Genomic DNA, 136,620 nt, shown 5'->3' on the forward strand with positions numbered 1-136,620 from the left:
CCCTCACTCAAAGAAGCATTTATAATCCCCTGGAGCCAGCCTCATGTAACCTCCCGAGAGGCCAGCACCAACCAGGAGGGACACGGGTCCAATAAACATGTGGCAGCATTTAGTCTACTCAGTATCCTGTCCACATCTTCGGGAGTCACAGAATAAAACTCTTCCCAGATAATATTCTCAAGACCTGCCTCCATCCTCCCCCCTGAATCTACCCCGTCAGAGTCCAGATGTTCCCGAATCTGAGCGATTTTATCATACAGATACTGTACAAAGTCCTCGGCTCTACCCTCCAAGGGGTCCTCCCACACTTCCTGAAGGAGCAGGGAGCAGGTCACTCTAAACAGAGCGGCCAGGTGGTTATCTGATGACACAATAAGAGTGGAAAAATAGTTATATTTTGCCGCTTTTATCACCACAAGATAAGTCTTAATATGAGACCTTACCAGTGTTTGGTCAGATTCAGACCGGCTGGCCCTCCAACTGCTCTCCAGGTGTCTTTTCCAGTGCTTTATCTCCCTCAGCTCCTTGGTGAACCAAGGAGCCAAGTGAGATCGGTGCCGAGTCAGAGGCTGCAAAGGCACGACCCAATCCAAAGCTCCAGCAGCTGCCCTATCCCAGGCGGCCACCAGATCTTCAGTCGAACCGTGAGCCAGAGCCTCAGGAAATGGCCCAAGCTCCATCTGGAACCGGTCCGGGTCCATCAGGCGCCTGGGGCAGAACCACCTCGTCGGTTCCGCCTCCCTGCGGCAGGGTGTAGCAGTTCGAAGGTCAAGGTGAAGGAGGGAATGATCCGACCATGACAAGTCACTATATCCCCAATATCGAGATCATTCAACCACTGACCAGAGACAAAAACCAAGTCCAGAGTGTTTCCCCCCATGTGAGTAGGGCCATGCACTAACTGGGTCAGGTCCATAGCCGTCATGGAAGCCATGAACTCCCACGCTGCCTCAGACACTTCACTGATGGATGGCAGGTTAAAATCCCCCATGACCATAAGCCTCGGGGCATCAACCGCCACCCCGGCTATAACGTTGAGCAGTTCGGGCAGGGCCGCTGCCACGTGGCAGGGAGCCAGGTACATGATCAGCAAGCTCACCTGTATCCCATGACCCCACTTCACCAGGAGAGACTCACAACCGGCAATCTGAGGAACAGTGGCCTCCCTCGGACCAAGACCTTCTCTTATAACAACCGCCAACCCCCCTGCCCCTACCCTGTGACCTCGGTTAATGAAATGCACGGAAACCAGGAGGGCACATTTCAACAAGGGGGACCCCCCCTTTTGGCCCAACCAGGTCTCTGTAATTCCTGCCAGATCCGCTCCCCCACTCCTGAACTAGATCACAAATGAGGGGGACTTTATTTACCACGGACCTGGCATTGCATATTATCAGCCGAAGGCCCAGGGCCTGAGGTTCTATGCAACCTGGGGAACGAAAGGAGCATTGGAGGTCGGAGCGCACCACCGTTCGAAGACATCAAGCGCACACTCCCATAACATATGGCCCCCTGCTCCCGCCATATCTGCCCCTCCTACCCACAGTACTGAAATAATATCCATCAACAGCACAAGCTCTAACCCCCTCCTTGACCCCGAGTCCCACACCTCCCATACCACGCTCTTCAGCCAGACCAGGCCTCCTCCCCCATGGGTTCTCCCCCAAACCCACACAACCCCCCCCCTCCCAGAGCTCTTTAAAATCCTATCTAAAAACTTCCCCAAAAAACCCCACAATCCCCTCTTCGCACCATGCCACCTCTCGGGATTCCAAAATCTGTCATCAAGGTAGGTCCTCGATAGTGAGGAGGGCCAAACCTGCAAGAGGGGGGAGTCTTGCAGCGCAAGAAGGTCAGCAGCCATAAACATCACAAAAAACAGAGGTGGAAAGTAAACTGGTCAGGGCTTCACCAGATAGTCCAATAGTACTGGGTCAAGAGTAGATCTTTGTACCAGGAGCTGGGCTTCACTGCCCTCTCACGGCAATGGAAGAGGCCAGTGTTATCCCACCACATTCGGAGGATAATTATCCCAGTCACCCTCTCACAGTGACTGGGCCAGATGACACTGACAATAAAGTCAGAATAATCCATCCTTTTGTTCGGTATATGACAACAGCCCCCTCAGCACCTGCGTACCATTTTGCCCAGTTCTCTTCCAGTTAGGGGTTGAATAAAAGGCCAGCAGTTAGTAAAAATGTTAATAGCAATGGTAATAGCCCCACGGGCACAAGATCTTCCCTGAGGCGAGAGTAGGAATAACGAAACAGCAAAATCCAATCCAAGGGTGGATGGCCATCAAAGGCCAACACCCACCCATACTTGGGGGAAGGGGGGGAGGAGGGGCCACCCGAGGTGACCAAACCAAACCATGGTCAACCTCCCGCCTCTCCTACCCCCAAATCTCCACAAACCCCCAGTCACAGCTCCGATCTCACAACCCCCGATCACAGTAGGGTTCTCAGTCAATAGAGGCCAGATGGTAATCCTGAGGGCAAAGGCTGTCCATATCTCCCCCATCCACCTACTGCAGGTTGTTTCCCTGGCCGGCCAGTCCTTTGCCGCCATTGCCTCCACAGCTGCCACTGCCGTCATCGTCGCCAGCCTGCAACCGGCACCCTAGGCTCTCCAAGCACCCTGGGGCCCCCTGAAAACATCCGAGAAGAGCATCCCAGAGGTCCCAGGGGGGCGAGGGGGCAAGGGGCCTCTTCCAAGCTGCCACTGCCGCACAACCACCGACTGCTGCCGAGCACTTCAGCCTCCACTTCCTCCGGTGCTGAAAAAGCCGGAAACAGCTGTCATAGCAAGGCCATCACCCCATCTCCCGCAGTGCCACCAAACAACGAGTCCAGCCCTGCCCTGGCGTTCCGGAGGGTGAAAAAGCCCTCAACAGGCAGGGCAGACATTCCCCTCACTGGGACTGGAGCCAGAGGTGGTCAAAACGGCTCCCAAAGACCCCAATGCCAGCAACCACTCCATCCCCCTAAACGGAGCTCATTTGGCCACCGCCATCTTGAGGCATGCGCAGAAGCTAATCTTTTTATTCCAAAAGGCTCCTGCAAGATTGGATAAAAACTTTTTTAGGAAATTAGATCAAATTCTAAGCAAATTTATCTGGCAGAGTAAAAAACCCCGTATAAAAAGATAAATGCTGCAAGAGCACAAAACAATTTACACACAGATTCCTAAGTGGGTGTCTCTGTTAGAGGCAGTGACCCTTCCGACTGTGCACAATATAAAGAGGAACTGGGTTTATGATGACTTGTGGGATGAAGTCGGGAGTCTTAGATCTAGAGCCGATCTCCAAACTAGAGGATTAGACATAGACTGGTGGTCCTATGTGAAAATTCAAACTAGATTCGCTAGGGATAACCAGGAATATGGTATTTCCCTTCATTTACAAACGTTTGACAAGCTTCTCCTAGGTGGCCAAAGGAAATTTATTTCCAATGTTTACAATCTTCTTCTGTCCAATTTTATGGCGGATGAGATTGTAAAGGACAGGATGATTGCCTGGGGGAGAAATATTGGAACAACAATTCAGCTTGATGCATGGCAAAATGTATGGAACAAAACTATAAAACTGACCCTTTCTTCCCCATTTAAAGAAAATTTTTACAAAATGATCTATCGTTGGTATCTCCCCCCTCCTGCCAGAATTGCTAAGGTGTCCCCAGGATCCTCTGACAGATGTTGGAAATGTGGGTCAGCCAAGGGTACTTTCTTCCATCAGTGGTGGATCTGCCCATCAGCTAGACACTATTGGGAGAAAATACAGCAGTGGCTGTTGGAAATAACAGGTGTGAGTTTCCCTCTTCACCCAGACCTCTACTTACTTGGAATAAGACTGGACAACATTGATAAGAAGGATTGGTATATATTTGTCCATGTCTCAACAGCGGCGAGAATGGCATTAGCTCAACTGTGGAAAGATGCATACGCCCCCTGACCATCTGATAATAAACAAGATTCTTTGATGTGCTGAGATGGACAGGCTAACGTATATCTTAAAAGACAAGAAAGACTCAATATATAATAGAAGTTGGGACAGATGTTTTGTTTGGCTCAAAAAAAGGTTAAACTTAGGAGAAGGGTGATAAGATCATCTAATTAGATTAACTAGATATTTACTAGGCTTTATAACTCTTTACAATTTTGATAAAAACAGACTAATTGTTTTGTAGTTAGTAAAAATAACCTGATTGCATTGAAATGTTTGGCTAGGATGATATTAGTTAATATTAATTGGAGAGTGAGCTTAACTCTCGGTTAGTCTTGTTTGTTGTTTGGTTTTAGTCCTGTGTTTAGGTGTTTCTATGTTTCACTTAATATATTGCTTTTCAACCATTATTGTTTGTTAATTTTATTGTAAATATTTAATAAAGACTATTTAAAAAAAAAAAAGAAATAGCAAAAGAAAAAAAAATCTTTGAAGAAAACCTAATAGACAACTGACCTTGATATTTTGGCTAGAAGGGAGGCAAAGTTACTCGCGTCTGTGGCAATCCTTAAGTCACACGTGCCTCCTGGGTGTTGCTAAATGAGTAACAGACGGACTGGTAGCCAGACATCCGCGAGGATCTCCTGGCTTCACACATAACCCCACGGTCCTTTTAAGGACCTTTTAAGTTCCAAAAAACTAGCAGAAACAGCAGAAATAACAGAAATAACAAATACCAATGCTAAAATGACTCGGAATATTGGAAGTTCAATATACATATGCCAACTTAACATCGAAGGCAGTAGTAGATCAAAATGTGAACATCTCTCTGAACTACTTGAAAACTGTGTTGATTTGGCTGTGATCCAGGAAACACGCATTGAGAATGAACAGCAGCTTAAAAGCAGAGGAAGAATACCTGGATATGACGTCTTAGGCACTATTTTTCATTAAACTTATGGCCTGATAACATATGTGCGTAATAACATTGAAAATGAATATCTATTAAAAACAAGCAGTGAGGATAACATCTACACTATCACAACTAAGATTGGATATACCCAAGTCATGAACATCTATAAGCCCCCTACTATCTCCTGGCCTAACTCAGTTCTCCCAAGGATTCCACATCCAGACATCTACATAGGAGATTTTAATAGCCACCATACTCAATGGAGATATACGCTTAACGATACTAACGGCGAGACCCTCTGCGAATGGGCAGAACAGAACAATCTATACTTAATTTTTGATGCTAAAGATCGAGGCACTTTTAAATCAGCTGCATGGAAGAAAGAGTACAACCCAGACCTATGTTTTGTTACACAAGATAATTCCAAACGTATACCTGCCTCCCGACAAGTGCTACCAATATTCCCCCATAGTCAACATAGACCTGTCATCATTAAAACAGGAATAATTATACCTATTATTAGATCTATACTTCGACCAAGGTGGAACTTGAAGAAGGCTAACTGGGAAAAGTACATGATGGATCTTGAGAACACAATAGGACGTATTCCAGTAATTAGTAACAGCTACTATCGCTTTGTTGGAGCAATTATGTCATCGGCTAAAAAATACATTCCACGTGGCTTCCGCAAGGAATATATCCCAGGATGGAATGAAACTTGCGAAAACCTGTGCTAAAAACTTTTAGAGGATGATGATGCTGAGATAGCTGATGAACTTCTTCATAATCTTGACCTGGCGCGCAGGCAAAAATGGGAGCACACTACATCTGGATTAGATTTTAAATACTCAAGCAGGAAGGCATGGAGCCTATTGAGAAAACTGGGAGGAGACCAACCAGCTCAATGTAAACAACAAGAGGTTACTCCAGATCAAATAGCAACTCGCATTGTCAACTTAACTAGAGTACCCCATGATAAGAAACATACTAAACTAGTGAAAAGAGAACTAAAGCATCTAAAAACTCTGGGATTGCCTTACCAGGAATACGTTCGACCCTTCCAAGCAGCTGAAATAGACACTGCCCTGAGGAATGTCAAAGCTGGGAAATCTCCTGGTTTTCATGGAGTAATGCCAGAATTTATCATCCATTCTGGACCTCGCACAAGAGAATGGCTGGCAAAATTATATACAGATATCCTAACTTACAGTAGGCTCCCTCCAGAATTTAAAAGAACCAAGATAATTGGCATATTAAAACCCGGAAAAGAAAGCAATAAGCCAGAAAACTATCGCTCCATTGCTCTGTTATGTGTCTGTTATAAACTACTTGAAAGATTGATACTTAACAGAATCGGACAGAAAATTAACGAACAAATACCGATTGAACAGGCTGGGTTTAGATCTTATCGGAGCTGTGTTGATCAGGTACTTAGTCTTACAAGCCAGATTGAAAGCAGCTATCAGAATAAATTGAAAACATCTGTTGTATTTGTGGATCTCACAGCAGCATATGACACAGTATGGAGGGAGGGCCTATTAAAGAAATTCCTCCACGCTGTCCCCTGTAGGACTATGGGCCGCCTAATAAATAACATGCTTTCAGCAAGGACCTTTCAAGTCATTATGGGTGACAAAATCAGTAAGCAAAGACACCTGAATAACGGACTCCCTCAGGGCTCTGTGCTGGCCCCATCTCTATTTAATCTATACATTTCTGATATACCACCCACGATATCAAAAAAGTTCTCTTATGCTGATGACCTGGCATTAGCATATAGCCACAAGGACATCGAAGCTACAGAAGGCGTACTTACAGCCGACCTTACAACTTTGAGCACATACTTCCACCAATGGAGGTTAATCCCAAGTGTAAGTAAAACAGTTACATCATGTTTTTACCTCAACAACAAATTGGCAAAAAGAGAACTCAATGTATACCTAAATAACAAACTGCTCCCATACGAGGCAACACCAAAATACCTGGGGGTCACCTTAGACAGGACCCTGTCCTTTAAGAAACATATCCAGAATATGGCTGCCAAGGTTAACAGCAGAAATAACATCCTACAAAAACTATGCGGAACAACTTGGGGAGCTTCAACCCCAACTCTCCGATGCGCAGCCCTCGGACTTTGCAGCGGAATACTGTGCACCTGTATGGATAAACAGCTCACATACAGGACTTATTGATGTTCAATTTAACCATACGATGAGGCTAATTACTGGGTGCATAAAATCTACACCTAGTTACTGGTTACCAGTTCTTAGTCACAAACTCTCCCCGCACTCACGACGACAAGAAGCTCTCATTCGGGAGTATAGTAAGATCCTGTTAAATTCCTCTCTACCCATACATGGATACATTCCTGATCTCTTAAGATGCCGATTAAAGTCAAGAAATCCACCAATCTTGACAGCGCATAAGTTGATGGCCGATCATCAGAACACCACACAAAAGTGGATGGAGGCGTGGAATAGCTGTTCCCCCCAAGATGTCTCCAAGCATATCAGTCCTAATAGTATACCCCCAGGATTTAGCCCACCCCGACACATTGCGGCCCCCCCCGACAGACTATCCAGCGTATAGTGAGGGAATGCCCTAACAGAAGATATCCAGGAGATTCTAGGGACTTCCTCTGCATAACAACAGCAGCTACTGACTGGATCTCCAAACTCGACATTAAACTTTGAAATGTTATTTCTGTTTTCCTTTTAGGTTTTCTTACTGTTTTTTTTTATTGTTTTAATTGTTTTTAACCTGTAAAAACGAAGTGTTTTAATACTGTGTGTGACCAGCCATACACTAAATAAATAAATTTGGCTAGAAGATCAGTAGGCCAGCTGTGGAGAAGGAAGTGGAGACTAGACTTCAAAGGCGTTTGAGAAACTCGGTCTTTTCTTCTTTTTTTTCCTCTGGATTTGTGGACTGTGATTTTTATTTTTTAAATTTATTTTTTTCTCTTTACTTTCTGGCTGATTAGTTTTGTTTTGAGAACAAAAAAAAAAAGACTTTAGGTTGTCCTTTTATTTTTCCTATTTTTTGGTTTGAAACCTTGCAACAACTGAATGAAATGGGCTTTTTCCCCCCTCCTTTCTTTTTTCTGGAATATCATTTTTCTATGGACTAAGACTTGAAGAGTCAGAAGAATTTACCTCCTTTATCTTTTTTATTTTTATTTTTACCTTGGGAACCTTTTATTCCTTTCTCCTGGTACTCAATTGATTGCATTTTATGGATTTTGATTTTTGATTTTGAACTTAAAACTTTACTTTTTAACATTCCTTCCCCCCCCTTTTTTTTCTTTTTTTTCCTTTTCTTTTCTTTCTTTCTTTCTTTCTTTCTTTCTTTCTTTCTTTCTTCCTTTCTTTCTTCCTTTCTTCCTTTCTTTCTTTCTTTCTTTCTTTCTTTCTTTCTTTCTTTCTTTCTTGGCATTTGGGCTATACATTCTTTTTCTTTTTTCCCCCTCTTTTTCTTCCTTCCACGTATCTGGATCCGTTCCAGTCGGGCTTCAGGCCCGGGTACAGCACGGAAACGGCATTGGTCGCGTTGGTTGATGATCTCTGGAGGGCTCGGGACAGGGGGTGCTCTTCTGTCCTGGTCCTGTTAGATCTCTCAGCGGCTTTTGATACCATCGACCATGGTATCATGCTGCACTGGTTGGAAGAGTTAGGGGTGGGAGGCACTGTGTTGCGGTGGTTCTCCTCCTTTCTCTCTGACCGGTCGCAGTCTGGGTTGACAGGGGGACAGAGGTCGACCCCGAGGCCCCTCATATGTGGGGTGCCGCAAGGGTCGGTCCTCTCACCTCTCCTGTTCAACATTTATGTGAAGCCGCTGGGTGAGATCATCCGTGGTTTCGGGGTGGAGTACCATCAGTACGCTGACGACACCCAGCTGTACATCTCCACCCCGGATCACCCCAACGATGCCCTTGAAGTGATGTCCCAGTGCCTGGAGGCCGTACGGATCTGGATGGGGAGGAACAGGCTCAGGCTCAACCCATCCAAGACCGAGTGGCTGTGGTTTCCGACGTCCCGATATAGCCAGTTGATGCCATCACTGACTATTGGGGGCAAATCACTGGCCCCCACGGAGAGGGCTCGCAACTTGGGCGTCCTCCTGGATTCACGGCTGTCTTTAGAAGAGCACTTGACGGCCGTGACCGGGAGGATTTTTTATCAGGTCCGCCTGATTCGCCAGTTGCGTCCCTTTCTGGATCGGGACTCGTTACGCACGGTCACTCATGCCCTCGTCACCTCCCGCCTGGACTATTGTAATGCTCTCTACATGGGGCTCCCCTTGAGGAGCACCCGGAGGCTCCAACTGGCGCAGAGTGCGGCCGCGCGGGTGGTAATGGGAGCGACATGGCGCTCCCATGTAACACCTCTCCTGCGCGAGCTGCACTGGCTCCCGGTGGTCTTCCGGGTGCGCTTCAAGGTTTTGGTTACCACCTTTAAAGCGCTCCATGGCTTAGGGCCTGGTTATTTACGGGACCGCCTACTACCACCAATAGCCTCCCACCGGCCAGTACGCTCTCATAGAGAGGGACTCCTCCGGGTGCCGTCAGCCAAACAGTGTCGACTGGCGGCCCCTAGGGGGAGAGCCTTCTCTGTGGGGGCACCTACCATCTGGAATGAGCTCCCCCCGGAGATATGGAGGATCCCGGATCTGCGCTCCTTCCGCCGTGCTGTGAAAACCTTTTTATTCCATCAAGCGGGCTTGGCCTGATCTCTTCCCTTTTTAAATACGTAAATTTTAATCTGTTTTTAAATTATTGGGGCATTTTAATTTGTCTGGGCCAAATAATTTAATTTGATTTTATCGGGTTTTTAAATTTTGTGTATTTATGTATTTTATTGTTGGCTGTTCACCACCCTGAGTCCTTCGGGAGTAGGGCGGTATACAAATCAAATAAACCTAAACCTAAACCTAAACCTTTATCTCTTTATAGTTTGTTATTTTTTTTTTCCTATTATTGAATTTTGGAAGGAGGACCTTAGATTCTTTTTATTTCATTATACTCTATTTTATTTTATTATTACTAATTCAATCATTGGTTGAATTAGGTAGTTGAACTATAACCAAATTACAAGTGGATTATAAGTATTTGGAGAAGTGAAAATGAAGAAATTTACAAAGTCAGCATCAAGTCCCTCAGCAACAGAAATGCACAAAACTTCAGAGGTAACAGAATTGCGAAATTTGATGCAGACACTTCTGGCTGATATAAAACAGGAATTAAAAGAAATAAAAGAAATAATGGAGAAGAATGAGGAGGGAATCCAGAAAGTAAAAGAAAAACAGGAAAAAAAGTTGAGAAGTTAGAAGAAAAAATGGTTTTAACAGATAAATCACAAGAGAGGATAATTATTCTCCTCGAAATGGAAAGATCTGAATTCTACTTAAGATTCCAAAATATAGAAGAAGAAAAGGGAGAAAACCTACCAGAGGTATTTGCTGAGATTTGGCTTGAAGTTTTGGAATAACCCCACGAGAAGATTTTAAATGAGATTGATGAAACATTTAGAATATATACTAGATATGCAATAAGGAACAAACTGCCAAGAGAAGTACATGTAAGCTTTACGAAGAGGGCAATGAAAACAGATAGAAAGATATGGAAAAGTCTCCAGTTTGAAAATAAACAAAGACAAAACAAAAATTTTAGTGAAAAATACAACAGAAAAACAAAACAGAGAGATAAAAGAAAAGTTAGATATATAAGTTGTGAAGAAAGTTAAATATTTGGGAGTATATTTAACTTCAAGATGTGCAACAATAAAAGAAGATAATTATTATTAATTAAAACAACAAATTGAAAAAGATTTGGAAAAATGGAAGAATCTCCAATTATCACTTATGGGTTGGATTGCATTAATAAAGATAGACATATTACCAAGACTGTTACTTTTATTTCAGACCATGCCAATAAAAATTGAAAAGAATATTTTCATTATCTGAATAAGATAATGAGGAAATTTATATGGCAAGGGAAAAAAGCATGAATAAGTTTTAAAATGCTACAAGATACGAGGTGAGGGGGATTTGGTCTACCAAATTGGGAATTATATTACCAAGCAGCAACACTGACATGGTTGAAAGAATGGATTGAACTAAGAAATATAAGGTTGTTAACACTGGAAGGGCATGATTTGCAACTGGGTTGTTTTTTTGTGGTATGGTAGACATAAAATACATACATACTTTCATAGACATTATATAAGAAATGCATTGTTATTAGTTTGGGAGAAGGTTAGAGATAAATATTATGTGAAAATACCAATATGGTTATCAACGATGGAAACTTTAATACACTCAAATGTTTTTAATTTTGGAAAAGTACACTGGAAGTACACATGAAGCCGTGATGAGTGCCATTTGCGCTTTGCTCAAAAGTGGACAAAGAACTGAACAAGCTCCTAGTGCAAGAGATCCTCAAACCACATGAAGTGGGAGACCTCGATCATCATCCCTATCAATCTGCACTTGTATGGATTACAAATGCACATTAAACAAGGTGCTGCAGAAAAACATATACCCAGTGCCAGTAGTACAGCATCTTCTGCACTCCCTGGGCAAAGGAAGTATCTTCACCAAACTGGACCTGGCCCACGCCTACCAGCAGCTTCCAGTAGATGATGCCACTGCAGAAGCGCAGGCCATAGTGACACACTGGGGAGCTTTCAAGTGTAACCGCCTACAGTTCGGGATAAATGTGGCACCCAGCCTGTTCCAAAACCTGATGGAGCGCCTGCTACAAGACATTCCAGGCATCATCCCTTACTTTGCTTATGTTCTCATTTCTGTGACCAACGGCACCAAACTACGAGCAGTACTGGACTGATTCCAGGAAGTAGGACTTAAGGTCAAGAAAGAAAAGTGTAAGATCACGGTTCCGCAGGTAGAGTTCCTGGCTATCTAATAGACGCCTTCAGACTGCACCCAAATGAAGCTAAAGTCCAACCCATTCAAAGAGCACTGACCACAACAAACAAGATGGAACTAGAAGTCTTTTTAGGACTCTTAAACTTCTATAGCATATTCCTCCCACACAAGTCTTCAGTAGCCGAACCCCTTCATCGGCTACTGGACATCAATAGGCTTTTTACAGCCCTAAATCCAGCAGTGTTATCATGCAATACAGTGAAACCCTCCCTTTGGTTCTCACCTGCAACACTTCCCCATTTGGAGTCAGAGCAGCAACAAAATGCCAAACAGAACAGAAGTGCCTTTCGCATATTTCTTGAGGACACTGTCATTGGCTGAGCGCAATTATAGCCAGATTGACAAAGAGGCATAGGCTGCGGTGGCTGGCATAAGGTGGTTCCATGAGTACCTGTATAGCTGCTATTTCAAACTTGTGACAGACCACAAGCCTCTTTTAGGCCTGTTTGCTGGAAACCGCCAAACGACGCAAGTGCTATCTCCCCACATGTCTTGATGGACAGTTCTCCTAGCAGCATACAAATATACTCTGTCACATTGCCTGGGGAAGACCCTGAATTCCACCGTCGTGGATGAGCATGTGGCATGCAACCTAGCTACCAAATTGCCCCACCCCCACCCCCAGCCATGCCTGGCTAGCTCTGCCAGCTGCCACTACGTCTGCTGCCACAAGTCCCTATCGAGTTGACCCGGGGCCGGCCTCTTTGCTGATTACTAGGAGGAAATTACAACAGACACATGGGTCCTGGGGACAGTGAGGTCGGGCCTCTCCCTCCAATTTCTCTGCACACTCCTGAGGTTTTTCATTCATTGTCCCATTTCAAGAGACAACACAAAGAGAGTCCTCATAGAAACCGCAATACAACACTTGTTGGACATTCAGGCAATCCAATCAGTTCCAGAGGACCAACAGGGGCAGGGATTCTACTCCATCCTCCCCCAAAGACCTCGGGGAGGTAGAGGGTAATTCTGGACCTGAAGAGGCTAAATAACCACCTGATTTACAGGCAGTTCAAAATGCAGTCCCTCCAGCCCATATTGGAGAGTATCTGAGAGGGGGACATCGATAGACCTGATGTAGGCATACCTTCACATGCTCATTGTGCTGTTCCATCACCAGTACTCTGGTTCCACTATGTAGGATAGCATTTTCAATACAAGGCCCTATCATTCGGCTTATCCTCAGTGCCCAGGGCATTTACAAAATTGCTGGCAGCATTGGCAGCACATCTCAGGGCATTTCCCGTACAAGGCCTTGTTACCTGGATGATATTCTGATTCAGTCCTCCTCTTGCCTCCAGGCGAGGGAAGATCTGCAAGTCACAACCCGGGTTCTCTAGGACCACAGATTTTCAATCAATCTTGACAAAAGCCACCTGGCTCCGGCCAACCGATTCCTCCATCTGGGAGCAGTCATAGACAGAACATTGTGCAAGGTCTATCTCTCTCAGGAGCACCAGGCAAGCATAAAGACCTTGGCAAATCGCATTCAGAAGGAACAAACAGTGCCCCTTGCCCTCCTCTCACAACTCCTGGGCAAGATGGTGTCCTGCATCTCCATCGTACCATGGGCACGCCTACATGCCAGATCCTTGCAATGGTTCCTCCTGCCTTACCAAAGGTCCGGCAGGAGCAGTTCACCTGCCAAGGTCCAAGGTCCACCAGAAATGCACCAGTCTTTCCAGTGGTGGACATCCCAGGCCATCACCAGAGGATGCCTCTTCAAGGAGCCCAACTGCCTGATCATCACTATGGATGCCAGCCTCTTTGGCTAGGGGGCCCATCTCTAGTCCCTGATGGTACAGGGGCAGTGGACCCAGGTGGACCTGGGACACAACATCAACTGGCTGGAGCTCCGGAAGCCCACCTGGCCCTCAGGTGGTTCCAGGGCATGGTGTTTGGCTGGCATGTCCTCATCCTGATGGAAAACATGGCCACTGAGGCTCATATCAACTGCCCATTCCAGGTCCTTCCATCACCTTATCTAACAAATTCTGAATGAACTGTTGCCTGATAAAACATTGTCCAATGAAGCAGATTGGGAGTATCAGGAACAAACCACCCCTTTCATCTGACTGTTTGTCAAGCGCTGATAACTATTTTCTTCAGGGCGATGTCTTTGAAGCTGAGGTGCAAAAACAGTTGGCACACCTGATCCTTAATGAACCTAGGAGGAACGTAACTGCCCACTTGATCTGTATGATAAATGTGAACTGCAGAGAACCAACTACCCAGACGTCTTGTGATTTTCTCATCTCTAGAATAGGGCTTGTAATGAAACTCTTCAATAACAGAAAAACCATCCAGGAAGCATCTGATCTGTTGAAATCTGACTTGTTGCTGACTAAAAATGAAACCAATTTGAATACACCAAGCTCCAGAAAAATGGAGAAACCTTCTGTTGAGGTAAAAGCAACCTACATAAACAATCCTAACAGGTGCATTAATAGGAGTATTACAAGATTTGATCACCTAGATGTCTCTCCCCCCTCCCCCCTCAGAAGGCCCAATTGATGTAAATTGTGCATTCATTTCTTTAAAGACAGTTACTGTTTTTGAGTAAAAGCCTTGTTAGATTGTTTATAGTAATGTGCGTGTGCCAAGACCACTTCTCTGCATGATTTCCATCTCTTATATACAAGGATAAGCAACATGTAATGTTCTTACAAATTGTGATCAGCATCTGGGGAGAGTGGCGTATAGCACAAAGCTAAAATAACTGAAATGTGAAAATGGAAAACTGAACAAGGTTCTGTTGAATATTAATGAGGGAGAAGTCATGACATATGACTTCCCCCTCATTGGTCCAGGCTCCAAGGCGGGAGAATCGACTGACATGAGTGGCTGAAGCGCTGGACAGCTCCGGGGGTTTAAAAGGAGCTGCCAGCGCATCTGCTGCTGCTTTTTAAACTGCAGAAATAAACTACTTTACTGCACATGCCACGTCCTGCCTCCTCACTCTGACTCCACATCTAACACTAAATCAGAAATTTCAGATATGATTACTTTAATAAAACTGGATTGGTAAAACTATTGTTGCCTTTAAAGGGTAGGTGGGCCTGAATATATTTTTCTTCTGGGGAAAAGAGCTATGTTAAAATACGCGAAGGCCCATCTTTCACTTTACTTCTCTTTGTTTAACCTTGCAGATACCAATGCAGGGGATTCGACAACATGGGAATGGCATCAATTGGAGGTTGGCTGTTTCTGTGACAACGGTGATGGTGGTTATTATTGTAATAATTTGTTTGATTGAGGTAAGCTAAAATGTTTTTCTAGAGATCCTTATATTAATTTATTTACCCCCTATATTTCAAAGTCCAATAAATTTCTCTAAACTCTCAATATGCTGCTTTAGTGAAGAGCCAGCGTTTCCTTGAACACTATAACTCAGAGAACACATTATTGCAGCCAGGATTTAATATAAAATATTCTCACTTCAAAAAAAGGGTGGGATTGATTTTTGTAAAATTATTGGTGAGGGGGACAAATCATGACAAAATGGGTGTATTAAGCTTGGATTCATTCCATCTTCAATTCTGAGAGGGAACGTCTGGCTGGTAGGCTTGATTTGCTCCATAAGACCTTCTCATGAGGTTTACCAAGGCCATGTTGGAGACCCCAACCTTTTTATAATCAAATAATTTGATTTTTTTTTGCTGGATGAATTTGTATGTTTAGCATTGGCTTCCTGTTACATTCCTCAATTGGTGTCATAGCCTTTTTTCCCTTCTCCTCTTGGCAACTTTCAATTATTTTCAGTGCTAAACAAACATTAAAGTTCAGATTACCAGGATGACATGCATGCTAATGAAGTCAAAAATAAGTAAAATCTCAAACAGCTATGTGGTCACTTGCAACATGCACTCTTAAAACTTTGGAGATAATTGCAGGTGTGTGTTTTATCATAAGAGGCAATTAAGGTTTCTGCTGCCTGGCTATTGCTTGTACATGCACAGAAGAGTCTTGTGACTGAAAAGCATTTTAAGTCCATTTTGAGAAACAGAAATATATACATCTGTTATTAAATGATAAGAGTTTCTATACTCCTTGAGGACAGAAATGGATGCCATATTTAGTTTGAACATTGTCAAAAGAGTTTGTCCAGTCTAACATCTCACTATTTTTCTCTTTGATATTTCTTTAATATCAAGCAGGTTAAGATGGCGGCTCATGTATATGCATCAGCTCGAAGCTCCACAGACCAGTATTTTTTAATTAATTTATTGTTTGTGTATTTTTTAGTGAGTGCTCTGCACGTTCAGGCACAAGTAGTTTACAGTCGACAAGAGTTATTAATCATTGGCAGAGAAGGCAGAGAAGGTTGCATTTTTGAACCAGGAGTCTCAAGTTACAACATTCCAGCTGAGCTGGTTAGAATGATGCCGTGGATTACTCTCCCTGCTAGAAAGCAAAGGAGACGAAGGAGACGAAGGAAACTCAGGCAGAAACGAGGTTGTAGAGCTGGACTGTGTGTAAGGTTAGGAAAAAATCCTCACAAGCCTGCACTGCCAAGTCTTTTTGTTTCAAATGTTAGATCTCTCCCTAATAAGACTGAGGAGATGGAACTTGTGTTGTAACTTGAGACTCCTGGTTCAAAAATGCAGAGTGCTCCCTGTGCTCAGTTTATCGAGCGGATAGAACCATGGTCTCTGGGAAGAGCAGAACTTTGGGTTTACATAAATAATAACTGGAGCAAATGTTAAATAATGGACACTCACTGTTCTCCTGATTTGGAATAGTTGGCAGTGAAATGCCACCCCTTTTATCTGCCTCATGAGTTTAACATTGTAATAACAACTGCAGTATATATACCTCCTGATGCTAACATGACCACAGCCATGTGTCACCTGTTAACTGCTATTAGCAAACAGCAACAGGCCTACCCAGATGGAGTGCTGATGACTGCAGGTGATTTCAATCAAATCAACTTAAAGACTGTCCTCCCTAAATTCTATCAGTACGTAGACTGTCCCACCAAAGGGAAAAATATCTTGGATCCGGTATATAATAACATCATGCACAGATACAGGACTATGCCTTTACCCCACCTGGGACAGTCAGATCATATATCTGTGTTCTTTTTTTTTTTAATAATTTTTATTAATATATTCTATACACCAATACACAAATAAGATATACAATCCTGCCATATAATGTGATTACATTGGTATAATGTGAGTACATTGTCCATAAATATAAAGTCATTCCTTTATACATACATACTTGCCATCATATATATACATCATCATATATCTATTCTATCCCACCTTTTCTGGACCCAGTCGTACCATAATTTCCAACTATTATAAAATTCTGAATCTTTTTTTACCATTGATCAATCTAGTTAATCTATCTGATTCCGCACATTCATTAATTTTATATATTGTTTTCAAATCCATCGGTAAGTATTGATTTTTCCACTCCTGCGCATACACTAATCTTGCTGCAGTAATAATGTGAATCAACAAGAACCATATATCTGATTTAACATTCAAAGGTTTTGCCCCCAATAGGAATATCTCGGGCCTTAATTCCAAATTAATCTGTGTAATTTCCAAAATCCATTGCCGTATTTTTTTCCAATATTTAACCGCCTGTGGACAGGTCCACCATTGGTGAAAATAAGTTCCATTACTGTAACCGCACTTCCAACAGCAGGCAGATGTCCCGGGAAACATTTTAGCTAGTCTCGCAGGGAGGAGATGTTACCGGTAGACCATTTTATATATGTTTTCTTTGTATGAAGAAGCCATGGTTAATTTCATATTTTTCAACCAAATCTGTTCCCATTGCCTTACAATCTGATTTTCCAGTGGAAGTAGATGGTATTCCCTCCTGTGACTCTGACCCAAAAACATTAATCACAAATAACTGAGTGATCTCATAAAATCAACTCATTATCTATAAAAGAGACCACTACCTATATTGTTGCATGGTTTTTGGCAATTCTATGATGTCACAAATCATGGTAAACCAAACAGCAGTGGCATTATCCTGCAGCCTTCATATGGAATAATTTGTGATTGCTTGGTAACTGCATAGTATCACCCAATTGTTGTCTACCACATTCCAGATAAATGAACCAGAAGGGATAGGTATCATGAGATACCGTGCGCTCCCACAGAGAGGGTCTCCTCGGGGTGCCATCAGCCAAACAATGTAGGCTGGTGATCCCCAGGGGGAGGGCCTTCTCTGTGGGGGCACCTACCCTATGGAACCAGCTGCCCCCTGAGATAAGGAGAATCCAAGACCTCGGTGCCTTCCGCCGTGCCCTTAAAACTTTCTTTTTTCATCAAGCCGGGCTGGCTTAACATATTTTTAAATTTTTAATTTTTAATTGGTTTGTCATTTTAAACTGGGGCCAAATTAATATATATTCTTTTAATTGTTCTTAATGTTTGTATTGTATGTTTTTATCTGGCTGTACACCGCCCTGATTCCCTTGGGAGAAGGTGCAGTATATAAATTTGAAATAAAATAAAAATAAATAAAAAATAAAATGAGATGTGTTGCCGCCTTTGCGATCCTGGCTGGAATTCTATTCTTCTATTGTGAAAGGTTGGATGGATATATATTTCCATGCCCAGCCTCAAACACCAATTGCAATTCTCCTAGTTATGACAATGTGCTTATCCAGGAGACAATTGGTAATTTCGATGAATTTATTAGTTCATCAATTTTAATATTATGGAATAGATTAACTAAATCAAATCCTCATGAATATTTGGACGAAACAGGATCTCCTGAAAATCTGGTGAAAAAACTGTACAAATCATCCAATCTCTTACAAGTCAAACGCAAAGAAGAAATAATAGGGGAAAAAAGAAAATCTCATCAATTGAAGATCCAAAAGGAAGTGACTACAGAAATTTCAGAGGCTCTGGATGATAACACGGGGCTGAAGGTGACTCTCAGAGAAAAAATAAGAGGAAACAAAGAGAAAACTCATGAGTTGGAGAAAAAAGGGACTAGACAAATTTCAGAAGCTCTGAAGGTTAAGAGGTGGCCGAAGGGGACTCTCAAAGACGAAATAGGAAAAAACGAAGAGACAACCCTCGAGTTGGAGATGCAGAAGGAAGTGGCTACAGAAATTTCAGAAGCTCTGAATGTTAATAGGGGGCCTAAGTTGACACTAACAGAAAAAATAACAGAAAACAAAGAGAAAATTCATGACCTGGAGATTCCAAATGAAGTGACTACAGAAATTTCAGAAGCTCTGAAAGTTAAGGGGTGGCCGAAGGGGACTCTCAAAGATGAAATAGGAAAAAACAAAGAAAAAACCCATGAGTTGGAGATGCAGAAGGAAGTGACTACCGAAATTTCAGAAGCTCTGGATATTAATATGGGGCCTAAATTGACACTAACAGAAAAAATAACAGAAAACAAAGAGAAAATTCATGAGTTGGATATTCCAAAGGAAGTAACTACAGAAATTTCAGAAGCTCTGCAGATTAAGGAGTGGCCGAAGGGGACTCTCAAAGACGAAATAGGAAAAAACGAAGAGACAACCCTCGAGTTGGAGATGCAGAAGGAAGTGGCTACAGAAATTTCAGAAGCTCTGAATGTTAATATGGAGCCTAAGTTGACACTAACAGAAAAAATAACAGCAAACAAAGAGAAAATTCATGACCTGGAGGTTCCAAATAATAATAATAATAATAATTTTATTTCTATACCGCCTTTCTCCTGAAGGACTCAGGGCGGTGTACAGCCTATTTAAAAACACAAGATGGACTTCCGGTTGGTGACTCGTGGCGAAATGGACTTGGGTGAATGACTGCTGCTCCTCAACCCTCCCATTCGCCGTGTTTTGGGGATCCCCTCGGGGGCGCGGTGCCCGGAGAGCCCCGCGGACTAGAGAGAGAGTTCGGCGAGCGTGAAAGCGGAGCGCAACGCTGATCGTGAGGCCGGACAGCTCTGTCAACCTAAACGCGCGAGCCAGCCTGTTAATGTCTGGCCTGAAGCTGTGGAAGCCAACAACTAAATAGGAAGCATCGGAGATCAGAGGCTACAGTGCGAGATAGATTTGTGCAATTTGGAGATTTCCCCGCTGTGTTGCAATTGGCCTCTGAAGAAGAGCCGGTGGAGACAGGAGAGAAGTGCTCGGAGAGGGAGCGAGCGGCGATTACTAGGAGAGAGCTGATCGGGAAGATAAAGTGCCTGTCAAGCCGGTGAGGAACTTTTAAAAAAAAAAAACTGAGGTGATGAAAATACGTGCACAGGGTGAAGATCGGAGAAAGGAATAAGGAATTCAAGGAATATTGCTTGCTTTTTTCTCGGGGAAATAGACCTTTAGAACGATCGGAGGCTGCGGTTTGGAGTTTGTGGATTGCGGTTTGAGTTTTGTGGATTGTGTTTGCTCAACCTAGAGACCGGAAGTATAGCCATTGTAGAGACTCGCCTGAAGAACCATTGGAAGTGCTGACTCACTGACAGTCCAGATTTAAGAGTTACTACTGAGCCCAGGCTGTGAAAATCTGCTTTTGTGGAAGGAAAAAGAAAAAGAAAAAGAAAACTTATATGCACAGTTAACTTTTATATCTTCATATTTATATTAACGTGATTAACTTATAGTATATTATTACATTATTTAGCAATGATATTTCTGATATTTTTACATAGATATTGATCTCTTATAAGTAATATATTAACTGTTTATGCATGATTTTGATTATCTTTTTAGGAATCAATTAATTAATTAATTAAGAAACTAATTTTCTACCTCATCTAAATATTTTCTTCGGTGAATTTTTATAGTGATTATCAAATTATATTGATTCTATTATTTCTATTGTATTTATCTAAGCTATTAATTGATTCAGGCTAAAGTTAAGTACAACTTCTCAGATATAATATTTAAAGGTATAGGACTAGACTGCCAAAACTGATTGTTGTTTGTTGAAAACGTTGAATTATCTTATTATATTAACTTAGAAATTAAGCATCAACAAAAGAGTTTACTGGGAAATAATTGAGGAGGTTAACAAGGGGTTAAGATAGGGCCCCTGAGCAAAAAGTGGCGAGTGCCACTGGATGATTATTTGGAGAAAGATAGAGAATATAATAAGAAACCAAAAATCGCTTTTGAAAGAAATGGCAAGTCTGACATCAACAATTGCAAAAACCGGTAAAAAAGTGCCATCCATTCCCACGTTAGCAATGTCATCCCCAGCCATCCAGAAATCAGTAGAAGGTCTCCAGAAACACAAGACAAAACAACGATTAAAATTTTTAAATGATTAAATAGATTTGGCTCAATTTAAAACCCCAGAAATTTAAAATACCCCAATTTAAAATTATTATGTTGATAGCCCGGCCTGGCGGAACAACACGGTCTTCAGTGTGCAGCGAAACACCCGGAGGTCAGAAATCTTACGAATTTCCGGGGGCAGTTAATTCCACAGGGCTGGGCCTCCCACAGAGAAGGCCCTCCCCCTGGGTGTCACCAGCCGACATAACTTGGCCGATGGCACCCTGAGGAGACCCTCTCTGTGGGAGCGGACTGGCCGGTGGGAGGCTATTGGTGGCAGAAGACGGTCTCGAAGGTACCCAGGTCCTATGCCATGGAGCGCTTTAAAGGTGGTAACCAACACCTTGAATCGCACCCGGAAGACCACTGGGAGCCAGTGCAGCTCGTGCAGGAGGGGTGTCATGTGGGCACAATGAGTTGCGCCCATAACCACCCACACGGCCGCATTCTGGACCAGTTGGAGCCTCCGAGTGCTCTTCAAGGGGAACCCCATGTAGAGAGCATTACAATAGTCCAACCGGGAGGTAACAATGGCGTAGGTGACCATGCGCAGTGCGTCCCGGTCCAGAAAGGGCTGCAACTGGCAAATCAGGCGAACCTGATAAAAGGCCCCCCTGGCCACGGCCGTCATATGCTCTTCTAAAGACAGCCATGCGTCTAGGAGGACACCCAGATTGCGAGCCCTCTCTGTGGGGGGCGAAGATTCACCCCCAATAGTCAGCGATGGCACCTGCTGACTATATCGGGGCACCAGAAGCCACAGCCACTCGGTCTTGGAGGGGTTGAGTCTGAGCCTGTTCCTCCCCATCCACACCCGCACGGCCTCCAGGCAGCGAGACATCACATCAAGGGCATCGTTGGGGTGGTCTGGGGTGGAGATGTACAGCTGAGTATCATCAGCATACAGATGACACTTCACCCCAAAACCATGGATGATCTCGCCCAGCGGCTTCACATAAATGTTGAACAGGAGGGGCGAGAGGACCGACCCCTGCGGCACTCCCCATGCGAGACGCCTCGAGGTTGACCTCTGCCCCCCTGCCAACACAAACTTCAAGCGGTCAGAGAGGAAGGAGGAGAACCACCGCAGAACGGTGCCCCCTATTCCTAACCCCCTCAACCGCTGCAGCATGATACCATGGTCGATGGTATCAAAAGCCGCTGAGAGATCTAATAGGACTAGGACAGAGGAGCAACCCCTGTCCTGAGCCCTCCAGAGATCATCCACCAACGCGACCAATGCCGTTTCTGTGCTGTACCCCTGCCTGAAGCCCGACTGGTACGGGTCTAGATAGATAGCTTCATCCAGGTGCTGGAGAAGTTGTCGTACCACCACGCTCTCAACAACCTTCGCCACAAAACGAAGGTTGGAGACTGGACGATAGTTGGCTAATTCAGCCGGGTCCAAGGAAGGCTTCTTGAGGAGGGGCCTCACTACCGCGTCTTGCAAGGCGGCAGGAAAGGCACCCTCACTCAGAGAAGCACTTATAATTCCCTGGAGCCAGCCTGGTGTAACCTCCCGGGAGGTTGAAGTGACTACAGAAATTTCCGAAGCTCTGAAGGTTAAGGGGTGGCCGAAGATGTCTGTCGAGCCTCGGTTGGGTCTCGCCATCACTGGGGAGGACGAGGAGGAGGGGGTGAGCTGCTGGACTCTCCGGGGTCGTGTCATCAGCTGTTTGAGAAGTCTTTACCACTCGCACACAAAACGAAGCAAACACTTTCATCAGAGATTGGGGGGGCATGGAGTATGCAGATGATGCTGCCTTGTGATGTAACAGAGGCACGCTCCTCCTACAGGCCAGCTAGGGGAAGGAGGGGTGATGTTAGCTGTTTGATTGCCAATTGATTTATTGCTGCATATATAAAAGGCGCTACACTGCGATTGCGTGTAGCGCTAACTTTAAACCTTGTTTCCGGCTTGTGCCTTTCTCCTGCCTGTGTTTGCTGTGCTGAACCTAATTAAAGAAATTGCAACTGCTTTGTTCCATTCTGGTGGTGGCTTGTTTCCAGTGCAGTTGGGTGGACTGGCCGAGAGAAAGTTAGCGCTCCCCCACCCACCAATTTCAACTGCCTATGTTCCCTAGCTGCGGTCCGGCGAGAAAGGCTGTCAGTGATGGCAGAAGGGACGGCGCTAGGTGATTTGGAGTTGGAGGTCCCTCTAGGGGCTGATGTGGAGGAGGTGGTTGTGGAAGAGGAGAAGCTACAAACCGCAACCCCCCACCAACCGGTGGTCAGACCCAAGCTGCGCCAGCTACGTGAGGAGGACTGTGTGGAGACCGCTGGTGCGCAGAGTCAAGGGCTAGACCCTTCAGGACAGGTTTCCGGTGGGGGCTGGTGGCCTAGTTCTACTCATACCGGGCCCCAATGGCCATCTACCCCCCCTTTGGGTCCGTCATTTAGAGGTTGGCGGGAGAGACGTTGGACAGACGACGAAGAGGCGGACTGGGGCTATGATAGTACAGGACCTGAACCCAGTGCTATGGATGCCATAAGAGACCGGTTTGGAGAAGTGAGTTTCCGGGATGCCCCGTCTTGGCAACCCTGGGCCACTGGGGCGGAGCCGTTACAAGGCAAGTCTTGGCAGGATGAGGGCCTTTCCAGGTCAGAGGTTCAGTTTCGCATTGCTAGCCCCAAATTCCGAAGGGAACAGGAAACAGGAAAAGGAAAGGGCCAAATCGAAGACCGGGACCACCACCTGCCTAAGAGAGAGGATAGCACCAGGGGTTCCGAACAACCATCGAACAGAAGAGAGGTAGGAGCTGGAAGGAGGGCACAATGTCCTGTGGGGGAACGGAGGCTCGTTGGAGACCTGAGGAGAGATGGGGAGAACAGACCGCCTGTACCATCCCCAGCATGGATCCTGGTTCCTGGGATGTGGGCACCACCTCCAATCTGGGGCCCTCCTGCACTGCAAGCCACCTTTGACGGGAGCCCAGACCATGTGGCGTTGTTCTTAAGCCAGGTGGTTAGTCATCTAGACCAGTATGGTCACTGGTATCCATCACAATGGGCCATGGTGGTAGCCATTACAGCTGTGTTAACCGGCGATGCAGCAGATTGGGTGGCAGGATTACATCGCAACCATGCTAGAGAACTGGTGGACGTGGGTAGGTTCTTGGAAGCTCTCCGGTCTGCTTTTGAGGATGACTCCAGTGTACAAATCGCGGAAGGAGATCTTGTAGCCCTCAAACAGCGGGGTGTTCATGCAAAAGACTATGTACGTGATTTCCGGAAAATTGCTAGTCGCTTAAGGGACTGGCCCGAATGGATGCTAGTTCAGCAATTTCAGATGGGGTTGGACCGTGAGTTACGTCAAGCCTGTGCATACCGAGGCCTGGCTCCGCACCTAGCTGTTTGGTTTAAAGCCGCTATTGAACTGGACATTACCCTCCGGGAGTTTAGGTCTCGGTCAGAAGTTAATGTGGATCAGAGACGGGTTCCCACGGAGAAGGCCTCAGAAAAGCCGCCAACCATGTGGGTTCAAGTACCTCTGCCCAGCATCATCCCACCTGAAAGGTCTCAGCGACTGGCGTTTCGTTGTTTTCGCTGCAATCAGGTAGGACACAGAGTGGCTGAATGCCCTATACCTCCATTACGAGTACAGGCCCAAAAGCCGGCTACGGGGGTAGCTACCAGAGGCCGACCACGGCAGCCACAAGAACGTACACAAGCACTTCAAGGACCAAAGTCCGTCGTAGACCATCAGGCTCGTGATATTACACCAACCACTGTGGCGGGGAAATTCCTGGTGGTATCGGGCGATAGTGATGACGACGAGCCGGAGGACCCTATGGTGAGCAAAACTGTGTTCCCTTTTGTTATACCTGTGGTGCTGAGGAATCCCGAAGCACAACGGGTTTTCAATATGGTGCTTTAATAGACACTGGATGTACCTGTTGTCTGGTGCAGAGAAGTGTGGTGGATGCTCTGGGCTTACAGATAAAAAAGCTAAAAGTCCCTGTGAAGTTCAAACAGATGGACGGGTCGTTATTGGGGGGGGGGGCGCCTGCTAACCACGTAACCGAACATTTGTTGTTGGTGATAGGTGAACATCAAGAGTCCATCCAGTTTATTGTGGTTGAAAAAATGATAGAACCAGTTATTCTGGGTCTCACATGGTTAGATAAATGGCAACCTCACATCTGGTGGGAGGGGGGTTATCGTAAGCTTAGAATCCCTTTGGGACCAGCTGTCCCATCCCCTGCTTCTTCAGTGGGACAGTCGAGTGAGGGACAGGACAATAGCTGTACCTCCACAGAGGTGTCGCTTACACCGGACTTTCCCATGGTTTACCAAGACCTTTCAGCTGTATTCAGTGAAGGGGAATGTGAAGTACTACCCCCCCCCATCGGACTACGGATTGCGCTATCGAGTTGGTGCCTGGGGCTAAGTTACCGAAACCTCAAATGTATTCCATGACCCAACAAGAATTAACTGAGTTACGACAATATATCGACAAAAATTTAGCTAGAGGTTTCATCATCCCTAGTAGATCTAGGATGGCCGCCCCAGTCTTCTTCAGGGAGAAGAAGGACGGCAGGGTTCGATTATGTGTTGACTTCCGAGATTTGAACGGAGTATGTATAGAACATCTATACCCCCTTCCGCTTATGAAGGATTTGTTAGCTGCGCTATCTACAGGATGGGTATTTACAAAACTGGATTTAAGGGAAGCGTACTACCGAGTACGTATCAAACAGGGCGATGAATGGAAGACCACTTTCAACTGCCCTCTTGGTAGCTACCAATATCGAGTTATGCCGTTTGGACTTCAAGGCGCTCCAGCAGTGTTCATGCAGCTTATCAACGAAGTTTTGCATGAACATTTGTATAGAGGAGTTCTTGTTTATTTAGATGACATTCTAATATATACGCGCACCTTGGAAGAACACGCCGTGTTAGTCCGTCAGGTCTTAGAGAAGTTGTTAGCTGCTAAACTCTTTATAAAACTCTTGAAATGTGAGTTCCATAAGTCAAAAATAGATTACCTCGGGTATAGGATCTCAAGCGACGGGATCGAAATGGATCCACATAAAGTCCAAGCTATAGTTGAGTGGCAAGCGCCGAAAACCAGGAAACAACTCCAAAGTTTCCTTGGTTTCATGAATTTCTATCGCCAATTCATCCCCGCATTTGCTGCTATAGCACTACCATTAACAGACCTGTTACACACTAAATCCACTGTGATAAAATCAAGACCAAACCAGTTATTGCAATGGACAGCTCAATGTCAAAGTGCGTTTGAACAGCTGAAATATCTTTTCACCAAAGAACCGGTACTTAAACACCCTGATCTGTCTCGTGAATTCATCGTTCAAGCCGATGCTAGTGACGCTGCTGTGGGAGCAGTGTTGCTGCAAAAAGATGAACAGGATAGGATACGCCCTTGTGCTTATACCTCACGCAAATTAAATACCACAGAGCGAGGGTGGGCGATCTGGGAAAAGGAGGCCTTCACTGTCCGTTGGGCTCTACTTACGTGGTGTCACATCCTGGAAGGGGCTACTATCCCGTTTGAAGTATGGACAGACCATAAAAATTTAGAGGCATTACAAATGCCTAGACGTCTGTCTCCAAAGCAACTACACTGGGCACAATATTTCCGAAGATTCAATTTCAGACTCAAATATGTGCCAGCAGGAAAGAACTTCCTCGCTGACGCACTTTCTCGTATGCCACAATATAACAGTAAGCGCGAGGAAGTAGTGGAATCTCTTATACCACCTATTGAGAGTGGGCATGCGGTTGCAGCAGTGTTACGGAAAGAAGCGTCCTTCTTAACGAATCTACGGATAGCCATCAGCCAGGATATGTGGTTAAATCAAAACCAAACGTCAATAATCCTACGAGATGGATTAGGGTGGAATGGGGATCGTTTATACATTCCAGAACAGCTACAGTTTTATGACGGTGCCATGATGCCAAACCAGCAGGTCACTATGGTTTCCTTAAAACACTTCACCTGATTAGACGTCAATTTTGGTGGCCACGAATGCATGGTGAAATTGAACGTTACGTAAAAACATGCCCAACATGCGCGGCAGCAAAACCATGGTCAGGGAAACCACTCGGTCGATTACAATCGGTGGCTGATCCTAATCGTCCGTGGGAGGAGGTGGCGATGGATTTTATAGTGGACCTTCCGCCCAGCAATGGACACACCGTTATTTGGACAGTAGTAGACCTATTTTCAAAGCAGGTGCATTTTATACCCTGTCGGAGTTTACCATCTGCCCGATGATTGACAGACATGTTTTCAGGAGTGCTGCTCCCACTGTCCATAGCTGGGATCTTCCCTCAGATCTCATCAGTAACTGGGTGATAGCTGTAGAAGCTCTCTCTCTCTCCATTAGGCACGCTTCCTATCCCATAATCCTCCAGTCTATCACTCAGTTACTGATAAGAACTGAGGTGAAAATTTGAGCTGTGGACAATTGGATCTGTTTTTTTCCAGATTTAACTCTTTCTCACTCCCGTTTAGGCTTTTTTTCTTTATTTTTGATTAGGATTTTTCTCTGCTCGTGTGGTTCCTGTTTCTGGCGAGCGCCTGGCTGCGGATTGCGCGTGGTGTGTTCTCGGGTCGCCCTCGCCTCTCGGTGTTGCAGCCGCCGGATTCCGACTCTTTGGGGCAGATCCGGCTCCTTATATCAGCGGTGAGTGTGTGCTGGGCGAGCTGCATTGCCGTCCACGCCGCGCCTCGCTCCTTCCATTTCTGCTGCTCGGGGCTTGCGTCACCTTGGCGATGCGTTCCCGCTATCTCTGCCCGATTGGAGGCCGGAGCATTTGGCGCACAGGGTTGCCGCCATTGTTGTGCTGCCGGGAGTTGCCCATCGCAGAAGCTCTGCCTCAGAGGTGTCTCGCCCTTATATTTTCGACGGATTGGTGAGCGCCCTGGTTTTGTTTGCTCCGTCTTGCCTCACAGCCTCCCCTCTGCCTAAATTGCGGTGGCCTTCGCCTGCGTGCCTTGGTTACGTAGGGAAAACCTGGCTAGAAGAAAATATATATATGTAGGTCTTTGGTTATTCGGGTCTTCTCCCACGTAAAATTGGAAGTGTCTTGGTGACGTTTCGACGAAGTCTCATTCGTCATCTTCAGGCTGGTGTTCTCGGCTTCGTGCTTCCAGGAGCAATGTGAGATCGCAGCTGTCTCTTCCTTTTAACTGCTAGTGGGGGTGTGAGCTGATTGGGTGGGAACTTGGCTGTGTTCTGATTGGGTGGAGGTGTGTTCTGATTGGTTAGGGATTGGCTGTGCTCTGATTGGATGGGAGGTTGGTTGTGCTCTGATTGGCTGGGGGTGTGTTCTGTTTGGGTGGGGGCTTGGGTGTGCTCAGCTTAGTCTGAGTTGCAGGGGGATTTGAGCTGGTGAGCTGTGTTGTTGTTGTTTGGCTTCATGTTTGTGGCCGTGCGAGCTCTTCATGGCGGGTGTCAGTCTGCTTCATGTATGGATTGGAGGGGTTTAAAGTGGCTAATGATGCAGCTGTGGTCTGGCTTCTGGTCCTTGGTCGTGGCTCATTATCAGTGTGGGTTTGAGTCTGCTTTCTGCGTGGATGTGTGGTGGTGACATCCTGTGTGGCTCTCGTGAGTGTGGGTCTGGTGTCATTCGTCGTGTTAGGGACTCGTTTGTCAATAAGGGCGGGTTTCCAAATGGCTGGTAGGCGGGAGGTATCGTCTCGTTTGTTCATGCTGTGTGGGCGTTTTTGTAAGCTGAGCACAACCAAGCCCCCACCCAAACAGAATACACCCCCAGCCAATCAGAGCACAACCAACCCCCCATCCAATCAGAGCACAGCCAAGCCCCTAACCAATCAGAACACACCTCCACCCAATCAGAACACAGCCAAGTTCCCACCCAATCAGCTCACACCCCCACTAGCAGTTAAAAGGAAGAGACAGCTGCGATCTCACATTGCTCCTGGAAGCACGAAGCCGAGAACACCACCTGAAGATGACGAATGAGACTTCGTCGAAACGTCGCCAAGACACTTCCAATTTTACGTGGGAGAAGACCCGAATAACCAAAGACCTACATACAAACACCCGCAAAAACCTGAGAAAACATATATATATATATATATACACACATTTGTATAAATAATTATTAATACAAATAAATAAATAAATAAATGATACCTATCGAATTGATTACTCCTTGAGTGTGTGCATGGTAGTTGGACTGTGCCCTGAACCATGTCAGACTTCTCCTTGTCATCAGATATGGAGCCCGAACTGAGCCCAGACCGCAGTACTTCCAGGGGGTCTAAGAAGACGTCTGGGAAGCGGCCTGAATCGTCCAGCCGCCGATCCCATAAATCCAAAGCGTCAAAAGGCCTGGATAAGGATGCACAACGTCGCCATAATGCTCTAGAGCGTCAATGGGACAAGGCTAAGCTTGCAGCAGTTGCAGACGTGGGTCTGGACGATGGCACTGACTTGCCTGCAGCTTCAGTCTCGGCGGCTGAAGCCTCGCGGGCCTCTTCTCCTGAACACTGCCCTCAAGAGCAAACGCAGGCCGCACGGCCGCTGAGGCTCTCAAAAAGGGTTTCACAATCGATGCCAGATGTGTCAGGGGCTGGATTGGCCTTGAGCCAAGGGATCAACAGGCCTTCACCCGAGGCCACCTTTACTCCAACGGCTGCTGGGCTACGGGCGCCCATGACGTCTTCTGCTGCGGTGCCGATGGAGTTCCAGAACTTTCTCTCTTCGGCATTTTCTTCCTTTCTGGCGGCCGGGCTTCAACAAGCGGCCCAGTTTCCGTCTCAGAACTTCATTACGCAGCCCGATCCTCTACTTCAGCAGCCCTCAACCTTGCTGAGAGCTCGGGCGACTCCCTCTCGGCCTTTGTCCGAGCCAGGTCGAGGACTGCCCTGAGGATTTAGAGTTCTCAGATGACGAGGATTTACCTCCGGACGCTCTGGCTTTCACTGGTCTGTTTCGGCCAGCCATGTTTAAATCTCTCTTACACAAGGCTCGTGTTACGACCAACCTGGGCTCGCAGAACGTCCCTTCGACCGGTGCATCGACATCCGCAGGCCCGCATGACTCTCTGTTTCAGTCTTCTTCACCAGACAAGGATGTCATTCCCGGTCCCAAACTGTTCCTCGATGTGCTGCAGGTTCCTTGGGGTCAACCTGGTTCGCTCACTTCGCCCAGCACTCTTGACAAGAAGCTGTTTTGTGCTGCCCCAGAACTTGAGGACCTCTTGGCCCTCCCAAACGTTGATGCGCCGGTGGCGGCCCTGTCTTCTAACTCTGTTGTGTCTTCTGATTCGTTGGACGGTCTTAAGGCAGAAGACTGTCGGGCTGAACTGGCCTTTCGCAAATCTCACCAAGCCATTGCCTGTGCAGTCAGGACGGTGACTATGACATCGTTCTTCAACAGAGCCTCTATCATCTGGCTTAAGCAGCTTCAACAGCGCCTTCCGCCGGAGGAAACTAGATTGCACCAGGATATAAACAAGATTGTGGCTGCCACCAAGGAAAGGTCCAATGCATATCAAAAGGCTTTATAATGTTTTGCTAGAAAGGGACTCAGAAACTGAATTAGTTAAAGATTGTATGATTAAGTGGGCACAAAATTTTGAAGAACCAGTGATGTTGGAAACATGGGAAAAAATTTGGGTTCAGAATGTTAAATTTACACAGTCGCAGAATCTGAGGGAAAATTTCTATAAAATGTTTTATAGATGGCATTTAGATCCCAAAAAGTTGTCATGTATGTACCCTAATGTTCAGCCAAAATGTTGGAGATGCGAATGTTTGGATGCTACGTATTATCATGTTTGGTGGACCTGTAGGAAAGTTAAGGCTTTTTGGATAAAAATTTGGTGGGTCATGCAGAATGTTTTGAAGAAAAAAATTCAATTTTCTCCACAATTGTTTTTATTGGGTATAGTTAAGGGTTCTACATCGGGTGAAACAAAATTGATATTGTATATGATAACAGCAGCAAGATTGTTGATAGGTAAATATTGGAAAAATGAAGCTTTGCCCACTATTGAAGAATGGACTTTGAAGATGGCCAGTTTTGCAGAGATGGCGAAGATTTCAGCATACTTAAAAGATTGTTCACAAGAGACTTATGAATGGGAATGGAAAAGGTGGATAGAATATGTTCAGAACAAATATCAAACTAGAAAGTATCAAATAGCTTTTATTTGAAAATAATGTATTAGAAATATTTTAATGAAATGAGGTAAAAAGAAAAATTATACAGGGGAGGGAGGGGTTCAAGTTTACACATAAGTGTCATACTAAGGGGTTTTTTTTGTGTGTGTGTGTTTTTTTACCAGTTATGAGTATATTATAGGGAAGTCTGGGGGGAGGGGAGGGTTAGGGAGGGTTAGGGAGGTTGGGAAGTTTGGGGTGGTGGTGGGGGGGGGAAGGGGTGAAAATCTAATTGTAAAACTTTTGCAATAAAAAAAAAAGATTGTGGCTGCCACTGAGTACTTGGCGGATGCCTCGCTGAACTCAGTTAAATTTGCATCCAGGGCCTTGGCGTCTACAGTCTCCTCCAGGCGTTTATTCTGGCTTCGTAATTGGAAAGCAGATCTTAAAGCCAAGTGGAGGCTCACATCTGCTTCATACAAGATGCCTAACTTGTTTGGCTCTGCCCTAGAACCCCTTTTAATTGAGGATCATAATAAACGGAAGGTCCTCCTGACTTCTTTCCGTCGTCCTGAGAGGCGGTACACCCCATACAGTCAGAGACAGCCATTTCGCTCCTATTCTGGCTCCGGTGGTCCTTCTTCACGCAGACCTCTGTTCGCGCTCGACCGCTCTCAAGGACGGGATTCCTTTCGTGACCGCGGCAGATTTCAACAGCAGGGTAAACGCTCCTTTCACGGCTCCGGCTACAGACAGTTCCGCAGGGGCAAATGACTCGCCCTCGCTGGGTCCCATTGGAAGCAGGCTCCAACTCTTCCATCGTCGGTGGGCCTGCTCCACCAGGGACTCTTGGGTGCGGCGCACCATTTCCTTGGGACTCTCTATCGAGTTTGTGGGGCCGCCCCCGAGCCGTTTCGTGTCCTGCCCGGTTGCTGCCTCTCCGGACCACCATCTCTTGATGCTTCAGGAAATCGCTCACCTCCTTCACATTGAGGCGATAGAACCTATGCCACCCGACCAATGCAGGTCAGGTTTCTACTCGACATTCTTCCTGGTGTCCAAGAGTTTGGGGGACTGGAGGGGCATCCTGAACTTAAAAATTCTGAATCTGTCAGTCAGATACTGCAGGTTCAAAATGCACTCGCTCCGGTCGATCCTGATGGGGGTGCGACACAACGACTGGCTCCAGTTGGTGGACTTGAAAGAGGCCTACCTCCATGTCCCGGTGCTTCCGTCTCACAGGCAATTCCTGCAGTTCGAGTACACCGGGCAGCATTTCCAGTATCGGGCAATGCCATTCGGCCTCTCCTCGGCACCGCGGACGTTCACCAAACTCGTGGCGGTGGTGGCGGCCAAGTTGAGACAACTGCCAGTGAGAGTGATGTGCTACCTCGATGACGTCCTCATACTCTCGTCATCTCTCGAGCAGGCATCTCACGACAGGGAGCTGGTCCTAGAGGTCTTCCAAAGTCACGGGTTCTCAATAAACATTGCGAAAAGTCATTTAATTCCGACTTCAAGGCTTGTCCATCTAGGGGCCCTCATAGATTCAAACAAGGGGCAGGTGTTCCTGTCCCCGGACAGAGCTCGAGGTATCACCGACTTGATCCCGCAGGTTCTGGCCCTGGAGAAGGTTCTGCTGCTCCTTCTAGCTCAGTTGCTGGGGAAAATGGTGTCCTGCTACAACATCGTTCCGTGGGCACGCAGACACTCCCGAACTTTGCAATGGTTCCTCCTCCCATTTCAGCGCTCGGGCCGGGCTTCATCCAGCCACCGAGTTTATTTACCTCCTCAAGTGCGTCTGTCCTTGAGGTGGTGGATGTCCCCATGTCTCCACAAGGGCGGCGACTTTCTGGAGCAGACCAGGCTGACATTAACAACCGACGCCAGCCTCCAAGGTTGGGGGGCGCACCTAGGAAGTCTTGTAGCTCAAGGCCAGTGGTCCCGAGCAGAACGCCTCTGCAGCATCAACCTGCTAGAACTGCGGGCCATTCGGCTGGCCCTTCGTCACTTCAGGAGTTCAGTGGAGGACCGTCATATTCTGGTCCTCACGGACAACACAGCAGCCAAGGCCCACGTAAACAAGGAGGGGGGCATGAGATCCAGGACACTGATGTTCGAGGCGGAACACCTTTTCAACTGGGCGGAACATCACTTACGCTCAATCAAGGCAGACCACATTTCGGGGGTGGACAACGTACAGGCCGACTGGCTCAGCCAGGAGCAGATCAACCCGGCGGAGTGGCAGCTTCACCCTCGCCTTTTTCTAGAGATTTGCCGGCAGTTCAGGACCCCACTAGTGGATTTGTTAGCCTCTCGAAAGAACTCCAAATTGCCTCGATTCGTGTCCCGTTATCTGGATCCGTTGGCGGAAGATCGCAACGCACTGAGGTGCCATTGGCTGCTGGGCCTTCGCTATGCCTTCCCCCCATTCCTCTGTTGTCCGGGGTAGTGCGGAAATTGCTGTGGGAAAGGGGGCAGCTGCTCCTTGTCGCGCCCAACTGGCCCCACAGGCTGTGGTATGCAGACCTCGGCGCCCTCTCCGTGTCACCGCCATGGGTGATTCCAGACCGCCAGGTGTCTCTCCTTCAAGGAGCAGTTTGTCATCTGGAGCCTCAATGGCTCCACTTGGCCATCTGGCATTTGAACGTGTCATCTTAAAAAAAGCACACCTATCTGACGGCGTGATACAGGTCATACAAGCTGCCCGTCGCCCTTCCACGTGTCGTATTTACGAGGCCTCTTGGAGGGCCTTCTGTGCCTGGGGGGCGTCGCATCATGTGGATCCGACCTTGGTGAAAGTGGAGGAGGTGTTGGAGTTCTTACATGCGGGACTCAAGAAAGGGCTGGCTCCCGCGACGTTGGCTGAGAGTGTCTCTCAAAGAACATATAAGAGAAAACAAAGTGAAAACTCAGGATATAAAGGGAGCTGTCTCCCTAGGTCAGTTGCTGGGTTCTCACCCTAATAAACAGAGCTGTTGTCACTCACTGCCTGGCTTGCTGCCGAATGCAGACTACAAACTGTTCATGAACATAATTGCGGAGAGGGTCAAAACAATTTTAAATCGTTGGATCCACAAAGATCAGAACGGTTTCCTTCCAGGGAGACAGATCAGAGATAATCTGAGAACAGTGTTAAACACCATAGAATTCTATGAACAACATCCCGAAAAACAGCTGGCCCTAATGTTTGTTGATGCCCAAAAGGCGTTTGACAACTTGAATTGGACTTTTATGATTAACCAAATTAACTTAATGGGATTCGGGACGAATTTTAGGAAGATGATCGAGAACATTTACCATAAACAGAGGGCGAACATATTAATGAATGGAGATAAAACTCAGGTATTTCAGATTCAAAAAGGAGTGAGGCAGGGATGCCCCCTATCCCCCTTACTTTATATTCTGGCGCTAGAGGTGCTATTTAGAAAGATCAGAGCCAATAAAGAAATTAAAGGATTAAAGATTAGGAAGGAAATATTTAAAATGCAAGCTTTTGCAGACGACGTAGCCCTCATAATAGAAGATCCATTAGAAACCGGTTTAAAATTAATGCAGGAAATACAGAACTATGGAGAAGTGACGAGCCTTAAACTTAATAGGAAAAAAACTAAAATAATAGTGAAAAATATGACAGATTCACAAAAAAAGGAAGTGGAAGACTTATTAGGCCTCCAGGTAGTTAAGAAAATAAAATATTTAGGAATATGGATCACCGCGAGATTCTCATCACTAAAAGAAGACAATTATACCCCACTACTGCAAAAAATATATCAGGACCTAGAAAGATGGAAAAAGCTAAAACTGTCTCTGATCGGTAAAATAGCAGCAATCAAAATGAACATCCTACCTAAAATTCTGTATCTATTTCAAAATATTCTGATAACCTTAGATAAAAAATTCTTTCTGGACCTGAACAAACATATTAGAAATTTCTTATGGGAGGGTAAGAAATCGAGGATCTCCTTCAAGATACTGCAAGGAAAAAGAAATTTGGGAGGATTCGGGCTCCCCGATTGGGAAATATACCAAAAGGCGGCGAAAATAATTTGGATTAAGGAGTGGATCACGTTACGAAATAGGAGAATCCTGACATTAGAAGGACATGACTTATTAGAAGGATGGCACGCTCACCTGTGGGACACAAAGAACAAGAAAAAATCCTACTTTTACAAACATAAAATTAGGGAGACACTTATACGCACGTGGGAGGAAATTAGACAGAGAATTTATACTAAGGTACCTAACTGGCTTTCCATTGTGGAAGGGTTGGCGGCCCCAAACAGGAGAGATGACTATAAATTGGGCACGTATAAAGATATTCTTGATGAAAAGGGGAAGCTCAAATCTTTGGATATATTGAGGGACCAGGGTTTTAACTTAGATTGGTGGAACTACTTGCAGATTAATTCAAGATTTCAGAAAGACAGAGACCAATTCGGTATAGAATCTAAGCATGGAAATTTTGATAAAATTATTTGGGGAGTAGACAAGAAAATGCTAGCAAAAATATATAACTTCTTACTAGATGAGGATAGGTCAGAGATTACAGCAAAAAATCAGCTAAATATCTGGGGAAAAAATTTGGGATACAGATTAAATTTTAACGACTGGGAGGTGGCCTGGAATAGGAACTATAAAATGACGAAATCGGCAACATTCAGAGAAAAGCATTATAAAATGCTACACAGGTGGTATTTAGTGCCAGCTAGGTTACCGAAAATGTTTCCAAATCTCTCAGCCACGTGTTGGAAATGTGGAAAAGCGGTCGGCACCTTCTATCATTTATAGTGGACCTGTCCAGAGACAAAAAGATTCTGGTCCAAAATTCGATATTGGCTATGTGAAATAACAGGACAGGAGATAGTTTTATCTCCAGAAATCTTCCTTCTGGGTATAATCGGAGACGGCTTTAACAACAACAAAACTCATAATCCAGATAACAACAGTGGCTAGACTAGCCTTTGCAAAATACTGGAAAAATAAAATCATACCATCAGAAGAAATATTAATAAATAAAATCCTAGAGTGCGCAGAAATGGCAAAACTGATGAGTGAGATAAATAATGAGGAGAAATCTAAATACTATGAAGTATGGGGAAACTGGTACAATTGGTTGAAGAACAAGACAAAAACATGATTTTAGGATATGATTTGTTATGCACTTACAGTACGAGCTATATTGTTTAGAATATTGAACAGCTAAGGATGAAGTTTATTTGATGTATGATTTCATAAAATGTATAAACACTGTGCCTCTGAAGGAGGTAGAGATTGTATATTTTTTCTTTTATAACGGAAAAATTCAATGAAGTATATTTTTTAAAAAAAGGAACAAGGAACTGAGTAGAGGAGTTTCACAAGCTCTGAAGATTATTATGGGACTAAAGGTGACTCTCATATCAAAAACAAGAGGAAACAAAGAGAAAATTCATGAATTGGATATTCCAAAGGAAGTGAGTACAGAAATTTCAGAAGCTCTGAAGGTTAAGGGGTGGCAGAAGGTGTCTCTCAAAGAACAAATAAGAGAAAACAAAGTGAAAACTCAGGAGTTGGAGATGCAGAAGGAAATGCCTACAGAAATTTCAGAAGCTCTGAAGGTTAAGGGGTGGCCGAAGGTGACGCCCAAAAGAAAAATAAGAGGAATCAAAGAGAAAACCCATGAGTTGGAAAGGCACAAGGAACTGAGTAGAGGAGTTTCAGAAGCTCTGAAGATTATTACAGGACTAAAGGTGACTGTCATACCAAAAACAAGAGGACACAAAGAGAAAATTCATGAGATGGCTAAGGAACTGATTGGAAGAATTTCAGAAGCTATGGATATTATTACAAGACTCCAGGTGACTCTCAGAGAAAAAAAGAAAATTCATGAGTTGTATTGAACCTCAAAATAAAAGGATCAAAGAGCAAACAAATTTGATAAAACATAAAATAGCCACTTGTTTAGCCGCTTCAAGCCCTGGAGAGGCAGGAGGAATAGAGGGGCTTCCTTCAGAGGCTAGGAGAGGGTGTGCGACCCCCTCGCTGCAATGAAACGTGAGCCCCGAGGATTCGGAGAGCAAGTAGAAGGCCGTGTATAAGCGGCCCCAAAGCCAATGATGCTGTGGTTTTGACCAGCTCGGGGAGGCAGGACAGAACGGGAAAGGAGAAGAAGACAGAAGAGAGACAGATTTGAGAATTGCAGGGCTGTACAGCAACTGGAGAGAATAGAGGCAGCCCAGATAGGAAAGAGAAGGAAGTTTTCATGGACAAAGTGTTTGGCGATCTCGCTGCTGAGAATATGGAGAGAACCGGAAGGGCGAGCGAACTGGATTAAATATTGGTGACTCTTGGAGCGAGTGAAGACTTCTAGCTGAGATAGGAACTAAAACTCAGTGGATTAAGGAACAATATATAGTGTTTATCATTATAAAGCCAAGAATGATTTGGGGGTGAATATCTATTCTCCGGACCCCCCCCTTCCCTACTAGGAACTTAGCATGATAGTGAGCCCTTTCCCTGTTTATATTAAGTAATTGGACAAACGGAAATAGGAGTGGGGACTAAAGAAGTTCTCCTTTTCTCTTTGAAGACTTAATCAACTCTTAGTACAAGTGTATATACCAATTATGATCTAATAGTTGAGCAATTAATTATTTACTAAGATGTATTTATTACTTAACATAAATTGATATAATGATTTGTATATATTGTCATATAGAGTTTACTTGTGTATTGTAATAGGAATGAAATAAGGGAGAAAGTGCATTGATTGTGTATATTTAAAAAGATTTCATAATAATATTTAATATTTAATATTTAACAATAATAATACATAATAATAGTAGTGTATGATAATTTGGAGAAGTTTTCTTTGTTTAGTAAACATGTCAACCACAGTAACCACCACCAAAGTAGTCAAAAAGTATACACCCTCTACAACGGCATCCTCACCAATCACAACGCCTCCAGGCTTAAGGAAATCAGCGGAAAATTTACCAACAGCAGAGAAACCAATCACAATGCAAGGAATGCAGACAATGTTCCAAAATATTCAAGAGTTAATTGAAAAAAACCAAGAAGTTACATCTAAAAACTTCGAGGACCTGAAAACAGAAATGAGTGAATTATGAGGAGAGATGAAACAAATTAAAGAGACACTGGGAGAGATAAGATCAACTCTGACGAAACATAAGGAGAGATTGACTGAGGTTGAAAAATCTACCGAAAGAGTTGAAACTCAAATAGACATTTGTGAAAGGAGATGTGCTCAAGCAATCGGGAAACTCGAAGAGGAAGTAGTATTTTTAGAGATGGAGAAGTCTGCTTTCTTCTTACGTTTGCAAAATGTGGCGGAGGACAGAGAGGAACGGTTAGAGGAAATTGTGGGAGAAATGATTGCTGAAGCAGTGGGGAGGAACAAGGAAGAAGTTTGTGGCGAGATAGATGAGGCCTATCGTGTTTATACCAATTATGCGAGGCGGCATAATCTGCCTAGAGAAATACACATAAGACTTACTAAAAAGGCGCTTAGAGACGAAACCCTTCATAAGGCCAGGGATCAGAATATTACATATAAGGGACGGCAAATCACATTTTTAAAGCAGATCCCTAGAAGGGTGCGAGAACAGAGACAAAGTTATCAGTTTATAACCTCGCAATTAAGAAAACGCAATGTGCCTTATCGATGGTTATTGCCGGAAGGACTTTTGGTGACCTGGCAAGATCGAAAGATAAAAATCGAAAATATACAGGATGCACAGGACTTTTGTGAAAACTTTTTTGGACCCAATGAAGGGGAAAGAGAGAAAGAAATAGATAAAAAGAATCAGAAAGAGCAGAAAGAGGAGTGGAGAAATGAGAGAGGAATACAAGCATATCAAGGAAAGGGGAAACGAAATGGGGGGGAAGGGGGAGGAAGGAGAAATAGAAGAATACGGGATTGAAACTCGCTCAGCAGCTAAAATTAAAGGGACTAATAAATACGGATGGAGTGAGACTATTGACAGTTAATGTCAATGGCCTCAATGCTCCGGCTAAGAGGAGACGCATGTTAACCAAAATTGTGAAAATTAATGTGGATATTGTTTGTATGCAAGAAACGCATATTAAATTGTCACAGGCTAACTTATTGAAATATCCTAAAGCAGGGAAATTGTTTGTAGCGGCCTCAGAGGAGAGAAAGAGAGGCGTTGCAATGTATGTAAAAGAGTATCTTTCCCCAAAACAACTTTTCGCAAATGAAGAGGGACGAATATTAATGTTAGAGGTAGAGTAAAGTTTTACTGATAGGAATTTATGCTCCAAATTCTAAACATAAATTGTTCTTCCAAAAAATACAAAGAGAAATCCGTGACTGGGACTATGAGCAGGTATGTCTTCTGGGAGATTTCAATGCAGTTGTTAATAGGATACAGGATTATAAAGCTGGGGAAAATCAAAAAGGAAAAGGAGGACAAGATAGGATAATCTTACCAGTCATTTGCAATGAAATGAGAGAGGAATTAGGACTGAAAGACACATGGCCTGACCACAATCCGACCAAAAAACAATTTACTTATTACTCATCCAGACATAAATCGTGGTCCAGGCTGGATATGATTTGGTTGATACAAGAACTTAACTCCCTAGTAACAGAGATTAGAATTATGCCGAATGACTGGGCAGATCATAATCCAGTACTAGTTACATTAAAGAAGGAGGAGAAAAATAGAAGAAGATGGATGATGAGGCCAGAGATTTTAAAAGAGACTGAGTTCATACAGAAGCTTAAAATAGAAATACCTCGGTTTTTCCAAAAGAATAAAACACCGGGAATGTCACTGCAAATAATATGGGATACCGCCAAAGCCTTTATAAGAGGGATTAGCATCAAATATATGGCCAATAATCACAAAAAAGAAGAACAAGAAAGAGGTGAGCTCATAAGTAAATTAACAAAGGCGGAGGAAAAATTACAAGATAACCCACTCTCTGCAGGAGCAAAAGAACAAATAATTTTACTAAGACATCAGCTTAATCTCCTAGAATTGGATAAGATGAAAGATAAGATAAGAAGAGCAAAACAAAAACACTTTGAATCAGCCAATAAATTAGGAAGATGGCTGACATTTAGATTAAAAAAAGAAAAACAGAGTAGACGAATAGACCAATTGGAAGATAAGGAAGGGAATTTATTAAAAGACAAAAAAGGAAAGGAAAAAATTGTGGTGGACTTCTATAAAGAATTGTATAAAAGGGAGAAAATTCCATCTGATGTAATAAAAAATTACATAGAGAATTCGGATCTACCTAGGATATCTAATTTAACGAAAGAGATTCTAGAGGAGGATATTACTTTAATGGAGATTGAAAAAGCAGTAAAGAAACAGGGGAATCTTAAAACCCCTAGCACAGATGGACTTCCAGCAGAACTATACAAGACAATGTTTGAGGTTATGGGAGAGCATATGAAGGATCTATTTAATGAAGTATTGGGAAAAGCGGAAATCCCCCATTCATGGAGAGAAGCAAATATTAGTTTGATTCCTAAGGAAGATCCCCCCCCCATCTGATATAAAAAATTATAGACCGATTTCCCTGTTGAATTCAGATTATAAAATTTTTACTACAATTTTGGCAAATAGATTAAAAGGGTTTCTGAATGAGTTTATTCACATGGATCAAAATGGATTTTTACCATCATGACAATTACGGGACAATATGAGATTTATGTTAAATATATTAGAATACTATGAAGAACACCCAGACAAACAGGTCACACTAGTTTTTATAGATGCCATGAAGGCATTTGACAGAGTTAATTGGGATTTTAAAATAGCGCAACTAGAATATATAGAATTTGGGCAGAGGTTTATAAATGCGATTAAAGCTATTTACTCCAAACAAATGGCTAGACTATTGATAAATGGGGACTTGACGGAAGAATTTGTAATTGGCAAAGGCACAAGACAGGGATGTCCCCTATCTCCTTTACTTTTTATTTTATCATTAGAGACCCTATTACGTAAAATAAGGAAAGAAGAAAAAATTAAAAGCCTTAGAATTGGACAACAGATATATAAAACCCAGGCCTTTGCCAATGATATGGTTTTTATTCTGGAAGAGCCCATAGAATCCTGTTTATACTTGTTAGAGACAATCGAAGAATTCGGGGCGGTAGCTGGATTACTAATTAATAAGAACAAAACAAATATATTAACTAAGAATATTCGAGAAGAACCTAAGAGAGAGCTACAGGTGGCAACTGGATTAAAAGTAGTCAATAAAGTTAAATATCTGGGAATTTGGCTAACCAATAGATGTTTGAGTATACAGGAGGATAATTACAATAAATTATTAATTCAAATTAAAAAAGATCTAGAGAGATGGGGTAAAATACAACTCTCACTACTTGGGCGAGTTACAACTGTGAAATCCTATGTCTTACCAAAGTTTAATTTTTTATTTCAGACTGCACCAGTGAGCTTAGCTAAGAAATTCTTTATAGAGCTGAACCAAATAATATCGAAATTTGTTTGGCAGGGGAAGAAACCATGGATTAAAAGAAAGATGATGCAAGAAGTAAAGGAAAGAGGAGGTTTAGGACTTCCATGTTGGGAGATGTATTATTCAGCTACTTTATTAACCTGGGTAAAAGAGTGGATTACTTTATCCAACAATTGGCTCCTTAAGTTAGAAGGCTTTGATATACAACAGGGCTGGCATAAGGCGCTTTGGCGTGAGAATATCCCATTGAGTAAATGGTTTACCCAAAACAAGAAGATACAAAGAGAAAATTCATGAGATGGCTAAGGAACTGATTGGAAGAATTTCAGAAGCTATGGATATTATTACAAGACTCCAGGTGACTTTCAGAGAAAAAAAGAAAATTCATGAGTTAGAGATGCAGAAGGAACTGATTGAAGGAATTTCAAAAGTTCAGGATATTATTACAGGACTGGAGGTGACTCTCAAAAGAAAAAGTCAGAGGAAACAAAGAGAAAACTCATGAGTTGGAGATGCAGAAGGAAGTGGCTACAGAAATTTCAGAAGTTCTGAAGATTAATAAGGGGCCGAAGAAGTCTATATATATATATAGTGCAGTATATATACCTGCTGATGCTAACATGACCACAGCCATATGTCACCTGTTAACTGCTATTAGCAAACAGCAACAGGCCTACCCGGATGGAGTGCTGATGACTGCAGGTGATTTCAATCAAATCAACTTAAAGACTGTCCTCCCTAAGTTCTATCAGTACGTAGACTGTCCCACCAGAGGGAAAAATATCTTGGATCCGGTATATAATAACATCATGCACGGATACAGGACTATGCCTTTACCCCACCTGGGACAGTCAGATCATATATCTGTGTTCTTGATCCCATCATATAGACCTTTTGTTAACAGAATTAGACCATCGATTAGAGAAATACAAGTGTGGCCAGCGGGTGCATTGGAGCAACTTCAAGATTGCTTTGGGAGCACTGATTGGGCACTGTTTGAGGAGGACAATATTGACACTTATACTTCAACAGTACTGTTTTATATTAAAAGCTGCATTGATGTTGTCACTACCACCAGACAAGTACGGGTGTTCTCTAACAACAAGCCCTGGATAAATAGAGAAGTGTGTCTTTTATTAAAAGCAAGAAATGCTGCTTTCCATTCTGGTAATGCGCTATAGTATAGCGAGGCAAGAGCTAAACTGAAAAGGGGTATCAAAGACGCTAAAGCTATATACAGACAGAGGATTGAACATCTTTTTGAGAACTCAGACTCTGGTCGGGTACGGCAAGATCTGCGACAAATCACAGGACAAAGCAATAAAAATAGTTTGTCTAGCAGTAGTGACTCTTTGGCTGAGCAGCTAAATCAATTCTTCAGCCGTTTGAGGTGGACACAGGAACGACCATAATTCCAGCATTTACCACTGATAGTGCACCATTAACATCTACCATCGATAGACAACCACTTCTACTGCAGATCTCTGATGTGAGACACTTTCCAGAATGTTAATATCCGGAAGGCAGCTGGGCCTGATGGAATTCTGGGACAGGTTGTCAGGGACTGTGCTGCAGAGCTAGCAGGAGTGTTCACGGAGATTTTCAATCTATCCCTGTCACAGTGCTCTATCCCTACCTGCCTGAAGACATCTATTATAGTGCCAGTCCCTAAGTAGACAGTAGTGGTATCCCTTAATGATTATAGACCGGTAGCTTTAACATGCCCTTGAAGTGATGTCCCGGTGCCTGGAGGCCGTGCGGGCCTGGATGTGGAGAAACAGGCTCCGACTCAACCCTTCCAAGACCGAGTGGCTGTGGCTTCTGGTGTCCCGATATAGCCAGCTGGTGCCATCGCTGGTTATTGGGGGCGAATCATTGGCCCCCACGGAAAGGGCTCGCAACTTGAGCGTCCTCCTGGATACATGGCTGTCGTTAGAAGAGCATATGATGGCCGTGGCCAGGGGGGCTTTTTATCAGGTCCGCCTGATACGCCAGTTGCGTCCCTTTCTAGATCGGGACTCCCTACGCACGGTCACTCACGCACTCATCATTTCCCGCCTGGACTACTGCAATGCTCTCTACATGGGGTTCCCCTTGGGGCGCACCCGGAGGCTCCAGTTGGTCCAGAATGCAGCTGGGCGGGAGATTATGGGAGCGACGGGGCGCTCCCATGTGACACCTCTCCTGCGCGAGCTGCACTGGCTTCCTGTGGTCTTCCAGGTGCGCTTCAAGGTGTTGGTGACCACCTTTAAAGCGCTCCATGGCTTAAGGCTGGGGTATCTACGAGACCGCCTTCTGCCACCAATAGCCTCCCAACGACCAGTTCGCTCGCACAGAGAGGGCCTCCTCAGGGTGCCATCGGCCAGACAATGTCGGCTGGCGACCCCCAGGGGGAGAGCCTTCTCTGTGGCAGCACCTGCCCTCTGGAACGACCTACCCCCAGAGATACGCATGATACCAGACCTCCAGACTTTTCGTCGGGCCCTGAAAACACATCTATTTCATCTAGCTGGGCTGGCTTGATCCCATCCTTGCGGTTTTAATTTGTGATTGGTTTTAATTGGGTTGTTTTAAATTGATGGCCAAAATTATTTAATGTTTTTTAAACTGTTTTTAAATTTTATATGTTGTGTTTTACTGTGGATGTTCACCGCCCTGAGTCCTGTTGGAGAAGGGCGGTATACAAATAAAATAAAATAAAATAAATAAATAAATAAACATCTGTTGTCATGAAATGTTTTGAGAGATTTTGAGATTGTGCAATATGCTGAACCTGTAAACCTGACTCTGTAAAGCACTATGAAGCAGTATATAAGTCTTAGTGCTATTGCTATTGAATTTCTTAATCATATTTATAGAAACTGATTGTGTTTCATAGTTGCTATATTAAGAGGAGAGACTGCTCAAAATTCCAGCCCTATCTATAGGCAAGCAAATTGGGGTGGAGCAATATTTGGCTTAATTTGCTCAGGAGAACAAAATTCTCTAATGGATTGGAGCTCATGGTAGCCACGTTCCAGAGGACAATTTATCTACAGCACGTTTCTCAATCACAGAACCTTTAAGATGAGTGGATGTCAACTCCCAAAATTCCCTAGCCAGCCATGCTTAATATTAACATCTTAAAGTTCCTGAGTTTGGAAAAATCCAGTCTAAAACTTCCTTGCATTTTAAGAAGTTTGAAAAGAAATGAGCCATTATCCTTCCCAGGATAATGTGTCCATAGGAAGGACGCAATCTCAGTTGTAGCAGAGTTCTTTTTAACTTCTGTTCTATTAAAACAGCTTTCTCTTCTTTGTTAGGTCTGAAAAAGAGACAGCCACTAGTGAAACCTCACCAACGACTGAGTGAGTAGTAGAGTCTCTCAAGGATTGTTATTTAACTTATAACTTTTTTTCCTCCAAGATATTTTCTGGAAATAGACTAGACTAGACTAGACTAGACTAGACTAGACTAGACTAGACTAGACTAGACTAGACTAGACTAGAATAGAATAGAATAGAATAGAATTCTTTATTGGCCAAGTGTGATTGGACACACGAGGAATTTGTCTTGGGTGCATAACCTCTCAGTGTACATAAAGAAAAATAAATTTTATTTATTTAATTTATTTATTTATTTATTCGGCTTATATGCCGCCCTATCTCACAATGGACTCAGGGCGGCTCACAACAATAAAACACAAGCCACAATAAAAATAAACAATAAAAATAAAAACTAAAATCTAAAAAATTTAAAATTAACCCATTAAAATAGAATATATTCATCAAGAATCATAATCTACAACGCTGATAATCATAGGCTACTAATAAGCAATCAAATCATACCAGGAAACAAATAAAACAATACAAATTGTTTTATTGGGAGGAGACAATCTTAGCTGCAGCAGAATTCTTTTTAATTTCTGTTCTGTTATAATGTTTTTCTGTTCTTTGTCAGGTCCTACAGTCTGTCAAGGGCTGTTCTTTAACTTAGAACTTTTTTTCTCCAACGTATTTCTAAGTAATGTGTTTGTTTAAAACAACATCTAATTTGTACTGTTACTATTGCAGTTTCATCATTATTAAAATCAACAATTTTACACACTTAAAAACCTTTGCATATATAAACTAAATATAAAATACACTGCACGCAGAATCGTAACACCTAATTCCTCCTGTAGTGCAATAGTATGAAATAATCTGGAACAATAAAGGATCCATTTTTTAGTAGCTGAACACATTTCAGATTCTAGGAGCATTCTGAATTAAAAATTTAAATTGGAGGAAGCTGAACTGAAGCAGAGGATGCCTCCTAGTCTAGCACTCACTAATCTGGTTGAAACTACAAGGCAAAAAGCAGCATTCTTTCCAGACTGCCTCACTCCCCAAACCCAAATGAAAGTTTCTAGCTGAGTGCAGGAAACTGGCCAAAATAATTTGCTGCCCAAATCTGAGCAGCAGAGATTGCCTCCCTCCCAGGGAGGCTTAATTTATTTTGGTGTACATTAAGGAAGGTTTTATGAAATCTTCTCACTCTCTTTAGTGTAAGTAAATGGAGTTAATGATGCTACAAAACTGGTTTGTTTGCTGGTACAATGGGGATGGAGAAGTGCCTTGCACAATGCTTTTGTGGATTGACCTCTTCTGCCACAAATTCATTTACCTGAAAACTCTGTTCCAACCTGACTGGGACTTAGATAAAAGAAGATTATATATGGGGTTGACTGTCCTCTAGGCCCAACAGAAGAGACCACAATGTGAGATGAAAGAGAACCTTCTTACGAATAAAATAAAATCCTTATGACTGAATTTGGAAAGACAAAGAAAAGCAAGTCATAAGCAGTAGTATTTGGAAGGAAAGAATGATGGACAATGATGGGCTCTTTTTAGAATGGAAATGCTTGGTAAATTAATAAGCCCACTGCTAGAGCACTATATAATTAAAATAGCATGAAATCTAAAATGAAACATTAAACAATAAAACTATTATTCCTCTCTAAAAATATAAAGAAGGAATGGAGATTTCCCCCCCCCCCCCGTAGATTTGTGTGTGTGTGTGTGTGACTTTGCTAGAATACAGGACACGCAAAGCAAAGGTATGTTTAGTGGTATGAAAAATTAGGTTCAAGCTTCAATTATTTTTAGGTGATTTTCCTATGTTTGTCTAGATTTCCTCAGAGAAAATGTATGTCCTTTCTGAAAAATCTAGTCTAGCAACATTGCAATTCATGGAGAGAATATAAGAATTTGCACATGAATACCTGACATTCCAGATTGTCTTAATATATTTAGTTTGGGGGATCATATTTTCCAATGTATGTTAAAATATATAATGACATTTTCATATTAGCTCAGTTTAATAGAAACTGGAAATGCGGATTTCAAAGTCAATCATTGCTTTCTGTCAAAGAAGCTACTATCTTACAACAGAATTAGCAAAAGTACTAGCACTGAGACTTGTATATAACCCCACAGTGGTTTACAACACTCTCTGAGCTGTTTATAGTGTCAGAATAATGCCCTGCAACAATATGGCGGCAATACCAACCTCGGAAGGGCACAGTATACCAACCTTGTGCCAGTCAGGGTATAACTTTTGACTGTGGGAAGAGTTAGCCTGCAATACTGCATACTAGTACAGTAATTAGCTGTACTACTCAGGACAGAAAGTAGTACAATATCTATAACCAATTCACAGATGAACCCCAGAGGATATAATATATTTTACTCCTAAGTGCATTTACATTTGGATGCCACAATAAGAAACCTCCCAAACACTGATTTACTAGGAATAAGCAGTACCTTGTTTTTTTTAGTTGCACCCATTGTATTCCTCCTATTGAAATATTTTATTTAGCACCGATGCTAAATAATAGATAGGGAGGGAGATAGAAATAGTCATGCATTTCATTTATTTATTGAACAAGTGTATATAATTGCCCAACTCACAAATATGTAATTCCAGGAGGCTTATAACATTTATTTAACATTTATTAATTAATTTAATTCAAACATGTCAAAAAAGAGAAGCTGGAATCCAGTATTTCTTTCCTCAATCTTGTTGGAAGGCCAATACGAGGCCTCTGGAAACTTACTGCTCACCTTAGGGCTTCACTTCTCCCTTACTGTAGATAGAAAGTGATGCTGCCGGACCCAAAGTAGCTATTGTGAGAAGATTCTATGGGTGGTTACTAGGGCCTTTTCTCTTAAAGCAACTGGCTGTGACAATGTTGTTGAAATGCAGCTCTGAAATGCTGAAATTCTTGCTCTTCTCAAAAAAATAGTGGCACCTCAATATATGGATATTACTTTAGAAGCACCTGAGAATAAGCGTACTGAATCTATTATGATAACAGCTTGACAAAAGTTGAACAGACTGATTAGAAGAATATGCAGTTTTATAGCCACATTGTAATATCATCTTTTATTCAGAAGGAGAGGAAGATGAAGACTATTCATACTTATGTAAAACACTGTTTATTGCTATATATTTTATTATTAAATACATTTCTCCATGCACATTTTTATTGTTATCTTAATCCCGAGGCTGAAAAACATTTCAGAATAGCTATTCCCTCATCTGGAGCAACTGCAATTGGGTTTAGCTAAGGTTCTTATTACTCATGGCCCTAATGGCTACTGAAGGGAAACAATAATAAGGATATAATAAATAATACTAGAATATGATATACTGGTATACTAGATTCTGTAACCATTAGGTTCCTGTAATACACATATGCCTTTGTATTTGTATCACATATATTATGCCTTTATATCTGTATCTCCTGTAACAAACATAATCTGTTATTAGGCCTGTAATGTATCAGGTATTTGTCAAACGTATGTCCCTGCCATTTGACCTGAACCCATATCAATCTTCTCCCTGTTTTTTTTCTTGTGCCATCTAAGAGCATGGTACGTATCTCCAAGGCATAATTTACACCTCAGTCATAATTTATGTTGATCTGGATAGACTCCTACTTTCCAGAGCCAGAGGGCCAAAGTGGCCAATTGAGTAAACAAAGAAATGCTCAAGATGACTAATTGGGAAGTTTCTATTCCCCCTTGCAGGGCAACAAGGAATGCACAGGCCTGGATTGGGAGGCCAGAGTTGGGTACTAGCTGACGTCTGTGAGGGTATAAAAGGACGCCATATATCTGTAACTAAATTTATATCTGTAACTAAAATTATGACTATAAACTGTAACAACAACAGCAACAACAACAACAAAAATAGCACGGAGTGAAGTAAGACTTGCAATGTGACAACATTTACAATACAAAATGAAAATGTAACAGATATTAAAAAGAATATTCCCTTGATGACAAAATATGAAAATTAGCAGTATAAGTCTGTTCTCCTTTGCAGGGAAAGCATTCTATTTTCCTCATTTCACTTGATAGAGCAAAAAAATTAAAATAAAACAACCTTCTTATTTTATGGTTTCAAATTGAGAAGGATGAGTAATGAAGTAATGAAGGCAATCCCGTTCCAAAAAGTAGCAAAGGTTTATTAATATATTTGCAAAGACAGCTGCACATGAAGTGGACCTAGAGCACATCAACATCAAACTGATTTTTATACCGCTCCCCCGCCCCCCCGCACTTAACACTGTTCTGTTTTCCCATTGGCTGGATATTAACAAGCTCACAACCTATCGGGAGCACTTATTAACAAACATTCCCTAGCTGCAGGGCAAAGTCACCCTGACGACAGCTCAGAAAGCACTCCCCCCTCCCTTATCTGTTCTGGACTTTTCGGAGCCATTTTGTTAACTGTAGTAATACCAATTTTTCAAAATGTTCTTTAACTATAATTAAAACTTTAGGAGCAATACTTTATATTTAACAATGGCAATTGTTGGGGAAGCTTGGCAAGTCCTTATCTGAGTACCTGGGGTTATTTCTATTGTTGGGCAAAGCAACCTTTTCAAAGGGCAGCAGAGCCAGGAAATCCCGATTTTAAAAGATGGAACCTGGAGACAATAAGTCTAATTGAAGATGAAAAGTTGAAGTTTGGTGCCTTCGAGTCAGTTTTGACCTCTGGAGACTGGCTGGAGAAGCCCCTGCACTTTTTTTGGGAAAGATTTGTGAAATGGTCTACCGTTGTGCCTTCCTAAGGCCAGGAAAGAGGGATGGGCCCAAGGTCACTCAGCTAGCAGGCTCCTGGATTCTAGTCTATTGCCTTAGGCACTCCACTCCACTGGGTCCCTTTCCATGTGCTAGGTGCAATTCCCTTATTAGGATCTACCCTTGAGGCGTCCTGTGAACCAGTGAGGAGGCTTCTAGTCTCTGCTTTAAATGGAATTGCAAGGGGCATCGTTGGGGGGAAGGGAGGGTCAGCAAAAAGAAAATCCATGGTAAACTGGTATCAGAATCAATAGGATCATTTTTCTATTTTTTTCCTCATTCATGGTAATCCAACTATGTAATTTCTGAATTGAAACTACACCCGAATCCCAATTTGATTTTGAAAACCAATTAACTAAAATGTGACCACAATCGGAGATGACCTTAACTTTCTGATACTTTCAATCATTTAGTCTAGTAGAGGATGGCAAGAGTTGTTTTTCATTTATTTCTTGTCACAGAGACTGTTTAAGTTTTTAGGGGCAACATTGGATCAGGAAGCTCTCTAATAACCCCATTCAGAACAGGATGAGTACTTTAAACACATAGGCACATCAGTATTCAAATTACCTATGGTTAGTTTCAAGTTTCCTGGTATCAAAAGCTCCAATGAAATCAATGTGGAACCTTATTTGTTCTTGAACTATTGCTGTTCTTTCAAAAATAGAGCTATTGATCTAAAGTCACATGCTAAAGCACGGTGTCTGACTTGCTATCTGGGTTTATAGTATAGTTCAACAAACATTATTGCAGCTGTAGCAAAATTGGAAAGACCACATGTATTCACATTTCCTTGTATTTATACCAGAAGTCACAAAGTGAAGCCATTTGTTATTTTTACACTCTCAAGTAATAGACAAAGAAAACAAACATGATTGAAAGATTATCAACTACAATTATAATTAATAAATGCATATTGAAAAGGAAGAAGGAAATATTTATATAGTAAAGATTTTGGGAAAGTGACAGGTGTTCAGTAGATGTCTAAGAACCACGTCTGTAGATGTCTGAGAGATATCAGGAGAGAGACCATTGTAGTTGAGGTAGAAGTGGAAAGTTGCAGACAGAAAATCCTAGGAATCTGATCTGACAGTGTTAGAAATAGCCAAAATGTAATGAAGGCAATCCCGTTCCAAAAAGTAGCAAAGGTTTATTAATATAATTGCAAAGACAGCTGCACATGAGGTGGATCTAGAGCAAAACATCAAACTGGTTTTTATACCACACACACACCCACCTCACTTAACACTGTTCTGTTTTCCCATTGGCTGGATACTAACAAGCTCACAACCTATCGGGAGCACTTATTAACAAACATTCCCTAGCTGCAGGGCAAAGTCTCCCTAACGACAGCTCAGAAAGCACTCCCCCCTCCCTTATCTGTTCTGGACTTTTCGGAGCCATTTTGTTAACTGTAATAATACTAATTTTTCAAAAAGTTCTTTAACTATAATTAAAACTTTAGGAGCAATACTTTATTCCCCAACAAAAAAAAAAAAGGCAATTGTTGGGGAAGCTTGGCAAGTCCTTATCTGAGTACTTGGGGTTATTTCTATTGTTGGGCAAAGAAACCTTTTCAAGGGGGCAGCAGAGCCAGGAAAGAGATGGAACCTGGAGACAATAAGTCTAATTGAAGATGAAAAGTTGAAGTTTGGTGCCTTCGAGTCAGTTTTGACCTCTGGAGACTGGCTGGAGAAGCCCCTGCACTTTTTTTGGGAAAGATTTGTGAAATGGTCTACCGTTGTGCCTTCCTAAGGCTGGGAAAGAGGGATGGGCCCAAGGTCACTCAGCTAGCAGGCTCCTGGATTCTAGTCTATTGCCTTAGGCAAAGGCTTGCTTCGATTGCAGAGATTGGAGTGTTTTTGAAACTGCTTTAGAAGACCTGGATGAATTTACTAACACCATGACATCATATGTTAGCATCATATGAGGGGATGTGTGTGCCTATCAAGAGTTTGTGTATTTGTAAAATAAACCTTGGCTCACAACTAAGTTCAAGCAGCTACTGTGAAGTTTCCGAAAGATGCCCTAATTAATTCATGAGCCACGAGCCAAACTTCAAAAGAAATACAGTCATTTATTAGTAGCACCATTTCGGCAATATTCGGATGCAGTTAGAACTAATCCCACGTAGATTTACGTTCCCCTATGACCCTCTCTCTCCCCTCCTCCCTGGCGGTGTCATTAATCACATTCTCCAATTAACCACTTTGGCTGGCTGTGAAACCCAACACTCTCCTACTGATTGCTGTGGAATGTAGTTTCAGTTAGGGAAATCAATCAGCTCCATCAGTTCTCCCTCCCCCCTGCTCATGGGAACTTGAAAACTTTGCAAGTTGACAGCTACATCATACCAAAGAAGATGCCTACAAGAAAGAAGATAGAATGCTGTACAATCAGGCCAGGAATGTATTAACAAGGAAGAACAGAATAGTAAAGAAAATCTGAGAATATTCCAAAAATTTGAGAAATCAGTTCTCAGTTAATAAACCAGCAACTGCATGGAGAAGCCTGAAGAACATAATTGGCTACAGCAGACCCCATCCCTTATTGAAGGGAGTCATCAACTGGCAGATGACATGAATGTGTTCTTCTGTAGGCTCGAAGGGCAGATCACTGTCATCTTCCATTGCTTCCTCCACCTCAGATACACCAACTGTAGCCAAATCTCCTACATCTATCTCCAATCAATCTGCCACCTCTCCTCAGTGATCCTATAAAAAGAAGTATGAGGTGTACTTTATAGACAAAATATCAGAAAAACCCCAGGTTAAGTCGGAGTAACTCCTTGCTTTAAAGCTTTTGCTGAACAACTGGCCCATCTGAAAGTCACCACAGATCCTCTGTTAACCCCCTTGCATTTTGCCTACTGAGCCAATAGGTTGGCAGATGATGCTGTCAATATGGGACTTGCAACAGCTGGAATCCCTGGGGACATGTATAAGTCCTTTTTGTAGATTTCAGCTTGGTATTCAATACCATCATTCTAGGTGGATTGTTAGCTTTTTGATAGATAGGGAGCAACAGGGAAAAATAATTATATCATAAGTTTATTTGACAAGTATATATAAGATAACAGGTAAAAGTATAAACATAATTTGAATACATGAAAAGAGTAAGTAAAAAAGAATATTAGGACACAGACAGTAGGCATGCTGGTGCACTTATGCACGCCCCTTACAGACCTCTTAGGAATGGGGTGAGGTCAACAGTAGACAGTTTAAAGTTAAAGTTTTGGGGGTTTGGTAAAGAAACTACAGAATCAGGTAGTGCATTCCAGGCATTGACCACTCTGTTACTAAAGTCATATTTTCTGCAGTCGAGTCTGGAACAGTTTACCTTGAGTTTGTATCTTTTACTTGCTCGTGTATTGTTGTGGTTGAAGCTGAAGTAGTCATTGACAGGAAGGACATTGTAGCAGATAATTTTATGTATTATGCTTAGGTCAGACTGAAGTTGGCATAGTTCTAAGTTGACTAAACCCAAAATTTGGAGTCTGGTGGTATAAGGTATTTTATTGCAGTTAGAGGAATGGAGGACTTTTCTCGTAAAATATCTCTGGACTCTCTCGATTGTATTTACTGTATGTCCGATATGCAATGTGGGTTCCAGAGCTGTATTCAAGAATTGTTCTAACAAATGTTTTATATTTTGTAGCAAATTATATCTAATACCTGGGCACAGAGTCCCCCCAGAGCTGCGTGCTCTCTATACCAATGACTGCATCTCTATGGATCTTTCTATGAAAGTACTGAAGTTTGCAGATGATGTAACAGTCATTGGCCTAATTCGAGACAGTGATGACCCTGCATATAGACAAGAGGTTGAACAACTGGCCCTGTGGTGCAGCTGGAACAATCTGGAGCTGAGCATACTTAAAACTGTAGACATGAGAGTGGACTTTAGGAAAAACCCTTCTATTCTACCACCTCTTACACTGTTCAATAGTACTGTATCAGCAATAGAATCCTTCATGTTTTGGGGTTATATAATCTCTCAGGACTTGAAATGGACATATAATATTAGAACCATCACTAAAAAGGCAAAACAAAGAATGTTCTTCCTGTGTCAACTCAAGAAGTTTAGAATGTCCCAAGAGTTGTTGATACAGTTCTACAGAGGAATTATTGAGTCTATCATATCTACATCTAGAACTGTCTGGTTTGGTATAGCAACCAAACAGAACAGATACTACAGACTCCAGTGGATAGTTAGGACTGCAGAATGAATAATTGCAACCAACCTATATAGACTATATTTTGCACAGATCAGAAGGAAGGCTGAGAAAATATCTACAGACTCCTCACAATCTGGAAATAAACTGTTTCAACCCCTTCCCTTGGGATGGCACTATAGCTCCACTGCATGTCAAAACAACTAGGTACAGGGACAGCTTTTTCCTTGTGCCAACACTCTACTGAACACTTGTCTAATGTCTATGTACACTTACCCAAGTAGTATGGCTGTAATATTATTTATCATAATTTTATTACCATTATTGGTATTAAAATTATGACAATGATTATTATTGTTGCTTTGCATGTACACTGAGAGCTTCTGCTCCAGAGACAAATTCCTTGTGTGTCTAATCACACTTGGCCAAAGAAACTCAGCATCTCTCCTTTCCTGGCATTTGATAACGGATCATGAATGTGCCTAATCATGAAGCTTTGTAGTCATCGTTATCTTTTGTGGTATTTGTTGTGCACATTTCAGAGTATTTCGGGACACTTCGGAATTCATCCTACATGCTGTATGAAATAGTATTTTATGTGTGTTTGACAGATCTAAAACAAGGAGGAGGCAAAAACGTGTTAATACTACCCAATCGCGTTGGTTCACTTTCTCCACTTGAAGCTTCCGTTCTCAATCTCAGAGTGGGGAGAAGCAGCTACTGAAACTGAAGTCTAGTTCACTCTAAACGCTTCCCACTTTTGAAACTCTAAGTGACACGATGGTGCGAGAGGCGCACTCCCGTTGAGCGTGGCCGCTGCTTCAGCTCAGTTCCGGGTTTCTCCATCAACGTTCATCGTGGTCACACCGCAGAGCTGGTGGGATACCTCTCCCCACCTCCCGCCAAGCCACGCCCCCTAGTGGGGGAAGGAGTCGGTAGGGAGGTTCTTGGGGAAAGGCGAAGTGGCATTGAAGGAATGCAATGTCTAAATTACAGAAATCTGAAGATGTAACATTTTTAGTTTAATATGCATAACCAACTTTTTAGGAATAACCTTTTCCATCTGGGCAATGAACAACAGAACTACTTGTAAATAATTATGTCTTTGGTTTGTGACAGTTCCAAGTGCCCTCCAGCTGGCTTGATTTTAAACAATAAAGCATGGGCAGTTGCCAAAGCTGGGTGATGATCACAAGAGTTTAATTCAAACACATCTGGAAGGCACCAGATTGGAAGAATGATACATTATGGTAAGGACTGCAATGGTTTTTATTCCTAGGACCTAGGTGAACACACTTGTCAGTAGGAAAACCTTCAGACACTGCATTTTGAAAACTAAAGTTGTTTTTTTTAAACCCTATTTGAGGTAGAGAGTCACTGTTAGCAAGCACAAAGACTTTGCTAAACATCAGCCTGGTCAGAGGTATTTTGCTGCTCAATATGGAACAACTGTGTTCGCATAGACATCTATTTCCAATATAAAAATAGTGAAAGGCTTGTTGTGAAGTCATAACACAAGCTACACTTTTTGTAGTAATGTTGCACACAGGGATTTCTAAGGGCCAGAGTTTGTGTTGTGATGTTTTGCAAATTTAACCCTTCCTCCGAAACACCTATCTGTCTCTTGTTCCCTCATCCAGATCAAGCGTTTTCAGTGAATGCTTGAGGCAGAAGATACTGCAAGCCATTTTTCCATTGCTTGACCAGAAAAAGTCCATAAGAAAATAATAACTAAACCTGTGTTATCCTTTTATATTTACTAAGGTTACAAGGATACAAAGGTGGCCTTATTTTCATTCTGGAAAGATACTAAGATCTGTCTCGTCTGGAGGAAGTTTGGAAATATTTCACTGGTTCATAGTGCCAGCATAATAATATATCTGGCATGATTATGATTCTTGTTTCATGTTCTGCTGTATTTATAAACGAGCAAATGTAAAATATGGACAAATAAATATGAAAACACTTGAAGTACTTCAGTAACATACAAATTGGAAATGATTCTTTGAAGATTGTTGCCTCCAGAAGCAACAAATTGAGCCAACTCAAATCTGCTTAAATCAATGAAGACTGAGGAAACTGCTTTTGAGCTTGTTTCTGAGCCATGGATTCCCCCCACCAGACCTTACCCATGCCTATGGATGCCATAGCCTGATACCTGCCATCCTCCAGATTTATTGGACTAATAATAATAATAATAATAATAATAATAATAATAATAATAATAATAATAATAATAATAATAATAATAATTTTATTTCTATACCGCCCTTCTTCCGAAGGACTCAGGGCGGTGTACAGCCTATTTAAAAACAGAATAGACATCAATTTAAAATAATTTAAAAGTATTAAATAAATTTGGCTTAATTTAAAACCCCAAAAGTTTAAAACATCCAATATAAAATTATGTTGCTAACCCAGCCTGGCGGAACAATAGGGTCTTGAGTATGCAGCGAAATACCCGGAGGTCAGAAATCTTACAAATTTCCGGGGGCAGTTCATTCCACAGGGCTGGGGCTCCCACAGAGAAGGCCCTCCCCCTGGGTGTCGCCAGCCGACATGACTTGGCCGATGGCACCCTGAGGAGACCCTCTCTGTGGGAGCGGACTGGTTGGTGGGAGGCTATTTGGCAGAAGACGGTCTCGAAGGTACCCGGGTCCTATGCCATGGAGCGCTTTAAAGGTGGTGACCAACACCTTGAATCACACCCGGAAGACCACTGGGAGCCAGTGCAGCTCGCGCAGGAGGGGTGTCACGTGGGCGCAACGGGTTGCACCCATAACCACCCGTGCGGCCGCATTCTGGACCAGTTGGAGCCTCCGAGTGCTCTTCAAGGGGAGCCCCATGTAGAGAGCATTACAGTAGTCCAACCGGGAGGTAACAAGGGCGTGAGTGATTGTGCGCAGGGCGTCCCGGTCCAGAAAGGGCTGCAACTGGCGAATCAGGCGGACCTGATAAAAGGCCCCCCTGGCCACGGCCGTCATATGCTCTTCTAAAGACAGCCATGCATCCAGGAGGACATCCAGATTGCGAGCCCTCTCTGTGGGGGTCAAAGATTCACCCCCAATAGTCAGCAATGGCATCTGCTGACTATATCGGGACGCCGGAAGCCACAGCCACTCGGTCTTGGAAAGGTTGAGTCTGAGCCTGTTCCTCCCCATCCAGACCCGCACGGCCTCCAGGCAACGAGACCTCACATCAAGGGCATCGTTGGGGTAGTCTGGGGTGGAGATGTACAGCTGAGTGTCGTCAGCGTACAGATGACAGTTCACCCCAAAATCACGGATGATCTCACCCAGCGGCTTCACATAAATGTTGAACAGGAGGGGCGAGAGGACCGACCCTTGCGGCACTCCCCATGCGAGATGCCTCAAGGTCGACCTCTGTCCCCCTGCCAACGCAAACTGCGAGCGGTCGGAGAGGAAGGAGGAGAACCACCGCAGAACGGTGCCCCCTATTCCTAACCCCCTCAACCGCTGCAGCATGATACCATGGTCGATGGTATCAAAAGCCGCTGAGAGATCTAATAGGACTAGGACAGAGGAGCAGCCCCTGTCCCGAGCCCTCCAGAGATCATCCACCAACGTGACCAATGCCGTTTCTGTGCTGTACCCCTGCCTGAAGCCTGACTGGCACGGGTCCAGATAGATAGCTTCATCCAGGTGTCGGGGAAGCTGTCGTGCCACCACGCTCTCAACAACCTTCGCCACAAAACGAAGGTTGGAGACCGGACGGTAGTTGGCTAATTCAGCCGGGTCCAGGGAAGGCTTCTTGAGGAGGGGCCTCACTACCGCCTCTTTCAAGGCGGCAGGAAAGGCACCCTTGCTCAGAGAAGCAGTTATAATCTCCTGGAGCCAGCCTCGTGTAACCTCCCGGGAGGCCAGTACCAACCAGGAGGGACACGGGTCCAATAAACACGTGGCGGCACTAATCTTACCCAGAACCCTGTCCACATCCTCAGGAGCCACAGGCTCAAACTCCTCCCAGATAACATTCTCAAGACCTGCCCTCGTCTCCTCCCGTGGACTCATCCAATCGGAGTCCAAGCCATCCCGAATCCGAGCGACTTTATCATGCAGGAATTGCACAAAATCCTCAGCACGACCCTGCAAGGGATCTTCCCGCACTCCCCCCCGAAGAAGGGAGTGGGTCACCCTAAACAGGGCGGCTGGGCGGTTCTCTGCAGATGCGATAAGAGCGGAAAAATGGTTAGATTTTGCCGCTTTTATTGCCACTAAGACCTCACCTGTGTCCGGTCGGAATCGGATTGACTAGTCCTCCAAATGCTCTCTAGGCGTCTTTCCCGACGCTTCATCTCTCTCAGCTCCTCAGAGAACCAAGGAGCCAATTGAGATCGGCATCGGGTCAGAGGCCGCAAAGGCACGACACGGTCCAAAGCTCCAGCGGCTGCCCTTTCCCAGGCGGCCACCAGCTCTTCAGTCGAGTCGTGTGTCAGAGTCTCAGGAAACGGCCCAAGCTCCGTCAGGAACCTTTCGGGGTCCATCAGGCGCCTGGGACGGAACCATCTGGTCGGTTCCGTCTCCCTGCGGTGGGGGAAAGCGGTAGGAAAGTCCAGGTGGAGGAGCGAATGATCTGTCCATGACAAGGGTTTGATGTCTAGATCCTCTCTACCAAGATCATTCAACCACTGACCAGAGATAAAAATCAAGTCCAGAGTGTGTCCCCCTATGTGAGTGGGGCCTTGAACTACCTGGGTCAGTTCCATGGCCGTCATGGAAGCCATGAACTCCCGAGCCACCTCTGACACCTCACCTGCAGATGGAAGGTTGAAATCCCCCATGACAATAAGTCTGGGGGTATCAACCGCCACCCCGGCAATGATGTCGAGTAGCTCAGGCAGGGTCGCTGCCACATGGCAGGGAGCCAGGTACGTGGTCAGCAAACCCATCTGCACCGCACAGCCCCACTTCACACAAAGGGACTCACATCCGGCTATCTGAGGAACAGTGGTCTCCCTAGGACAAAGACTTTCCCTGATAATCACCGCCACTCCCCCACCCCTCCCCTGGGCCCTTGGCTGATGAAATGCACAGAAACCTGGCGGGCACATTTCGACGAGGGGGACCCCCCCTCTTGGCCCAACCAGGTCTCCGTAATACCTGCCAGGTCCGCACCCCCTTCCGAAATAAGATCACAAATGAGGGGGGCTTTATTAACCACCGACCTGGCATTACACAACATCAGCCGCAGACCCTGGGCCTGGGTCTACAATTCTACAATTCCCAACATGAACAGACACTGAAATAAATCCTCAAAACAGAAGCTGAGGTAATGGGCTGAGGTAAAGTCAAGTGCTTTTCTTAGGATGAAGCATACAGTATATACTGTAAAAAATATGAACACAAAGTCCAAGTAGGAAGGTATGGTAAGAGGACCTTACAAAGAAGATGGTGAATAGAGTGTTTTCTTTATTTTGCCCATAATCAAATGGACTTCAGAAACAATCTCAAATATTTCAAAACCAGGCATTACCATAAAGTGAGCACAGAGACCAGGAAGCAACTTCTCTTTCAAATCATCACATTTCATCTCAAAGGATCTTCTCCAATTAGTTAGGCTTTTCTGCTGTCTATTAATAAAGATTTTCTAAATATGGTATTTTTTAAAAAACACTTAGATAAATAAGCTCAGCAAGAGTTTAAAAAAGAAAAGAACTAGGAATGCTTAGCCAATGGGTCTCAAGTGATTATCAGAAGAAATATCAAGCTAACTGCAGTTTGATTATATATTTCTCTACCACTTTAGGGTGATAGAAAAGATGGCTCTGGGGAGGAACATAACGAGGTAAGCAACAAAGTAAAAGATTCTTAATCTTAACCACATAAAAATGTATGCATTTCTCTTCATATTCCATGCTTGCCTATCATCTTCAGGCAGAGAACTGTAGCCAACCATGGAGAAGTCTCTATTCATATGTAGAAATATTCAATTCCCCTTTTCTCCATGAGAGGCTTAGAAAAACCCTATCTGGAACTCTGGGGATCCACTGCCAGTTTAAACAAATAATTCTGTCTTGGATGGATTATGGAACTCGTTGAAAATTGTACAAGTCAGCATCTTTCATTCTTGACTTCTGTCTGAACAGTCCGCCAGTCAAGAACTGGATGGGCCTTTTGTTTCACTTAGGAGGATTCCCCATAAGACATCTTTTGGGCAGTTCTTTTATTGGCACGCAGAAAAAACAACATTGAGTTGGGCATCATGTTTCTACCCCTCCCCCTCCAAACAAAGTGCTTTGTTGCCCTGGCTGACACACTTTAAGTTCATTGGCTGGTTCCATTTTTCTTCTTAACAGGGACTGAACTAGCTGATACATATGAAGACATCGGTGTTTACCAAGACAGACCAGAGAAGTGGGATTTGGGGAACATCTGTGTGAAGAATGAAAATGGTAGCAGCTTGGTCAGCCACAGCTGACTTAACCAAAGGGACACCAATTACTGAGGCAACCAGGATCCAGTGTAAAAATTCCACTCTAGAGAAGCTTTAAAAATGTGCTCATCTCTTGCTTGCAGCCACTCTGCTAGAAACTACTCAAAAGCAGTATTCACAATCTCCAGATTCCCTGGGACTGTTGAATCAAAGACATTCAAATGGGGAGAAGGGAGAAGGCAGCCAGAGACAATTTGAGGCACACCATAAAAATGAAAGCAAAAAGAGCTGAGAAGATAAATGAATTTGTGAGTTGATGGCCTTTCTGCCTTGAGTTTGTTCAACATTCCCTTCCCCAAATGACATTTTTTAAATTGAACATTTCCTGTTCTTGTTCCCAACTGGCTAGGCAACATGCTAGGCTCATGTTTAAAAAAATGTCTCTCTCTAGCATCCTTATGAAAGAATTTCAAACATATATGCTGAACTTTTCAAAAAAATAAAAAAGATTTAATACTAATGGGTTGTTTTCCAAATTTTGACTTCGCATATTACTTCTTTGTTTCAGGAGCATGAAAAAAAGTATGTTTTCAAATTTCTACAGTACAGAAATCTGAAGATGTAACATTTTTAGCTTAATATGCATAACCAACTTGTTAGGAATAACCTTTTCCATCTTGGCAGTGAACAACAGAACTACTTGTAAATAATTATGTTTTGGGTCTATGACAGCTCCAAGTGCCCTCCAGCTGGGTTCATTGTCAGTTGCCAAAGCTGGGTGAAGATCTACCACAACAACACTTTCTGTAGCTACATTTTTATAAGCTCCAGCTGAAAGGAGCCCTTAAATGTTCAGCACTGTTGTTTGGTCACTGTTTGGGATAAGACCCTTGCATAGCTGTTCCTGCCCACCACTCCAGGCTTTTACACCAAGGTTGGCTTTGATGTCCTGCTCTCCAAACTTTTAAGCTCATGGCTCATTATGAGTATGAGAAGATGGGGCATTTTCTTAACTGTAAGTATGCAGTGGGTCTCCATCCTCTGGCAACTTTGTCTAGAAAATCACTTCTGAGTTATAAGTGAGCGACCACAGTCAAAGGCCCAGAATGCAGCCACCAGGACTGGGCTGATTCAAGCAGAGGCAGACTTGTGATATGTCCCCCATGATGAGGCTAAAGCTAGCCTCCGAAGTAAGGGACACGACTGACTCTTGCTTAACCAAATCTTTAATTTAGTTATTTAAAACAACTGTTCCATTTTTCATTATGACCTAATAGTTTGGAAAGGAATAATAAATTGTTTAAGGACTAAATACAAAAAATGAGTTAGATATTGGCTTAGTCATACTTAGAGCAGACTTATAAATATGATTTTTTTAAAAATATAGTGAATAGAGATAAATATAACCCATACAAGCAAAAGGCTTCCGTAATATTTAAAAGTGGGAACAGGTCCTGAAACAAAAGTTTAAGGAACACTGAACTAGAGAGACCTTTGCCACCTTACTTCTATTCTGAGCCTGAAACCAACTAGAAAATATATTTAATCCATAATAATTGTAAAATACAGTCGGATTCTCAGAGCGCCTCATAACAGCTTCCTTCAAGACTGTTTTTGTGTAACTTCTCCTGAAGTCGGCCAGTATCAATGAGATTTGAAATAGTAATTATGATTCTGTCTGATTAATCTAACCAGGTCTGTTTGCTAGATTCCACAATAAACTTGCTCAGATTCTTGAGGGGCAGAGACCATGAAGGAGATTGAAGCAGCATCTGGCCATATTGTCTCAGATTCCTTTTGACCTGTGAAAAAAGTGTTTCTTAACATGAACCTATTACTTATGGATTCAACTTATGACCCTCTTGGTTCCTGCAAGGGGGTACGAAAGGGCACAATGAACTAGATCTATGACGTTACTGCCTGACTTCAGGAGAGGTTATGTAACAGTCCTGAAGGAGCCTGCAATGCACCTCTCCTCTCCGGTTGTGTTTAATAATTACCCTATTTCCCCAAAAATAAGACATCCTGAAAATAAGCCCTAGCATGTTTTTATGCATGTGCCTCAGTGGTGGGCTGCTCCTGGTTCGCACCGGTTCGCAAGAAACGGTAGTAAAAAAACATCGTAGTTCGGAGAACCGGTAGTAACATCTGGCTGATGATGCCCCTGAACCGGTCTCCAGCCCAGTCACTGCTTGCTTGCCCTGCCTGCCAGACAGTTGCATGCTCGCCACTCACTCGCCCATTCGAACCTCGCCCCGCCCATCGGACACTATATAAACACCTCTTCGCCATGCAGCCCACTACTCGCCTCGTGACCTCCTTGGCGGGACTCGCTTGCACCTGTGAATTCTGTTCCTGCTTGTTGAAGCGGCTTGCTGAATTCACCTGCGCCCCAACAGAGCTGCTTCATCCTGCTTTTGCAAGTGGCCAGAGCTTCCCTGAGGCCTTCCGGGCTGCCTGCCCCAATCCCTGGCCTGATGTAGCCTCTGAGGCTCAGCTGGGGCCTTCCCGGACACCCACATGCTTTTGCAGGCGGCCGGAGTTCCCCAATCCACATGCTCCGCAACTGAAGACTTCTCCTTGATTTAAATTTTTAGTTTATTCATTTCTGCACATACTAATATTGTTTTTATTCATTTTCATATCTTTGCTTTTTCAGTGTTGTGCAAACACAATTCTAGCAGTTGTTAACATTTGTAAAATTAAATATGTATTGTACTCCTAAAATATCAAACAAAATATTTCTGGTTTTAAATCCATATCTTGCATTATCATTGCTTCCAACCATGGAGAGATTCAATTTTCTTAACAACTGATTCTGTGGGTGTGGCTTATTTGGGGGCATGGCTTGGTGGTCATGTGACTGGATGGGCATAGCTAGCTGGTCATAGGGACTACTCAGAGGGCTGAAAAAAGTCATTTCTGACCGACCTTCACACTTTTGACTGGTCACCATTTATGCCCGTTGCAGCATTCTTAACAACTGTGTCACTCATTTCACAACTGCTTCTCTTCACAGTGACAAAATAGGGCGCAAAACATAAAATGTGAGGACAGTCGTAACTTCGAGGACTGGTAAAAACTGCGAGGACCAGTCAATAATAACTTTTTCAGCCCTCTGAGTAGTCGATATGCACAAAAGGACTACCCAGAGGGCTGAAAAAAGTGATTGCTGACAGGTCCTCGCACTTTTGACCAGTCTTCGCACATTATAGCATTCTGAAGAACCGTGTCACTCATTTCAGAACTGATTCCCTTCACCATGGTGACAAGATAGGGCAAAAACATAAAATGTGGGGACAGTCGTAAGTTCGAGGACCGGTCAAAAATAACTTTTTCAGCCCTCTGAGTAGTCCATATGCACAAAAGGGCTACCCAGAGGGCTGAAAAAAGTGATTTCTGACAGATCCTCGCACTTTTGACCGGTCTTTGCACTTATGACTGCTCATCATTTATGCCCATTGTAGCATTCTTAACAACCGGGTCACTCATTTCGGAACTGCTTCTCTTCACCATGGTGACAAGATAGGGCAAAAACGTAAAATGTGAGGACAGTCGTAAGTTCGGGGACTGGTCAGAAGTGCGAGGACCAGTCAAAAATAACTTTTTCAGCCCTCTGAGTAGTCCATATGCACAAAAGGACTACCCAGAGGGCTGAAAAAAGTGATTTCTGACAGATCCTCGCACTTTTGACCGGTCTCCGCACTTATGACTGGTCATCATTTATGCCCATTGTAGCATTCTTAACAACCATGTCACTCATTTCAGAACTGCTTCTCTTCATCAGGGTGACCAGAGAGGGCAAAAACGTAAAATGTGAGGACAGTCGTAAGTTCGAGGACTGGTCAGAAGTGCGAGGACCAGCCAAAAATAACTTTTTCAGCCCTCTGAGTAGTCCATATGCACAAAAGGGCTACCCAGAAGGCTGAAAAAAGTGATTTCTGACAGATCCTCGCACTTTTGATTGGTCTTCGCACTTATGACTGGTCATCATTTATGCCCATTGTAGCATTCTTAACAACCGTGTCACTCATTTCGGAACTGCTTCTCTTCACCATGGTGACAAAATAGGGCAAAAACGTAAAATGTGAGGACAGTCGTAAGTTTGGGGACTGGTCAGAAGTGCAAGGACCAGCCAAAAATAACTTTTTCAGCCCTCTGAGTAGTCCATATGCACAAAAGGGCTACCCAGAGGGCTGAAAAAAGTGATTTCTGACAGATCCTCGCACTTTTGATTGGTCTTCGCACTTATGACCGGTCATCATTTATGCCCATTGTAGCATTCTAAACAACCGTGTCACTCATTTCAGAACTGCTTCTCTTCACCATGGTGACAAGAGAGGGCAAAAATGTAAAATATGGGGAGAGGCGTAAATTCGAGGACTGGTCAAAAATAAGTTTTTTATCCCTCTGAGTAGTCCGTATGCACAAAAGAACTACCCAGAAGGCTTAAAAAAGTGATTTCTGACAGATCCTCGCACTTTTGATTGGTCTTCACACTTATGACTGGTCATCATTTATGCCCATTGTACCATTCTTAACAACCGGGTCACTCATTTCATAACAGCTTCTCTTCACCATGATAACAAGAGAGGGAAAAACGTAAAACGTGGGGACAGTCGTAAGTTCGAGGACCGGTCAAAAATAACTTTTTCAGCCCTCTGAGCAGGGCCGGATTTTCCTATAGGCTAACTAGGCTTCAGCCTAGGGCCTCAAGATCAAGAGGGGCCTACATTCAAATTGTTAGCAAAATTAAAATTACACTTTCACTATATGTGAAAGGGCCTCATAAGTGGAATAGCCTAGGGCCTCTTTTCATCTAAATCCGGCCCTGATATTACCCATGCTTATTCTGACATTTTTCCTTTCCAGATGCTTTTTTTTACTGTTGTTCAGAATACAGTACTCTTTTCTATGACAGTTATGTTCACACATTACTGGATGTTTTAATCCTTATGATGTAACTGGACAGATGATTATTTCTATACCAATCAACTTTTATTTCAAAGTTTTTGTGCTACCTATAAAAGTAAAAGTAAAATTTCCAGGTAGTCTCTCTTATTTCATAAAGAGACCCCAGTGGTGAAATACAAATTTTTTTACTACCAGTTCTGTGGGTGTGGCTTGGTGGGCGTGGCAGTGGAAGGATACTACAAAATCTCCATTCCCACCCCACTACAGGGGAAGGATGCTGCAAAATCTCCATTCCCACCCCACTACAGGTGAAGGATGCTGCAAAATCTCCATTCCCACCCCACTCCAGGGGAAGGATTCTACAAAATCCCCATTCCCTCCCCACTCCTGGGGGAGGGATATTGCAAAATCTCCATTCCCACCCCACTCTGGGGCCAGGCAGAGGTGATATTTGCCAGTTCTCTGAAGTACTCAAAATTTCCGCTACCAGGTCTCCAGAACCTGTCAGAACCTGCTGGATTTCACCCCTGAGAGACCCCTCCTTATCAGGGTTCTCTAATACATTGCTGTTAAATTATCTTCTGACTTGGTTACTTATTGGAGAGTGTAGGAGAGAGGCAGAGTCCAAGACTATATTTGGCCATCAATAGGAACTGATTGGAGAAATTTCAGAAGCTATGGATATTATTACAAGACTGCAGGTGACTATCAGAGGAAACAAAGAGAAAACTCAGGAGTTGGAGATGCAGAAGGAAGTGACTAGAGAAATTTCAGAAGCTCTGAAGATTAATAAGGGGCCGAAGAAGACACTCAAAGGGTTGCCAGGTGTCCACTATTTGAGCGGACAGTCCACTTTTTTTACATTATGTTCACTATTTTTTTTCACAAAATAGTGGACATTTTTTTTATTCAAAAGCTTTATGATGAAATGGTACGTAATCTAAAGCTGTACAGTCTAAGAGAATAAGGATAGGAGAATTGCGTTTTGTCTTTTTTTTCATAAGTTAGAATGAGACAAAGATCGAATGCTTATTGCAATAATCACATTTTACACAACAGAACAAAAAATGCATTAAAGCAGTTATCTTTTGATATCGAAAATGTAGTGCTGAAGGTTTTTGCTGAATTTCCGAATTCTGCGAAGAAATGAGAAGAGTTGAAATCATTTTTTGAGTTTTGCGAGTCAGAATTCCATGAAGTTTTGCGCCATGTTCCAACACATTGGTTAAGTTTGTTTAAAGCGGTCGAAAGACTTCTTTTAAACTGGATACCTCTAAAATCGTATTTTATTTCTCTTGGATCTGATGAGTGCCATAAGGTTATCTGGAACCTTATTTCGGATCAGGAAAATGAACTCGCAAAGGACGATGAACCAACAATTTCACAATTGTATTTATATTTCACGCACTTCTTCATGTCAATAATGCAAGACAACCTACTGAAGCTGGAAAGCAAGAAAATTCTTGCATGTGATCTTCACATTATCATGTATAAGCTGCGTGATTCTTTGCAAAAAAAATACGATGAGCAGTTTTTTGGAATGAAAGTTTTATTTGCCTTACGTAAAAAACATTTGCCTGAGAATGCCGTGCAAAAGTTCAAGAAAGAAGCCATCAACGTGTATCAAAGAGCCATTGCGTACCTAGAAAAGTGGTATAATTTCACCGATTCAGTATATGAGACACTAAGTTGTTTCAATCTAATTGATTGCAATAATCCTCCAACTTTAGAAGATATGACGAACATCTGGTTATTATCATCATGGCGAGAAGAACTTCCACCCAACACTCTCTTCGATGAAATTTCTGCCTTAGAAGAAGTTTATGTTCATCTGCAGGGCGATTCATCCCTTGATAAGTGGACGTACTTTTTCAGGAAAGAGCCAGCTCCGAGTTTACTGAAACTGTTCCAGTATTGTGCATCAATTCCGGTATCAAAAGCAAACGTTGAACGAATTTTCAGCGTCATGGGAAATTTGTGGACTGACGAATTAAATTAAAACAAACAAATCTAAATAAAAGGCTACACAAAGAAGTCCCTAAAAGAAGCCCACTCAAATAATCTTATTAACTTGTAGGGTTTTTTTTCATAATAGCAATAGCATTTAGATGCTATTGAAATGAGATGCTATTTAGATGCTTATCTGTAGGAGCCTGTAGTCTGCTATGTGTAGGACTGTTTCCTTATCTTGGATGGCAAACCTCAGATAAGGAAGGTTACTCACATGTAGGCGCCAGGAAATGGCATTAAGACCCTAACTCTATAAACAAGAGGAACAGGAGGAAAGGAAGTGGGATGTGTGTTAACCCTAGATAACATTATAAGTCCTTAAGCAAAGCAGTAATGATTAATCTATGACTCTAGTTACCTGGAAGATTCTGTAGCCAATGAGATGCTGCCAAGTACACTGTAACTTGAAAGTAACAAACTATATAATGTCACTATGTAAGACAATAAAGTTACCCTCACATACATCCTCAACCTTTGTGTGTGTGTGGTCACTACACTTATCCCTCTTTTCCCTAGCTATAACTAATGTGCAGTAATTTTTTTTAGTAGCTGGAGAATGACAGTCAAGCCTTACAATCTGATTTTCCAGTGGAAGCAGATGGTATTCCCTACTGTGACTCTGACCCAAAAACATTAATCACAAATATCTGAGTGATCTCATAAAATCAACTCATTATCTATAAAAGAGACCACAACTATATTGTTGCCATGGTTTTTGGCAATTCTATGATGTCACAAATCATGGTGGCATCATCAGCAGTGGCATTATCCTGCAGCCTCCATATGAATAATTTGTGGTTGCTTGGTAACCACATAGTATCACCTCAATTGTTGTCTACCACATTCCAGATAAATGAACCAGAAGGGATAGGCATCATGAGATGTGTTGCCACCTTTGCGATCCTGGCTGGAATTCTATTGTTTGATTATGAAAGGTTCAATGGATGCATACCTCCATGCCCAGCCTCAAACACCAATTGCAATGCTCTTAGTGATGCCAATGTGCATATCCAGGAGACAATTGGTAATTTTGTTGAATTTATTAGCTCATCAATTTTAAAATTATGGAATAGATTAACTAAATCAAATTCTCATGAATATTTGAATGAAACGGGATTTTCTGAAAATCTGCTGAAAAAACTGTACAAATCATCCAATCTCCTTCAAGTCACACCCAAAGCAGAAATAATAGGGGAAAAAAGGAAATCTCATCAATTGGAGATCCAAAAGGAAGTGACTACAGAAATTTCAGAAGCTCTGGAGGATAGCACGGGGCTGAAGGTGACTCTTAGAGAAAAAATAAGAAGAAACAAAGAGAAAACCCATGAGTTGAAGGGGCACAAGGAACTGTGTAGACGACTTTCAGAAGTTTTGAATATGGTTATGGAACTAATGGTGACTCTCATAGAAACAGCAAGAGGAAACAAAGAAAAAATTCATGATATGCAGAAGGAACTGATTGGAGGAATTTCACAAGCTCGGGATATTATTACAGGGTTGCAGGTGATTCTCAAAGAAAAAAAGAAAAATCAGGAGTTGGAGATGCAGAAGGAAGTGACTGGAGAAATTTCAGAAGCTCTGAAGATTAATAAGGGGCCAAAGAAGACGCTCAAAGACAAAATAAATGAAAATTAGGAGAAACTTCATGAGTTGGAGTGCTTCATGAGTTCTTTGCCCTAATACAATAAATGACCTACAAAAAGAAGTTATACAAAAAGGTAGTTTATTATTTTGTGCACTTTCTTATTTACATAAGAATAAAGACAAAAAATATTTTGTCACCGCGAAGAGAAGCAGTTGTGAAATGAGTGACACGGTTGTTAAGAATGCTGCAATGGGCATAAATGATGACTGGCCATAAGTGGGCGGTCCGGTCAAAAGTGGGAGGACCAGTCAGAAATGACTTTTTTCAGCCCTCTGAGTAATCCATATGCACATAGGGACTACCCAGACAGCTAAAAAAGTGATTTCTGACAGGTCCTCGCACTTTTGACCGGTTATCATTTATGCCAATTTCAGCACTTAATTAAATTAATTAAATAAAAATGACCTACTGGAGTGGTCGGAGGCAGTCCGAGGCAGGTGTTCCGGTTCGCGATGGGTGGGTGTGGCCAACTTTTTTTTTGTTTACTTTTAAAAGCATTTTTTCTACAACCTTAAGAGGTTGCAGAAAAAAAATGCTTTTAGAAACCTCTGACGATCAGGCAACTCAGCTGGGATCGCCAGAGGCTTTTAAAGGCATTTTTTTTCCTACAACCTCTTCGGCCGAAAAGCCAGCCATGTGAGAAGTGGGTGGGAGTGGGGGGGTGGGGGGCAGGGCTGAATCCCACCACTGCGCGGGCTGGATACATTGTGTCAGCGGGCCGTACCCGGCCTGCGGGGCGTAGTTTGAGGACCCCTGTTTTAGCGAAATCAGCTGTGTCCCCTAAAGGCAGAAAAAACTCACCTCTCCATTCCACTTTTCCTACTCAGTTTCCTAGAACCTGGAAAAGAGAATGTGCTATTGCTGCACCGATATGCCTGAATCAAGTAAAGAGCAACCTATTGCCTTTCAAAGCCCTGCTCTTTGTGACGTCCCTCAATGTTCCTTTAGATCTCTGCAAAAATAAATGCAATTTTGCTGCTGAAGAATTAGTGCTATAGCCTGACTGGCTCGATTAGATCTGTCTCTTAAATGATAAAGAATACAGCCTTAAAGGCACTGACCTCATTTTACACAGGATCACAAACTTGCTGTCAGAACAGCTGTTCTTCTCAAAACAAGGTATCTCCAAACCTGTTTATAAATGTGATTTTCCTTCACTTTAATTCCGATAAAATTAAAACAAACAAATCTAAATAAAAGGCTACACAAAGAAGTCCCTAAAAGAAGCCCACTCAAATAATCTTATTAACTTGTAGGGGTTTTTTTTCATAATAGCAATAGCATTTAGATGCTATTGAAATGAGATGCTATTTAGATGATGATTGAAAAGACAGTATTATTTTTATATTTTTCTAATAAATGATTTACTAATAGAAAAGGGCGATTTTTGGCCCCCACCCCCAGATCATTGTGAATTGAGGGAATGGGCAGCTAAGAATAGTAGAAACCATTGTAAAGAAAGGAAGCAGCAAGAGATGCAAATACTGGCAAATACTGCTGTTGAAAAGAATGGATGCCCTTGAGATTAGGCTTGGTAAAGTCAATGGGGCTGAAATCCCCTCTTTTGTAGCATCTTTTCTCCCTTTCCAGTTACTTTTTCCTTTCCATGCTCAAGTTTTTCTCACCTTTTTCTCCAGTCCAACTCCTTGTCAGGACTAAGGAACAACTGTAGCAGGTCCCAGGGTCTCTGTGCCTGTGTTTGTGGGTGAGAGAGAAGTTTCAGTATGTAAGAATTATCAAGGGACATAGATAGAGATCAGTCAATGTTATAAATGAAGGCAATCTATTATGCAGTCAAGTAATTTAAATTAGGTATTAAGTCCTTAATTATTTATTTTTGGGTTGGCTCTTCCTTTTCTTCAAAGGTAGATTCTAGGGCGGATATGTATATCAACAGCAGTTATAGCAAAATAATAAGCATGCGGTGTGTTAATCACCCCAAAGCCACCAGCAATCAATTTACTTGTTAGGACATTTGATACAAGGATGTTTCTGTTTGCCATGGCACTTAAATGCAGATACCACCATCATCGTCCCTCCTCCCCACAAATATCCCTAGTCTTTACCATCCCCAAGTGTGATAAATGTGAAGCCAGGAGGGATTGCTTTTCAGTTGAACTGGGTTTCTTTTTTTAAAGTCTTCCTTTGGAAATCAGGCTGATGTCCCAGACACACTGCCCACATTTGGAATTTGATCATGAATGACTCAAGGTTGCCTCAGCTTTCCATCTTTTCAAGGTTGGTAAAATGAGGACCCAGAATGTTAGGGGTGTAAGGTTTTTTAATGCAGCTCAGAATCTGATACATCCAATGAAAGGCTGAACACAAGTCTATTGATAATCAGCTTTTATTTCTAGCTAGAAAACAAAACTGGGCAACCCTTTATAGTCTCCCACCTTAACAGCAGGCAGAGAGAAAAGCAGGCCCGTGCAAAAAAACTTTTTCCAAACTTCTTATAGGCTTACACAGCTTGCACTGACCGTCATAATGTTAGAAACATTATTTCATATCACGCAAACCTCATGATTTTTCTTAGCGCTCTGAAACAATGGACCTTAGAAGAGGAAAGAAATACATTTTCTGACATATAACCCAGAGCTTTGTTAGCATTATTATCTCGGATATTAGGTTGCTGAGAATACACATTTTAAGTTACAGCAAGCAGAATCCACATTTTACTTTTCACAAGAAGTTACTTTAGCTATTTGCCAATTCGCCTAGAGGCTTTATCTACCCTGTTTCCCCCAAAATAAGACATCCCCTGATAATAACCCCAATAGGGCTTTTGAGCACATGGCAATAAAGCCAAGCACTTATTTCAGGTTAGTTCAAAACAATATAAGACAGGGTCTTATTTTCGGGGAAATACGGTATGCAGATGGCACATTAGGTTACAATGGAACTCAGCTTAGCAGGGAATCAAAAATAAAGTTAGGCACACTCTGTGTATGCTCTAATCCTTTCAGAGAAAATATGCTGACATTATAAACTGCCCAGAGAATGCTGTGAAGCACTACGGGGAGGTATATAAGTTAAAGTCCTACTACTTTCCTTCGTCAATTGCTTATCCCTCTTTTCCCTAGCTATAACTAATGTGCAGTAATTTTTTTTAGTAGCTGGAGAATGACAGTCAGGCCTTACAATCTGATTTTCCAGTGGAAGCAGATGGTATTCCCTACTGTGACTCTGACCCAAAAACATTAATCACAAATATCTGAGTGATCTCAAAAAATCAACTCATTATCTATAAAAGAGACCACATCTATATTGTTGCCATAGTTTTTGGCAATTGCATGATGTCACAAATCATGGTGGCATCATTAGTAGTGGCATTATCCTGCAGCCTCCATATAAAATAATATGTGGTTGCTTGTTAAATGCTTGGTAATATGTGGTTGCTTGGCAACCGCATTTTTGGCTGCCACATTCAAAGAGATCCTTCACTTGGGTAAAATGAACTAGAGGGGATAGGCATCATGAGATGTGTTGTTCCCTTTGGGACCCAAATTTTCCTGGCTGGAATTCTATTCTTCTATTGTGAAAGGTTGGATGGACTTCCATGCCCAGCCTCAAACACTAATTGCAAAAGGAATGACAGTTTTCCTAGTTATGACAATGTACATATCCAGGAGACAATTGGTAATTTCAGTAAATTTATTAGCTCATCAATTTTAATATTATGGAATAGATTAACTAAATCAAATCCTCATGAATATTTGGACGAAATGGGATCTCATGAAAATCTGCTGAAAAAACTGTACAAATCATCCAATCTCCTACAAGTCACACCCGAAGAAGAAATACTAGGGGAAAAAAAAAAATCTCATCAATTGAAGATCCAAAAGGAAGTGACTATAGAAATTTCAGAGGCTCTGGAGTATAACACGGGGCTGAAGGTAACTCTCAAAGAAAAAATGACAGAAAACAAAGACAAAACTCATGAGTTCGATAGTCCAAAGGAAGTAACTACAAAAATTTCAGAAGCTCTGAAGGTTAAGAGGTGGCCGAAGGGAACTCTCAAAGACAAAATAGGGAAAAACGAAGAGAAAATCCGTGAGTTGGAGATGCAGAAGGAAGGGACTACCGAAATTTCAGAAGCTTTGAATGTTAATATGGGGCCTAAGTTGACATTAACAGAAAAAATAACAGAAAACAAAGAGAAAACTTATGATCTGGAGTTTCCAAATGAACTGACTACAGCAATTTCAGAATCTCTGAAGGTGAAGGGGTGGCCGAAGATAACTCTCAAAGACGAAATAGGAAAAAATGAAGAGAAAACAGGTGAGCTGCAGATACAGAAGGAAGTGGCTGCAGAAATTTCAGAAGCTCTGAATGTTAATAGGGGGCCTAAGTTGACACTAACAGAAAAAATAACAGAAAACAAAGAGAAAATTCATGATTTGGATATTCCAAAGGAAGTAACTACAGAAATTTCACAAGCTCTAAAGGTTAAGAGGTGGCCGAAGGGGACTCTCAAAGACGAAATACGAAAAAATGAAGAGAAAACTCGTGAGTTGGAAATGCAGAAGGAAATGACTACCGAAATTTCAGAAGCTCTGGACGTTATTATGGGGCCTAAGTTGACACTAACAGAAAAAATAACAGAAAACAAAGAGAAAACTCATGACCTGGACATTCCAAATGAAGTGACTACAGAAATTTCAGAAGCTCTGAATGTTAATATGAGATTAACAGAAAAAATAACAGAAAACAAAGACAAAATTCATGACATGGAGATTCCAAAAGAAGTAACCTCAGAAATTTCAGAAGGTCTAAAGGTTAAGGGGTGGCTGAAGGTGACCCTCAAAGATGAAATAGTAAAAAACAAAGAGAAAACTCGTGAGTTGGAGATGCAGAAGGAAGGGACTATCGAAATTTCAGAACCAATGGATTTTAATATGGGGCCTAAGTGGACTCTCAAAGATGAAATAGGGAAAAACGAAGAGAAAACTCGTGAGTTGGAGATGCAGAAGGAAGGGACTACTGAAATTTCAGAAGCTCTGGATGTTAATATGGGGCCTAAGTTGACACTAACAGAAAAAATAACAGAAAACAAAGAGAAAACTCATGACCTGGACATTCCAAATAAAGTGGCTACAGCAATTTCAGAAGCTCTGAAGGTTAAGGGGTGGCCAAAGGTGACTCTCAAAGACGAAATAGGAAAAAAGGAAGAGAAAACGCATGAGTTGGAGTGGCACAAGGAACTGAATAGAGAAGTTTCAGAAATTCTGAATATGGTGACGGAACTAAAGGTGACTCTCAGAGAAAAAACAAGAGGAAGCAAAGAGAAAATTCATGAATTGGAGATACAGAAGGAACTGATTGGAGGAATTTCACAAGCTATGGATATTATTACAAGACTGCAGGTGACTCTGAGAGAAAAAACAAGAAGAAACAAAAAGAAAATTCATGAGTTGGAAATGCAGAAGGAACTGATTGGAGGAATTTCACAAGCTCGGGATATTATTACAGGGTTGCAGGTGATTTTAAAAAAAAAAACAAGAAGAAACAAAAAGAAAACTCAAGAGTTGGAGATGGAGAAAAAAGTGACTAGAGAAGTTTCAGAAGCTCTGAAGTTTGATGAGGGGTCAAAGGTGATTCTCAAAGAAAAAATCAAAGGCAATAAAGAGAAAACTGAGGAGTTGGAGATGCAGAAGGAAGTGACTAGAGAAATTTCAGAAGGTCTCAATATTAAGAGGTGGCCGAAGGTGACTTTCAAGGAAATAATAAGAGAAAACAAAGAGAAACTTCATGAGTTGGCGGTTCAAAAAGAAGTGCATGCAGAAATTTCAGAACCTCGGAAGATTAATACAGGGCAGAAGGAGACTCTCAAAGAGAAAATGAGACGAAACAAACAGAAAACTCATGAGTTGGATATTCCAAAGGAAGTAATTACAAAAATTTCAGAAGCTCTGAAGATTAATAAGGGGCCAAAGAAGACGCTCAAAGACAAAATAAATGAAAATTAGGAGAAACTTCATGAGTTGGAGTGCTTCATGAGTTCTTTGCCCTAATACAATAAATGACCTACAAAAAGAAGTTATACAAAAAGGTAGTTTATTATTTTGTGCACTTTCTTATTTACATAAGAATAAAGACAAAAAATATTTTGTCACCGCGAAGAGAAGCAGTTGTGAAATGAGTGACACGGTTGTTAAGAATGCTGCAATGGGCATAAATGATGACTGGCCATAAGTGGGCGGTCCGGTCAAAAGTGGGAGGACCAGTCAGAAATGACTTTTTTCAGCCCTCTGAGTAATCCATATGCACATAGGGACTACCCAGACAGCTAAAAAAGTGATTTCTGACAGGTCCTCGCACTTTTGACCGGTTATCATTTATGCCAATTTCAGCACTTAATTAAATTAATTAAATAAAAATGACCTACTGGAGTGGTCGGAGGCAGTCCGAGGCAGGTGTTCCGGTTCGCGATGGGTGGGTGTGGCCAACTTTTTTTTTGTTTACTTTTAAAAGCATTTTTTCTACAACCTTAAGAGGTTGCAGAAAAAAAATGCTTTTAGAAACCTCTGACGATCAGGCAACTCAGCTGGGATCGCCAGAGGCTTTTAAAGGCATTTTTTTTCCTACAACCTCTTCGGCCGAAAAGCCAGCCATGTGAGAAGTGGGTGGGAGTGGGGGGGTGGGGGGCAGGGCTGAATCCCACCACTGCGCGGGCTGGATACATTGTGTCAGCAGGCCGTACCCGGCCTGCGGGGCGTAGTTTGAGGACCCCTGTTTTAGCGAAATCAGCTGTGTCCCCTAAAGGCAGAAAAAACTCGCCTCTCCATTCCACTTTTCCTACTCAGTTTCCTAGAACCTGGAAAAGAGAATGTGCTATTGCTGCACCGATATGCCTGAATCAAGTAAAGAGCAACCTATTGCCTTTCAAAGCCCTGCTCTTTGTGACGTCCCTCAATGTTCCTTTAGATCTCTGCAAAAATAAATGCAATTTTGCTGCTGAAGAATTAGTGCTATAGCCTGACTGGCTCGATTAGATCTGTCTCTTAAATGATAAAGAATACAGCCTTAAAGGCACTGACCTCATTTTACACAGGATCACAAACTTGCTGTCAGAACAGCTGTTCTTCTCAAAACAAGGTATCTCCAAACCTGTTTATAAATGTGATTTTCCTTCACTTTAATTCCGATAAAATTAAAACAAACAAATCTAAATAAAAGGCTACACAAAGAAGTCCCTAAAAGAAGCCCACTCAAATAATCTTATTAACTTGTAGGGGTTTTTTTTCATAATAGCAATAGCATTTAGATGCTATTGAAATGAGATGCTATTTAGATGATGATTGAAAAGACAGTATTATTTTTATATTTTTCTAATAAATGATTTACTAATAGAAAAGGGCGATTTTTGGCCCCCACCCCCAGATCATTGTGAATTGAGGGAATGGGCAGCTAAGAATAGTAGAAACCATTGTAAAGAAAGGAAGCAGCAAGAGATGCAAATACTGGCAAATACTGCTGTTGAAAAGAATGGATGCCCTTGAGATTAGGCTTGGTAAAGTCAATGGGGCTGAAATCCCCTCTTTTGTAGCATCTTTTCTCCCTTTCCAGTTACTTTTTCCTTTCCATGCTCAAGTTTTTCTCACCTTTTTCTCCAGTCCAACTCCTTGTCAGGACTAAGGAACAACTGTAGCAGGTCCCAGGGTCTCTGTGCCTGTGTTTGTGGGTGAGAGAGAAGTTTCAGTATGTAAGAATTATCAAGGGACATAGATAGAGATCAGTCAATGTTATAAATGAAGGCAATCTATTATGCAGTCAAGTAATTTAAATTAGGTATTAAGTCCTTAATTATTTATTTTTGGGTTGGCTCTTCCTTTTCTTCAAAGGTAGATTCTAGGGCGGATATGTATATCAACAGCAGTTATAGCAAAATAATAAGCATGCGGTGTGTTAATCACCCCAAAGCCACCAGCAATCAATTTACTTGTTAGGACATTTGATACAAGGATGTTTCTGTTTGCCATGGCACTTAAATGCAGATACCACCATCATCGTCCCTCCTCCCCACAAATATCCCTAGTCTTTACCATCCCCAAGTGTGATAAATGTGAAGCCAGGAGGGATTGCTTTTCAGTTGAACTGGGTTTCTTTTTTTAAAGTCTTCCTTTGGAATTCAGGCTGATGTCCCAGACACACTGCCCACATTTGGAATTTGATCATGAATGACTCAAGGTTGCCTCAGCTTTCCATCTTCTCAAGGTTGGTAAAATGAGGACCCAGAATGTTAGGGGTGTAAGGTTTTTTAATGCAGCTCAGAATCTGATACATCCAATGAAAGGCTGAACACAAGTCTATTGATAATCAGCTTTTATTTCTAGCTAGAAAACAAAACTGGGCAACCCTTTATAGTCTCCCACCTTAACAGCAGGCAGAGAGAAAAGCAGGCCCGTGCAAAAAAACTTTTTCCAAACTTCTTATAGGCTTACACAGCTTGCACTGACTGTCATAATGTTAGAAACATTATTTCATATCACGCAAACCTCATGATTTTTCTTAGCGCTCTGAAACAATGGACCTTAGAAGAGGAAAGAAATACATTTTCTGACATATAACCCAGAGCTTTGTTAGCATTATTATCTCGGATATTAGGTTGCTGAGAATACACATTTTAAGTTACAGCAAGCAGAATCCACATTTTACTTTTCACAAGAAGTTACTTTAGCTATTTGCCAATTCGCCTAGAGGCTTTATCTACCCTGTTTTCCCCAAAATAAGACATCCCCTGATAATAACCCCAATAGGGCTTTTGAGCGCATGGCAATAAAGCCAAGCACTTATTTCAGGTTAGTTCAAAACAATATAAGACAGGGTCTTATTTTCGGGGAAATACGGTATGCAGATGGCACATTAGGTTACAATGGAACTCAGCTTAGCAGGGAATCAAAAATAAAGTTAGGCACACTCTGTGTATGCTCTAATCCTTTCAGGGAAAATATGCTGACATTATAAACTGCCCAGAGAATGCTGTGAAGCACTACGGAGAGGTATATAAGTTAAAGTCCTACTACTTTCCTTCGTCAATTGCTTATCCCTCTTTTCCCTAGCTATAACTAATGTGCAGTAATTTTTTTTTAGTAGCTGGAGAATGACAGTCAGGCCTTGCAATCTGATTTTCCAGTGGAAGCAGATGGTATTCCCTACTGTGACTCTGACCCAAAAACATTAATCACAAATATCTGAGTGATCTCAAAAAATCAACTCATTATCTATAAAAGAGACCACAACTATATTGTTGCCATAGTTTTTGGCAATTGCATGATGTCACAAATCATGGTGGCATCATCAGCAGTGGCATTATCCTGCAGCCTCCATATAAAATAATATGTGGTTGCTTGTTAAATGCTTGGTAATATGTGGTTGCTTGGCAACCGCATTTTTGGCTGCCACATTCAAAGAGATCCTTCACTTGGGTAAAATGAACTAGAGGGGATAGGCATCATGAGATGTGTTGTCCCCATTGGGACCCAAATTTTCCTGGCTGGAATTCTATTCTTCTATTGTGAAAGGTTGGATGGACTTCCATGCCCAGCCTCAAACACTAGTTGCAAAAGGAATGACAGTTTTCCTATTTATGACAATGTACATATCCAGGAGACAATTGGTAATTTCAGTAAATTTTTTAACTCATCAATTTTAATATTATGGAATAGATTAACTAAATCAAATCCTCCTGAATATTTGGATGAAATGGGATCTCATGAAAATCTGCTTAAAAAACTGTACAAATCATCCAATCTCCTACAAGTCACACCCGAAGAAGAAATAATAGGGGAAGAAAAAAAATCTCATCAATTGGAGATCCAAAAGGAAGTGACTACAGAAATTTCAGAGGCTCTGGAGTATAACACAGGGCTGAAGGTAACTCTCAGAGAAAAAATGACAGAAAACAAAGCCAAAACTCATGAGTTCGATAGTCCAAAGGAAGAAACTACAAAAATTTCAGAAGCTCTGAAGGTTAAGAGGTGGCCGAAGGGAACTCTCAAAGACAAAATAGGGAAAAACGAAGAGAAAATCCGTGAGTTGGAGATGCAGAAGGAAGGGGCTACCGAAATTTCAGAAGCTTTGAATGTTAATATGGGGCCTAAGTTGACATTAACAGAAAAAATAAAAGAAAACAAACAGAAAACTTATGATCTGGAGTATCCAAATGAACTGACTACAGAAATTTCAGAAGCTCTGAAGGTTAAGGGGTGGCCGAAGATAACTCTCAAAGACAAAATAGGAAAAAATGAAGAGAAAACAGGTGAGCTTGAGATACAGAAGGAAGTGGCTGCAGAAATTTCAGAAGCTCTGAATGTTAATAGGGGGCCTAAGTTGACACTAACAGAAAAAATAACAGAAAACAAAGAGAAAATTCATGATTTGGATATTCCAAAGGAAGTAACTACAGAAATTTCACAAGCTCTGAAGGTTAAGAGGTGGCCGAAGGGAACTCTCAAAGACAAAATAGGGAAAAACGAAGAGAAAATCCGTGAGTTGGAGATGCAGAAGGAAGGGGCTACCGAAATTTCAGAAGCTTTGAATGTTAATATGGGGCCTAAGTTGACATTAACAGAAAAAATAACAGAAAACAAAGAGAAAACTTATGATCTGGAGTATCCAAATGAACTGACTACAGAAATTTCAGAAGCTCTGAAGGTTAAGAGGCGGCCAAAGGGGACTCTCAAAGACGAAATACGAAAAAATGAAGAGAAAACTCATGAGTTGGAAATGCAGAAGGAAATGACTACTGAAATTTCAGAAGCTCTGAACGTTATTATGGGGCCTAAGTTGACACTAACAGAAAAAATAACAGAAAACAAAGAGAAAACTCATGACCTGGACATTCCAAATGAAGTGACTACAGAAATTTCAGAAGCTCTGAATGTTAATCTGAGATTAACAGAAAAAATAACAGAAAACAAAGAGAAAATTCATGACATGGATATTCCAAAAGAAGTAACCTCAGAAATTTCAGAAGGTTTAAAAGTTAAGGGGTGGCTGAAGGTGACCCTCAAAGATGAAATAGGAAAAAACGAAGAGAAAACTCGTGAGTTGGAGATGCAGAAGGAAGGAACTATCGAAATTTCAGAACCAATGGATTTTAATATGGGGCCTAAGTGGACTCTCAAAGATGAAATAGGAAAAAATGAAGAGAAAACCGAGGAGTTGGAGATGCAGAAGGAAGGGACTGCTGAAATTTCAGAGGCTCTGGATGTTAATATGGGGCCTAAGTTGACACTGACAGAAAAGCTAACAGAAAACAAAGAGAAAATTCATGATTTGGATATTCCAAAGGAAGTAACTACAGAAATTTCACAAGCTCTGAAGGTTAAGAGGTGGCCAAAGGGGACTCTCAAAGACGAAATACGAAAAAATGAAGAGAAAACTGATGAGTTGGAAATGCAGAAGGAAATGTCTACCGAACTTTCAGAAGCTGTGGACGTTATTATGGGGCCTAAGTTGACACTAACAGAAAAAATAACAGAAAACAAAGAGAAAACTCATGACCTGGACATTCCAAATGAAGTGACTACAGAAATTTCAGAAGCTCTGAATGTTAATATGAGATTAACAGAAAAAATAACAGAAAACAAACAGAAAATTCATGACATGGAGATTCCAAAAGAAGTAACCTCAGAAATTTCAGAAGGTCTAAAGGTTAAGGGGTGGCTGAAGGTGACCCTCAAAGATGAAATAGGAAAAAACGAAGAGAAAACTCGTGAGTTGGAGATGCAGAAGGAAGGGACTATCGAAATTTCAGAACCAATGGATTTTAATATGGGGCCTAAGTGGACTCTCAAAGATGAAATAGGAAAAAATGAAGAGAAAACTCATGAGTTGGAGATGCAGAAGGAAGGGACTACCGAAATTTCAGAAGCTCTGGATGTTAATATGGCGCCTAAGTTGACACTAACAGAAAAACTAACAGAAAACAAAGAGAAAACTCATGGCCTGGACATTCCAAATAGAGTGGCTACAGAAATTTCAGAAGCTCTGAAGGTTAAGAGATGGCCGAAGGGGTCTCTCAAAGACGAAATTGGAAAAAATGAAGAGAAAACTCGTGAGTTGGAGATGCAGAAGGAAGGGACTACAGAAATTTCAGAAGCTCTGGATGTTAATATGGGGCCTAAGTTGACACTAACAGAAAAACTAACAGAAAACAAAGAGAAAACTCATGGCCTGGACATTCCAAATAGAGTGGCTACAGAAATTTCAGAAGCTCTGAAGGTTAAGAGGTGGCCAAAGGGGACTCTCAAAGACGAAATACGAAAAAATGAAGAGAAAACTCATGAGTTGGAAATGCAGAAGGAAGGGACTACCGAAATTTCAGAAGCTCTGGATGTTAATATGGGGCCTAAGTTGACACTAACAGAAAAACTAACAGAAAACAAAGGGAAAACTCATGACCTGGACATTCCAAATAAAGTGGCTACAGCAATTTCAGAAGCTCTGAAGGTTGATGAGGGGTCAAAGTTGACTTTCAAAGAAAAAATCAGAGGAAGTAAAGAGAAAACTGAGGAGTTGGAGATGCAGAAGGAAGTGACTAGAGAAATTTCAGGAGGTCTGAATATTAAGAGGTGGCCAAAGGTGACTCTCAAAGACATAATCAGAGAAAATAAAGAGAAATGTCATGAGTTGGCAGTTCAAAAAGAAGTGCATGCAGAAATTTCAGAACCTCGGAAGATTAATACAGGGCAGAAGGAGACTCTCAAAGAGAAAATGAGACGAAACAAACAGAAAACTCATGAGTTGGATATTCCAAAGGAAGTAATTACAAAAATTTCAGAAGCTCTGAAGGTTAAGAGATGGCCGAAGGTGACTCTAAAAGACATAATCAGAGAAAATAAAGAGAAATTTCATGAGTTGGCAGTTCAAAAAGAAGTGCATGCAGAAATTTCAGAACCTCGGAAGATTAATACAGGGCAGAAGGAGACTCTCAAAGAGAAAATGAGACGAAACAAACAGAAAACTCATGAGTTGGATATCCCAAAGGAAGTAATTACAAAAATTTCAGAAGCTCTGAAGGTTAAGAGATGGCCGAAGGTGACTCTCAAAGACATAATCAGAGAAAATAAAGAGAAATTTCATGAGTTGGCAGTTCAAAAAGAAGTGCATGCAGAAATTTCAGAACCTCGGAAGATTAATACAGGGCAAAAGGAGACTCTCAAAGAGAAAATGAGAAGAAACAAACAGAAAACTCAAGAGTTGGATATTCCAAAGGAAGTAATTACAAAAATTTCAGAAGTTCTGAGGGTTAAGAGGTGGCCGAAGGGGACTCTCAAAGACATAATCAGAGAAAATAAAGAGAAATTTCATGAGTTGGCAGTTCAAAAAGAAGTGCATGCAGAAATTTCAGAACCTCGGAAGATTAATACAGGGCAGAAGGAGACTCTCAAAGAGAAAATGAGACGAAACAAACAGAAAACTCATGAGTTGGATATCCCAAAGGAAGTAATTAAAAAAATTTCAGAAGCTCTGAAGGTTAAGAGATGGCCGAAGGGGATTCTCAAAGACGAAATAGGAAAAAATGAAGAGAAAATTCGTGACTTGGAGATGCAGAAGGAAGGGACTACCGAAATTTCAGAAGCTCTGGATGTTAATATGGGGCCTAAGTTGACACTAACAGAAAAACTAACAGAAAACAAAGGGAAAACTCATGACCTGGACATTCCAAATAAAGTGGCTACAGCAATTTCAGAAGCTCTGAAGGTTGATGAGGGGTCAAAGTTGACTTTCAAAGAAAAAATCAGAGGCAATAAAGAGAAAACTGAGGAGTTGGAGATGCAGAAGGAAGTGACTAGAAAAATTTCAGGAGGTCTGAATATTAAGAGGTGGCCGAAGGTGACTCTCAAAGACATAATCAGAGAAAATAAAGAGAAATGTCATGAGTTGGCAGTTCAAAAAGATGTGCATGCAGAAATTTCAGAACCTCGGAAGATTAATACAGGGCAGAAGGAGACTCTCAAAGAGAAAATGAGACGAAACAAACAGAAAACTCATGAGTTGGATATCCCAAAGGAAGTAATTAAAAAAATTTCAGAAGCTCTGAAGGTTAAGAGATGGCCGAAGGGGACTCTCAAAGACGAAATAGGAAAAAATGAAGAGAAAACTCGTGAGTTGGAGATGCAGAAGGAAGGGACTACCGAAATTTCAGATGCTCTGGATGTTAATATGGGGCCTAAGTTGACACTAACAGAAAAAGTAACAGAAAACAAAGAGAAAACTCATGACCTGGACATTCCAAATAAAGTGGCTACAGCAATTTCAGAAGCTCTGAAGGTTAAGGGGTGGCCGAAGGTGACTCTCAAAGACGAAATAGGAAAAAACGAAGAGAATACGCGTGAGTTGGAGAGGCACAAGGAACTGAGTAGAGAAGTTTCAGAAATTCTGAATATGGTGACGGAACTAAAGGTGACTCTCAGAGAAAAAACAAGAGGAAGAAAAGAGAAAATTCATGAATCGGACATGCAGAAGGAACTGATTGGAGGAATTTCACAAGCTCGGGATATTATTACAGGAATGCAGGTGATTGTCAGAGAAAAAACAAGAAGAAACAAAAAGAAAACTCAAGAGTTGCAGATGGAGAAAAAAGTGACTAGAGAAGTTTCAGAAGCTCTGAAGTTTGATAAGGGGTCAAAGGTGATTCTCAAAGAAAAAATCAAAGGCAATAAAGAGAAAACTGTGGAGATTGTGATACAGAAGGAAGTGACTAGAGAAATTTCAGAAGGTCTGAATATTAAGAGGTGGCCGAAGGTGACTCTCAAAGACAAAATAGGAAAAAACAAAGAGAAAACGCGTGGATTGGAGATGGAGGAGGAAGTAACTACTGAAATTTCAGAAGCTCTGGATCTTAATATGGGGCCTAAATTGACACTGACAGAAAAAATAACAGAAAACAAAGAGAAAATTCATGAGTTAGATATTCCAAAGGAAGTTTTAACTACAGAAATTACAGAAGATCTGACAGTTAAGAGGTGGCCGAAGGGGACTCTCAAAGACGAAATACGAAAAAATGAAGCGAAAACTGATGAGTTGGAAATGCAGAAGGAAATGACTACCGAAATTTCAGAAGCTGTGGACGTTATTATGGGGCCTAAGTTGACACTAACAGAAAAAATAACAGAAAACAAAGAGAAAACTCATGACCTGGACATTCCAAATGAAGTGACTACAGAAATTTCAGAAGCTCTGAATGTTAATATGAGATTAACAGAAAAAATAACAGAAAACAAAGAGAAAATTCATGACATGGAGATTCCAAAAGAAGTAACCTCAGAAATTTCAGAAGGTCTAAAGGTTAAGGGGTGGCTGAAGGTGACCCTCAAAGATGAAATAGGAAAAAACGAAGAGAAAACTCCTGAGTTGGAGATGCAGAAGGAAGGGACTATCGAAATTTCAGAACCAATGGATTTTAATATGGGGCCTAAGTGGACTCTCAAAGATGAAATAGGAAAAAATGAAGAGAAAACCGAGGAGTTGGAGATGCAGAAGGAAGGGACTGCCGAAATTTTAGAGGCTCTGGATGTTAATATGGGGCCTAAGTTGACACTGACAGAAAAAATAACAGAAAACAAAGAGAAAATTCATGATTTGGATATTCCAAAGGAAGTAACTACAGAAATTTCACAAGCTCTAAAGGTTAAGAGGTGGCCAAAGGAGACTCTCAAAGACGAAATACGAAAAAATGAAGAGAAAACTCATGAATTGGAAATGCAGAAGGAAATGACTACCGAAATTTCAGAAGCTCTGGACGTTATTATGGGGCCTAAGTTGACACTAACAGAAAAAATAACAGAAAATAAAGAGAAAACTCATGACCTGGACATTCCAAATGAAGTGACTACAGAAATTTCAGAAGCTCTGAATGTTAATATGAGATTAACAGAAAACAAAGAGAAAATTCATGACATGGAGATTCCAAAAGAAGTAACCTCAGAAATTTCAGAAGGTCTAAAGGTTAAGGGGTGGCTGAAGGTGACCCTCAAAGATGAAATAGGAGAAAACGAAGAGAAAACTTGTGAGTTGGAGATGCAGAAGGAAGGGACTATCGAAATTTCAGAACCAATGGATTTTAATATGGGGCCTAAGTGGACTCTCAAAGATGAAATAGGAAAAAATGAAGAGAAAACCGAGGAGTTGGAGATGCAGAAGGAAGGGACTACCGAAATTTCAGAAGCTCGGGATGTTAATATGGGGCCTAAGTTGACACTAACAGAAAAACTAACAGAAAACAAAGAGAAAACTCATGGCCTGGACATTCCAAATAGAGTGGCTACAGAAATTTCAGAAGCTCTGAAGGTTAAGAGATGGCCAAAGGGGACTCTCAAAGACGAAATTGGAAAAAATGAAGAGAAAACTCGTGAGTTGGAGATGCAGAAGGAAGGGACTACCGAAATTTCAGAAGCTCGGGATGTTAATATGGGGCCTAAGTTGACACTAACAGAAAAACTAACAGAAAACAAAGAGAAAACTCATGGCCTGGACATTCCAAATAGAGTGGCTACAGAAATTTCAGAAGCTCTGAAGGTTAAGAGATGGCCAAAGGGGACTCTCAAAGAGGAAATACAAAAAAATGAAGAGAAAACTCATGAGTTGGAAATGCAGAAGGAAATGACTAGAGAAATTTCAGGAGGTCTGAATATTAAGAGGTGGCCGAAAGTGACTCTCAAAGACATAATCAGAGAAAATAAAGAGAAATGTCATGAGTTGGCAGTTCAAAAAGAAGTGCATGCAGAAATTTCAGAACCTCGGAAGATTAATACAGGGCAGAAGGAGACTCTCAAAGAGAAAATGAGACGAAACAAACAGAAAACTCATGAGTTGGATATTCCAAAGGAAGTAATTACAAAAATTTCAGAAGCTCTGAAGGTTAAGAGATGGCCGAAGGTGACTCTCAAAGACATAATCAGAGAAAATAAAGAGAAATTTCATGAGTTGGCAGTTCAAAAAGAAGTGCATGCAGAAATTTCAGAACCTCGGAAGATTAATACAGGGCAGAAGGAGACTCTCAAAGAGAAAATGAGACGAAACAAACAGAAAACTCATGAGTTGGATATTCCAAAGGAAGTAATTACAAAAATTTCAGAAGCTCTGAAGGTTAAGAGATGGCCGAAGGTGACTCTAAAAGCCATAATCAGAGAAAATAAAGAGAAATTTCATGAGTTGGTAGTTCAAAAAGAAGTGCATGCAGAAATTTCAGAACCTCGGAAGATTAATACAGGGCAGAAGGAGACTCTCAAAGAGAAAATGAGACGAAACAAACAGAAAACTCATGAGTTGGATATCCCAAAGGAAGTAATTAAAAAAATTTCAGAAGCTCTGAAGGTTAAGAGATGGCCGAAGGGGACTCTCAAAGACGAAATAGGAAAAAATGAAGAGAAAATTCGTGACTTGGAGATGCAGAAGGAAGGGACTACCGAAATTTCAGAAGCTCTGGATGTTAATATGGGGCCTAAGTTGACACTAACAGAAAAACTAACAGAAAACAAAGAGAAAATTCATGATTTGGATATTCCAAAGGAAGTAACTACAGAAATTTCACAAGCTCTGAAGGTTAAGAGGTGGCCGAAGGGAACTCTCAAAGACAAAATAGGGAAAAACGAAGAGAAAATCCGTGAGTTGGAGATGCAGAAGGAAGGGGCTACCGAAATTTCAGAAGCTTTGAATGTTAATATGGGGCCTAAGTTGACATTAACAGAAAAAATAACAGAAAACAAAGAGAAAACTTATGATCTGGAGTATCCAAATGAACTGACTACAGAAATTTCAGAAGCTCTGAAGGTTAAGAGGCGGCCAAAGGGGACTCTCAAAGACGAAATACGAAAAAATGAAGAGAAAACTCATGAGTTGGAAATGCAGAAGGAAATGACTACTGAAATTTCAGAAGCTCTGAACGTTATTATGGGGCCTAAGTTGACACTAACAGAAAAAATAACAGAAAACAAAGAGAAAACTCATGACCTGGACATTCCAAATGAAGTGACTACAGAAATTTCAGAAGCTCTGAATGTTAATCTGAGATTAACAGAAAAAATAACAGAAAACAAAGAGAAAATTCATGACATGGATATTCCAAAAGAAGTAACCTCAGAAATTTCAGAAGGTTTAAAAGTTAAGGGGTGGCTGAAGGTGACCCTCAAAGATGAAATAGGAAAAAACGAAGAGAAAACTCGTGAGTTGGAGATGCAGAAGGAAGGAACTATCGAAATTTCAGAACCAATGGATTTTAATATGGGGCCTAAGTGGACTCTCAAAGATGAAATAGGAAAAAATGAAGAGAAAACCGAGGAGTTGGAGATGCAGAAGGAAGGGACTGCTGAAATTTCAGAGGCTCTGGATGTTAATATGGGGCCTAAGTTGACACTGACAGAAAAGCTAACAGAAAACAAAGAGAAAATTCATGATTTGGATATTCCAAAGGAAGTAACTACAGAAATTTCACAAGCTCTGAAGGTTAAGAGGTGGCCAAAGGGGACTCTCAAAGACGAAATACGAAAAAATGAAGAGAAAACTGATGAGTTGGAAATGCAGAAGGAAATGTCTACCGAACTTTCAGAAGCTGTGGACGTTATTATGGGGCCTAAGTTGACACTAACAGAAAAAATAACAGAAAACAAAGAGAAAACTCATGACCTGGACATTCCAAATGAAGTGACTACAGAAATTTCAGAAGCTCTGAATGTTAATATGAGATTAACAGAAAAAATAACAGAAAACAAACAGAAAATTCATGACATGGAGATTCCAAAAGAAGTAACCTCAGAAATTTCAGAAGGTCTAAAGGTTAAGGGGTGGCTGAAGGTGACCCTCAAAGATGAAATAGGAAAAAACGAAGAGAAAACTCGTGAGTTGGAGATGCAGAAGGAAGGGACTATCGAAATTTCAGAACCAATGGATTTTAATATGGGGCCTAAGTGGACTCTCAAAGATGAAATAGGAAAAAATGAAGAGAAAACTCATGAGTTGGAGATGCAGAAGGAAGGGACTACCGAAATTTCAGAAGCTCTGGATGTTAATATGGCGCCTAAGTTGACACTAACAGAAAAACTAACAGAAAACAAAGAGAAAACTCATGGCCTGGACATTCCAAATAGAGTGGCTACAGAAATTTCAGAAGCTCTGAAGGTTAAGAGATGGCCGAAGGGGTCTCTCAAAGACGAAATTGGAAAAAATGAAGAGAAAACTCGTGAGTTGGAGATGCAGAAGGAAGGGACTACAGAAATTTCAGAAGCTCTGGATGTTAATATGGGGCCTAAGTTGACACTAACAGAAAAACTAACAGAAAACAAAGAGAAAACTCATGGCCTGGACATTCCAAATAGAGTGGCTACAGAAATTTCAGAAGCTCTGAAGGTTAAGAGGTGGCCAAAGGGGACTCTCAAAGACGAAATACGAAAAAATGAAGAGAAAACTCATGAGTTGGAAATGCAGAAGGAAGGGACTACCGAAATTTCAGAAGCTCTGGATGTTAATATGGGGCCTAAGTTGACACTAACAGAAAAACTAACAGAAAACAAAGGGAAAACTCATGACCTGGACATTCCAAATAAAGTGGCTACAGCAATTTCAGAAGCTCTGAAGGTTGATGAGGGGTCAAAGTTGACTTTCAAAGAAAAAATCAGAGGAAGTAAAGAGAAAACTGAGGAGTTGGAGATGCAGAAGGAAGTGACTAGAGAAATTTCAGGAGGTCTGAATATTAAGAGGTGGCCAAAGGTGACTCTCAAAGACATAATCAGAGAAAATAAAGAGAAATGTCATGAGTTGGCAGTTCAAAAAGAAGTGCATGCAGAAATTTCAGAACCTCGGAAGATTAATACAGGGCAGAAGGAGACTCTCAAAGAGAAAATGAGACGAAACAAACAGAAAACTCATGAGTTGGATATTCCAAAGGAAGTAATTACAAAAATTTCAGAAGCTCTGAAGGTTAAGAGATGGCCGAAGGTGACTCTAAAAGACATAATCAGAGAAAATAAAGAGAAATTTCATGAGTTGGCAGTTCAAAAAGAAGTGCATGCAGAAATTTCAGAACCTCGGAAGATTAATACAGGGCAGAAGGAGACTCTCAAAGAGAAAATGAGACGAAACAAACAGAAAACTCATGAGTTGGATATCCCAAAGGAAGTAATTACAAAAATTTCAGAAGCTCTGAAGGTTAAGAGATGGCCGAAGGTGACTCTCAAAGACATAATCAGAGAAAATAAAGAGAAATTTCATGAGTTGGCAGTTCAAAAAGAAGTGCATGCAGAAATTTCAGAACCTCGGAAGATTAATACAGGGCAAAAGGAGACTCTCAAAGAGAAAATGAGAAGAAACAAACAGAAAACTCAAGAGTTGGATATTCCAAAGGAAGTAATTACAAAAATTTCAGAAGTTCTGAGGGTTAAGAGGTGGCCGAAGGGGACTCTCAAAGACATAATCAGAGAAAATAAAGAGAAATTTCATGAGTTGGCAGTTCAAAAAGAAGTGCATGCAGAAATTTCAGAACCTCGGAAGATTAATACAGGGCAGAAGGAGACTCTCAAAGAGAAAATGAGACGAAACAAACAGAAAACTCATGAGTTGGATATCCCAAAGGAAGTAATTAAAAAAATTTCAGAAGCTCTGAAGGTTAAGAGATGGCCGAAGGGGATTCTCAAAGACGAAATAGGAAAAAATGAAGAGAAAATTCGTGACTTGGAGATGCAGAAGGAAGGGACTACCGAAATTTCAGAAGCTCTGGATGTTAATATGGGGCCTAAGTTGACACTAACAGAAAAACTAACAGAAAACAAAGGGAAAACTCATGACCTGGACATTCCAAATAAAGTGGCTACAGCAATTTCAGAAGCTCTGAAGGTTGATGAGGGGTCAAAGTTGACTTTCAAAGAAAAAATCAGAGGCAATAAAGAGAAAACTGAGGAGTTGGAGATGCAGAAGGAAGTGACTAGAAAAATTTCAGGAGGTCTGAATATTAAGAGGTGGCCGAAGGTGACTCTCAAAGACATAATCAGAGAAAATAAAGAGAAATGTCATGAGTTGGCAGTTCAAAAAGATGTGCATGCAGAAATTTCAGAACCTCGGAAGATTAATACAGGGCAGAAGGAGACTCTCAAAGAGAAAATGAGACGAAACAAACAGAAAACTCATGAGTTGGATATCCCAAAGGAAGTAATTAAAAAAATTTCAGAAGCTCTGAAGGTTAAGAGATGGCCGAAGGGGACTCTCAAAGACGAAATAGGAAAAAATGAAGAGAAAACTCGTGAGTTGGAGATGCAGAAGGAAGGGACTACCGAAATTTCAGATGCTCTGGATGTTAATATGGGGCCTAAGTTGACACTAACAGAAAAAGTAACAGAAAACAAAGAGAAAACTCATGACCTGGACATTCCAAATAAAGTGGCTACAGCAATTTCAGAAGCTCTGAAGGTTAAGGGGTGGCCGAAGGTGACTCTCAAAGACGAAATAGGAAAAAACGAAGAGAATACGCGTGAGTTGGAGAGGCACAAGGAACTGAGTAGAGAAGTTTCAGAAATTCTGAATATGGTGACGGAACTAAAGGTGACTCTCAGAGAAAAAACAAGAGGAAGAAAAGAGAAAATTCATGAATCGGACATGCAGAAGGAACTGATTGGAGGAATTTCACAAGCTCGGGATATTATTACAGGAATGCAGGTGATTGTCAGAGAAAAAACAAGAAGAAACAAAAAGAAAACTCAAGAGTTGCAGATGGAGAAAAAAGTGACTAGAGAAGTTTCAGAAGCTCTGAAGTTTGATAAGGGGTCAAAGGTGATTCTCAAAGAAAAAATCAAAGGCAATAAAGAGAAAACTGTGGAGATTGTGATACAGAAGGAAGTGACTAGAGAAATTTCAGAAGGTCTGAATATTAAGAGGTGGCCGAAGGTGACTCTCAAAGACAAAATAGGAAAAAACAAAGAGAAAACGCGTGGATTGGAGATGGAGGAGGAAGTAACTACTGAAATTTCAGAAGCTCTGGATCTTAATATGGGGCCTAAATTGACACTGACAGAAAAAATAACAGAAAACAAAGAGAAAATTCATGAGTTAGATATTCCAAAGGAAGTTTTAACTACAGAAATTACAGAAGATCTGACAGTTAAGAGGTGGCCGAAGGGGACTCTCAAAGACGAAATACGAAAAAATGAAGCGAAAACTGATGAGTTGGAAATGCAGAAGGAAATGACTACCGAAATTTCAGAAGCTGTGGACGTTATTATGGGGCCTAAGTTGACACTAACAGAAAAAATAACAGAAAACAAAGAGAAAACTCATGACCTGGACATTCCAAATGAAGTGACTACAGAAATTTCAGAAGCTCTGAATGTTAATATGAGATTAACAGAAAAAATAACAGAAAACAAAGAGAAAATTCATGACATGGAGATTCCAAAAGAAGTAACCTCAGAAATTTCAGAAGGTCTAAAGGTTAAGGGGTGGCTGAAGGTGACCCTCAAAGATGAAATAGGAAAAAACGAAGAGAAAACTCCTGAGTTGGAGATGCAGAAGGAAGGGACTATCGAAATTTCAGAACCAATGGATTTTAATATGGGGCCTAAGTGGACTCTCAAAGATGAAATAGGAAAAAATGAAGAGAAAACCGAGGAGTTGGAGATGCAGAAGGAAGGGACTGCCGAAATTTTAGAGGCTCTGGATGTTAATATGGGGCCTAAGTTGACACTGACAGAAAAAATAACAGAAAACAAAGAGAAAATTCATGATTTGGATATTCCAAAGGAAGTAACTACAGAAATTTCACAAGCTCTAAAGGTTAAGAGGTGGCCAAAGGAGACTCTCAAAGACGAAATACGAAAAAATGAAGAGAAAACTCATGAATTGGAAATGCAGAAGGAAATGACTACCGAAATTTCAGAAGCTCTGGACGTTATTATGGGGCCTAAGTTGACACTAACAGAAAAAATAACAGAAAATAAAGAGAAAACTCATGACCTGGACATTCCAAATGAAGTGACTACAGAAATTTCAGAAGCTCTGAATGTTAATATGAGATTAACAGAAAACAAAGAGAAAATTCATGACATGGAGATTCCAAAAGAAGTAACCTCAGAAATTTCAGAAGGTCTAAAGGTTAAGGGGTGGCTGAAGGTGACCCTCAAAGATGAAATAGGAGAAAACGAAGAGAAAACTTGTGAGTTGGAGATGCAGAAGGAAGGGACTATCGAAATTTCAGAACCAATGGATTTTAATATGGGGCCTAAGTGGACTCTCAAAGATGAAATAGGAAAAAATGAAGAGAAAACCGAGGAGTTGGAGATGCAGAAGGAAGGGACTACCGAAATTTCAGAAGCTCGGGATGTTAATATGGGGCCTAAGTTGACACTAACAGAAAAACTAACAGAAAACAAAGAGAAAACTCATGGCCTGGACATTCCAAATAGAGTGGCTACAGAAATTTCAGAAGCTCTGAAGGTTAAGAGATGGCCAAAGGGGACTCTCAAAGACGAAATTGGAAAAAATGAAGAGAAAACTCGTGAGTTGGAGATGCAGAAGGAAGGGACTACCGAAATTTCAGAAGCTCGGGATGTTAATATGGGGCCTAAGTTGACACTAACAGAAAAACTAACAGAAAACAAAGAGAAAACTCATGGCCTGGACATTCCAAATAGAGTGGCTACAGAAATTTCAGAAGCTCTGAAGGTTAAGAGATGGCCAAAGGGGACTCTCAAAGAGGAAATACAAAAAAATGAAGAGAAAACTCATGAGTTGGAAATGCAGAAGGAAATGACTAGAGAAATTTCAGGAGGTCTGAATATTAAGAGGTGGCCGAAAGTGACTCTCAAAGACATAATCAGAGAAAATAAAGAGAAATGTCATGAGTTGGCAGTTCAAAAAGAAGTGCATGCAGAAATTTCAGAACCTCGGAAGATTAATACAGGGCAGAAGGAGACTCTCAAAGAGAAAATGAGACGAAACAAACAGAAAACTCATGAGTTGGATATTCCAAAGGAAGTAATTACAAAAATTTCAGAAGCTCTGAAGGTTAAGAGATGGCCGAAGGTGACTCTCAAAGACATAATCAGAGAAAATAAAGAGAAATTTCATGAGTTGGCAGTTCAAAAAGAAGTGCATGCAGAAATTTCAGAACCTCGGAAGATTAATACAGGGCAGAAGGAGACTCTCAAAGAGAAAATGAGACGAAACAAACAGAAAACTCATGAGTTGGATATTCCAAAGGAAGTAATTACAAAAATTTCAGAAGCTCTGAAGGTTAAGAGATGGCCGAAGGTGACTCTAAAAGCCATAATCAGAGAAAATAAAGAGAAATTTCATGAGTTGGTAGTTCAAAAAGAAGTGCATGCAGAAATTTCAGAACCTCGGAAGATTAATACAGGGCAGAAGGAGACTCTCAAAGAGAAAATGAGACGAAACAAACAGAAAACTCATGAGTTGGATATCCCAAAGGAAGTAATTAAAAAAATTTCAGAAGCTCTGAAGGTTAAGAGATGGCCGAAGGGGACTCTCAAAGACGAAATAGGAAAAAATGAAGAGAAAATTCGTGACTTGGAGATGCAGAAGGAAGGGACTACCGAAATTTCAGAAGCTCTGGATGTTAATATGGGGCCTAAGTTGACACTAACAGAAAAACTAACAGAAAACAAAGAGAAAATTCATGATTTGGATATTCCAAAGGAAGTAACTACAGAAATTTCACAAGCTCTGAAGGTTAAGAGGTGGCCGAAGGGAACTCTCAAAGACAAAATAGGGAAAAACGAAGAGAAAATCCGTGAGTTGGAGATGCAGAAGGAAGGGGCTACCGAAATTTCAGAAGCTTTGAATGTTAATATGGGGCCTAAGTTGACATTAACAGAAAAAATAACAGAAAACAAAGAGAAAACTTATGATCTGGAGTATCCAAATGAACTGACTACAGAAATTTCAGAAGCTCTGAAGGTTAAGAGGCGGCCAAAGGGGACTCTCAAAGACGAAATACGAAAAAATGAAGAGAAAACTCATGAGTTGGAAATGCAGAAGGAAATGACTACTGAAATTTCAGAAGCTCTGAACGTTATTATGGGGCCTAAGTTGACACTAACAGAAAAAATAACAGAAAACAAAGAGAAAACTCATGACCTGGACATTCCAAATGAAGTGACTACAGAAATTTCAGAAGCTCTGAATGTTAATCTGAGATTAACAGAAAAAATAACAGAAAACAAAGAGAAAATTCATGACATGGATATTCCAAAAGAAGTAACCTCAGAAATTTCAGAAGGTTTAAAAGTTAAGGGGTGGCTGAAGGTGACCCTCAAAGATGAAATAGGAAAAAACGAAGAGAAAACTCGTGAGTTGGAGATGCAGAAGGAAGGAACTATCGAAATTTCAGAACCAATGGATTTTAATATGGGGCCTAAGTGGACTCTCAAAGATGAAATAGGAAAAAATGAAGAGAAAACCGAGGAGTTGGAGATGCAGAAGGAAGGGACTGCTGAAATTTCAGAGGCTCTGGATGTTAATATGGGGCCTAAGTTGACACTGACAGAAAAGCTAACAGAAAACAAAGAGAAAATTCATGATTTGGATATTCCAAAGGAAGTAACTACAGAAATTTCACAAGCTCTGAAGGTTAAGAGGTGGCCAAAGGGGACTCTCAAAGACGAAATACGAAAAAATGAAGAGAAAACTGATGAGTTGGAAATGCAGAAGGAAATGTCTACCGAACTTTCAGAAGCTGTGGACGTTATTATGGGGCCTAAGTTGACACTAACAGAAAAAATAACAGAAAACAAAGAGAAAACTCATGACCTGGACATTCCAAATGAAGTGACTACAGAAATTTCAGAAGCTCTGAATGTTAATATGAGATTAACAGAAAAAATAACAGAAAACAAACAGAAAATTCATGACATGGAGATTCCAAAAGAAGTAACCTCAGAAATTTCAGAAGGTCTAAAGGTTAAGGGGTGGCTGAAGGTGACCCTCAAAGATGAAATAGGAAAAAACGAAGAGAAAACTCGTGAGTTGGAGATGCAGAAGGAAGGGACTATCGAAATTTCAGAACCAATGGATTTTAATATGGGGCCTAAGTGGACTCTCAAAGATGAAATAGGAAAAAATGAAGAGAAAACTCATGAGTTGGAGATGCAGAAGGAAGGGACTACCGAAATTTCAGAAGCTCTGGATGTTAATATGGCGCCTAAGTTGACACTAACAGAAAAACTAACAGAAAACAAAGAGAAAACTCATGGCCTGGACATTCCAAATAGAGTGGCTACAGAAATTTCAGAAGCTCTGAAGGTTAAGAGATGGCCGAAGGGGTCTCTCAAAGACGAAATTGGAAAAAATGAAGAGAAAACTCGTGAGTTGGAGATGCAGAAGGAAGGGACTACAGAAATTTCAGAAGCTCTGGATGTTAATATGGGGCCTAAGTTGACACTAACAGAAAAACTAACAGAAAACAAAGAGAAAACTCATGGCCTGGACATTCCAAATAGAGTGGCTACAGAAATTTCAGAAGCTCTGAAGGTTAAGAGGTGGCCAAAGGGGACTCTCAAAGACGAAATACGAAAAAATGAAGAGAAAACTCATGAGTTGGAAATGCAGAAGGAAGGGACTACCGAAATTTCAGAAGCTCTGGATGTTAATATGGGGCCTAAGTTGACACTAACAGAAAAACTAACAGAAAACAAAGGGAAAACTCATGACCTGGACATTCCAAATAAAGTGGCTACAGCAATTTCAGAAGCTCTGAAGGTTGATGAGGGGTCAAAGTTGACTTTCAAAGAAAAAATCAGAGGAAGTAAAGAGAAAACTGAGGAGTTGGAGATGCAGAAGGAAGTGACTAGAGAAATTTCAGGAGGTCTGAATATTAAGAGGTGGCCAAAGGTGACTCTCAAAGACATAATCAGAGAAAATAAAGAGAAATGTCATGAGTTGGCAGTTCAAAAAGAAGTGCATGCAGAAATTTCAGAACCTCGGAAGATTAATACAGGGCAGAAGGAGACTCTCAAAGAGAAAATGAGACGAAACAAACAGAAAACTCATGAGTTGGATATTCCAAAGGAAGTAATTACAAAAATTTCAGAAGCTCTGAAGGTTAAGAGATGGCCGAAGGTGACTCTAAAAGACATAATCAGAGAAAATAAAGAGAAATTTCATGAGTTGGCAGTTCAAAAAGAAGTGCATGCAGAAATTTCAGAACCTCGGAAGATTAATACAGGGCAGAAGGAGACTCTCAAAGAGAAAATGAGACGAAACAAACAGAAAACTCATGAGTTGGATATCCCAAAGGAAGTAATTACAAAAATTTCAGAAGCTCTGAAGGTTAAGAGATGGCCGAAGGTGACTCTCAAAGACATAATCAGAGAAAATAAAGAGAAATTTCATGAGTTGGCAGTTCAAAAAGAAGTGCATGCAGAAATTTCAGAACCTCGGAAGATTAATACAGGGCAAAAGGAGACTCTCAAAGAGAAAATGAGAAGAAACAAACAGAAAACTCAAGAGTTGGATATTCCAAAGGAAGTAATTACAAAAATTTCAGAAGTTCTGAGGGTTAAGAGGTGGCCGAAGGGGACTCTCAAAGACATAATCAGAGAAAATAAAGAGAAATTTCATGAGTTGGCAGTTCAAAAAGAAGTGCATGCAGAAATTTCAGAACCTCGGAAGATTAATACAGGGCAGAAGGAGACTCTCAAAGAGAAAATGAGACGAAACAAACAGAAAACTCATGAGTTGGATATCCCAAAGGAAGTAATTAAAAAAATTTCAGAAGCTCTGAAGGTTAAGAGATGGCCGAAGGGGATTCTCAAAGACGAAATAGGAAAAAATGAAGAGAAAATTCGTGACTTGGAGATGCAGAAGGAAGGGACTACCGAAATTTCAGAAGCTCTGGATGTTAATATGGGGCCTAAGTTGACACTAACAGAAAAACTAACAGAAAACAAAGGGAAAACTCATGACCTGGACATTCCAAATAAAGTGGCTACAGCAATTTCAGAAGCTCTGAAGGTTGATGAGGGGTCAAAGTTGACTTTCAAAGAAAAAATCAGAGGCAATAAAGAGAAAACTGAGGAGTTGGAGATGCAGAAGGAAGTGACTAGAAAAATTTCAGGAGGTCTGAATATTAAGAGGTGGCCGAAGGTGACTCTCAAAGACATAATCAGAGAAAATAAAGAGAAATGTCATGAGTTGGCAGTTCAAAAAGATGTGCATGCAGAAATTTCAGAACCTCGGAAGATTAATACAGGGCAGAAGGAGACTCTCAAAGAGAAAATGAGACGAAACAAACAGAAAACTCATGAGTTGGATATCCCAAAGGAAGTAATTAAAAAAATTTCAGAAGCTCTGAAGGTTAAGAGATGGCCGAAGGGGACTCTCAAAGACGAAATAGGAAAAAATGAAGAGAAAACTCGTGAGTTGGAGATGCAGAAGGAAGGGACTACCGAAATTTCAGATGCTCTGGATGTTAATATGGGGCCTAAGTTGACACTAACAGAAAAAGTAACAGAAAACAAAGAGAAAACTCATGACCTGGACATTCCAAATAAAGTGGCTACAGCAATTTCAGAAGCTCTGAAGGTTAAGGGGTGGCCGAAGGTGACTCTCAAAGACGAAATAGGAAAAAACGAAGAGAATACGCGTGAGTTGGAGAGGCACAAGGAACTGAGTAGAGAAGTTTCAGAAATTCTGAATATGGTGACGGAACTAAAGGTGACTCTCAGAGAAAAAACAAGAGGAAGAAAAGAGAAAATTCATGAATCGGACATGCAGAAGGAACTGATTGGAGGAATTTCACAAGCTCGGGATATTATTACAGGAATGCAGGTGATTGTCAGAGAAAAAACAAGAAGAAACAAAAAGAAAACTCAAGAGTTGCAGATGGAGAAAAAAGTGACTAGAGAAGTTTCAGAAGCTCTGAAGTTTGATAAGGGGTCAAAGGTGATTCTCAAAGAAAAAATCAAAGGCAATAAAGAGAAAACTGTGGAGATTGTGATACAGAAGGAAGTGACTAGAGAAATTTCAGAAGGTCTGAATATTAAGAGGTGGCCGAAGGTGACTCTCAAAGACAAAATAGGAAAAAACAAAGAGAAAACGCGTGGATTGGAGATGGAGGAGGAAGTAACTACTGAAATTTCAGAAGCTCTGGATCTTAATATGGGGCCTAAATTGACACTGACAGAAAAAATAACAGAAAACAAAGAGAAAATTCATGAGTTAGATATTCCAAAGGAAGTTTTAACTACAGAAATTACAGAAGATCTGACAGTTAAGAGGTGGCCGAAGGGGACTCTCAAAGACGAAATACGAAAAAATGAAGCGAAAACTGATGAGTTGGAAATGCAGAAGGAAATGACTACCGAAATTTCAGAAGCTGTGGACGTTATTATGGGGCCTAAGTTGACACTAACAGAAAAAATAACAGAAAACAAAGAGAAAACTCATGACCTGGACATTCCAAATGAAGTGACTACAGAAATTTCAGAAGCTCTGAATGTTAATATGAGATTAACAGAAAAAATAACAGAAAACAAAGAGAAAATTCATGACATGGAGATTCCAAAAGAAGTAACCTCAGAAATTTCAGAAGGTCTAAAGGTTAAGGGGTGGCTGAAGGTGACCCTCAAAGATGAAATAGGAAAAAACGAAGAGAAAACTCCTGAGTTGGAGATGCAGAAGGAAGGGACTATCGAAATTTCAGAACCAATGGATTTTAATATGGGGCCTAAGTGGACTCTCAAAGATGAAATAGGAAAAAATGAAGAGAAAACCGAGGAGTTGGAGATGCAGAAGGAAGGGACTGCCGAAATTTTAGAGGCTCTGGATGTTAATATGGGGCCTAAGTTGACACTGACAGAAAAAATAACAGAAAACAAAGAGAAAATTCATGATTTGGATATTCCAAAGGAAGTAACTACAGAAATTTCACAAGCTCTAAAGGTTAAGAGGTGGCCAAAGGAGACTCTCAAAGACGAAATACGAAAAAATGAAGAGAAAACTCATGAATTGGAAATGCAGAAGGAAATGACTACCGAAATTTCAGAAGCTCTGGACGTTATTATGGGGCCTAAGTTGACACTAACAGAAAAAATAACAGAAAATAAAGAGAAAACTCATGACCTGGACATTCCAAATGAAGTGACTACAGAAATTTCAGAAGCTCTGAATGTTAATATGAGATTAACAGAAAACAAAGAGAAAATTCATGACATGGAGATTCCAAAAGAAGTAACCTCAGAAATTTCAGAAGGTCTAAAGGTTAAGGGGTGGCTGAAGGTGACCCTCAAAGATGAAATAGGAGAAAACGAAGAGAAAACTTGTGAGTTGGAGATGCAGAAGGAAGGGACTATCGAAATTTCAGAACCAATGGATTTTAATATGGGGCCTAAGTGGACTCTCAAAGATGAAATAGGAAAAAATGAAGAGAAAACCGAGGAGTTGGAGATGCAGAAGGAAGGGACTACCGAAATTTCAGAAGCTCGGGATGTTAATATGGGGCCTAAGTTGACACTAACAGAAAAACTAACAGAAAACAAAGAGAAAACTCATGGCCTGGACATTCCAAATAGAGTGGCTACAGAAATTTCAGAAGCTCTGAAGGTTAAGAGATGGCCAAAGGGGACTCTCAAAGACGAAATTGGAAAAAATGAAGAGAAAACTCGTGAGTTGGAGATGCAGAAGGAAGGGACTACCGAAATTTCAGAAGCTCGGGATGTTAATATGGGGCCTAAGTTGACACTAACAGAAAAACTAACAGAAAACAAAGAGAAAACTCATGGCCTGGACATTCCAAATAGAGTGGCTACAGAAATTTCAGAAGCTCTGAAGGTTAAGAGATGGCCAAAGGGGACTCTCAAAGAGGAAATACAAAAAAATGAAGAGAAAACTCATGAGTTGGAAATGCAGAAGGAAATGACTAGAGAAATTTCAGGAGGTCTGAATATTAAGAGGTGGCCGAAAGTGACTCTCAAAGACATAATCAGAGAAAATAAAGAGAAATGTCATGAGTTGGCAGTTCAAAAAGAAGTGCATGCAGAAATTTCAGAACCTCGGAAGATTAATACAGGGCAGAAGGAGACTCTCAAAGAGAAAATGAGACGAAACAAACAGAAAACTCATGAGTTGGATATTCCAAAGGAAGTAATTACAAAAATTTCAGAAGCTCTGAAGGTTAAGAGATGGCCGAAGGTGACTCTCAAAGACATAATCAGAGAAAATAAAGAGAAATTTCATGAGTTGGCAGTTCAAAAAGAAGTGCATGCAGAAATTTCAGAACCTCGGAAGATTAATACAGGGCAGAAGGAGACTCTCAAAGAGAAAATGAGACGAAACAAACAGAAAACTCATGAGTTGGATATTCCAAAGGAAGTAATTACAAAAATTTCAGAAGCTCTGAAGGTTAAGAGATGGCCGAAGGTGACTCTAAAAGCCATAATCAGAGAAAATAAAGAGAAATTTCATGAGTTGGTAGTTCAAAAAGAAGTGCATGCAGAAATTTCAGAACCTCGGAAGATTAATACAGGGCAGAAGGAGACTCTCAAAGAGAAAATGAGACGAAACAAACAGAAAACTCATGAGTTGGATATCCCAAAGGAAGTAATTAAAAAAATTTCAGAAGCTCTGAAGGTTAAGAGATGGCCGAAGGGGACTCTCAAAGACGAAATAGGAAAAAATGAAGAGAAAACTCGTGAGTTGGAGATGCAGAAGGAAGGGACTACCGAAATTTCAGAAGCTCTGGATGTTAATATGGGGCCTAAGTTGACACTAACAGAAAAACTAACAGAAAACAAAGGGAAAACTCATGACCTGGACATTCCAAATAAAGTGGCTACAACAATTACAGAAGCTCTGAAGGTTGATGAGGGGTCAAAGTTGACTTTCAAAAAAAAAATCAGAGGCAATAAAGAGAAAACTGAGGAGTTGGAGATGCAGAAGGAAGTGACTAGAGAAATTTCAGGAGGTCTGAATATTAAGAGGTGGCCGAAGGTGACTCTCAAAGACATAATCAGAGAAAATAAAGAGAAATGTCATGAGTTGGCAGTTCAAAAAGATGTGCATGCAGAAATTTCAGAACCTCGGAAGATTAATACAGGGCAGAAGGAGACTCTCAAAGAGAAAATGAGACGAAACAAACAGAAAACTCATGAGTTGGATATTCCAAAGGAAGTAATTACAAAAATTTCAGAAGTTCTGAAGGTTAAGAGGTGGCCGAAGGGGACTCTCAAAGACATAATCAGAGAAAATAAAGAGAAATTTCATGAGTTGGCAGTTCAAAAAGAAGTGCATGCAGAAATTTCAGAACCTCGGAAGATTAATACAGGGCAGAGGGAGACTCTCAAAGAGAAAATGAGACGAAACAAACAGAAAACTCATGAGTTGGATATTCCAAAGGAAGTAATTACAAAAATTTCAGAAGCTCTGAAGGTTAACAGGTGGCCGAAGGGGACTCTCAAAGACAAAATAGGAAAAAACAAAGAGAAAACGCGTGGATTGGAGATGGAGGAGGAAGTAACTACTGAAATTTCAGAAGCTCTGGATCTTAATATGGGGCCTAAGTTGACACTAACAGAAAAAATAACAGAAAACAAAGAGAAAACTCATGACCTGGACATTCCAAATGAAGTGACTACAGAAATTTCAGAAGCTCTGAATGTTAATATGAGATTAACAGAAAAAATAACAGAAAACAAAGAGAAAATTCATGACATGGAGATTCCAAAAGAAGTAACCTCAGAAATTTCAGAAGGTCTAAAGGTTAAGGGGTGGCTGAAGGTGACCCTCAAAGATGAAATAGGAAAAAACGAAGAGAAAACTCGTGAGTTGGAGATGCAGAAGGAAGGGACTATCGAAATTTCAGAACCAATGGATTTTAATATGGGGCCTAAGTGGACTCTCAAAGATGAAATAGGAAAAAATGAAGAGAAAACCGAGGAGTTGGAGATGCAGAAGGAAGGGACTGCCGAAATTTTAGAGGCTCTGGATGTTAATATGGGGCCTAAGTTGACACTGACAGAAAAAATAACAGAAAACAAAGAGAAAATTCATGATTTGGATATTCCAAAGGAAGTAACTACAGAAATTTCACAAGCTCTAAAGGTTAAGAGGTGGCCAAAGGAGACTCTCAAAGACGAAATACGAAAAAATGAAGAGAAAACTCATGAATTGGAAATGCAGAAGGAAATGACTACCGAAATTTCAGAAGCTCTGGACGTTATTATGGGGCCTAAGTTGACACTAACAGAAAAAATAACAGAAAATAAAGAGAAAACTCATGACCTGGACATTCCAAATGAAGTGACTACAGAAATTTCAGAAGCTCTGAATGTTAATATGAGATTAACAGAAAACAAAGAGAAAATTCATGACATGGAGATTCCAAAAGAAGTAACCTCAGAAATTTCAGAAGGTCTAAAGGTTAAGGGGTGGCTGAAGGTGACCCTCAAAGATGAAATAGGAGAAAACGAAGAGAAAACTTGTGAGTTGGAGATGCAGAAGGAAGGGACTATCGAAATTTCAGAACCAATGGATTTTAATATGGGGCCTAAGTGGACTCTCAAAGATGAAATAGGAAAAAATGAAGAGAAAACCGAGGAGTTGGAGATGCAGAAGGAAGGGACTACCGAAATTTCAGAAGCTCGGGATGTTAATATGGGGCCTAAGTTGACACTAACAGAAAAACTAACAGAAAACAAAGAGAAAACTCATGGCCTGGACATTCCAAATAGAGTGGCTACAGAAATTTCAGAAGCTCTGAAGGTTAAGAGATGGCCAAAGGGGACTCTCAAAGACGAAATACAAAAAAATGAAGAGAAAACTCATGAGTTGGAAATGCAGAAGGAAATGACTAGAGAAATTTCAGGAGGTCTGAATATTAAGAGGTGGCCGAAGGTGACTCTCAAAGACATAATCAGAGAAAATAAAGAGAAATGTCATGAGTTGGCAGTTCAAAAAGAAGTGCATGCAGAAATTTCAGAACCTCGGAAGATTAATACAGGGCAGAAGGAGACTCTCAAAGAGAAAATGAGACGAAACAAACAGAAAACTCATGAGTTGGATATTCCAAAGGAAGTAATTACAAAAATTTCAGAAGCTCTGAAGGTTAAGAGATGGCCGAAGGTGACTCTCAAAGACATAATCAGAGAAAATAAAGAGAAATTTCATGAGTTGGCAGTTCAAAAAGAAGTGCATGCAGAAATTTCAGAACCTCGGAAGATTAATACAGGGCAGAAGGAGACTCTCAAAGAGAAAATGAGACGAAACAAACAGAAAACTCATGAGTTGGATATTCCAAAGGAAGTAATTACAAAAATTTCAGAAGCTCTGAAGGTTAAGAGATGGCCGAAGGTGACTCTAAAAGCCATAATTAGAGAAAATAAAGAGAAATTTCATGAGTTGGTAGTTCAAAAAGAAGTGCATGCAGAAATTTCAGAACCTCGGAAGATTAATACAGGGCAGAAGGAGACTCTCAAAGAGAAAATGAGACGAAACAAACAGAAAACTCATGAGTTGGATATCCCAAAGGAAGTAATTAAAAAAATTTCAGAAGCTCTGAAGGTTAAGAGATGGCCGAAGGGGACTCTCAAAGACGAAATAGGAAAAAATGAAGAGAAAATTCGTGACTTGGAGATGCAGAAGGAAGGGACTACCGAAATTTCAGAAGCTCTGGATGTTAATATGGGGCCTAAGTTGACACTAACAGAAAAACTAACAGAAAACAAAGGGAAAACTCATGACCTGGACATTCCAAATAAAGTGGCTACAGCAATTTCAGAAGCTCTGAAGGTTGATGAGGGGTCAAAGTTGACTTTCAAAGAAAAAATCAGAGGCAATAAAGAGAAAACTGAGGAGTTGGAGATGCAGAAGGAAGTGACTAGAGAAATTTCAGGAGGTCTGAATATTAAGAGGTGGCCGAAGGTGACTCTCAAAGACATAATCAGAGAAAATAAAGAGAAATGTCATGAGTTGGCAGTTCAAAAAGATGTGCATGCAGAAATTTCAGAACCTCGGAAGATTAATACAGGGCAGAAGGAGACTCTCAAAGAGAAAATGAGACGAAACAAACAGAAAACTCATGAGTTGGATATCCCAAAGGAAGTAATTAAAAAAATTTCAGAAGCTCTGAAGGTTAAGAGATGGCCGAAGGGGACTCTCAAAGACGAAATAGGAAAAAATGAAGAGAAAACTCGTGAGTTGGAGATGCAGAAGGAAGGGACTACCGAAATTTCAGAAGCTCTGGATGTTAATATGGGGCCTAAGTTGACACTAACAGAAAAACTAACAGAAAACAAAGGGAAAACTCATGACCTGGACATTCCAAATAAAGTGGCTACAACAATTACAGAAGCTCTGAAGGTTGATGAGGGGTCAAAGTTGACTTTCAAAAAAAAAATCAGAGGCAATAAAGAGAAAACTGAGGAGTTGGAGATGCAGAAGGAAGTGACTAGAGAAATTTCAGGAGGTCTGAATATTAAGAGGTGGCCGAAGGTGACTCTCAAAGACATAATCAGAGAAAATAAAGAGAAATGTCATGAGTTGGCAGTTCAAAAAGATGTGCATGCAGAAATTTCAGAACCTCGGAAGATTAATACAGGGCAGAAGGAGACTCTCAAAGAGAAAATGAGACGAAACAAACAGAAAACTCATGAGTTGGATATTCCAAAGGAAGTAATTACAAAAATTTCAGAAGTTCTGAAGGTTAAGAGGTGGCCGAAGGGGACTCTCAAAGACATAATCAGAGAAAATAAAGAGAAATTTCATGAGTTGGCAGTTCAAAAAGAAGTGCATGCAGAAATTTCAGAACCTCGGAAGATTAATACAGGGCAGAGGGAGACTCTCAAAGAGAAAATGAGACGAAACAAACAGAAAACTCATGAGTTGGATATTCCAAAGGAAGTAATTACAAAAATTTCAGAAGCTCTGAAGGTTAACAGGTGGCCGAAGGGGACTCTCAAAGACAAAATAGGAAAAAACAAAGAGAAAACGCGTGGATTGGAGATGGAGGAGGAAGTAACTACTGAAATTTCAGAAGCTCTGGATCTTAATATGGGGCCTAAGTTGACACTAACAGAAAAAATAACAGAAAACAAAGAGAAAACTCATGACCTGGACATTCCAAATGAAGTGACTACAGAAATTTCAGAAGCTCTGAATGTTAATATGAGATTAACAGAAAAAATAACAGAAAACAAAGAGAAAATTCATGACATGGAGATTCCAAAAGAAGTAACCTCAGAAATTTCAGAAGGTCTAAAGGTTAAGGGGTGGCTGAAGGTGACCCTCAAAGATGAAATAGGAAAAAACGAAGAGAAAACTCGTGAGTTGGAGATGCAGAAGGAAGGGACTATCGAAATTTCAGAACCAATGGATTTTAATATGGGGCCTAAGTGGACTCTCAAAGATGAAATAGGAAAAAATGAAGAGAAAACCGAGGAGTTGGAGATGCAGAAGGAAGGGACTGCCGAAATTTTAGAGGCTCTGGATGTTAATATGGGGCCTAAGTTGACACTGACAGAAAAAATAACAGAAAACAAAGAGAAAATTCATGATTTGGATATTCCAAAGGAAGTAACTACAGAAATTTCACAAGCTCTAAAGGTTAAGAGGTGGCCAAAGGAGACTCTCAAAGACGAAATACGAAAAAATGAAGAGAAAACTCATGAATTGGAAATGCAGAAGGAAATGACTACCGAAATTTCAGAAGCTCTGGACGTTATTATGGGGCCTAAGTTGACACTAACAGAAAAAATAACAGAAAATAAAGAGAAAACTCATGACCTGGACATTCCAAATGAAGTGACTACAGAAATTTCAGAAGCTCTGAATGTTAATATGAGATTAACAGAAAACAAAGAGAAAATTCATGACATGGAGATTCCAAAAGAAGTAACCTCAGAAATTTCAGAAGGTCTAAAGGTTAAGGGGTGGCTGAAGGTGACCCTCAAAGATGAAATAGGAGAAAACGAAGAGAAAACTTGTGAGTTGGAGATGCAGAAGGAAGGGACTATCGAAATTTCAGAACCAATGGATTTTAATATGGGGCCTAAGTGGACTCTCAAAGATGAAATAGGAAAAAATGAAGAGAAAACCGAGGAGTTGGAGATGCAGAAGGAAGGGACTACCGAAATTTCAGAAGCTCGGGATGTTAATATGGGGCCTAAGTTGACACTAACAGAAAAACTAACAGAAAACAAAGAGAAAACTCATGGCCTGGACATTCCAAATAGAGTGGCTACAGAAATTTCAGAAGCTCTGAAGGTTAAGAGATGGCCAAAGGGGACTCTCAAAGACGAAATACAAAAAAATGAAGAGAAAACTCATGAGTTGGAAATGCAGAAGGAAATGACTAGAGAAATTTCAGGAGGTCTGAATATTAAGAGGTGGCCGAAGGTGACTCTCAAAGACATAATCAGAGAAAATAAAGAGAAATGTCATGAGTTGGCAGTTCAAAAAGAAGTGCATGCAGAAATTTCAGAACCTCGGAAGATTAATACAGGGCAGAAGGAGACTCTCAAAGAGAAAATGAGACGAAACAAACAGAAAACTCATGAGTTGGATATTCCAAAGGAAGTAATTACAAAAATTTCAGAAGCTCTGAAGGTTAAGAGACGGCCGAAGGTGACTCTCAAAGACATAATCAGAGAAAATAAAGAGAAATTTCATGAGTTGGCAGTTCAAAAAGAAGTGCATGCAGAAATTTCAGAACCTCGGAAGATTAATACAGGGCAGAAGGAGACTCTCAAAGAGAAAATGAGACGAAACAAACAGAATACTCATGAGTTTGATATCCCAAAGGAAGTAATTAAAAAAATTTCAGAAGCTCTGAAGGTTAAGAGATGGCCGAAGTGGATTCTCAAAGACGAAATAGGAAAAAATGAAGAGAAAATTCATGAGTTGGAGATGCAGAAGGAAGGGACTACCGAAATTTCAGAAGCTCTGGATGTTAATATGGGGCCTAAGTTGACACTAACAGAAAAACTAACAGAAAACAAAGGGGAAACTCATGACCTGGACATTCCAAATAAAGTGGCTACAGCAATTTCAGAAGCTCTAAAGGTTGATGAGGGGTCAAAGTTGACTTTCAAAGAAAAAATCAGAGGCAATAAAGAGAAAACTGAGGAGTTGGAGATGCAGAAGGAAGTGACTAGAGAAATTTCAGGAGGTCTGAATATTAAGAGGTGGCCGAAGGTGACTCTCAAAGACATAATCAGAGAAAATAAAGAGAAATGTCATGAGTTGGCAGTTCAAAAAGATGTGCATGCAGAAATTTCAGAACCTCAGAAGATTAATACAGGGCAGAAGGAGACTCTCAAAGAGAAAATGAGACGAAACAAACAGAAAACTCATGAGTTGGATATTCCAAAGGAAGTAATTACAAAAATTTCAGAAGTTCTGAAGGTTAAGAGGTGGCCGAAGGGGACTCTCAAAGACATAATCAGAGAAAATAAAGAGAAATTTCATGAGTTGGCAGTTCAAAAAGAAGTGCATGCAGAAATTTCAGAACCTCGGAAGATTAATACAGGGCAGAAGGAGACTCTCAAAGAGAAAATGAGACGAAACAAACAGAAAACTCATGAGTTGGATATTCCAAAGGAAGTAATTACAAAAATTTCAGAAGCTCTGAAGGTTAACAGGTGGCCGAAGGGGACTCTCAAAGACAAAATAGGAAAAAACAAAGAGAAAACGCGTGGATTGGAGATGGAGGAGGAAGTAACTACTGAAATTTCAGAAGCTCTGGATCTTAATATGGGGCCTAAATTGACACTGACAGAAAAAATAACAGAAAACAAAGAGAAAATTCATGATTTGGATATTCCAAAGGAAGTAACTACAGAAATTTCACAAGCTCTGAAGGTTAAGAGGTGGCCAAAGGAGACTCTCAAAGACGAAATACGAAAAAATGAAGAGAAAACTCATGAATTGGAAATACAGAAGGAAATGACTACCGAAATTTCAGAACCTCTGGACGTTATTATGGGGCCTAAGTTGACACTAACAGAAAAAATAACAGAAAACAAAGAGAAAACTCATGACCTGGACATTCCAAATGAAGTGACTACAGAAATTTCAGAAGCTCTGAATGTTAATATGAGATTAACAGAAAAAATAACAGAAAACAAAGAGAAAATTCATGACATGGAGATTCCAAAAGAAGTAACCTCAGAAATTTCAGAAGGTCTAAAGGTTAAGGGGTGGCTGAAGGTGACCCTCAAAGATGAAATAGGAAAAAACAAAGAGAAAACTCGTGAGTTGGAGATGCAGAAGGAAGGGACTATCGAAATTTCAGAACCAATGGATTTTAATATGGGGCCTAAGTGGACTCTCAAAGATGAAATAGGAAAAAATGAAGAGAAAACCGAGGAGTTGGAGATGCAGAAGGAAGGGACTGCCGAAATTTCAGAGGCTCTGGATGTTAATATGGGGCCTAAGTTGACACTGACAGAAAAGCTAACAGAAAACAAAGAGAAAATTCATGATTTGGATATTCCAAAGGAAGTAACTACAGAAATTTCACAAGCTCTGAAAGTTAAGAGATGGCCAAAGGGGACTCTCAAAGACGAAATACGAAAAAATGAAGAGAAAATTGAGGAGTTGGAGATGCAGAAGGAAGGGACTGCCGAAATTTCAGAGGCTCTGGATGTTAATATGGGGCCTAAGTTGACACTGACAGAAAAACTAACAGAAAACAAAGAGAAAACTCATGGCCTGGACATTCCAAATAGAGTGGCTACAGAAATTTCAGAAGCTCTGAAGGTTAAGAGATGGCCAAAGGGGACTCTCAAAGACGAAATTGGAAAAAATGAAGAGAAAACTCGTGAGTTGGAGATGCAGAAGGAAGGGACTACCGAAATTTCAGAAGCTCGGGATGTTAATATGGGGCCTAAGTTGACACTAACAGAAAAGCTAACAGAAAACAAAGAGAATACTCATGACCTGGACATTCCATATAAAGTGGCTACAGCAATTTCAGAAGCTCTGAAGGTTAAGGGGTTGCCGAAGGTGACTCTCAAGGAAATAATAAGAGAAAACAAAGAGAAACTTCATGAGTTGGCGGTTCAAAAAGAAGTGCATGCAGAAATTTCAGAACCTCAGAAGATTAATACAGGGCAGAAGGAGACTCTCAAAGAGAAAATGAGACGAAACAAACAGAAAACTCATGAGTTGGATATTCCAAAGGAAGTAATGACAGAAATTTCAGAAGCTCTGACAGTTAAGAGGTGGCCGATGGAGATTCTCACAGACAAAATAGAAAAAAACAAAGAGAAAACTCGTGAATTGGAGATGGAGAAAGAAGTGCATGCAGAAATTTCAGAACCTTGGAAGATTAATACAGGGCAGAAGGAGACTGTCGAGTCCTACCGGAGCTCGCCATCGATGTGGGGTATGGGAGACGAAGGAGCGGAGATAAGCAGCCGCAGCAAACACACATTCAGTTCCTGGATAGCGGCGTTCATGGCGATGATTGATGACGTTGCCGGGCTCTCCGATTCTGCTGTCCCCGCTGCTCTGGCGCTCGCAGCTGTTACTGTTAAGGGAGTGGGGGGTGCTTGATTGATAATCACCACAGCTGTTACTGTTAAGGGAGTGGGGGGGTGCTTGATTGATAATCACCGGATGTATGTTTCAGGGGCTGAGTTTTGTTAAATAGCGCTGTCGTGTGGTTACACCCAGCGCTGACTTTGAACCAAAACACCGACTTGTACTTTACTTTTGACTGCGAGCTTACCATTGCCAAAGTAAACCCTGATTCTCTGTGCATTACTGGTGATTATTTACTATCGCGGTTCTGAACGAACGACAAGCCGAGAGAAAGTCAGCACTTGGTTCCTTTTCACAAGAGGTGAGGATTCCCTCTGGCTTTGCAGCAAAGGGGGATATGGCAGAAGGGATGGCCTTGGAAGAGCAGGAGTGCGGTGGAGATGTGGAGGGGGAGGAACTGCTGATAGAGGAGGCGAAGGAGAGTGTGGAACAGTTGGCAGTGAAACCAAAAGTCAAGCAACCCAAGAGCGCCCCGCCCCGAACGGAGGAGGAGAGTCTTCCAGGACAACGGGGTTGGACGGGGGATTGGTGGTACAGCTCTGTTCTCCTCAGGCCGCGGATGCCAACGCCCCCTCGCTTCGGAGCATCTTTCCAGGGCTGGAGGGAAAGACGATGGACTGATGAGGATGAAGGGGATTGGGGGTATCCTGCCTCATCCGGTCCCAGTACTATGGATATGCTGCGTGAGCGTTTTGGGGAATCTGGATTTTGTGACGCCCCATCCTGGCAGCCCTGGGTTGCAGGGCTGGAGCCTCCAGGTTCTTCTTGGCAGGATACAGGAGTGACTATTTCGGAGACCCAATTCCGGCTCACAAGTCCTAAATTGAGGATAGAGCGGACCTCTATACGATCCATGGACCAACCCCCTCCAGAACAAGACCAAGGGACCTCGTCGGGAGACCTTGGAGCCAGTCCTGAGCCCCAACCAATGCAAATGGCAGGGGACTTACCTGGTGGAGGTCGTGGGGTGGTGAGGGACCGACCTAGGCAGGACAGGAGAGCGACTGGTGCAGCGAGGACCCCAGGCCCCATGCCTTGGCCTCCAGGGGCCCCACCAGGGTTGTGGGTCCCTCAGGCCATTTGGGGACCGCCTGCCCTGCAGACTTCCTTTGATGGAAGCCCTGAACGAGTGGCTCTTTTCTTAAGCCAGGTGATAAGCCATATGGACCAATATGGACAGTGGTATCCCTCCCAGTGGGCTATGGTGGTTGCTGTTATGGGGGTCCTGACGGGAGAAGCGGCTGAGTGGGTGGCAGGCCTCCATGCTAAACATGCAAGAGAACTGGTGGACATGGGACGATTTCTGGAGGCTCTTCGTGCCAGATTTGAAGACGAAACAAGCACCCAGGTTGCAGAGGGGGATTTGTTTGCGCTTAAGCAACGGGGCGTACCAGCAAAGGAATATGTACAGGAGTTCCGAAAGATTGCGGCTCGGTTGGTGGGGTGGCCAGAACGTCTTCTGGTGCACCAATTCTATAAAGGACTAGACCGTGATTTACGGCAAGCCTGCGTGTACCGGGGCTTGCCCCCCAAGTTGAGTGTGTGGTACAAGGCAGCCATCAAATTGGATGTCGGTCTCCGAGAGTTCCGTATACGGGGTGAAGGGGTTGCAAGTCAAGGAAAACGACCAGCAGAACGCACACAAACACCCAAGGAGACTAAACTGAATGCTGGTTCCGGCTTGGGAGAAAGGATCCAGCAGCCTGCGTTTCGTTGCTTCAGATGTAATCGCCTTGGTCATCGAGCAGCCGACTGTCCTCATCCCATGCCCTGCAGCTCGGACCAGAACCCCCCTCCTAGAGCTGCGTTGAGAGGCAGAGGCCGACCAACATCCGAACAGTCCCAAATGACTCGAACATCCTGTACGGAGAGGGATCCCCTAGCTACAGATACTAAGAAAGTGATGGCGGAAAAATTCCCGATTGTGGCTGGGGATAGTGATGACGACAATGAGGACCCACACGACCCAATGGTGAGCGACCCCATCCGACCTTTCGTGGTACCAGTCGTACTCCAAAACCCACGGGCAACCACTGGACGCCGATATGAGGCATTGATTGATTCAGGGTGTACTCGTTGTTTAATTCGTAGGGCAATAGTTGATGAACTTGGGCTGCGAGTTGTGCGGTTGAGAACCCCTATTACCTTTGAACAAATGGATGGTTCATTGCTGGGAGGGGCACCAGTGACTCATATAACAGAAAAGGTGCACCTCGATATTGGGGAGCACACCGAAACTATTCGGTTTATTATAGTGGAGAAAATGTTAGAACCAGTGATTTTAGCATTGGCATCGTTGGACAAGTGGGCTCCTACGATATGGTGGGAAGGGTTTTTTCGCAAACTCCGATTACCGTTGGGATCTCCCCCTACCAATGAGGAAAAGGAGCCAGCAGGGGGAATAGAAGCAGAGAGCCCACCATCAGACACGACGTATCCTAATGTGTATAGGGATCTCGCCAGGGTCTTTAGTGAGGAAGAATGTGAGACCCTGCCCCCTCACCGGCCTATAGATTGCAGTATTGAGTTAATACCCGGGGCAAAGCTACCCAAGCCCCAGATGTATTCAATGACACAACCCGAACTAAAAGAATTAAGAAAATATATAGACAAGAATTTGGCCCGGGGTTTTATCACACCTAGTCAATCAAAGATGGCTGCCCCTGTCCTGTTTTGGGGGAAGAAAGATGGGGGTTACGCTTATGCGTTGACTTCAGGGGTCTCAATGCAGTGTGTGTGGAGTCCCTCTATCCACTTCCCTTAATGAAGGACCTGTTAGCTGCCCTAGCCACCGGTCGTATCTTTACGAAACTCGACCTACGCAAACTGTATTATAGGATACGAATCAAACCAGGGGATGAGGGGAAAACAACATTCAATTGTCCCTTAGGAAGCTATCAGTTCCAGGTCATGCCGTTCGGACTACAGGGTGCCCCTGCGGTGTTCATGCAGTTCATCAATGAAGTGCTGCATGAACATCTGTACAGGGGTGTCCTTGTATATTTAGATGACATCTTGATTTACACGCAAACTGAAGAGGAACATATATCTCTGGTCCGACAGGTCTTAGACAAGTTATTAGCTGCTAGGCTGTACGTGAAACTATCCAAATGTGAGTTTCACAAAAAGAGGATAGACTATCTAGGCTATAGAATATCAGAGAGCGGGGTAGAGATGGATCCCAGAAAAGTCCAGGCAGTGCTTGAATGGCAGGCCCCTAGAACTAGAAAGCAATTACAGAGCTTTCTTGGCTTTGCCAACTTCTATCGGCAGTTCATTCCCAGATTTGCTGAAATAGCCCTACCACTAACGGATTTGTTACGGACCAAACCGGCCACGGCTAAACCAAAGCCGGGACAAGCGTTGACGTGGTCGTCAGCGTGTCAAACGGTTTTCGAGCAGTTAAAAACACTCTTTGCTCAAGAACCAGTACTCAAACATCCAGACCCAACGCAGGCATTCGTAGTCCAGGCAGATGGTTCAAAAGGTGCCTTAGTCGAAGCCTGTAAAACCTTAGAGAGGTCCCACGTGGGATAACGGTGAAGTGGCAGAGGTTTTAATTAGCCGCTCCACGCAGAAATATCTTCACTCTCGGATGGTTAGCGAGAGAACCCCACTTCCCAAATGTCAAGACAGAGCCCAGCACAGCCACCTGCCAGGGTAGAGAGTTAGTGGAAAGACCCAAGTCCAACCGGTCCTGGAGGAATTCAATCACCTCCACCACCGATGCTGCAGTTGGACTCAATATCTGGAGGCACACCACACTGCAAGCCTGTTCCACATGGCCTCGTAAATATGCGTGGCGGAGGGCTGCCTGGCTGCCTGCGTAGCCCTGATGACCCTGGCCGGAAAGTTCTCCCTCCTTAAGAGCCCCCACTCAACCTCCAAATGGCTAACTGAAGTCTCTGCGGGACCGGGTGCTGCACCGGGCCCTGGCTGAGGGAGACTCTGTCTGGGGGAATCCGCCAGGGCCTGGCGACCGACAGGTCGACCAGATCGGCGAACCAAGGCCGTCTGGGCCAGTGAGGGGCCACTAACACCATCTCCACCCCCTCCAACAACAACTTTCGAATGACCGCTGGGACAGGAGGAAGGGGAGGGAAGGCGTATAGGAGGCCCTTGGGCCACTGGGTCCGCAGAGCGTCCACCCCCGCTGCTCCCAGGGCAGGAAAACGGGAGAAGAAGAGGGGAAGTTGTGTGTTTGTTGGAGAGGCGAAGAGGTCCACCACCGGTCGACTGAACCGGTCGACCATGTCCGCAAACAGGCTGGGATGGAGCCTCCACTCCGAGGGGTCCACAGTGGCCCGACTCAGCCAGTCGGATTCGATGTTGTCTGTCCCGGCGATGTGGTCCACTGTCAGAGACAAAAGGTGAGTCTCTGCCCAGAGACAAAGGGTCTCCGCCTCTCACATTAGAGGCCGGGAACGAGTCCCCCCTTGCTTGTTGATATGGGCTTTTGTCGTCGTGTTTGTCTGTGAGAAGGATCACATGCTGCCCCCTCACCTGCGGAAGAAAGGCCTGGAGAGACAGACGGGCAGCCTGGAGCTCCAACCAATTGATCTGCTGGGCCATCTGGGATCCGCAATGACCTCCCCAGCCCTGGCATCCGATGTGACTACCACCCTGTGGGGTTCCCTGAAGTAACACCCCTTCTGGATGGCCTCTGACATCCACCAGGTCAGGGAACGCAGAACCCATGGTGGAACCCGAACCCTGGTCATGGACGAGCTCGTTCTCGCCTTCTGAAAGGGGAGCCAGAACCACTGTAGTGGTCTCGCATGGTACCTGGCCCAGGGAACTATGTTCAAACAAGAAATTATTTATTCCAACAGCTGGGACAGTTGGTCTACTTGCACCATCTGACACCCTCGGATTAACTGAATCAGCGCCCGTATACTGTCCTGCCTGTCCAGGGACAGGAAGACCTGCCCCGCATGCGTGTCTATCAGTGCCCCTAGGTGAACTAACCTTATGGAAAGTACCAGATGGCACTTTGCCAGATTCACCGAGAACCCATGGTCCCTCAGTGCCCCAATTGTCGTGGTCAAGTCCTGTTCCGCTCGCCGCTGGGAAGGCGCCTGTAGGAGCAGGTCATCGAGATAGCACTGGATCCTGATGGGAAGAGACCTGAGGTACGCCGCCAAGACCAAAGAATCTTGGTAAACGTACGGGGGGGCGGAGGCCAGCCCGAACGGCAGGGCAAGATATTGATAGTGGCGGCCTGAATAAGAAAGCCTCGGGTACTGACGATGCTCCAAGCGAATAGGGATGTGGAGGTATGCTTCGGTCAAACCTATGGAGGCTAAGAAATCCCCCTCCCTGATCCCTGCTAAGATCAAATGCAGGGAGTGCATGTTGAACCTCCTGTACATGATGAAGTGGTTGAGTCCCTTTAAATTTAGAATTGCTCTCCACCCCCCCGAGGCCTTTGGGATGGCAAAGAGGACGGAGTAGAATCCGCGCCCCCGTTGCCCCGGTGGAACCGGCTGAATAGCCTGGACATCCAGCAAGTGCTGGATAGCCAACTCCATGAGCCCCCGCCTGAACGGGTCTCCAGAAATGGGGCAACGGAGGAAACGCCCTGGAGGAGGTAAAAGGAAACGCGAGGGAGAGCCCTGCTCTCACTGTCTGATGTCAGGTCCGCGAACAGTGAGAGTCTGCCCCCTAACGGAGCCTGAGACAGACAGTCACTTCGCTCTCCTAGCCCCTCTGCCGCCAGAGCCCCTGAAGGACTTGTTGGGCGGCTGCTGATGACCACGGGAGAAGGTCAGTCTATCGACTTGAAAGCTGGGCCTAGAGTACTGGAAGGGCCGCTGCTGACAGGAGAAGCTTGGCCCAGCTCCCCCCTGGCGGAAGGAGGGCCGCCTGTAATGAGGGGAAGGACAGAAATCAGTCCATCTGCCCCGAGATGGGAGAACCTTTCTCTTATCCCTAGTCTCTATAAGCAAGGGGTCTAGGGCCCATCCGAACAGATAACCACCCTCAAAGGGGGCTGAAGCTAGCTTCCACTTGTTCTACCCATCCATGCGCCAATGACGCAGCCAAAGCAAATGCCTAGCAGTCACGATGGAGGCAATGGCCCTGGCAGAGAACCTGGTGGCTGCCAAGGTAGCATCAGCCATATATTCAGCGGCAGCTAAAATTTTGAGGGGTGTTGATGAGCACGAATGTCATCCGGTGCCAAATGGCCCTGCAACTTCCAAAGTCATCTGACCGACGCTCTGGTGAGAAATGCTGCTGATGAAGCCGCTCTGACAGCCCACGAATCCGCCAGGTATGCTCGATGAAGCACCGTCTCCTCATGCCGATCCTCTGCCTTCAAGGCATCCCCCGCATCAGGTGGTAAAACCGAAGATGAAGTGAGCGCCGTCACTGGAGCGTCTACTTTGGGAATCTCCAACAGGTTAAGCATGTCTAAATCCACAGTGAACAATTGTTTGTCCATACCCGAAGCCGGGGAGCCACAGCTGGGGCAGCCCACTGTCTACGTATCATGTCCAAAAACATACCCAGAAAGGGAATTGTGTCAGCCTCCACCGCCCTCTCTGTGAATAGGAAATCGTCCTGCTCTTCATTACCTAAGTTGACATCTGAGAGCGATGGGTCTGGACCTAAACGTGCTGTAGCTCAAGCTTTGGCTAGTAGGGGCTTTAAAAGGGCCGGATTAAACAACCCTTTAAAGGAAGGCCTAGGGAGCTGTTCCTGATCCACATCAGAGAAATCTCCCTCCCCTTGATAATTCTAAGTATAATCTGCCCATTCAGATAGGGAAAGGGAATCATGTTCCTGGTATTCCACAGGGGCCTCTACATATCTCTGTGGTTGTAACTCAGGCCGAGAGGCATACAGCTGGGCAAAAGCTTGAAATTGCAACTGCATACCTTCTGCAATGCCCCGTTGAATTGCCTGCTCCACCCAGGATTTCAAAAGGTTGGTGACATCCTGCACCCCCCCTCACCCTGGCAGAGGCCTGCCGCTGTGGGGGTAAAGGTGGCCTCAGATGGTCTACCCATTGCCCCAGCAGTACCAGGTGCAGGCTGAGAGTCTGCACGAACATCTGGAGACCGCGGTCTAGAAGGTCCCGCTATGGTTGGTGAGGGTAAATTCTGCGGAGCCACTATTTCCGCACTCAGCGCAGGGAGATGGTGGGCAGAAACAGGAGCTAGGGGGGGTTCTTGAGCCAAATTAGTGGCAAAAGCTTTAGCAAATTCTCTGTCCAAGGCCCGTTGTCTGACTTGAGCTGTCTTCTCCTCAGCCTTGGAAAGGCCAGTACGAGCCCTAGCTCTGGCCTTGATCTTATTGGCAGCCGCAATACTGGCCGTTCATTGCCTGGAAGGAGCCCTGGTTCTGTCATGCTGAGGTGACCAAGATCCCTCCGCTGAAAAGGATGGCTGCCTGTCAGCATCCCCCATGCCTCCAATTAATCTCCCAAGACAATTTTAAATTACAAATGTCCTTAAATGGGCAGAAGGTCCCAAAGGAGGCGTTGAAAACAAGTTAATCAGAAAAGGTGGCTGAAATGGAGGCAAAATGGCCACAGTGACATTCAAAATGGCTGCTCGTAACTGCCACAGTTCAAAAATAAAATTCAAAGCTGAGGGCCCAACTAAGTCTGATCAGGCCGCAAAGCAGTCCCGCAGACAGAATCAGGGCTGGTCAGCAGTCCAGGCTCCCATCCGCTCCAGCGGAGAGCCCACCAGCCTGTAGCATAAATTGCCAGGGGATCAAAGCCGCCCGGACTTAATGGCCACCAAAAGGTTGCGCGGGAACAATGGCGGCCGCGACTTACATCAATCTCCAAGGGCCCGCACTGTCCTCCTGGCGCGACCCTGGCGGCTAGCACATTCCTCCAAAGTGCTCAGACGCTCCTCTGAGCCTTACCATGAAACAGCCAGTGCCCAGGCTGCTCAGGCTGGCGAAGCTGCAGCAGGAATAAAAAGCGGCTCAAAATAGTAAAAAAGCCGCTCCGCCAAACAGCTGGCATTCGGGGATCAAAGGGACGCCGCAGCAATTCTATTTACAGCCTGCGCGGCTCCCGCAGCTGCAACGAAGCCTTCCCACGCTTCTACAAAGAAATGAGGGGAAAACGGGGTGAAAGCCAGCCGCATAATCCCCACAGCCGCTGATTAATCTAGGGAGGTTGGGGGAAACGTTCCAAACTGCCCCCCCCTTTGAGCTCCATCCATGAACGGAGAGCCCTCCCCAGCCAGTACCTGCAAGTAGTCAGCAAGGGAAGCACAGGAAACAAAACAAAACAAACAAAAAAATTAAAAGAGAAGAACTCCAGGGAAATATTACCAAGCACAACTCAGAGCTCAGGAGCTTGTAAAAGTTGCAACCATGAGCTAGGCTGAGCTGAAAAAAACTGAAGAGACGTCACCAGGGAGGCAGATCTTCAGAAGTTTTCAGCTCAGGACATAGAGCTAGAGCAAGGAATATCCCAGCCTGGCATCTCCCATTTCTACACTATGGAGAAAGAGGCATTCGCGGTCCGTTGGGCATTGATGACATGGCGACATCTCTTGGAGGGGGCATCTCATCCTTTTGAGGTATGGACGGACCATAAAAACTTAGAAGCCTTACAAATGCCCAGGCGACTATCTCCCAAACAGATAAGGTGGGCACAATATTTCCAGCGTTTCTCTTTCCAGTTGCGGTATGTTCCTGCTGGGAAAAACTTCCTGGCTGATGCACTGTCCCGGATGCCACAGTATAATAGCAAATGAGAGGAAGTGATAGAACCTCTAATTGCACTTTCCCAAACCCTATTAAGAATTACGGAAATAGATGGTCACTTACGTACTGAGTTTAAAACAGCTTTACAACAGGATCAATGGGTAATCCAAAACCCCTCTATGGTTAGCTATAATGATGGGATAGCGTGGAGGGAGAATAGAATATATGTTCCGGAACGTTTACGGAACGTGGTGTTATGCAGGTGCCATGATGCCAAATCAGCAGGCCATTTTGGGTACTTAAAAACTCTACACCTTGTGAGGAGGCAGTTCTGGTGGCCATGAATGCGTAAGGACATAGAAACATACGTAAAGGGTTGCACAACCTGTGCAACTGCCAAACCCTGGTCTGGACGACCGTTAGGATTATTACAAACAGTCACGAATCCTAGCAGGCTGTGGGAAGAGATCGCTATGGATTTCATAGTTGATCTCCCCACTAGCCATGGCCACACTGTAATTTGGACAGTGGTAGATCTGTTTTCGAAACAGGCCCACTTTGTGCCATGTAAAAGCATACCATCCGCGCGACAATTAACCGAACTCTTTTTGCAACATATCTATCATCTCCATGGAGCACCTAAGAGGATTATATCCGACCACGGTGTTCAATTCACCTCTAAATTTTGGAGACGATTTGTCCGTTTAATTGAGTCCTCTCAAGGGTTAAGTTCAGCATTCCACCCGAGCACTAACGGAGCGGCTGAACGGGCCAATGCCATGGTCGAAAGATATATTAGATGCTACGTTTCCTACCAGCAGACGAATTGGTCAGGACTCCTGCCTTTCGCCGAAGTCGCATATAACAACATACCACACCGCAGTACTGGGTTCTCCCCTTTCCAAGTAATATACAGCCGAGAGTTTTCAGCCATTCCAGAGTTAGATCCCCCTATGACAGACGGTGACACGCCACGCGGTTGGGCTGATAAAATTAGTCATGTATGGCCAAGTGTAAAAACAGCATTACAAAAGGCAGCAGATGAGTACAAAAAATATGCAGACAAGAAAAGGGCTGATCCAAAACCATTCCGGATAGGAGACAAAGTATACTTGTCTACGAAATACCTGAAACTCTGACTACCCAGTAGAAAATTAGGACCTAAATATATAGGACCATTTCCTATAACACAAGTCATCAATCCCGTAACCGTAGCTCTTAAACTTGCCCCTCTGTTCAGTAGGATACATCCCGTATTCCATAGCAGTTTGGTGAAACCGGTGACGATAGAAAGGCCAGGTATCTCAACTACTCCACCGGGTCCCGTGCATACCAACCAATATGAGATAGACCGAATATTGGATTCCAGGGTCCGTAGGGGGATGTTGCAATATCTTGTGCGGTGGAAAGGATACCCTGTAACACAGGCCTCGTGGGTGGCAGCACCCGACGTTCACGCTGCCCGATTGATACAACGGTTCCATCGGAAATACCCAGACAAACCTAATGCAGGATCGTAACAGTAACTAACATTTGTATGCTTTCTATTTATAAGTGAGCTCCTGGTAGGGGGGCCCACCTGTCGAGTCCTACCGGAGCTTGCCATCGATGGGAGGTTTGGGAGACGAAGGAGCGGAGATAAGCAGCCACAGCGAACACATAATCAGTTCCTGGATAGCGGCGTTCATGGCGATGATTGATGACATTGCCGGGCTCTCCGATTCTGCTGTCCCCGCTGCTCTGGCGCTCGCAGCTGTTACTGTTAAGGGAGTGGGGGGTGCTTGATTGATACTCACCGGATGTATGTTTCAGGGGCTGAGTTTTGTTAAATAGCGCTGTGGTGTGGTTACACCCAGCGCTGACTTTGAACCAAAACACCGACTTGTACTTTACTTTTGACTGCGAGCTTACCATTGCGAAAGTAAACCCTGATTCTCTGTGCGTTACTGGTGATTATTTACTATCGCGGTTCTGAACGAACAAGCCGAGAGAGACTCTCAAAGAGAAAATGAGACGAAACAAACAGAAAACTCATGAGTTGGATATTCCAAAGGAAGTAATTACAAAAATTTCAGAAGCTCTGATGGTTAAGAGATGGCCAAAGGGGACTCTCAAAGACAAAATTGGAAAAAATGAAGAGAAAACTCGTGAGTTGGAAATGCAGAAGGAAGGTACTACCGAAATTTCAGAAGCTCTGGATGTTAATATGGGGCCTAAGTTGACACTAACAGAAAAACTAACAGAAAACAACGAGAAAACTCATGACCTGGACATTCCAGATAAAGTGGCTACAGCAATTTCAGAAGCTCTGAAAGTTGATGAGGGGTCAAAGTTGACACTAACAGAAAAGCTAACAGAAAACAAAGAGAAAACTCATGACCTGGACATTCCAAATAAAGTGGCTACAGAAATTTCAGAATCTCTGAAGGTTAATGGGTGGCCGAAGGTGACTCTCAAAGACGAAATAGGAAAAAACGAAGAGAAAACGTGTGAGTTGGAGAGACACAAGGAACTGAGTAGAGAAGTTTCAGAAATTCTGAATATGGTTACGGAACTAAAGGTGATTCTCAGAGAAAAAACAAGAGGAAGCAAAGAGAAAATTCATGAATTGGAGATGCAGAAGGAACTGATTGGAGGAATTTCACAAGCTATGGATATTATTACAAGACTGCAGGTGACTCTGAGAGAAAAAACAAGAAGAAACAAAAAGAAAATTCATGAGTTGGAAATGCAGAAGGAACTGATTAGAGGAATTTCACAAGCTCGGGATATTATTACAGGGTTGCAGGTGATTCTCAGAGAAAAAACAAGAAGAAACAAAAAGAAAACTCAAGAGTTGCAGATGGAGAAAAAAGTGACTAGAGAAGTTTCAGAAGCTCTGAAGTTTGATGAGGGGTCAAAGGTGATTCTCAAAGAAAAAATCAGAGGCAATAAAGAGAAAACTGAGGAGTTGGAGATGCAGAAGGAAGTGAGTAGAGAAATTTCAGAAGGTCTGAATATTAAGAGGTGGCCGAAGGTGACTCTCAAAGACATAATAAGAGAAAACAAAGAGAAACTTCATGAGTTGGCGGTTCAAAAAGAAGTGCATGCAGAAATTTCAGAACCTCGGAAGATTAATACAGGGCAGAAGGAGACTCTCAAAGAGAAAATGAGACGAAACAAACAGAAAACTCATGAGTTGGATATCCCAAAGGAAGTAATTAAAAAAATTTCAGAAGCTCTGAAGGTTAAGAGATGGCCGAAGGGGACTCTCAAAGACGAAATAGGAAAAAATGAAGAGAAAACTCGTGAGTTGGAGATGCAGAAGGAAGGGACTACCGAAATTTCAGATGCTCTGGATGTTAATATGGGGCCTAAGTTGACACTAACAGAAAAAGTAACAGAAAACAAAGAGAAAACTCATGACCTGGACATTCCAAATAAAGTGGCTACAGCAATTTCAGAAGCTCTGAAGGTTAAGGGGTGGCCGAAGGTGACTCTCAAAGACGAAATAGGAAAAAACGAAGAGAATACGCGTGAGTTGGAGAGGCACAAGGAACTGAGTAGAGAAGTTTCAGAAATTCTGAATATGGTGACGGAACTAAAGGTGACTCTCAGAGAAAAAACAAGAGGAAGAAAAGAGAAAATTCATGAATCGGACATGCAGAAGGAACTGATTGGAGGAATTTCACAAGCTCGGGATATTATTACAGGAATGCAGGTGATTGTCAGAGAAAAAACAAGAAGAAACAAAAAGAAAACTCAAGAGTTGCAGATGGAGAAAAAAGTGACTAGAGAAGTTTCAGAAGCTCTGAAGTTTGATAAGGGGTCAAAGGTGATTCTCAAAGAAAAAATCAAAGGCAATAAAGAGAAAACTGTGGAGATTGTGATACAGAAGGAAGTGACTAGAGAAATTTCAGAAGGTCTGAATATTAAGAGGTGGCCGAAGGTGACTCTCAAAGACAAAATAGGAAAAAACAAAGAGAAAACGCGTGGATTGGAGATGGAGGAGGAAGTAACTACTGAAATTTCAGAAGCTCTGGATCTTAATATGGGGCCTAAATTGACACTGACAGAAAAAATAACAGAAAACAAAGAGAAAATTCATGAGTTAGATATTCCAAAGGAAGTTTTAACTACAGAAATTACAGAAGATCTGACAGTTAAGAGGTGGCCGAAGGGGACTCTCAAAGACGAAATACGAAAAAATGAAGCGAAAACTGATGAGTTGGAAATGCAGAAGGAAATGACTACCGAAATTTCAGAAGCTGTGGACGTTATTATGGGGCCTAAGTTGACACTAACAGAAAAAATAACAGAAAACAAAGAGAAAACTCATGACCTGGACATTCCAAATGAAGTGACTACAGAAATTTCAGAAGCTCTGAATGTTAATATGAGATTAACAGAAAAAATAACAGAAAACAAAGAGAAAATTCATGACATGGAGATTCCAAAAGAAGTAACCTCAGAAATTTCAGAAGGTCTAAAGGTTAAGGGGTGGCTGAAGGTGACCCTCAAAGATGAAATAGGAAAAAACGAAGAGAAAACTCCTGAGTTGGAGATGCAGAAGGAAGGGACTATCGAAATTTCAGAACCAATGGATTTTAATATGGGGCCTAAGTGGACTCTCAAAGATGAAATAGGAAAAAATGAAGAGAAAACCGAGGAGTTGGAGATGCAGAAGGAAGGGACTGCCGAAATTTTAGAGGCTCTGGATGTTAATATGGGGCCTAAGTTGACACTGACAGAAAAAATAACAGAAAACAAAGAGAAAATTCATGATTTGGATATTCCAAAGGAAGTAACTACAGAAATTTCACAAGCTCTAAAGGTTAAGAGGTGGCCAAAGGAGACTCTCAAAGACGAAATACGAAAAAATGAAGAGAAAACTCATGAATTGGAAATGCAGAAGGAAATGACTACCGAAATTTCAGAAGCTCTGGACGTTATTATGGGGCCTAAGTTGACACTAACAGAAAAAATAACAGAAAATAAAGAGAAAACTCATGACCTGGACATTCCAAATGAAGTGACTACAGAAATTTCAGAAGCTCTGAATGTTAATATGAGATTAACAGAAAACAAAGAGAAAATTCATGACATGGAGATTCCAAAAGAAGTAACCTCAGAAATTTCAGAAGGTCTAAAGGTTAAGGGGTGGCTGAAGGTGACCCTCAAAGATGAAATAGGAGAAAACGAAGAGAAAACTTGTGAGTTGGAGATGCAGAAGGAAGGGACTATCGAAATTTCAGAACCAATGGATTTTAATATGGGGCCTAAGTGGACTCTCAAAGATGAAATAGGAAAAAATGAAGAGAAAACCGAGGAGTTGGAGATGCAGAAGGAAGGGACTACCGAAATTTCAGAAGCTCGGGATGTTAATATGGGGCCTAAGTTGACACTAACAGAAAAACTAACAGAAAACAAAGAGAAAACTCATGGCCTGGACATTCCAAATAGAGTGGCTACAGAAATTTCAGAAGCTCTGAAGGTTAAGAGATGGCCAAAGGGGACTCTCAAAGACGAAATTGGAAAAAATGAAGAGAAAACTCGTGAGTTGGAGATGCAGAAGGAAGGGACTACCGAAATTTCAGAAGCTCGGGATGTTAATATGGGGCCTAAGTTGACACTAACAGAAAAACTAACAGAAAACAAAGAGAAAACTCATGGCCTGGACATTCCAAATAGAGTGGCTACAGAAATTTCAGAAGCTCTGAAGGTTAAGAGATGGCCAAAGGGGACTCTCAAAGAGGAAATACAAAAAAATGAAGAGAAAACTCATGAGTTGGAAATGCAGAAGGAAATGACTAGAGAAATTTCAGGAGGTCTGAATATTAAGAGGTGGCCGAAAGTGACTCTCAAAGACATAATCAGAGAAAATAAAGAGAAATGTCATGAGTTGGCAGTTCAAAAAGAAGTGCATGCAGAAATTTCAGAACCTCGGAAGATTAATACAGGGCAGAAGGAGACTCTCAAAGAGAAAATGAGACGAAACAAACAGAAAACTCATGAGTTGGATATTCCAAAGGAAGTAATTACAAAAATTTCAGAAGCTCTGAAGGTTAAGAGATGGCCGAAGGTGACTCTCAAAGACATAATCAGAGAAAATAAAGAGAAATTTCATGAGTTGGCAGTTCAAAAAGAAGTGCATGCAGAAATTTCAGAACCTCGGAAGATTAATACAGGGCAGAAGGAGACTCTCAAAGAGAAAATGAGACGAAACAAACAGAAAACTCATGAGTTGGATATTCCAAAGGAAGTAATTACAAAAATTTCAGAAGCTCTGAAGGTTAAGAGATGGCCGAAGGTGACTCTAAAAGCCATAATCAGAGAAAATAAAGAGAAATTTCATGAGTTGGTAGTTCAAAAAGAAGTGCATGCAGAAATTTCAGAACCTCGGAAGATTAATACAGGGCAGAAGGAGACTCTCAAAGAGAAAATGAGACGAAACAAACAGAAAACTCATGAGTTGGATATCCCAAAGGAAGTAATTAAAAAAATTTCAGAAGCTCTGAAGGTTAAGAGATGGCCGAAGGGGACTCTCAAAGACGAAATAGGAAAAAATGAAGAGAAAATTCGTGACTTGGAGATGCAGAAGGAAGGGACTACCGAAATTTCAGAAGCTCTGGATGTTAATATGGGGCCTAAGTTGACACTAACAGAAAAACTAACAGAAAACAAAGGGAAAACTCATGACCTGGACATTCCAAATAAAGTGGCTACAGCAATTTCAGAAGCTCTGAAGGTTGATGAGGGGTCAAAGTTGACTTTCAAAGAAAAAATCAGAGGCAATAAAGAGAAAACTGAGGAGTTGGAGATGCAGAAGGAAGTGACTAGAGAAATTTCAGGAGGTCTGAATATTAAGAGGTGGCCGAAGGTGACTCTCAAAGACATAATCAGAGAAAATAAAGAGAAATGTCATGAGTTGGCAGTTCAAAAAGATGTGCATGCAGAAATTTCAGAACCTCGGAAGATTAATACAGGGCAGAAGGAGACTCTCAAAGAGAAAATGAGACGAAACAAACAGAAAACTCATGAGTTGGATATCCCAAAGGAAGTAATTAAAAAAATTTCAGAAGCTCTGAAGGTTAAGAGATGGCCGAAGGGGACTCTCAAAGACGAAATAGGAAAAAATGAAGAGAAAACTCGTGAGTTGGAGATGCAGAAGGAAGGGACTACCGAAATTTCAGAAGCTCTGGATGTTAATATGGGGCCTAAGTTGACACTAACAGAAAAACTAACAGAAAACAAAGGGAAAACTCATGACCTGGACATTCCAAATAAAGTGGCTACAACAATTACAGAAGCTCTGAAGGTTGATGAGGGGTCAAAGTTGACTTTCAAAAAAAAAATCAGAGGCAATAAAGAGAAAACTGAGGAGTTGGAGATGCAGAAGGAAGTGACTAGAGAAATTTCAGGAGGTCTGAATATTAAGAGGTGGCCGAAGGTGACTCTCAAAGACATAATCAGAGAAAATAAAGAGAAATGTCATGAGTTGGCAGTTCAAAAAGATGTGCATGCAGAAATTTCAGAACCTCGGAAGATTAATACAGGGCAGAAGGAGACTCTCAAAGAGAAAATGAGACGAAACAAACAGAAAACTCATGAGTTGGATATTCCAAAGGAAGTAATTACAAAAATTTCAGAAGTTCTGAAGGTTAAGAGGTGGCCGAAGGGGACTCTCAAAGACATAATCAGAGAAAATAAAGAGAAATTTCATGAGTTGGCAGTTCAAAAAGAAGTGCATGCAGAAATTTCAGAACCTCGGAAGATTAATACAGGGCAGAGGGAGACTCTCAAAGAGAAAATGAGACGAAACAAACAGAAAACTCATGAGTTGGATATTCCAAAGGAAGTAATTACAAAAATTTCAGAAGCTCTGAAGGTTAACAGGTGGCCGAAGGGGACTCTCAAAGACAAAATAGGAAAAAACAAAGAGAAAACGCGTGGATTGGAGATGGAGGAGGAAGTAACTACTGAAATTTCAGAAGCTCTGGATCTTAATATGGGGCCTAAGTTGACACTAACAGAAAAAATAACAGAAAACAAAGAGAAAACTCATGACCTGGACATTCCAAATGAAGTGACTACAGAAATTTCAGAAGCTCTGAATGTTAATATGAGATTAACAGAAAAAATAACAGAAAACAAAGAGAAAATTCATGACATGGAGATTCCAAAAGAAGTAACCTCAGAAATTTCAGAAGGTCTAAAGGTTAAGGGGTGGCTGAAGGTGACCCTCAAAGATGAAATAGGAAAAAACGAAGAGAAAACTCGTGAGTTGGAGATGCAGAAGGAAGGGACTATCGAAATTTCAGAACCAATGGATTTTAATATGGGGCCTAAGTTGACTCTCAAAGATGAAATAGGAAAAAATGAAGAGAAAACCGAGGAGTTGGAGATGCAGAAGGAAGGGACTGCCGAAATTTTAGAGGCTCTGGATGTTAATATGGGGCCTAAGTTGACACTGACAGAAAAAATAACAGAAAACAAAGAGAAAATTCATGATTTGGATATTCCAAAGGAAGTAACTACAGAAATTTCACAAGCTCTAAAGGTTAAGAGGTGGCCAAAGGAGACTCTCAAAGACGAAATACGAAAAAATGAAGAGAAAACTCATGAATTGGAAATGCAGAAGGAAATGACTACCGAAATTTCAGAAGCTCTGGACGTTATTATGGGGCCTAAGTTGACACTAACAGAAAAAATAACAGAAAATAAAGAGAAAACTCATGACCTGGACATTCCAAATGAAGTGACTACAGAAATTTCAGAAGCTCTGAATGTTAATATGAGATTAACAGAAAACAAAGAGAAAATTCATGACATGGAGATTCCAAAAGAAGTAACCTCAGAAATTTCAGAAGGTCTAAAGGTTAAGGGGTGGCTGAAGGTGACCCTCAAAGATGAAATAGGAGAAAACGAAGAGAAAACTTGTGAGTTGGAGATGCAGAAGGAAGGGACTATCGAAATTTCAGAACCAATGGATTTTAATATGGGGCCTAAGTGGACTCTCAAAGATGAAATAGGAAAAAATGAAGAGAAAACCGAGGAGTTGGAGATGCAGAAGGAAGGGACTACCGAAATTTCAGAAGCTCGGGATGTTAATATGGGGCCTAAGTTGACACTAACAGAAAAACTAACAGAAAACAAAGAGAAAACTCATGGCCTGGACATTCCAAATAGAGTGGCTACAGAAATTTCAGAAGCTCTGAAGGTTAAGAGATGGCCAAAGGGGACTCTCAAAGACGAAATACAAAAAAATGAAGAGAAAACTCATGAGTTGGAAATGCAGAAGGAAATGACTAGAGAAATTTCAGGAGGTCTGAATATTAAGAGGTGGCCGAAGGTGACTCTCAAAGACATAATCAGAGAAAATAAAGAGAAATGTCATGAGTTGGCAGTTCAAAAAGAAGTGCATGCAGAAATTTCAGAACCTCGGAAGATTAATACAGGGCAGAAGGAGACTCTCAAAGAGAAAATGAGACGAAACAAACAGAAAACTCATGAGTTGGATATTCCAAAGGAAGTAATTACAAAAATTTCAGAAGCTCTGAAGGTTAAGAGACGGCCGAAGGTGACTCTCAAAGACATAATCAGAGAAAATAAAGAGAAATTTCATGAGTTGGCAGTTCAAAAAGAAGTGCATGCAGAAATTTCAGAACCTCGGAAGATTAATACAGGGCAGAAGGAGACTCTCAAAGAGAAAATGAGACGAAACAAACAGAATACTCATGAGTTTGATATCCCAAAGGAAGTAATTAAAAAAATTTCAGAAGCTCTGAAGGTTAAGAGATGGCCGAAGTGGATTCTCAAAGACGAAATAGGAAAAAATGAAGAGAAAATTCATGAGTTGGAGATGCAGAAGGAAGGGACTACCGAAATTTCAGAAGCTCTGGATGTTAATATGGGGCCTAAGTTGACACTAACAGAAAAACTAACAGAAAACAAAGGGAAAACTCATGACCTGGACATTCCAAATAAAGTGGCTACAGCAATTTCAGAAGCTCTAAAGGTTGATGAGGGGTCAAAGTTGACTTTCAAAGAAAAAATCAGAGGCAATAAAGAGAAAACTGAGGAGTTGGAGATGCAGAAGGAAGTGACTAGAGAAATTTCAGGAGGTCTGAATATTAAGAGGTGGCCGAAGGTGACTCTCAAAGACATAATCAGAGAAAATAAAGAGAAATGTCATGAGTTGGCAGTTCAAAAAGATGTGCATGCAGAAATTTCAGAACCTCAGAAGATTAATACAGGGCAGAAGGAGACTCTCAAAGAGAAAATGAGACGAAACAAACAGAAAACTCATGAGTTGGATATTCCAAAGGAAGTAATTACAAAAATTTCAGAAGTTCTGAAGGTTAAGAGGTGGCCGAAGGGGACTCTCAAAGACATAATCAGAGAAAATAAAGAGAAATTTCATGAGTTGGCAGTTCAAAAAGAAGTGCATGCAGAAATTTCAGAACCTCGGAAGATTAATACAGGGCAGAAGGAGACTCTCAAAGAGAAAATGAGACGAAACAAACAGAAAACTCATGAGTTGGATATTCCAAAGGAAGTAATTACAAAAATTTCAGAAGCTCTGAAGGTTAACAGGTGGCCGAAGGGGACTCTCAAAGACAAAATAGGAAAAAACAAAGAGAAAACGCGTGGATTGGAGATGGAGGAGGAAGTAACTACTGAAATTTCAGAAGCTCTGGATCTTAATATGGGGCCTAAATTGACACTGACAGAAAAAATAACAGAAAACAAAGAGAAAATTCATGATTTGGATATTCCAAAGGAAGTAACTACAGAAATTTCACAAGCTCTGAAGGTTAAGAGGTGGCCAAAGGAGACTCTCAAAGACGAAATACGAAAAAATGAAGAGAAAACTCATGAATTGGAAATACAGAAGGAAATGACTACCGAAATTTCAGAACCTCTGGACGTTATTATGGGGCCTAAGTTGACACTAACAGAAAAAATAACAGAAAACAAAGAGAAAACTCATGACCTGGACATTCCAAATGAAGTGACTACAGAAATTTCAGAAGCTCTGAATGTTAATATGAGATTAACAGAAAAAATAACAGAAAACAAAGAGAAAATTCATGACATGGAGATTCCAAAAGAAGTAACCTCAGAAATTTCAGAAGGTCTAAAGGTTAAGGGGTGGCTGAAGGTGACCCTCAAAGATGAAATAGGAAAAAACAAAGAGAAAACTCGTGAGTTGGAGATGCAGAAGGAAGGGACTATCGAAATTTCAGAACCAATGGATTTTAATATGGGGCCTAAGTGGACTCTCAAAGATGAAATAGGAAAAAATGAAGAGAAAACCGAGGAGTTGGAGATGCAGAAGGAAGGGACTGCCGAAATTTCAGAGGCTCTGGATGTTAATATGGGGCCTAAGTTGACACTGACAGAAAAGCTAACAGAAAACAAAGAGAAAATTCATGATTTGGATATTCCAAAGGAAGTAACTACAGAAATTTCACAAGCTCTGAAAGTTAAGAGATGGCCAAAGGGGACTCTCAAAGACGAAATACGAAAAAATGAAGAGAAAATTGAGGAGTTGGAGATGCAGAAGGAAGGGACTGCCGAAATTTCAGAGGCTCTGGATGTTAATATGGGGCCTAAGTTGACACTGACAGAAAAACTAACAGAAAACAAAGAGAAAACTCATGGCCTGGACATTCCAAATAGAGTGGCTACAGAAATTTCAGAAGCTCTGAAGGTTAAGAGATGGCCAAAGGGGACTCTCAAAGACGAAATTGGAAAAAATGAAGAGAAAACTCGTGAGTTGGAGATGCAGAAGGAAGGGACTACCGAAATTTCAGAAGCTCGGGATGTTAATATGGGGCCTAAGTTGACACTAACAGAAAAGCTAACAGAAAACAAAGAGAATACTCATGACCTGGACATTCCATATAAAGTGGCTACAGCAATTTCAGAAGCTCTGAAGGTTAAGGGGTTGCCGAAGGTGACTCTCAAGGAAATAATAAGAGAAAACAAAGAGAAACTTCATGAGTTGGCGGTTCAAAAAGAAGTGCATGCAGAAATTTCAGAACCTCAGAAGATTAATACAGGGCAGAAGGAGACTCTCAAAGAGAAAATGAGACGAAACAAACAGAAAACTCATGAGTTGGATATTCCAAAGGAAGTAATGACAGAAATTTCAGAAGCTCTGACAGTTAAGAGGTGGCCGATGGAGATTCTCACAGACAAAATAGAAAAAAACAAAGAGAAAACTCGTGAATTGGAGATGGAGAAAGAAGTGCATGCAGAAATTTCAGAACCTTGGAAGATTAATACAGGGCAGAAGGAGACTGTCGAGTCCTACCGGAGCTCGCCATCGATGTGGGGTATGGGAGACGAAGGAGCGGAGATAAGCAGCCGCAGCAAACACACATTCAGTTCCTGGATAGCGGCGTTCATGGCGATGATTGATGACGTTGCCGGGCTCTCCGATTCTGCTGTCCCCGCTGCTCTGGCGCTCGCAGCTGTTACTGTTAAGGGAGTGGGGGGTGCTTGATTGATAATCACCACAGCTGTTACTGTTAAGGGAGTGGGGGGGTGCTTGATTGATAATCACCGGATGTATGTTTCAGGGGCTGAGTTTTGTTAAATAGCGCTGTCGTGTGGTTACACCCAGCGCTGACTTTGAACCAAAACACCGACTTGTACTTTACTTTTGACTGCGAGCTTACCATTGCCAAAGTAAACCCTGATTCTCTGTGCATTACTGGTGATTATTTACTATCGCGGTTCTGAACGAACGACAAGCCGAGAGAAAGTCAGCACTTGGTTCCTTTTCACAAGAGGTGAGGATTCCCTCTGGCTTTGCAGCAAAGGGGGATATGGCAGAAGGGATGGCCTTGGAAGAGCAGGAGTGCGGTGGAGATGTGGAGGGGGAGGAACTGCTGATAGAGGAGGCGAAGGAGAGTGTGGAACAGTTGGCAGTGAAACCAAAAGTCAAGCAACCCAAGAGCGCCCCGCCCCGAACGGAGGAGGAGAGTCTTCCAGGACAACGGGGTTGGACGGGGGATTGGTGGTACAGCTCTGTTCTCCTCAGGCCGCGGATGCCAACGCCCCCTCGCTTCGGAGCATCTTTCCAGGGCTGGAGGGAAAGACGATGGACTGATGAGGATGAAGGGGATTGGGGGTATCCTGCCTCATCCGGTCCCAGTACTATGGATATGCTGCGTGAGCGTTTTGGGGAATCTGGATTTTGTGACGCCCCATCCTGGCAGCCCTGGGTTGCAGGGCTGGAGCCTCCAGGTTCTTCTTGGCAGGATACAGGAGTGACTATTTCGGAGACCCAATTCCGGCTCACAAGTCCTAAATTGAGGATAGAGCGGACCTCTATACGATCCATGGACCAACCCCCTCCAGAACAAGACCAAGGGACCTCGTCGGGAGACCTTGGAGCCAGTCCTGAGCCCCAACCAATGCAAATGGCAGGGGACTTACCTGGTGGAGGTCGTGGGGTGGTGAGGGACCGACCTAGGCAGGACAGGAGAGCGACTGGTGCAGCGAGGACCCCAGGCCCCATGCCTTGGCCTCCAGGGGCCCCACCAGGGTTGTGGGTCCCTCAGGCCATTTGGGGACCGCCTGCCCTGCAGACTTCCTTTGATGGAAGCCCTGAACGAGTGGCTCTTTTCTTAAGCCAGGTGATAAGCCATATGGACCAATATGGACAGTGGTATCCCTCCCAGTGGGCTATGGTGGTTGCTGTTATGGGGGTCCTGACGGGAGAAGCGGCTGAGTGGGTGGCAGGCCTCCATGCTAAACATGCAAGAGAACTGGTGGACATGGGACGATTTCTGGAGGCTCTTCGTGCCAGATTTGAAGACGAAACAAGCACCCAGGTTGCAGAGGGGGATTTGTTTGCGCTTAAGCAACGGGGCGTACCAGCAAAGGAATATGTACAGGAGTTCCGAAAGATTGCGGCTCGGTTGGTGGGGTGGCCAGAACGTCTTCTGGTGCACCAATTCTATAAAGGACTAGACCGTGATTTACGGCAAGCCTGCGTGTACCGGGGCTTGCCCCCCAAGTTGAGTGTGTGGTACAAGGCAGCCATCAAATTGGATGTCGGTCTCCGAGAGTTCCGTATACGGGGTGAAGGGGTTGCAAGTCAAGGAAAACGACCAGCAGAACGCACACAAACACCCAAGGAGACTAAACTGAATGCTGGTTCCGGCTTGGGAGAAAGGATCCAGCGGCCTGCGTTTCGTTGCTTCAGATGTAATCGCCTTGGTCATCGAGCAGCCGACTGTCCTCATCCCATGCCCTGCAGCTCGGACCAGAACCCCCCTCCTAGAGCTGCGTTGAGAGGCAGAGGCCGACCAACATCCGAACAGTCCCAAATGACTCGAACATCCTGTACGGAGAGGGATCCCCTAGCTACAGATACTAAGAAAGTGATGGCGGAAAAATTCCCGATTGTGGCTGGGGATAGTGATGACGACAATGAGGACCCACACGACCCAATGGTGAGCGACCCCATCCGACCTTTCGTGGTACCAGTCGTACTCCAAAACCCACGGGCAACCACTGGACGCCGATATGAGGCATTGATTGATTCAGGGTGTACTCGTTGTTTAATTCGTAGGGCAATAGTTGATGAACTTGGGCTGCGAGTTGTGCGGTTGAGAACCCCTATTACCTTTGAACAAATGGATGGTTCATTGCTGGGAGGGGCACCAGTGACTCATATAACAGAAAAGGTGCACCTCGATATTGGGGAGCACACCGAAACTATTCGGTTTATTATAGTGGAGAAAATGTTAGAACCAGTGATTTTAGCATTGGCATCGTTGGACAAGTGGGCTCCTACGATATGGTGGGAAGGGTTTTTTCGCAAACTCCGATTACCGTTGGGATCTCCCCCTACCAATGAGGAAAAGGAGCCAGCAGGGGGAATAGAAGCAGAGAGCCCACCATCAGACACGACGTATCCTAATGTGTATAGGGATCTCGCCAGGGTCTTTAGTGAGGAAGAATGTGAGACCCTGCCCCCTCACCGGCCTATAGATTGCAGTATTGAGTTAATACCCGGGGCAAAGCTACCCAAGCCCCAGATGTATTCAATGACACAACCCGAACTAAAAGAATTAAGAAAATATATAGACAAGAATTTGGCCCGGGGTTTTATCACACCTAGTCAATCAAAGATGGCTGCCCCTGTCCTGTTTTGGGGGAAGAAAGATGGGGGTTACGCTTATGCGTTGACTTCAGGGGTCTCAATGCAGTGTGTGTGGAGTCCCTCTATCCACTTCCCTTAATGAAGGACCTGTTAGCTGCCCTAGCCACCGGTCGTATCTTTACGAAACTCGACCTACGCAAACTGTATTATAGGATACGAATCAAACCAGGGGATGAGGGGAAAACAACATTCAATTGTCCCTTAGGAAGCTATCAGTTCCAGGTCATGCCGTTCGGACTACAGGGTGCCCCTGCGGTGTTCATGCAGTTCATCAATGAAGTGCTGCATGAACATCTGTACAGGGGTGTCCTTGTATATTTAGATGACATCTTGATTTACACGCAAACTGAAGAGGAACATATATCTCTGGTCCGACAGGTCTTAGACAAGTTATTAGCTGCTAGGCTGTACGTGAAACTATCCAAATGTGAGTTTCACAAAAAGAGGATAGACTATCTAGGCTATAGAATATCAGAGAGCGGGGTAGAGATGGATCCCAGAAAAGTCCAGGCAGTGCTTGAATGGCAGGCCCCTAGAACTAGAAAGCAATTACAGAGCTTTCTTGGCTTTGCCAACTTCTATCGGCAGTTCATTCCCAGATTTGCTGAAATAGCCCTACCACTAACGGATTTGTTACGGACCAAACCGGCCACGGCTAAACCAAAGCCGGGACAAGCGTTGACGTGGTCGTCAGCGTGTCAAACGGTTTTCGAGCAGTTAAAAACACTCTTTGCTCAAGAACCAGTACTCAAACATCCAGACCCAACGCAGGCATTCGTAGTCCAGGCAGATGGTTCAAAAGGTGCCTTAGTCGAAGCCTGTAAAACCTTAGAGAGGTCCCACGTGGGATAACGGTGAAGTGGCAGAGGTTTTAATTAGCCGCTCCACGCAGAAATATCTTCACTCTCGGATGGTTAGCGAGAGAACCCCACTTCCCAAATGTCAAGACAGAGCCCAGCACAGCCACCTGCCAGGGTAGAGAGTTAGTGGAAAGACCCAAGTCCAACCGGTCCTGGAGGAATTCAATCACCTCCACCACCGATGCTGCAGTTGGACTCAATATCTGGAGGCACACCACACTGCAAGCCTGTTCCACATGGCCTCGTAAATATGCGTGGCGGAGGGCTGCCTGGCTGCCTGCGTAGCCCTGATGACCCTGGCCGGAAAGTTCTCCCTCCTTAAGAGCCCCCACTCAACCTCCAAATGGCTAACTGAAGTCTCTGCGGGACCGGGTGCTGCACCGGGCCCTGGCTGAGGGAGACTCTGTCTGGGGGAATCCGCCAGGGCCTGGCGACCGACAGGTCGACCAGATCGGCGAACCAAGGCCGTCTGGGCCAGTGAGGGGCCACTAACACCATCTCCACCCCCTCCAACAACAACTTTCGAATGACCGCTGGGACAGGAGGAAGGGGAGGGAAGGCGTATAGGAGGCCCTTGGGCCACTGGGTCCGCAGAGCGTCCACCCCCGCTGCTCCCAGGGCAGGAAAACGGGAGAAGAAGAGGGGAAGTTGTGTGTTTGTTGGAGAGGCGAAGAGGTCCACCACCGGTCGACTGAACCGGTCGACCATGTCCGCAAACAGGCTGGGATGGAGCCTCCACTCCGAGGGGTCCACAGTGGCCCGACTCAGCCAGTCGGATTCGATGTTGTCTGTCCCGGCGATGTGGTCCACTGTCAGAGACAAAAGGTGAGTCTCTGCCCAGAGACAAAGGGTCTCCGCCTCTCACATTAGAGGCCGGGAACGAGTCCCCCCTTGCTTGTTGATATGGGCTTTTGTCGTCGTGTTTGTCTGTGAGAAGGATCACATGCTGCCCCCTCACCTGCGGAAGAAAGGCCTGGAGAGACAGACGGGCAGCCTGGAGCTCCAACCAATTGATCTGCTGGGCCATCTGGGATCCGCAATGACCTCCCCAGCCCTGGCATCCGATGTGACTACCACCCTGTGGGGTTCCCTGAAGTAACACCCCTTCTGGATGGCCTCTGACATCCACCAGGTCAGGGAACGCAGAACCCATGGTGGAACCCGAACCCTGGTCATGGACGAGCTCGTTCTCGCCTTCTGAAAGGGGAGCCAGAACCACTGTAGTGGTCTCGCATGGTACCTGGCCCAGGGAACTATGTTCAAACAAGAAATTATTTATTCCAACAGCTGGGACAGTTGGTCTACTTGCACCATCTGACACCCTCGGATTAACTGAATCAGCGCCCGTATACTGTCCTGCCTGTCCAGGGACAGGAAGACCTGCCCCGCATGCGTGTCTATCAGTGCCCCTAGGTGAACTAACCTTATGGAAAGTACCAGATGGCACTTTGCCAGATTCACCGAGAACCCATGGTCCCTCAGTGCCCCAATTGTCGTGGTCAAGTCCTGTTCCGCTCGCCGCTGGGAAGGCGCCTGTAGGAGCAGGTCATCGAGATAGCACTGGATCCTGATGGGAAGAGACCTGAGGTACGCCGCCAAGACCAAAGAATCTTGGTAAACGTACGGGGGGGCGGAGGCCAGCCCGAACGGCAGGGCAAGATATTGATAGTGGCGGCCTGAATAAGAAAGCCTCGGGTACTGACGATGCTCCAAGCGAATAGGGATGTGGAGGTATGCTTCGGTCAAACCTATGGAGGCTAAGAAATCCCCCTCCCTGATCCCTGCTAAGATCAAATGCAGGGAGTGCATGTTGAACCTCCTGTACATGATGAAGTGGTTGAGTCCCTTTAAATTTAGAATTGCTCTCCACCCCCCCGAGGCCTTTGGGATGGCAAAGAGGACGGAGTAGAATCCGCGCCCCCGTTGCCCCGGTGGAACCGGCTGAATAGCCTGGACATCCAGCAAGTGCTGGATAGCCAACTCCATGAGCCCCCGCCTGAACGGGTCTCCAGAAATGGGGCAACGGAGGAAACGCCCTGGAGGAGGTAAAAGGAAATGCGAGGGAGAGCCCTGCTCTCACTGTCTGATGTCAGGTCCGCGAACAGTGAGAGTCTGCCCCCTAACGGAGCCTGAGACAGACAGTCACTTCGCTCTCCTAGCCCCTCTGCCGCCAGAGCCCCTGAAGGACTTGTTGGGCGGCTGCTGATGACCACGGGAGAAGGTCAGTCTATCGACTTGAAAGCTGGGCCTAGAGTACTGGAAGGGCCGCTGCTGACAGGAGAAGCTTGGCCCAGCTCCCCCCTGGCGGAAGGAGGGCCGCCTGTAATGAGGGGAAGGACAGAAATCAGTCCATCTGCCCCGAGATGGGAGAACCTTTCTCTTATCCCTAGTCTCTATAAGCAAGGGGTCTAGGGCCCATCCGAACAGATAACCACCCTCAAAGGGGGCTGAAGCTAGCTTCCACTTGTTCTACCCATCCATGCGCCAATGACGCAGCCAAAGCAAATGCCTAGCAGTCACGATGGAGGCAATGGCCCTGGCAGAGAACCTGGTGGCTGCCAAGGTA

At 42.6% G+C, this 136,620-nt stretch overlaps 1 protein-coding gene across 1 annotated transcript; it reads left to right on the top strand.

The window, feature by feature from the left end:
• The first annotated feature begins 70,490 nt into the window (after positions 1-70,490).
• On the top strand, positions 70,491-112,889 carry LOC148114113 (uncharacterized). Its single transcript, XM_087893665.1, has 7 exons — positions 70,491-74,549; positions 83,482-86,033; positions 86,388-86,481; positions 90,244-91,073; positions 93,513-93,606; positions 97,369-98,198; positions 112,755-112,889. The coding sequence occupies exons 1-7, from the start codon at positions 72,344-72,346 to the stop codon at positions 112,887-112,889; spliced, it is 6,741 nt and encodes a 2,246-aa protein (XP_087749791.1). The 5' UTR covers positions 70,491-72,343.
• The last annotated feature ends 23,731 nt before the right edge of the window (positions 112,890-136,620 follow it).

The sequence above is a fragment of the Pantherophis guttatus genome, chromosome 4, assembly GCF_059756535.1.
Source record: "Pantherophis guttatus breed Tessera chromosome 4, ASM5975653v1, whole genome shotgun sequence".
Taxonomy (NCBI): domain Eukaryota; kingdom Metazoa; phylum Chordata; class Lepidosauria; order Squamata; family Colubridae; genus Pantherophis; species Pantherophis guttatus.

What these genes read in the sequence shown, in the direction of transcription:
- LOC148114113 (XM_087893665.1), top strand. Translation starts at nt 72,344, where the DNA reads ATGAGATGTGTTGTTCCCTTTGGGACCCAAATTTTCCTGGCTGGAATT. An exon ending in GACTAGAGAAATTTCAGAAG is followed by an intron (nt 74,550 to 83,481) that starts GTCTCAATATTA and finishes AAGTTTCAGAAG; the next exon opens with CTCTGAAGTTTGATAAGGGG. An exon ending in AAATTTCAGAAGCTGTGGAC is followed by an intron (nt 91,074 to 93,512) that starts GTTATTATGGGG and finishes GATATTCCAAAG; the next exon opens with GAAGTAACTACAGAAATTTC.